This window comes from Triticum aestivum, chromosome 5D (assembly GCF_018294505.1).
Source record: "Triticum aestivum cultivar Chinese Spring chromosome 5D, IWGSC CS RefSeq v2.1, whole genome shotgun sequence".
Classification (NCBI taxonomy): domain Eukaryota; kingdom Viridiplantae; phylum Streptophyta; class Magnoliopsida; order Poales; family Poaceae; genus Triticum; species Triticum aestivum.
In genome coordinates, this window is record NC_057808.1 from 542082756 (window position 1) to 542222385 (window position 139630).

The 139630-nt window shown below is 44.6% G+C and overlaps 11 protein-coding genes and 1 pseudogene across 22 annotated transcripts; 6 read left to right on the forward strand and 6 right to left on the reverse strand.

The window, feature by feature from the left end:
* Positions 1-7750: 7750 nt before the first annotated feature.
* On the forward strand, positions 7751-10264 carry LOC123123651 (B3 domain-containing protein Os06g0194400). Its single transcript, XM_044544204.1, has 5 exons — positions 7751-8005; positions 8103-8369; positions 8464-8682; positions 9306-9417; positions 10032-10264. Exons 1-4 carry the CDS (start codon positions 7859-7861, stop codon positions 9375-9377), a joined length of 705 nt encoding a protein of 234 aa, XP_044400139.1. The 5' UTR covers positions 7751-7858; the 3' UTR covers positions 9378-9417; positions 10032-10264.
* Positions 10265-34539: 24275 nt separating this feature from the next.
* LOC123121158 (protein FAR1-RELATED SEQUENCE 5) lies at positions 34540-37617 on the forward strand. Its single transcript, XM_044541083.1, has 5 exons — positions 34540-35036; positions 35173-35329; positions 35414-35538; positions 35817-36688; positions 37614-37617. Exons 2-5 carry the CDS (start codon positions 35248-35250, stop codon positions 37615-37617), a joined length of 1083 nt encoding a protein of 360 aa, XP_044397018.1. The 5' UTR covers positions 34540-35036; positions 35173-35247.
* On the forward strand, positions 37587-39112 carry LOC123123652 (protein FAR1-RELATED SEQUENCE 5). The gene is made up of 2 exons (XM_044544205.1): positions 37587-38433; positions 38509-39112. Exons 1-2 carry the CDS (start codon positions 37628-37630, stop codon positions 38963-38965), a joined length of 1263 nt encoding a protein of 420 aa, XP_044400140.1. The 5' UTR covers positions 37587-37627; the 3' UTR covers positions 38966-39112.
* A 434-nt stretch (positions 39113-39546) lies between these two features.
* On the reverse strand, positions 39547-40551 carry LOC123123653 (uncharacterized). 3 transcript variants are annotated; one of them, XR_006460718.1, is made up of 2 exons: positions 40236-40551; positions 39547-40143 (listed from the first exon to the last, which is right to left on the reverse strand). XR_006460718.1 is itself a non-coding variant. In XM_044544206.1 (2 exons), exons 1-2 carry the CDS (start codon positions 40484-40486, stop codon positions 39979-39981), a joined length of 411 nt encoding a protein of 136 aa, XP_044400141.1. In that variant the 5' UTR covers positions 40487-40551; the 3' UTR covers positions 39547-39978. The 3 variants fall into 3 exon arrangements, 1 of the variants encoding a protein (XP_044400141.1); XR_006460717.1 differs by having other exon boundaries at positions 40232-40551; XM_044544206.1 differs by having other exon boundaries at positions 40241-40551.
* Positions 40552-41420: 869 nt separating this feature from the next.
* Positions 41421-43723, forward strand: LOC123123654 (B3 domain-containing protein Os06g0194400). 2 transcript variants are annotated; one of them, XM_044544208.1, is made up of 6 exons: positions 41421-41694; positions 41795-42061; positions 42165-42380; positions 42439-42479; positions 42813-42924; positions 43444-43723. In XM_044544208.1, exons 1-6 carry the CDS (start codon positions 41548-41550, stop codon positions 43531-43533), a joined length of 873 nt encoding a protein of 290 aa, XP_044400143.1. In that variant the 5' UTR covers positions 41421-41547; the 3' UTR covers positions 43534-43723. The 2 variants fall into 2 exon arrangements, with proteins under 2 accessions (XP_044400143.1, XP_044400142.1); XM_044544207.1 differs by lacking the exon at positions 42439-42479 and having other exon boundaries at positions 41422-41694.
* A 1783-nt stretch (positions 43724-45506) lies between these two features.
* Positions 45507-46310, reverse strand: LOC123123655 (uncharacterized). The gene has a single exon (XM_044544209.1). The coding sequence runs from the start codon at positions 46201-46203 to the stop codon at positions 45931-45933; it is 273 nt and encodes a 90-aa protein (XP_044400144.1). The 5' UTR covers positions 46204-46310; the 3' UTR covers positions 45507-45930.
* A 2929-nt stretch (positions 46311-49239) lies between these two features.
* LOC123123656 (serine/arginine repetitive matrix protein 1) lies at positions 49240-56440 on the forward strand. Of its 8 annotated transcripts, none has more exons than XR_006460721.1 (14): positions 49240-49345; positions 49432-49547; positions 49964-50077; positions 51027-51104; positions 51190-51576; positions 51940-52068; positions 52905-52982; positions 53297-53447; positions 53522-53592; positions 54419-54508; positions 54678-54780; positions 54883-54991; positions 55386-55580; positions 55669-55744. XR_006460721.1 is itself a non-coding variant. In XM_044544210.1 (13 exons), the coding sequence occupies exons 1-13, from the start codon at positions 49255-49257 to the stop codon at positions 56031-56033; spliced, it is 1602 nt and encodes a 533-aa protein (XP_044400145.1). In that variant the 5' UTR covers positions 49240-49254; the 3' UTR covers positions 56034-56440. The 8 variants fall into 8 exon arrangements, 4 of the variants coding, with proteins under 4 accessions (XP_044400145.1, XP_044400148.1, XP_044400149.1 ...); XR_006460722.1 differs by having other exon boundaries at positions 55401-55580; positions 55669-55688; XR_006460719.1 differs by having other exon boundaries at positions 54678-54991.
* A 798-nt stretch (positions 56441-57238) lies between these two features.
* LOC123126092 (uncharacterized) lies at positions 57239-59330 on the reverse strand. The gene has a single exon (XM_044546495.1). The coding sequence runs from the start codon at positions 59321-59323 to the stop codon at positions 57416-57418; it is 1908 nt and encodes a 635-aa protein (XP_044402430.1). The 5' UTR covers positions 59324-59330; the 3' UTR covers positions 57239-57415.
* Positions 59331-61901: 2571 nt separating this feature from the next.
* Positions 61902-63890, reverse strand: LOC123121159 (uncharacterized). The gene has a single exon (XM_044541084.1). It carries the CDS (start codon positions 63888-63890, stop codon positions 61902-61904), a length of 1989 nt encoding a protein of 662 aa, XP_044397019.1.
* A 2179-nt stretch (positions 63891-66069) lies between these two features.
* On the reverse strand, positions 66070-68426 carry LOC123121160 (uncharacterized; annotated as a pseudogene).
* A 10926-nt stretch (positions 68427-79352) lies between these two features.
* LOC123123658 (electron transfer flavoprotein subunit alpha, mitochondrial) lies at positions 79353-82593 on the forward strand. Its single transcript, XM_044544216.1, has 8 exons — positions 79353-79562; positions 80245-80427; positions 80620-80831; positions 80997-81157; positions 81512-81670; positions 81789-81841; positions 82001-82141; positions 82242-82593. Exons 1-8 carry the CDS (start codon positions 79479-79481, stop codon positions 82317-82319), a joined length of 1071 nt encoding a protein of 356 aa, XP_044400151.1. The 5' UTR covers positions 79353-79478; the 3' UTR covers positions 82320-82593.
* A 266-nt stretch (positions 82594-82859) lies between these two features.
* On the reverse strand, positions 82860-97907 carry LOC123123657 (DNA-directed RNA polymerase I subunit 1). Of its 2 annotated transcripts, XR_006460723.1 has the most exons (22): positions 97756-97773; positions 97483-97664; positions 97224-97383; positions 96832-97125; positions 95882-96058; positions 95601-95777; positions 95367-95526; positions 94226-94413; positions 93258-93521; positions 92401-92489; positions 92183-92330; positions 91835-92041; positions 91442-91744; positions 89275-89416; positions 87296-87501; positions 86921-87123; positions 85974-86172; positions 85541-85857; positions 85242-85382; positions 84324-85131; positions 84114-84235; positions 83638-83757 (listed from the first exon to the last, which is right to left on the reverse strand). XR_006460723.1 is itself a non-coding variant. In XM_044544215.1 (21 exons), exons 1-21 carry the CDS (start codon positions 97756-97758, stop codon positions 83152-83154), a joined length of 4974 nt encoding a protein of 1657 aa, XP_044400150.1. In that variant the 5' UTR covers positions 97759-97907; the 3' UTR covers positions 82860-83151. The 2 variants fall into 2 exon arrangements, 1 of the variants encoding a protein (XP_044400150.1); XM_044544215.1 differs by lacking the exon at positions 84114-84235 and having other exon boundaries at positions 82860-83757; positions 97756-97907.
* Positions 97908-139630: the final 41723 nt, after the last annotated feature.

The window sequence follows — 139630 nt, forward strand, 5'->3', positions numbered from 1 at the left end:
GCAGCAAAGTAGCGTAAGTATTTACCTCAGTTTTTGAGAACCAAGGTATCAATCCAGTAGGAGGCCACGCTCAAGTCCCTCGCACCTACACAAACAAATAAGAACCTTGCAACCAACGCGATAAAGGGGTTGTCAATCCCTTCACGGCCACTTTCAAAAGTGAGATCTGATAGAGATGATAAGATAATATTTTTGGTATTTTTATGATAAAGATTAAAAGTAAAGATTCCAAAATAAACAAAGATAAAAATAGCTTGTTGACGGAAGATTAATATGATGGAAAATAGACCCGGGGGCCATAGGTTTCACTAGTGGCTTCTCTCAAGATAGCATAAGTATTACGGTGGGTAAACGAATTACCGTCGAGCAATTGATAGAATTGAGCATAGTTATGAGAATATCTAGGTATGATCATGTATATAGGCATCACGTCCGTGACAAGTAGACCGACTCCAGCCTGCATCTACTACTATTACTCCACACATCGACCGCTATCCAGCATGCATCTAGAGTATTAAGTTCATAAGAACGGAGTAACGCTTTAAGCAAGATGACATGATGTAGAGGGACAAACTCATGCAATATGATATAAACCCCATCTTTTTATCCTCGATGGCAACAATACAATACGTGTCGTTTCCCCTACTGTCACTGGGATCGAGCACCGCAAGATTGAACCCAAAGCTAAGCACTTCTCCCATTGCAAGAAAGATCAATCTAGTAGGCCAAACCAAACTGATAATTCGAAGAGACTTGCAAAGATAACCAATCATACATAAAAGAATTCAGAGAAGATTCAAATATTGTTCATAGATAATCTTGATCATAAACCCACAATTCATCGGATCTCGACAAACACACCGCAAAAGAAGATTACATCGAATATATCTCCAAGAGAATCGAGGAGAACTTTGTATTGAGATCCAAAGAGAGAGAAGAAGCCATCTGGATAATAACTATGGACCCGAAGGTCTGAGGTAAACTACTCACACATCATCGGAGAGGCTATGGTGTTGATGTAGAAGCCCTCCGTGATCAATGCCCCCTTCGGCAGGACGCCGGAAAAGGCCCCAAGATGGGATCTCACGGGTGCAGAAGGTTGCGGCGGTGGAATTAGGTTTTCGTGGTGCTCTTCGATGGTTTGGGGGTACGTAGGTATATATAGGAGGAAGAAGTAGGTCGGTGGAGCCCCGAGGGGCCCACGAGGATGGAGGGCGCGCCCCCTGCCTCGTGGCCTCCTTAGTGATTTCTTGACGTCCACTCCAAGTCCTCTGGATCACGTTTGTTCCAAAAATAACTCTCCCGAAGGTTTCATTTCGTTTGGACTCCGTTTGATATTCCTTTTGTGCGAAACACTGAAATAGGAAAAAAAACAGCAATTGGGTTGGGCCTCCGGTTAATAGGTTAGTCCCAAAAATAATATAAAAGTGTATAAATAAGCCCATTAAACATCCAAAACAAAATATATAATAGCATGGAACAATCAAAAATTATAGATACGTTGGAGACGTATCAACACCACACCCCGACCCCGACCCCGACCACCGACACCCCGACACCTGACACCCCGACCACCGACACCCCGACACCATGACACCCCGACACCCTGAGACCCCGTCAATCGACACCCCGACCCCGACCCCTGACACCACACCCCGACACCCTGACAGCACACCCCGACCCCGACACCCTGACACCCCGATCGACCCCGACACCCTGACACCACAACCACACCCCGACCCCGACCCCGACCCCGACCCCGACGGGGTCATATATTTGTGAATTATGAGTTAGGTTGTATATTTTTTGATTTTGTTATGCAAAACATCATATATATTTGTGTTGATCGGGGGTATTTTTATTATGTTCATGATGATACACTTAAATTATATACATATTATTATGTCCATGTCAGGTATCCAAATTTTTTATGTTGTACTAATGTTGTTTACTTTTTGTCGTTGCAGGTGTTTACAGGAATGGTGGGCAAGGGTCCAGAGCGCCCCGAGCCTCCTGCGAGCGCTACTGGGAGGGGTGGTTCCATTATTCCAGCCCAGCCCCTCCGGAGAGCGCTGCTAGATAGTATGCAGACAACTGCGGCGGGCGCTTCTTCATCGGCTAGGAGAGGTCGGGGGAGGATGAAGAAGGCTGGTAGAGGTGGACGTGGCAGCGGGAGAGGTAGGAAGGCTGCTACGCCTTCCTCGCCACCACCCTCAGCTGATTCACCCGACCACAGGACTGCTCCGTCTGACGTGGACCCGTCTCGGACTCCGGTCCATGAGCCTCCGGTCGCTGATCCTTCGCCCCACTAGACTCGGGTCGCCGATCCTTCGCCCCACGTGAGTCCGGTACCATAGTCTTTGTCCCAGAAGACTCCGGTCACGGGGTCTTCGTCCCAGAAGACTCCGGTCACGGGGTCTTCGTCCCATGAGACTCCGGAGAAAATCAAGGAAGAGGAAGAAAGAAGGAATAGGAAGAAAAGAAGAAGAAGAAGAAGACTCCTCCTCTTACTTGTTTTTATTTGTAAATGGCATCATAACCTTGCTAACCTCATAAATGTCATATACTTAGCTTGTTGTCCTCTAAAATGCCACAATAAGCTTAGTTAGGTCAAAAATGGCATAATTTGCTACGTTAGCTCAAAAATGGCATTTTTCTTCTTATTTAGCCTATTTAGTCCATTTATGACATAATTTAGCCTATTTAGTCCACAAATGACATAATAAGATGAAGAAAATCAAGGAAGAGGAAGAAAAGAAGGAATAGGAAGAAAAGAAGAAGAAGAAGAAGAAGAAGAAGAAGAAGAAGAAGAAGAAGAAGAAGAAGAAGAAGGAGGAGAAGAAGGAGAAGAAGAAGACTATAAGAAGAAGAAGTTCTTCTTCTTCTTATAGTATTCTTCTCCTTCTTCTTCTTCTAGTTTTCTTCTTCTTCTTCTAACTTTCTTGTTCCCATTTTGTAGATTTAATTCACTATATGGAAGCTTGCATGGATGGAGTGCTTGTTTCCCTGTTCTTCTTTTCATTTGTATCGAAGAATAATGTGGAACTTGTTATATGGATGCATGGAACAATGTGTTGGATGAACATTGTGATATTAGTGTAAGATGTATGGATGAAACTGTGTTTCTTATGTATGTATGTTGTCATGGATGGAGCTATGTGTTGGATACATCATATGTTTGTTGTGCCTATGAATATATATATATATATATATATATATATATATATATATATATATATATATATATATATATATGTATATCTGTGTGTGAATTCCAGTGAAATTAAATGGATATAAATAAAAACAGGGGATATATAACCTCTTTGCCGTCAGCTAGCGGACGGCAAAGAGCTTTGCCTAGCAGACGGCAAAGAGGACACGTGCTAGCTACCTGTAGAAACTAGGAACACTAGCTGCCTATTTGGTCAGTTTGTCGTATGCTGGCGGACGGCAAAGACCTTTGAATCTTTGTCGTCTGCTGGCAGACGGCATAGCTAGCCAAGTGGCAGCTTCCCAGTGCTGGCCTAACTGAGCTCTTTGCCGTCTTTCAGCGGACGGCAAAGAGCTTTGACTCTGTGTCGTCCGCTGGCGGACGGCAAAGAGCGCCGTTAACCCCCTAACGGCTCTGACCCCACCCCACTGTCGTCCGTTGTCTTTGCCGTCTGCTGGCCTCAGATGGCGGACGTCACAATCCTTTCCCGTCCGTTTCTAAGAAGCGGACGGCAAAGAAGGCCTTTGCTAGCACCTATTCAGACGGACAGTTTGCCGTCTGCTGGTAGACGACAAAGAAGTTTGCCGTCTAGGATCTATGCCTTTGCCGTCTGCCATGGCGGACGGCAAAGAAGTTGATTCTAGTAGTGTGTTATGCTGCTTTAATTTGCTGGTGGTGCTGCTGTTACAAATGCTCTGTTAGAATGCTCTATTACAATGCCATTGTTTTATTTCCTTCAACTACAATGCAATTGTTGCTGTAATCTGGTACTATGTTTCCATAGAGTGCCACTTATGATGTGGCTTGTAGCTACAACTTTGCAAAAAAAAGAATGCAACAGTTCTGTAGGCCATGCTGCTACTGCTTTGGCATGCATTTCATTTGGTTGCAATGCTGTTGCTGCTGTGTTTGCCATGCTGATGTACAAATTTGCTGTGCACTACTCTAGATAGCAGTTGTAGTTCTGTCTGCAAAGTAGATATTCAATTGGCAGATAACATTTAAATTCATAAAACCTCAGTGCACTGTAAATGCTTACAAAGCTCATTTAAATTCAGTTAACTAAATCTTCAGATAACTGAATTTGTAGTTAACTGAACTTCAGTTAACTACAAATTCAGTTAACTGGATCTTAGGTTAACTGCATGTCCAGTTCACTCACACTGTAAAAAATGCACTTACCTGGAGACATTCAGATAACTAGTAACACTAAAACCAGTCATACAAATTTAGTTAACTAAAAGCAGTCATACAAATTCAGTGCATTACATAATACTGGCATTACACCAACAAATTCAGTACAACTAATTAATAGCTCCAACTTAAGGCAGCATTACAACAACAATGAATTACTCAGATTCATCTAAGATCTCCTTCACCCTCCTTATCTTGCTCTTGGTCTCCTCCTTGTGCCTGAATAAATCACCTATCATGTACTCTAGTTTCTTCTTCTCCTTCTTCAACTCATCCCTCTGTGACACCACTTTGTCCATCTCTTCCTTCATGTTGTCCATCTCTTCCTTCATGTTGTCCATCTGTTGCTTCATCTCATCCCTCTCTTTCTCTGCCTTAGCCCTCACAACCTGATGAATGCTAGTGGTAGATTTATCAGACATCTTCTTCTTCTCAAACTCTTGCTTTAGGTTAGAAAGAGCAAGTCTTGCATTGCCCATTTCAGTAATTGCCTGCTCCTTGTCAGCCACCATCTTAGCAAAATCTAGTTTAAAAAACCTCATATCTTTTTCCATCTTTTCCTTCTCTCTCGCAACCCTGACATTTTCTTCAGCAAGAACTAAATTCTCCCTGATCCTTAACTTGTTCTCATCATCATACATGCCCCAAACCCTAGCTAAACTCATCTTCAGAGTGGCAGGCCATTCAGGGTCAATCCACTCCACAAAGTTGCATTTAGGTATTTCCTACCAAATAAGAAAGAAAACAACTTTAGATAAATGAAAAAGCTTGGAGCACTATTGATTCAGTTAAATTCAGTTAAGTTCACTTAACTTCATTTAAATTTAGTTAAGTTTAGTTAGTTCATTTAAATTCAGTTAAGTTCACAAACAAGATGTTGTTAACTGAAAATTTCAGTTAAGTTCACAAATAAGATGTTGTTAACTGAAAAATTCAGTTAAGTTCACAAACAAGATGTTGTTAACTGAAAATGCACTCCTCCACAGTTACATGCCACACTCTTATACAGATCACAGTAAGATGACACATTGCAAGTTTGGATTTAAAACTGTAGATCTACTAACCTTTTGTGCACAAGCAAGATACCTCCTTTCACTATCAACTGATTCAAAGGACACAAACTTCTCACAGACACAATGGTGTTCACATCTAGTTGCAAGATCTGGAGCAAGGCCTCTCCACTCAGAGCAGAAAATGGTGGCAGGAGCAGGAGCCTACAACATATTCTAGTCAGCAAAATTCCCCATTTTTGCTCAATCCCTAACTGAAAGGATCGAGAAGAGGTGTCTAGAGGGGGGGTGAATAGACTTTTAGTAAGAAAAGTTGCAGTTTTTAATTTCTTTAAGTTGAAGTGGAGTTTTAGCACAAGTTTAAAAATTCACAATACATATCAAGCAAGCATGACAAGAGTATATGAGCAGCGGAAAGTAAATCATGCAAGTTGCAAGAATGTAAAGGGATGGGATTTGAGTGTGCAAACGCAATTGGAGACACGGAGATTTTTGGCATGGTTCCGATAGGTGGTGCTATCGTACATCCACGTTGATGGAGACTTCAACCCACGAAAGGTAACGGTTGCGCGAGTCCACGGAGGCCTCCACCCACGAAGGGTCCACGAAGAAGCAACCTTGTCTATCCCACCATGGCCATCGCCCACGAAGGACTTGCCTCACTAGGGTTGATCTTCACGAAGTAGGCGATCTCCTTGCCCGTACAAACTCCTTGGTTCAACTCCACAATCTTGACGGAGGCTCCCAAGTGACACCTAGCCAATCTAGGAGACACCACTCTCCAAAAGGTAATAGATGGTGTGTTGATGATGAACTCCTTGCTCTTGTGCTTCAAATGATAGTCTCCCCAACACTCAGCTCTCTCTCATAGGATTAGATTTGGTGGAAAGAGGGTTTGAGTGGAAAGCAACTTGGGGAAGGCTAGAGATCAAGATTTATGTGGTTGAAATGGAATATCTTGACCTCAACACAACTGTAGGTGTTTCTCTCTCAGAAAATGTATGCTGGAAGTGTCATGTTCTGATGGCTCTCCTCACGAATGAAGAGTGGGTGGAGGGGTATATATAGCCTCCACACAAAATCTAACCGTTACACACAAATCACCAAACTCGGTGGGACCGAATCAGAAAACTCGGTCAGACCGATTTAGTTCAAAATGTGAACGTTAGGATTTTCGATGGGACCGATATTATCAACTCGGTAGGACCGATGTGCTAGGGTTAGGGTAAAGCCTCATCTCGGTTGGACCGATTACACAAACTCGGTGGGACCGATTTGGGTAATAAGCAAAACAGAGAGTTGGCCAAGCAAACTCGGTGAGATCGATTGCATATTTCGATGAGACCGAAATTACTGCAATAGGCAACAGAGAGTTGGCAAGCCCATCTCGGTGAGACCGAGATCCCATCGGTGAGACCGAATTGACTAGGGTTTCTGGCAGTGGCTATGTCCATTGAACTCGGTGGCGTCGGATAGGAAATTTCGGTGGGGCCGAGTTTAACTTTTGGTTTGGGACATATGGGAATATGAGAAAGTGGTTGAGGGCTTTGGAGTATATCACTAAGCACTTTGAGCAAGCAAGCCATTAAGCAACACCTCATCCCCTTTTAATAGTATTGGCTTTCCTATGGACTCAATGTGATCTTGGATCACTAAAATAGAAAACGTAGAGTCCTGAGCTTTGAGTTTGAGCCAATCCTTTGTCCTTATCATCTTGAAGGGGTTTCACATCCTCTAGTCCACGCCACTCCATTGTTGAACTTAACTGAAACATACTAGATAAAAACATTAGTCCAACAAAAGATATATTGACATTAATTACCAAAATCACCCAGGAAGCACTTGTGCTTTCACTAACTGACAGAGGCATAGTGAAGAACTAACCTCACTTGTCACAGAGTAGCCGTCGGACGCCGAGCTGGATCCTTCACTCCAAGATACCATGGGGGCGAGCTGGACGGCGGCGGCGAGCTTGCTGGCGGCGTGGAGAAAGCTGGAGCTGGAGCTGAGGGAGGTAGATGGGGAACAAGTGGAGCTGGAGTTGGACCGGACGCGAACTCGATTCCGACAGATTTAATTCAGGTGTGTTATACTGCGGGTTGATTAAAGAAAACAGCAGGGTTTTTTTTTTGCAAAACTGCATGCGACGCCCGGGCCAGCCGCCTGGCTGCCACTTGTCGAGCTGCCATTGGCCTGGGACTAAAATGTCACATTGGATTCAGTTTTACAAGTTTGAGACCAAAATGTCATATTCTGTGCAAGTTAGGGTACTTAGGATTTACGTCAAAGCTCCGTCTCGCACCGCACGGTCAACAACAAGAACAAGAACGAGAGACGAGTCCGGACGTGGCCACGTCACTTTTCCCCATTCCCTCTCTTCTCAGTCCACTTCTTCCTCCCAAGCCCCAAAACAGAGGAGGAGGGAAGGGGGATCGAGAAGGCAATGGCGGAATCGAACTCGTACGAGGAGCAGCGTCGGAGGCAGATTGAGGAGAACCGCCGGAAGCTGGAGGAGTTGCGCCTGCACCACCTCTCCGCCGCCGTCCGCGAGGCCGCCGCCAGGCCCAAGCCCAACCCCAAGCCCAGGCCGGTCCGTCAGATCCTCTCCCTTCTTCTTCCTTGCCTCCGGTCAGTCTTCCATTTCCTTTTTGCCCGTACCCGTATATATAGCTGGTCCGGTGTCGCAGAAGCGCAAGGCCCCGGAGCCCGGCCAGCTCCGGCGGTCCGGCCGCGTCGCCGGCCTCCCGGAGCAGCCCAGCTACCTCGAGGGCGCAGGGCAGCGCGACTACCGTGGAGTCTACGAGGCATACGCTGTCTGGAAAGGACCGACCGACGAGGAGAGGGCCGGCGCCCTCGCCAAGGCCGAGGAGCTCCAGCGCCGGATCCACCGCATCCGCTGCCCCGCCTTCGTCAAGCCCATGACCCACAGCCTCGCCATGAATGCAGTCCAGATGGTATTGTAGCAGCAAAACTTGCACTGGATGTGAGGCAATGTGGTTCTTGGATCGGATTGGATGTTGATTTGGTGGGTTATATGCATTGTGACAGCTAATCCCCAAGGACTTCCTCAAGTATCTCCCGGCGCATGATGAGGCGGTCGTGGTGGTGGATGAGGCGGATGACGAGTTCCACATGATGTACAATGCCCACAGACAGGGCGGCAAACACTACTACCTCGACAAGGGGTGGAAAGGGTTCGCCTTCGACCATGACCTTGCCGATGGCGATTGCTTGGTTTTCCACATGACAGAGAGGGCAAAGTTCAAGGTGAGATTCAGCATCTCCTCCATTCCATGGATAAAAACGCCCTACTTTTACTTTTAGGAACTCCACATTCAGTTCAAGGTGAGATTCGCAATAACTTGTTTTCATGCGAAAATTTTGCGGAATCGCTGTGTTCCAAACGTGGCCTTACGATTCTAAAACATTCCTGAAAGTTGCTTGGTGGTGTCGTACTCATTAATGCATTTGTCTGTCAAAACATTGGTTTTCAAGTTTATATACATGAGAAAAAAAAATGTATGTCTACATAATAACTAGACTAAGTAATTGAAAGTTTCAAACTAGCGAGCTGTGATGTTATTGCTCAGCATCCCTACAGTATATACCTTCATATATGAGAAATTAGGCTTGTTTGGACTGCCAACTAATTCTACACAGAGTTTGCAAGAAATGATGTTATTGCTCAGCATCCCTACAGTATATACCTTCATTCCAACCAGATCTGAAAGGGCCTCTAGGAATTATTTCATTCATAGGCCTTTAATTGTCCACAGTCATATCTTTTTAGATAATGGAAGGGATTCTTTTAAGCCTAATTGTGAGGAGGCCGTTTTATCTCACTGCTAAGTGCATATCGTGCAACCTCATTAGTTATGTAAATGATGCAGGTCTACATTTTCAGAGCAAACCCAGACTATGAAAGCGACCAAACTTCAGATGACTCTGAGGATGAAGAGTAATGAAGATGTGTGCTTCCAATGCAATGTTCGATCGGAGCAGGTACATTGTTTTCCTATGTTGAATTTCTTTCCATCACTCGCTTAGGTTCAAGTGTATTAAATATTTCTTTATCTTTTGCTGAGGCATCGATTTCATGATTGGCCAAGCTCAGTTTGCGGACAAAAACAAAAAATGCAAACCCGCTTGCTTATGAGTTATGGCCAAACATAACTGTGTTTCCTGCACTGGAGTTGGATGTTTTCGCGAAACGCACTGGTCGTTTCTCCCATTTCCCTATTGGTCTGAGATTTTGAGCCTGACAAGTGAAACTGCAACCTTATTTTGTTGCTTACTTATGTTAGCCATGAAAATACACGGGGAACTGCAGTTTATGTACAAACGTTGGAGTTCTCACTGGCCAAACGCCCAAACTAACCGATCGACATATTAGATGCGTGTGTATAGAAATTAAAAACTGCCGGACTAGTGTTTCTCGATCAGTAGGAGCAGGTTGTCGTAGACCAGATGCTCTTCACAAAGGTTCTGCCTGTCTTGCCTCAGTCGCCCCCCTTAGACTCAATCAGTAGCTCTGTAGTACTAAATAGAATGCTCTCTTATACGGTTCTGATTTATCCGTATAGATGCTAACATGTCAAATGTGTCTTTTGTTGCAGTTTGTAGGAGAAGCATGTCACGCTCTTGGCTGATGTTGGAGTTGGCTACCGCGATTTTGTGCTGGTTGCGTGTAGAGCCGCATACTCGGACCCTGCCAGTGTAGCAGACCTGCATTATAACATAGGTTAGATGGGAGTAGTAGGTAGTGCAGACCTTGTGTTGGTTGAACTAAATGGTTGTAGTCTGACGATGGTCTCGAGTGCATTCTTTCGTGGCTGTTCCTGTTTGTTTTCGGCTTGGGTTCGATGGTTGCAAGATGGTGATGCGAACACAACGTTGTTTCGTTTGGTGGCTAATGGGCGCAGGGCTAAAGATTTTATCCCTGCCCGGCTATTAGCCAGACATAGCTTGCCGAAGTTTTGCTTTGAAGTTGGCTCGCCTCGTGGCATTGCCATGGAGGTTCTCACTGCTCTTGCCATCAAAGTGGAGGATCTGAGTGTTGTAAGCTCCCCTCTACAAAAGGCTCTTGATATATGTGGATGATGTTGTGTTGTTTATTAGACATTGGAGAATGGATCTGGTATTTGGCGGGAGGCTCTTGGGATTTTCGAACAGGCTTCAGGGTTGAATATTAATTCTTGAAGACAAGATCAGTCAGGGATTAGTTGTTGCTGCCCTGCCGTGGAAGATGGACGATTTCCCATGCAAATATTTGGGTCTCTATTAGTTTTTGTGGGCTGGTTCTGATGACATTCATAGCGGGAACTTCTGTCCCGGTGGCTTGGCGCAAAGTCTGCAGGCCAAGGTGTCTTGGTGGCTTGGGAGGAGTAATTGACTTGAACTTGCAGAGTCCGGTATTCCGACTGCGATGGGCTTGGTTGATTGAAGTGCGCAATTCTGGCTAGATCTTGGCAAGGGTTGCCCATGGCCTTATTCTGCAGTTTGGTTCATTGGAAGTTAGGTTCTGGTGACAATGTCCTCTTCTGGAAGTATCGCTGAATCAATGGTGAGATGCGCCAATGATAATGCTCTGATCGTCACGGCACAGGTCAATGCGGGTGTGCAGCAAGAGGACGGTTAGGGAGGCGGCACATTCGCTTTTCTGGACGTGCCAAATGAGCTCCCTACCGATGCCTTGGTGCACTTCATTCAGTTATGGGATTCAGGCGATTCATCTTCTTCCTCTGGTGCAGGCCGAGGCGCTCTGGGAGTGGAGCAGCAGCGCTACTTATCCATTCGCCTCTGCTTGCTTACCAGATGCGCAACGAGGGGCCCAACAAATTTGCTTCTGCCAAGGCTATTTGGAAATCTTGGGCGCCGCTTAACTGTAAAAACTTTACTTGACCTGCGCTTCACTACCGTCTCCAGGAACATCCATCCTCCATGACAACAAACTCCATGTACTACATATGGTGTCCTAATCATCCTCCATGACAACCAAGTCCAGTTTCTGGGGGATGTCGCCTCAAACAAGACAACAAACTCCATGTACATATGGTGTCCAAATCAAAGCCTATCATGCACCTTGGTTCTATCTGTTTCTCTTTTTTGTTGTTGCTAATATCAGTGCCAATTTCTCGGTCGATATCTGAAAATAAGATAGGGTGTTGTGGAAAGCGAGCAAGGCGATTGGCCCACGGCTCATTGCGCTCATCTCTTTCCTCCTCTACAAGAAAAGCTCTTCTCCTCCCGTCGGTCCACCCCATTTCCGATGGCCTCTAGGCCATATGGAGGTGCGGAGGATCTCGGACCCCTGCCGGCGGGAGGGACCCCGTTCTCGTTCTTGTTAGTTCCAGCATCTTGGTTGGGGTTGTGTGATGGCGGTGGCGATGTACCTTAGTATAAATTAATAATGTCTCCCACGTTCTATCCCTGTCCCGATGGTGTGTCTAGCGTCGTCGGAGGACGTGTGGAGGTTTGTCTCCACTGGATCTCGCGGGATTCGGTCGGTGCTGGTCTTCGGTGGATCTGTTTGGATCCGGTCTTCGTTCTTCTTCGTTTGGTTGTGTTACAGGTTGCTACTCTGGTCTACGACTTTCTTCATCGGTGATGGTTGCTACTCTGGTGCGTTGGTCCTATGAGGCCTTAGCACGACGACTTCCCGAATGTCTAGTACAACAAGGTTTGCCCGGCTCCGATGAGGGAGGGGCGGTGACGGCGGTGCGCCTTCGGCCCGCTCCAGCGCTTGTAGTCGTCGCTAGGTGGTCCACGGACATGGTTGTAATTTTTATTACCTCTGTTGTTCTTTGTATTGCCATGATTGAAGATGAATAGATGGAAGTTTCTCGCAATAAAAAAGAATAGGATTCTCAGTTCACTAGTTTACAGAAACGAAGAAAAAAACACCCCTGCGTCGCTGCGTTCTGGCGACACGGGGGGCGATAGTTAGCGCCGCTGCCAGGAGCCCTCCTTCCCCAATCTGCTAATGAAGCCTGGGTGAGGCCGGGGACGGCGGCGGCGGGGCGCTCCCCTGAGGCGCCTCTCTCCTCCCTTGGGCGTGCTCCCGTGTGTGGCCATGGCCCGCGGGGGGCGCGGCGATGGGACTGTGGTGTTCTCTGGCATGCGGCGGCGTGGGTCGGCGGCGTCGGGAGGCCAGGTCTGGATCGAGAGAAGGGCGGCGTGGGGGTTGCTGGCTTCAGCCTAATATTGGTGGTTTGGCCCTAGCACTCTTCTTCCGCCAAGTCGTCTTTCTGCCGCATGTCAACCTCTTGGATCTGGCTGCTGATGAGTTCCGGTCTTCCCCATCGGAGATCTATACGGATTGGCTTATTTGCCCCTGGATATCTAGATCGGAAAGGCTCCGGTCGCGTGCGCACATATTATCAACCAGCACGACTTCAAGTGGGCGCGCCACAAAGCTTCACTTTCTTATCGGTGCCATGAGACAAATCTAAGTCGAGATTCTCAAGGCATTAGTAGAGGTGAAGAAAGTCATGGTGGTTGTGGTTGGAGGTCTTGTAGCTTTGGCGGAAGGATGTATTGGATGTGATGAAGACTGTGTGCCAGGTGTATGGCGACTTGCAACTGTGGCCTCGCCAAGCGCATGAAAGGTTTCAATGAGTCATGGAGGAATCAGGTGGATTCCTTTGTCCAGAAAGGTAGTGTTGGGATAAAGGTGAATGATGATATTGGTCATTATTTTCAAACGCATAAAGGCTTGAGACAAGGAGACCCATGTCTCCGATACTGTTCAATATTGTGGCAGACATGTTAACAGTTTTCATAGGTCGGGCCAAGGAAAAGGGCTTGGTAGGTGGACTGGTTCCCCATTTGGTGGATGGGGGAGTCTCCATCCTACAATATGCGGATGACACAATTTTATTCATGGAGCACGGCCTCACAAAAGCCAGAAATATGAAACTCGTATTATGTCTATTTGAACAATTGTCGGGGTTGAAGATCAATTTTAACAAGAGTGAATTGTTCTGCTTTGGCCGTGCCAAAGAAGACCAAGATAATTACAAGAACATGTTCGGTTGTGAACTGGGATCTTTGTCGTTCAGTTATCTTGGTATTCCAATTCACCATAGGAAATTGACTAATAAAGAATGGAAATGTATCGAGGATCGATTCGAGAAGAAACTCAGCTGCTGGAAGGGTAAGCTTATGTCTTATGGAGGAAGGCTCGTATTGATAAATTCGGTACTAACGAGTATGCCGATGTTCCTCCTGTCTTTTTTCAAGGTGCCCAAAGGGGTGTGCAAGAGATTAGACTTTTATCGATCTTGATTTTTTTGGCAGTCCGACGAGGTGAAGACAAAATATCGCCTGGCAAAATGGGATATTATTTGTCGACCAAAAGACCAGGGGGGGTCTTGGGATTGAGAACCTCGAGGTGAAAAATAAGTGCTTGTTGAGTAAATGGCTTTATAGGTTATCGCTGCATTCCGAAGGAATGTGGGCACAAATCCTTCGCAATAAGTATTCGCACTCCAAAACTCTAGCCCAGGTTACCGTAAGACCTAATGACTCACCATTTTGGAAGGGACTCATGAGAGTGAAAGAAACCTTCTTCCATAGGGTGAAGTTTATTGTTGGGGATGGAACAACAACGAGGTTTTGGGAGGATACGTGGTTAGGTGATACATCGCTAGCTCTCCAGTATCCTTCCCTGTATCATATTAATCAACGTAAGGAAGATTACATAGCAACGGTGATGCAGACGGTACCTTTGAATATCCAGTTCAGGAGGTCTCCAGTAGGGGAACGTTGGACCTCTTGGCTACACTTAGTCAGGAGGTTAATGAAGGTTCACCTTACCGATCAGGGAGACTCTTTCAGCTGGAAGCTAACGAGTAACGGAATGTTCACGGTTAAGTCGATGTACTTAGATCTCATAAATTCTGGCCCAATCCCACGATCGCTTCATATTTGGCGAGTTAAGGTTCCCTTACGAATTAAGATATTTATGTGGTTTGTTCACAAACAAGTGATCCTTACCAAAGATAACTTATTAAGGCGGAGATGGGTAGGTAGCTCGCGTTGTTGTTTTTGTGTTCATGATGAAACAATACAACATTTATTTATTGGTTGCCCTCTCGCGAAGTTACTTTGGCGGTCTGTTTATATAGCCTTCAATATTATTCCTCCCAATAGCATTGACACGTTGTTTGGAACGTGGCTCAATGGGGTGAATACTCACATCGCGTCTAATATTCGGATTGGAATATGCGCACTTCTTTGGGCTATATGGAACTGCAGGAATGATATGATTTTTAACAGAAGACCTATGATTAATTTCTTGCAGGTTGTATTCAGGGCTACGGCATGGATCCATACGTGGTCATTACTCACTCCTACGGCCTGGCTACTGGGTGCAACCGATGGGAGATGGCAGCATGGGTTTTTTTCAACCGGTTTGGATGGCGGTCGCTACATAGGATAGGTCCTTAGTGTATCTCCGTCCAGCCGGATGCGGCTTTGAGTTTTGTACTCTTTATTTATTTGCTCCTTTTGTGAGCTGTACTCTGCAGACCAGACTTTGTTTGTTTCGTCATTTTAATAAAGTGGCCGCATGCATCTCTCCGATGCAGAGGCCGGGGGATGACCTCCTTTTCAAAAAAAAAACACCAGCAAGTTAATTAGCACCACCACATACTAGAAGCACCATGGCTGGTTCTTCCTCTGCATATTGCTGGAATTAACACCATGGTTTTGGATGCACAGAAGGAAAAACTGGACAGATAAACATGCCATGGAAAGGAGGAAGAGTTTTTTTATTTTGTTGACAAAAATCACCTCCTTTATTCACTCGCTAGCTATGTTGCATCGCTTAGAAGCATAGAAACCACCGCATCAGGTGCTGAATCCATCCAGACAGAAGTAGGAGACAATCTAGCGATTCTAGCCGGTTCATGAGCTAGCTACTTCATTACTTTCCCTATTACAATGATCATAGGTCACATGATTAAAATCAAGAGACATAAAATAAGTCATCAAAAATTGCACTGCCCACTGATGAAGAATTACCATCATTCAAAGTTTCAACAACTTCCCTGTTGTCTGAGTTGATCTCAATCTTGCTACAACCCATAGTACGTGCGAGGTTCAAACCGAATCTCACTACCAAAGCTTCTGTTGTAAAGGAATTATAGCAAATCTCTAACTTTTCATTTGCTGCAGCAATGAACATCCCATTGTGACCTCGGATAACAGCCCCCACGGTCCCTTCAAGCGAATCATAGTCAAATCCTGCATATACATTCAGTTTCATATAACCGGACTGAAGGAAATATGCCCTATAATAAAGTATTATATATTTCCTTATATCATGATAAATGTTTATTATTCATGCTAGAATTGTATTAACCGGAAACATAATACATGTGTGAATACATAGACAAACAGAGTGTCACTAGTATGCCTCTACTTGACTAGCTCGTTAATCAAAGATGGTTATGTTTCCTAGCCATAGACATGAGTTGTCATTTGATTAACGAGATCACCTCATTAGGAGAATGACGTGATTGACTTGACCCATTCCGTTAGCTTAGCACTCGATCGTTTAGTATGTTGCTATTGCTTACTTCATGACTTATACATGTTCCTATGACTATGAGATTATGCAACTCCCGTTTACCGGAGGAACACTTTGTGTGCTACCAAACGTCACAACGTAAATGGGTGATTATAAAGGTGCTCTACAGGTGTCTCCAAAGGTACTTGTTGGGTTGGCGTATTTCGAGATTAGGATTTGTCACTCCAATTGTCGAGAGGTATCTCTGGGCCCACTCGGTAATGCACATCACTATAAGCCTTGCAAGCATTGTGACTAATGAGTTAGTTGCGGGATGATGTGTTACGGAACGAGTAAAGAGACTTGCCGGTAACGAGATTGAACTAGGTATCGAGATACCGACGATCAAATCTCGGGCAAGTAACATACCGGTGACAATGGGAACAACGTATGTTGTTATGCGGTCTGACCGATAAAGATCTTCGTAGAATATGTGGTAGCCAATATGGGCATCCAGGTCCCGCTATTGATTATTGACCGGAGACGTGTCTCGGTCATGTCTACATAGTTCTCGAACCCGTAGGGTCCGCACGCTTAACGTTACGATGACAGTTTTATTGAGTTTTGATGTACCGAAGGAGTTCGGAGTCCCGGATGAGATCGGGGATATGACGAGGAGTCTCGAAATGGTCGAGACGTAAAGATCGATATATTAGACGACTATATTCGGACTTCGGAAAGGTTCCGAATGATTCGGGTATTTTTCGGAGTACCGGAGAGTTACGGGAATACGTATTGGGCCTTATTGGGCCATACGGGAAAGAAGGAAAAGGGCCTCAAGGGTGGCCGCACCCCTCCCCTTGGTCTGGTCCGAATTGGACTAGGGAAAGGGCGCGCCCCCTTCCTTCCTTCTCTTTTTCCCTTCCTCTTTTCCTATTCCATATGGGAGGTGGAATCCTACTAGGACTAGGGAGTCCTAGTAGGACTCCACACTTGGTGCGCCCCCTCCTAGGGCCGGCCTCCTCCTCCCTTGCTCCTTTATATACGGGGGCAGGGGGCACCCCAGAGACACAACAATTGATCCTTGAGATCTCTTAGCCGTGTGCGGTGCCCCCCTCCACCATATTACACCTCGATAATACCGTTGCGGAGCTTAGGCGAAGCCCTGCGTCGGTGGAACATCATCATCGTCACCACGCCGTCGTGCTGACGAAACTCTCCCTCAACACTCGGCTGGATCGGAGTTCGAGGGACGTCATCGAGCTGAACGTGTGTAGAACTCGGAGATGCCGTACGTTCGGTACTTGATCGGTCGGATCGTGAAGACGTACGACTACATCAACCGCGTTGTGATAACGCTTCCGCTGTCGGTCTACGAGGGTACGTGGACAACACTCTCCCTTCTCGTTGCTATGCATCACCATGATCTTGCGTGTGCGTAGGAAAATTTTGAAATTACTACGTTCCCCAACACGGACTTAGGTTTTTTTCCAAGCATGGATACAAACTCTAGCTTTCGGCATACAAGCTAGGCTATAATTTTCCGAAAGTCCATGTATTGCAATGCTCATTTGTGTGGGGTTTTGGTTCTCTTCTCCATGGTAAAAATTTCGATGCTCAAACCAAAGGAGGAAGAGTTTTTTACTAGCTCATACACACATAGCTTTCCACAGGTTCTTGGTACAAACTTTGCGGAGACAAACATAAAAATAGGTTCATGCCTTCATGGCTACAACAAAGTTGTAGCTCTTGCGCAGCTTCAACCCAGGCCGGGAGAGGGAGCACCATGCGTGAATCACTTTAAACTATAAACTATTGATACATCACTAGTAGAAAAAGGGCCTATTGTCCCGGTTGGTAAGGGCCTTTTGTCCCGGTTTTTGAACCGGGACTAAAGGGTCGTTACTAATGCCCTAACCCTTTAGTCCCGGTTCTTACACGAACCGGGACAGATGGGCCTCCACGTGGCCGGTGCGGCGAGCCCAGGCAGGAGAGCCTTTGGTCCCGGTTGGTGGCACTAACCGGGACCAATAGGCATCCACGCGTCAGCATTTCAGGGGCTGGGGTTTTTGTTTTTTTAAGGGGGGGGGGGGTTTGGGGGTTTTGGGGGGTTAATTTAGGTGTTTCATATATTGTGTTAGCTAGCTAATTAATAGAGAGAAGTTTCCTCTCTTATCTCCGTGCTTGGTCGACGCTACGTACTATATACGTATGGAGAGGACTAGACACGCTAGCTAGTAAGCAAATGAAGGAAACAGAAGATCGTCATGAACATATGCATACAGAGAGAAGTGATATCGACCACCTCTCCTTCTCCGAGAGATTGGTCGAACAACAAGTTCTTGTATATCTATCCGACACTACCGGCTACATATATACAATAATTATCTCTTACAATATAATCTCCTAATTAAATTGTAAGAACACAGGGTCCACATAGTATTCTCCGTTTTCAGCGATCACGTGGTCAAGGAAGAATGCCGCCAATTCCTCTTGAATTGCTCGCATACGATCTGGTGCTAGGAGTTCATCCCGCATCCGAAAGATCTAATTTGAAGAAGGGGGTCAATACATATATATATGAATAAATGAAACTCGACACAAATGATGGTAATAAAATAAAATTGTGAATATTATTGATTACGCACTTCATATTGTTCGTCAGAGTAGCCCCGCTCACAGGTCGTGTAGCGGATGGACTCGCAAACGTAGTATCCACAGTAATTATTCCCGGGTTCCTGCCACAACCACTTTACAAGAAATAGAGGTCAATCAAACTGATAAGCAAGCATGCTAAATGGTATTGATGAAACTAGCGCTTGAATCACTAGGAGATGCGCGGAACATGCTACTATAGTACTTACTTTTGGGTGTCTAAATTGCAGCTTCTTCGGCAGTCCCGGAGCTTTTGTGGTGAATTTTCTCCAAACCCTGCCAGACAAAGAAAACAATTACTTGATATCAGGAAATGAACAAAGTTGCTGATATGGTGGATAATGATCGATTTAACTTACTTCTCGAGCATTTGAGTCATGTCTGCATAGTCCTAGGGATCTTTTCGTCTCGAGTCTAAGACGGTTACTACTCCCTGCTCAAGCTTAATCTCTAGGAGAATATAGTGGAAGCTGCGCACGCATGCATAAGTCATCAATTACATTACTATAACCTGGACTAATAAGAGAAACCGAATATGCACAAGACAGTAACACTCACTTGAAGTTGTAAGGAAAGAGTATTATATCTTTGTTTTCATTTATTACCAACGATCGTAGCAAGTTGGCCTCGGTATTTTCGGCATGATATTTAACCTCAGTTGCATCTATGAGATTTGTGTTAATGAACCCAATATCACCGATTTGTCTTTTCTTCAATTCGGCGATCTTCAATCTGCATAATATAGTGAGGATAATTATAAATACATGCAATGAAAGAGCTGACCTATATAGAGAGACTTAATGACAGAAGTAGTACTACTTACAGACAGTAGCAAGTGATCATTGATTTATCGAGGGCCTTTTGATTGAAAAACTGGAAGAACTCCTCAAATGGAACATTCAACAGTTCAATTCCAACGAGGTCATGCTCCGGTTTAACTCTCAGCGTCAAAGTATTCCTCCCCCCAGACTCTCTGCAGGTTTTCATGTACCAATCATGTAATCTTTGCATCATCGTTGTTAGAGATCTTTGACGAGAGGTTTCCCGTAATGGTATTTGTGTTCGTCCACCTCCAAGAAATCATAATGTACATCGTCGGGAAGGTAATCTCCAAGATTGCTATAACCGGGCACCATCCTCGGATCTGCAGCGACGATGTCGCTAGACACCTTGAGTGGGGGGGCACGATTGGTTCGCTTGTTCGCCGAGCTGGGCAATTTTTTTCCCAGCTCGTCGTTCTTTTAACCTTTGATCACTGACAGTACTTCCCGACCGCTCCGCTTCGGCAAATGTCTTTGCAAGAATGCGCTCATAGTTGCCTCTCGGCGGAGACTTTGGTGGTTTTGTCAGGGCAGCCAGAGTGCGCTTCGCTTTCACCGGATCTACCTTCTCCTCCGGAGGTGGTGCTTTCACCCCTTCAAAGAAGTTCGTCACTTCAGCTCGCATGATCTTCGTGGTTTCCTCCTCGGTCCTCTCGTATGGTAACTTCTCTGGAGTCTTAAGAGAAGGACCGAATCTGTATTGCCTCCCGCCTCTGGTTGTACTGCTAGACGCCGGCAGAGAAGACGGAGCGGCTGCGGCTGTCTTCTTTCCTTGCTTACGAGGCGGAGGAGAAGGACTACAACGCGCCGGAGCAGCCGGAGCGGCGGCGGGTCTCTTCCGCCCTTGCTGACGAGGCGGAGAAGGAGGAGGCTGGCTGCTCTGGCGCGCCGGCTGAAAGATCGTGGATGTCGCCTAGAGGGGGGTGAATAGGCGCTTTAAAATAATTACCGTTTAGGCTTGAACAAATGCGGAATAAACCTAGCGGTTAATTTGACAAGCACAAAACCTACAACAACTGGGCTCACCTATGTGCACCAACAACTAATGCTAAGCAAGATAAACAACTAAGTGATAGCAAGATATATGACAAGAAACAATATGGCTATCACAAAGTAAAGTGCATAAGTAAAGGGTTCGGGTAAGAGATAACCGAGACACGCGGAGACGACGATGTATCCCGAAGTTCACACCCTTGCGGATGCTAATCTCCGTTTGGAGCGGTGTGGAGGCACAATGCTCCCCAAGAAGCCACTAGGGCCACCGTAATCTCCTCACGCCCTCGCACAATGCAAGATGTCGTGATTCCACTAAGGGACCCTTGAGGGCGGTCACCGAACCCGTACAAATGGAAACCCTTGGGGGCGGTCACCGAACCCGTACACTTTGGCAACCCTTGGGGGCGGTCACCGAAACCCGTCAAATTGCTCGGGGCGATCTCCACAACCTAATTGGAGACCCCGACGCTTGCCCGGAGCTTTACACCACAATGATTGAGCTCCGAACACCACCAACCGTCTAGGGCGCCCAAGCACCCAAGAGGAACAAGCTCAAGGGCACCAAGCACCCAAGAGTAATAAGCTTCTCAACTTGTAACTTCCACGTATCACCGTGGAGAACTCAAACCGATGCACCAAATGCAATGGCAAGGGCACACGGAGTGCCCAAGTCCTTCTCTCTCAAATCCCACCGAAGCAGCTAATGCTAGGGAGGAAAATGAGAGGAAGAACAAGAAGGAGAACACCAAGAACTCCAAGATCTAGATCCAATGGGTTCCCCTCACATAGAGGAGAAAGTGATTGGTGGAAATGTGGATCTAGATCTCCTCTCTCTTTTCCCTCAAAAACTAGCAAGAATCCATGGAGGGATTGAGAGTTAGCAAGCTTGAAGAAGGTCAACAATGGGGGAAGAACACGAGCTCAAAGGATAAGATTCATTGGGGAAGAAGACCTCCTTATATAGTGGGGGGAACAATCCAACCGTTACCCCCACTTCAGCCCCGCAGAGAGCGGTACTACCGCTTGGCCAGCGGTACTACCGCTTGCCACTATAAGCGGTACTACCGCTCCCCCTCGTGGTACTGCCGCTGGGCCCAGAGCGGTACTACCGCGGTGGCAGGGCGGTACTACCGCAAACGAGCGGTACTACGGCCCCCACTGCCGCGGCTAAATCCGACACAAAAAAGACCCCTCGAATCGAGGCGGTACTAGTACGAGACCGCAGCGGTACTATGGCTGGGGGCTACCAGTGGTACTACCGCTCTGGAGCGGTACTACCGCTCTAGAGCGGTACTACCGCTTGTAGCACCCAAGCGGTACTACCGCTCCGGCCCGTGGTACTACCGCTGGGACCAAAACTGCCATAACTTCTGCATATGAGCTCCGAATTGAGCAAACTCAAGCTTGTTGGAAAGAGGAAGACGAGTAGCATCAAAACAGCAACTCCAACAAATAGAGGAGTGAAACCTCCAACCGAGAAGAACCGGCATAACCTCCAACCGAGAAGAACCGGCATAACCTCCAACATCAAAAACATCATAGAAGATGCGAGTGAACTCCGTTTTCGATGAACTCGAGCTTGTCATCAAGATGACCATAAGCTCCAAAACTCACAAAGAGAAGAACCAAACAAGAACCAATAAAGATGATGCAAGGATGCAATGGTTTGAGGTCTCTATGAACGATACGATCAAGCTACTCATCGAGAGCCCCTCTTGATAGTACGGCAATCGATCCTATAACCCGGTCTCCCAACTACCATCATGAGACCGGTAAAATAGAAAACCTATCAAGAGCAAACCTTTGCCTTGCACATGGTCCACTTGAGCTAGATGATGACGATCTTGACTCCCTCAAGTTGGACCACCTTTCTTGGTTGCGTTGGCTCGATGAAGACTAGTTGATTGCTCCCCCATGCTCCACTATGGGTGAGCCACTCTTCCGCACATCTTCACAAGTCCATTGTCACCACAATGGACGGCAAGCTTCAAGCATTTGATCTCTTCATGATGCTTCACTTGAACTTGCACACCGCAACATCTTCACAAGTCCATTGTCACCACAATGGACGGCAAGCTTCAAGCATTTGATCTCTTCATGATGCTTCACTTGAACTTGCACACCGCAACCTAACCCCACAAAGAACTCTCACGAAGATCATGGGTTAGAACACAAAGCGTAATTGACAATGCTTACCACACCATGGGATCGCTTGATCCCTCTCGGTACATCTTCTACGCTTTGTGAGTTGATCAAGTTGATTCACTCTTGACTTAGTCTAGATCAACCATGAATCTTTTCAACTCTCTTCATTTGGATGATGTCTTGAAGATATACATGAATGATCACATAATCTTCTTCTCCAAGACATGCTTGCAATAAGCTCAATTCTCACATGACCAATCTTTGGATAATTCCTTAATAACACCTTGGTCACCACATAAACTCCTTGAAACCAACACATGAACTTCAAGAAATGCCTATGGACAAATTCTTCAAATATAACTCAAGGCAACCATTAGTCCATAGAGATTGTCATCAATTACCAAAACCAAACATGGGGGCACCGCATGTTCTTTCACCGGCGCAGGCGGAGAAGGAGGCGGAGTGCCGCCACGCGCCGGAGAAGGAGGCTGAGTGCCCTGATCACTCGCCGGAGGAGGAGGCGGAGTGCCGCCACGCGCCGGAGAAGGAGGCTGAGTGCCCTGATCACTCGCCGGAGGAGGAGGCGGAGGAGGAGGCGGAGTGCCCTTACTCGCCGGAGGCGTCTAGTTTGGAAGGTTGATGAGCTCCTTCCGCCATAGGCATGGAGTCTTCAGAGCAGAACCCAGCCAAGTCTCCCCTTCACCGGTAGGGTGGTCAAGCTCGAGTTCCTCAAATCCGTCCGTTATTTCATCCACCATCACCCTAGCATATCCTTCTGGAATCGGCCGGCAGTGGTAGGTTGCGCCAGGTTCAGTAGGTAAAATAGAGCCAACAGCCACCTTGACTTTGAATTTCATCCATTGCGTCATAAGGTGGCAATGTTGAGACTCCGTGATAGCATCCACGGGGTAGCTAGCAGGAGCCGTCAAGACATGGTCCGGCTGAAGCAGCTCGGTGGAAGCCACGCTGCTTCTCCACTGAGATGGTGCGGTAGCTTCGGGGGTAGTTTCGGCATGTCGATTGCTGTCTCGTTCCTCTAGCGCTTGAACCCTTTTGTGCAGCTTCTGAATTTGGGTCTGCTCCACTTTTTTCTTCCTCTCCTGGCTTTTGTAACCGCCTGCGTCCGGAAAACCAACCTTCCACGGAACGGAGCCTGGCGTGCCTCGTGTCCGTCCAGGGTGCTCAGGATTCCCGAGGGCCATTGTGAGCTCGTCGTTCTCTCTGTCTGGAATGAACGTTCATTGCTGCGCTGCATCGATATAGTGCTGAAGCCTCTTGACTGGTATTCTCAAAAGCTCGTCCGTCCAAACGCACCTCCTTGATACAGGGTCCAATTTTCCGCCAGCCCCGAAGAACCAAGTCCGGCAACGGTCTGGCCAGTTCATTGTCTGTGGTTCGATCCCTTTATCAAGCAGATCATTCTCAGCCTTGGCCCACTTAGGCCGGGCTTTGAGGTAGCCACCTGACCCCGTGCGATGGTGAAGCTTCTTCTTCGCAGCATTCTTCTTGTTTGTCGCTGACATCTTCTTACTCTTTTCCGATGTCTTGTGGGCCACAAATGCGGGCCAGTGATCTCTGATCTTCTCATACCGGCCGATGAATTCTGGTGTCTCATATTTGTCGACAAACGTTTTCAGCTCATTCTTCCACCTCCTAAATAGGTATGCCATCTTCTTAAGAGCATGAGACTTGATTAATTGCTCTTTAACTGGCTTCTCCGGATCCTCCTCTGGCGATAGGGTGAAATTTGCCTTCAGCTCAGTCCAAAGATCATCTTTCTGCATATCATTGACATAAGACACCTCAGGGTCTTCCTTCTTAGGCTTATACCATTGGTGGATGCTGATCGGGATCTTGTCCCTAACAAGAACCCCGCACTGAGCAGCAAATGCTTCCTTTGTCCAGATGGGTTCAATCGGTTGGCCGTCGCGCGCGATTGCTGTGATCTCAAACCTTTCATCCGAGCGCAACTTTCTCTTCGGGCCTCGTCTCTTTACCGAAGTTGTGCTCGATCCGGAGGGCTAGAAAAAAGAAGAAAGACGAGAGTTAATTAATATGTGTACATACCAAAACAATGAATGTATCAATTAGCTAGTCACCACAGGCTTAACTAATATATTTACCTACCGGACTCTGTTCGGTCACCGGAGCCGTCACCACGGGCTCCTTCTTGCACCAGCATTGGGTCACCGGAGCCATCATAATCATGTCTTTCCTCCTCCACTCTTCGATCACCGTAGCCTGCTTCTTCACCCTGTTCTTCCAGACCATCATTGTCGTTAAGATACGACAAGACATCACCTTCGGCTAAGATTATGTCCCCCAACACCTCTTCTGCTTCCTCGTCTCGTCCGTGCTCCATTGTTTCTGCAAATATTACAACATGGCAATTATTATACAAACATGACAGCAGGTGTATATATTAGTGGCAAACGTAGACCTAGCTTCTCCCGGGTTTGCGGTGGCCTCGGCAACGCTTCAAGGGTTCGGGGTGGCCTCGACGACAACGCTCTTTTAACTTGGTAAATTTGGGTGGCTTCAAGGGTTCGGAGAGCTTCATCATCATACCCTAGTTCCCGATCCTCGACCCACTCATGTCACGTTTGTCTAGTGTCAAAGGATTCAACAAAACCCCTCGGCGTTCCTCGACCCTCGAACCCTCGACGACCCTCTCCCCTCGAACCCTCGACAACCCTCGCCCCTCGAACCCTCGGTGACCCTTGACCCTCTACCCTAGTTCACGACCCTCGACCACTTGGCGACCCTCGACCCTCTACCCTAGTTCACGACCCTCGACCCCTCGGTGACCCTCGACCCTCTACCCTAGTTCACGACCCTCGACCCCTCGGCGATCCTCGACACCCTCGTTCCCGATAAAAAGAAGAAGAAGAAGAAGAAAATAGTAGAAGAAGAAAAAAAGAGAAGAAGAAGAATAAAAATAGAAGAAAAACAAGAGGAGAAGAAGACCCTATTCCTTCTTCCTCGACGACCCTAACCCTAAACCGTACAACTTCCTCGACGTCCCCGGCCGCCTCTCTCATGAACAAAAAAAATCTATGAATAAAAAAAACATCATATTCTATGAACAAAAAAAATCATATTCCATCCACATCCATGCATACATCATATATATGATCATCTATGAACAAAAAAAAATTCATATGCAGAAAAACAAATTACATCAACATATATGCAAAAAAACATCATACATATATCCATACATCAACATATATACATGAACATATATAAAAAAAGCATCACATCTATGAACAAAAAAATATCATACGGCGGCGGCGGCGGCAGGGGGCAGGGCAGGTGCGCGGGGGCTCACTATGGGCGGCGTCGGCAACGGCGAGGTCGGGGCCGGCCTGAGGCAGAGGCGGCGCGCGCGGGGCAGGGCAGGGCAGGGGCCCGCGCGAGGAGGCGACGGCGAGGTCGGGGAGGTGGAGGCGACGACGACGGTGAGGGGGCGGCGACGGGGTCGGCGACGGCGACGACGAGGCAGGGCGACGGCGTCGGGGCAGATGCGGCGCGGCGACGACGGCGGGGGCAGACGGCGGCGACGACGGGCGCGGGGCGACGGCGATGGCGACGATGGGCGTGGGCAACGGCGGCGGGCGGCGTCGGGGCAGCCTGGCGGCGTCTTGGAGGTCGGGGGCGTCGGGGGAGAATGCAATGAAAACTGAATTTTTTCACAAGTCTTGCTTATATACCCAGAGCATTGGTCCCGGTTCGTGGCACCAACCGGGACCAATGCCCCCTTTAGTCCCGGTTGGTGCCACCAACCGGAACCAAAGGTCTCTTTTCAGCAGCCCAAAGGGCGGGAAGCGGAGGCCTTTGGTCCCGGTTGGTGCCACCAACCGGGACTAAAGGGATGGCATTGGTCCCTATTACTGCCACGAACCGGTACCAATGCACCCCTTTAGTCCTGGTTGGTGGCACCAACCGGGACCAAAGGCTCTGTGCTGCCCGCGTCGCGGCCAAAACTTTAGTCCCACCTCGCTAGTTGAGAGGGGCGCGCAGTGGTTTATAAGCCCCACTGTCGCACCCCTCTCGAGCTCCTCTCTATTGCAGGCTTACGGGCCTAACTGTCACTGCTATGCCTGTGGGCCTACTGGGCCTTTTGCGGGCCTGAATCCTGGCCCATGGATGGGTTTCTAGTCATATTCAGGCCGTGGTGGGCCCAGTAGGTGGCATAATTTTTATTTTTTCCCTGTTTTTTGTTTTCTCTTTTGCTTTATTTATTTTGTTTTGTTTCTACTTACAACAAAAAACTTATTTATTTTATTCCATTTTGTTTCTAATTACTTTTGTATTTTACTTTATTTATTTTATTTTTATTTATTTTACTGCTGCTATTTTTATTTATTTTATTAAATTTTATTTACTATAGTTTATTTTATTTCTACTTATTTATTTTATAAAAGTTTATTTTATTTTGTTGCTACTTATTTATTTTATTTTATTTTGTTTTGTTTCTACTTATTTATAAAAGTTTATTTTGTTTATACTTATTTATTTTATTTTATTTTTTGCTTTTTGTATTTATTTTATGAAAATTCTTTTTGCTTTTAATGTTTTGAACAGAAAATACTTTGATAGTTTTAGTTGCATAAATTCTATATAATTTTAGTTTCAATAATACTAGAGGTTTATAAAAGCTTTTTAGTTGATTCCTTTAGTACCGGTTCTAAGGCTGTTACAAAGGCATTTTATTTTTTTAGTACCACCTCGCCAAGCGAGAGGCACTCGCAGCGGTTTATAAGCCCTTAGTGCAGAGACGATGAAAGAGAGGCGCAATGCTCACCTGCACGTTGCGGTGATTTTTTTGAGCTATAAGACCTTGAAATTGAAAAGCATTTCAAATGAACTACGAAAAGGTTGAAAGTTGGCATGGTATCATCATTTCACCCACATAGCATGTGCTGAAAAGTTGAGAGGGTTACGGCAAAAACTGGATGCACTTCGTGTACAAAACGGACAATCTGTTTTGAGATATCAGGGTTTCATACGGAAACTCGTCTGTTACAACCGGCATTTCAAATGAACTACGAAAAGGTTGGAAGTTGGCATGGTATCATCATAATAGTTGTGGAGAGAAAGTCTTCACTTTTTCTTCGCTTGTGTCCTTTGCTTATTGCGCCGTAACCATGGATAATCTTCATCGTTTATCAGGATGCTTGGGTCAGCCTTGACTTTGAAGGGAGGAATTTCATGAAACTTTTCATAATCTTCAGACATGTCTGTCTTGCCCTCCACTCCCACGATGTCCCTTTTTCCTGAAAGAACTATGTGGCGCTTTGGCTCATCGTATGATGTATTCGCTTCCTTATCTTTTCTTTTTCTCGATCTGGTAGACATGTCCTTCACATAGATAACCTGTGCCACATCATTGGCTAGGACGAACGGTTCGTCAGTGTACCCAAGATTGTTCAGATCCACTGTTGTCATTCCATACTGTAGGTCTACCTGTACCCCGCCTCCTGACAGATTGACCCATTTGCACTTAAACAAAGGGACCTTAAAATCTACTCCGTAGTCAAGTTCCCATATGTCCACTATGTAACCATAATATGTGTCCTTTTCCCTCTCGGTTGCTGCATCAAAGCGGACACCGCTGTTTTGGTTGGTGCTCTTTTGATCTTGGTCGATCGTGTAAAATGTATTCCCATTTATCTCGTATCCTTTGTAAGTCATTACAGTCGAAGATGGTCCCCTGGACAACGAGTACAGCTCATCACAAACAGTGTTGTCACCTCTAAGACGTGTTTCCAACCAACTGCTGAAAGTCCTAATGTGTTCACATGTAATCCAGTCGTCGCACTGCTCCGGGTGTTTGGAGCGCAGACTGTTCTTGTGTTCATCGACATACGGGGTCACCAAGGTAGAGTTCTGTAGAACTGTGTAGTGTGCTTGAGACCAAGAATATCCGTCCCTGCATATTATTGGGTACCCTCCAAGCGTGCCTTTTCCAGTCAGTCTCCCCTCATACCGCGATTTAGGGAGACCTGTCTTCTTAAGGCCAGGAATGAAGTCAACACAAAACCCAATGACATCCTCTGTTTGATGGCCCATGGAGATGCTTCCTTCTGGCCTAGCGCGGTTACGGACATATTTCTTTAGGACTCCCATGAACCTCTCAAAGGGGAACATATTGTGTAGAAATACGGGGCCCAGAATGACAATCTCGTCGACTAGATGAACTAGGACGTGCGTCATGATATTGAAGAAGGATGGTGGGAACACCAGCTCAAAACTGACAAGACATTGCGCCACATCACTCCTTAGCCTTGGTATGATTTCTGGATCGATCACCTTCTGAGAGATTGCATTGAGGAATGCACATAACTTCACAATGGCTAATCGGACGTTTTCCGGTAGAAGCCCCCTCAATGCAACCGGAAGCAGTTGCGTCATAATCACGTGGCAGTCATGAGACTTTAGGTTCTGGAACTTTTTCTCTAGCATATTTATTATTCCCTTTATATTCGACGAGAAGCCAGTCGGGACCTTCATACTGAGCAGGCATTCAAAGAAGATTTCTTTCTCTTCTTTCATAAGAGCGTAGCTGGCAGGACCTTCATACTGCTTCGGAGGCATGCCGTCTTTTTCGTGCAAACGTTGCAGGTCCTCCCGTGCCTCAGGTGTATCTTTTGTCTTCCCATACATGCCCAAGAAGCCTAGCAGGTTCACGCAAAGGTTCTTCGTCACGTGCATCACGTCGATTGAAGAGCGGACCTCTAGGTCTTTCCAGTAGGGTAGGTCCCAAAATATAGATTTCTTCTTCCACATGGGTGTGTGTCCCTCAGCGTCATTCGGAACAGCTAGTCCGCCGGGACCCTTTCCAAAGATTAAGTGTAAATCATTGACCATAGAAAGTACGTGATCACAGATACGCATGGCGGGCTTCTTCCAGTGATCTGCCTCGCCTTTGAAATGCTTGCCTTTCTTTCGACATTGATGGTTGGTCGGAAGAAATCGACGATGGCCCAGGTACACATTCTTCCTGCATTTGTCCAGGTATATACTTTCAGTGTCATCTAAACAGTGCGTGCATGCTTGGTATCCCTTGTTTGTCTGTCCTGAAAGGTTACTGAGAGCGGGCCAATCGTTGATGGTTACAAACAACAACGCGTGCAGGTTAAATTCCTCCTGTTTGTGCTCATCCCACGTACGTACACCGTTTCCATTCCACAGCTGTAAAAGTTCTTCAACTAATGGCCTTAGGTACACATCAATGTCGTTGCCGGGTTGCTTAGGGCCTTGGATGAGAACTGGCATCATAATGAACTTCTGCTTCATGCACATCCAAGGAGGAAGGTTATACATACATAGAGTCACGGGCCAGGTGTTGTGATTGCTGCTCTGCTCCCCGAAAGGATTAATGCCATCCGCGCTAAAACCAAACCATACGTTCCTTGGGTCAGCTGCAAACTCAGCCCCGTACTTTCTCTCGATTTTTCTCCACTGCGACCCGTCAGCGGGTGCTCTCAACTTCCCGTCTTTCTTACGGTCCTCACTGTGCCATCGCATCAACTTGGCATGCTCTTCGTTTCTGAACAGACGTTTCAACCGTGGTATTATAGGAGCATACCACATCACCTTCGCAGGAACCCTCTTCCTTGGGGGCTCGCCGTCAACATCACCAGGGTCATCTCGTCTGATCTTATACCGCAATGCACCGCATACCGGGCATGCGTTCAGATCCTTGTACGCACCGCGGTAGAGGATGCAGTCATTAGGGCATGCATGTATCTTCTGCACCTCTAATCCTAGAGGGCATACGGCCTTCTTTGCTGCGTATGTACTGTCGGGCAATTCGTTATCCTTTGGAAGCTTCTTCTTCAATATTTTCAATAGCTTCTCAAATCCTTTGTCAGGCACAGCATTCTCTGCCTTCCACTGCAGCAATTCCAGTACGGTACCGAGCTTTGTGTTGCCATCTTCCAATTGGGGTACAACCCTTTTTTGTGATCCTCTAACATGCGATCGAACTTCAGCTTCTCCTTTTGACTTTCGCATTGTGTCCTTGCATCGACAATGGGCACTGGCTCCTCTTGATCTTCAGCAGCTTCCCCCGTTGCAGCATCATTGGGCACATCGTCTGGTTCCTCTTGATCTTCAGCAGCTTCCCCCGTTGTAGCATCACCGTATTCAGGGGGCACATAGTTGTCATCGTCCTCTTCTTCTTCGCCGTCTTCCATCATAACCCCTATTTCTCCGTGCCTCGTCCAAACATTATAGTGTGGCATGAAACCCTTGTAAAGCAGGTGGGTGTGAAGGATTTTCCGGTCATAGTAAGACTTCGTATTCCCACATGTAGGGCATGGACAACACATAAAACCATTCTGCTTGTTTGCCTCAGCCACTTCGAGAAAATCATGCACGCCCTTAATGTACTCGGAGGTGTGTCTGTCACCGTACATCCATTGCCGGTTCATCTGCGTGCATTCCGCTAAACCTAGACAAATCTCGAGGAAAATGGAGCTTTGAGGTCGAGCTTCGAGAGGAGAAAGCTTAACTACTGTGGCTCGGGCATTTCATCGAACACCTCATGTGCATAGGAGGTGAGCTAGAGCACCACAAAGCCCTCCCCTCGCCGGCCAGAGAAAAACAGAGCACTGGAGTGCTCTCCTCGCGGGCGAGGGGTATATATAGGCACCTCATTGGTCCCGGTTCGTGGCATGAACTAGGACTAAAGGGCAGCCTATGGTCCCGGTTCAAGCCACCAACCGGGACCAATGGTGGTGGGCCAGGACGAGGCCCATTGGTCCCGGTTCGTCCCACCAACCGGGACCAAAGGGGCCAGACGAACCGAGACCAATGCTCCCACGAGGCCCGGCAGGCCCCTGGCCTCACGAACCGGGACCAGTGCCCCCATTGGTCCCGGTTCTGGATACAACCGGGACTAATGTGTATATTATGCTGTGACCAAAGCCCTGTTTTCTACTAGTGCATGGACATAGCATGGTGGAGAAAGATCCATGAACATATAAACTATTGATGTGCATAATTATGTTTATTCATTAATGTTGACATTATCCTTACGATAAATAAGTTGAGAAGCTATAAGCACTTGCTAAACTTCAAACCTTCTTGTGTGTCTAGTTAAAACATATTTGTCTACAAATTTGCTCATGAGTGCTAGCTAATTATGCAAAGACTAAAATATAGTTGAGCATGTGATATTTGTTGATCAAACAACTTTGACATAGACCCTTATGGAAGAATAAGAGGAATGCAATTGTTTAATAACCGAGGACATTGTTTGTTATAATCAAGAAGCTTTCATTTGTTAACTTTTGCATGTAAAGGGTATCATGACCTCCTCATAAGAAGTTTTGTGAGAAAGGATTGCTATTTAGAATGTGTGATCATGAAAGCAAATAATCATGTTGTCATTTCCATATTCTTTATTATCGACTCCTCACTTCATAAACCCGTGGGCATATTTACCAAGCTTAGATTTCGCCTAGGGACAAGTGGGACCTAAGTTTGTGGGAGCTGATATGTCAATTTTGCATCACTATTTATTATCAATATTTTCCACTCAGATCTAATGACTTTTTCCTTTAATTTGCATGAAACACATAGAGTGCAAAATTACAAGGAAATTACCGAAAATAGGAAAACAAGGGTAAAATGTATCACAGAAGAAACCAATTTTCTGGAGCTAAAAAATACCAGAAAAAATCATGAAATTATTTTCAGAAGAAAGAATCTAGGATCCCGAAGATGGGTGCACGGAGGGGGTGTGCGGGCACCTTGTACACCATCTCTCGACGCCCTTTGGTCTATATTTTTCTCCCAACCTAAAAACACTAGGGGTTTTATGGGATTTTTCTGCCGCCATATCGAGGTGGAACCGAGGCGGAGCATTTTTGCCCTCTAGCGGATCGATTCCATCGGAGATCCATCCCTCTGGGAGCGGAATTCTAAGACATTGTCATCACCAACACACCAATCATCATCTCCATCAACGTCTTCATGAGCACTGTCATCTCCATCAACTCCCTCAACCCTAGCTTTCCGATCAATGTCTAGTGTTGATTACTCTTTGTAGTTGATGCTTAGAAGTTTTATTTGTGAAAGATTCATATGTTCAGATTGTTCTCCGCTGATCATGATCTATATGATGTGTTGTGAGTAGGTCGTTACGTTCTTAAGGACATGGGATAAACCTCGTCGCTATTAATCTTGTGAAAATGAATCTAGTTCAATGTTTTGATATTACGTCGTAATGTATTTCTCCAGTGGTGAGATGTGTGAACGTCGACTACATATCACTTACCTTCATGAGCCTAGAGGAGAGAATTGTATGATTATTTTGTTCATGGTGGATTGTTGGAGTGACAGAGATTACCAAACCCTAAGTTTATGAACTGTTGCACGAGGGGCTATTGGAATCCCAAAGTTTATTGTTATGGTTAAATGTTATCTTAATTATTCTCCTATTTTTTTTGAATTTTTGTATAGAGACTATAATCATAAATATGTTGTTTGTTCAAGTAAGAACATCATATTATATTAGGTTCCATCGTAAACTATCAAAGCAATGAACGGTAAGTGAATGAAACTTGTTGAAAGTAATTTGGTAAAACTCCCATCTGTTCACAAGAGCGATTTGATCCCTATAAGTACAATCACGGGCTTGTCCTTAGCATAATTAATGATTTAACAATTGTTGCACCATTGTATTTTTGTTACTATTTATGTTTTTGCAATTTGTCTTGTGAACAAACAAACCATCAATAATCTTTTGCAATTTTAAAGTGATTTTTTACTAGTTATCATCAACCAATTCTTTCTACTTCTTATCGAGTTTGACACTCTTACTTTAGGCCCAATTTTTTTGGCCCGTTCTCTCAGAATCTTGAGAAATTGGACCTCCCCGGATTCTCCAAGAATCTTGAACCCACATTTTTTCGACAATCCTAGCTAGTTCAAGATTCTGGAAAAATTTAGGAAAAAACTAACGCCCACACGTGTGGCATCTTGCACATCGCCCACACGCCTCCATTACCACTTATTTTGCCACATGTGAACAGATGACGTCAGCAGGAATCTTTCTGGTTTTCGGCTTAAAAATGTTTTATCTCCTAATTAAAAATCAAATTAAAAATCCGTTTTCACCATTAAATCCGTCTCGACGAAATCTTCAAAACTAGACCCTATGTTGATATGTTTAGACGAATTTTTTTTGCCCAAAAGTTGCCATGATGTTTGCACTGTAGCTGCCATAGTGCTTAAACTAAAGTTGCCATGTGGCAATTTTAGTTTATAGAGCATGGCAATTTTAGTATTTTGATGATGGCAATTCCAGTACTTTGATCATGAAAATTATTTTTTGTATGAACTATGGCAATTTTAAGTGCATGTATCATGTCAATTTTAGTTTATGGTTCATGGCAAGTCTCGTTTCTTAATTTTCTGTTTTGTAATATGTCAAAATTTAATTTTAAATATAGAAAAAAATAGCTGAAACATATCATGGCAACTTCAGTGTAAACACCATGGCAATTCATGTGAAATAGAGGAGGCAACTTTTAAGCCAAAAAAATTTCGTCGACATATATTGATATGAGATCTAGTTCCGAAGATCTCGCCGCGAGAGATTCAATGGTGGAAATGGAACTTCAATCAGATTTTTCATGTAAGAGATAAAATATTTTAAAAACTAAAAATACAAAAAGATTCTCACATGCATGCATGCGGTGACATGGCGCAGTCTGTGTGTTATAGGGCATGTGGGTGAGTTTCGCTCCCAACACACGTGTGGGCGTTAGCATTGTCCAAAATCTATGGGAAGGTCTGATTCTCAAGATTCTGTGAGAATCGGCCAAAAGAGTTGTCTTTCATTGAAAAGATTATGATAGTTCATGTAAAGTTGTGGCTTATGAACGCCCTATTAGCTCCTCATGCCCGGATGGGCAGAAAGTCCTAACGGGTGCCTTTCGAACGCGCGAGGCCAACACATCAAGCTGCCGGACACACATATGCATGGTCGGGCAAAACATTGGGGTGGACTAGTATGGGATCCGGACTACAGGTGCAATCTACGATCCGTCACTACGGGCCTTTGGATTTGCAATGAGTGGCTCAGATACAGGCAGGTACTTTTTCAGCCACGGTGGTGGTCCATTTCTCATTTACACCCTGCACATAGTCCACTTTGATGAAATCCCCCCTTCAGCCAACTCTTCGTCATCCTCCATCCCGTCGGCGACGACTTGCTCTGTTCCCCATCCAACTCTTCCCCATCCTCACTAGGGTCCATGAAATCCCCTCCCGTCTCTAATTCTGGGCGCCGAAACCCCCTTGTGTCGATTGCGGCAGCCCTTCTCTAGCCAGCTCTTCCCTGTCCGCTAACCCTAACCATGAAATCCCCTCCCAACATCATTTACTGGTCTGACCCCTACTAGTGTCGAAGAGTACCTTGCGAGGGCGGTGGCGGCGCAACATCTCCTGTTCAATATTCCAAGGAAGTCACGGTTAGTACAGTCCTGCTTTGATATGTTAATCACTCATTTTAGTTTAGTAGACTTATCTGATATGAGCTGCACTTCTCTAATATGGATCCAGTTCCTGACTGGATTTGTGCCACATTTTGCATTTTTTATTTGATAGGGATAGCAGAGAAGTGAAGGCAACATTTTGTTGTTGCTGCTAGTAGTAAAACTGAGTACAACATTGTTCTAATAAATGGAAGAAACAAGTGCGACCTCGCCCCCACCAGTCCTGGCATGCCCGACCAATCCATGTAGTGTACTAGCAGCCATCTCAGGTGAATTGTTGGCATGAAAAAGTGCTAATCTATCTAGTACTTCCTACAATACTTGTGCCTCAGCTTGTTCTTTTGATTTTGCAGAATCAGTCAATAGTGTCCCAATGACAGAATTAAGTGATGCTCACTCTGTTTCAGAGATTAATTCCAGTATGCTTTATTTTGATGAATTCTCTACACCCAAGAAGAGACAATGCTTTTCTCTAGATGTAAGTATAATGCAGATTTTATAATGATGGTGACCTGAATTTCTGGGTGTTTGCCTCTGATATGAGTACATAATATCTCATAAATATCTTCTATCAAACTGAATAAAATGTTATGTAATACCAGACAACCATGAAATGCAAATTTATAGAATTGTTAGGCATGTTTAATACACAAAACTTATGCCTATACTCCAGACCCGATCTTTCCAAACTGTGAAGGTTGCGTTTAATAAAAAAGGTTATTTTTCTAATAAAAATAGTTGCTTTTCATTTTGCAGGGTTCATTGTATAAACCAGTGTGTGATGAGGCACTTAAACCAACCATAGGCATGAAATTTGATGATATTGCTGCTGTGGAGGCATTTTACAAGAAGTATGCACATCATGTGGGATTTGGTGTCCGCCTTAGGGCGCAAAGGTTGGTGAACAATGTAATTCAGTGGAAGCGTTTCTTATGCTCAAGGGAGGGATACCGATCCTCAAAAGGTACTTGTACTGTTAATTGCTTGGATAAAAATTCTTCAAATAAAAGACGCAGGGTCAGAGTCACTAGGTGTGGATGTGAAGCTCACATTTATGTCAATCGGGACAATTGCGGAAAATACAAGATAGCTTCAATGACTGAACATCACAATCACGAACTAGTGTCTCCTAGCAAGCAACACTTGATAAGATCAAATAGGAAAGTAAGTGACAAGGTGAAGTCAGTACTCTTTGATTGCCACAAAGCTAGCATCGGCCCAGCCCAAGCATATAGGCTACTTCATGTTCGTGCAGGGAGGTTTCAAGATGTTGGGTGCACCAAGAAAGACTTACAGAATCACTATTCTATGTTCAAAAATAAAATCAAGAATTGTGATGCTCAAATGCTAGTGGACCAATTTGGGAGACTGAAGGAACTCAACCCTGGATTTTTCTTTGACTACGAAGTCGATGAAACTGGTACACTATTGCGTTTGTTTTGGGCAGATCCAACCAGCAGGAAAAATTACAGTCATTTCCATGATGTGTTGTCCTTTGATTCCACATACAGCACGAACCAATACGACTATATTTTCGCGCCTTTCACTGGTATCAACCATCATATGCAGAGTGTGTTTCTAGGTGCTGGTTTCTTACTCAATGAGACGGCCAAGGACTACGTCTGGTTGTTTGACGTTTTTCTCAAGGGACAATTGCATTTTTACCCCTAGTTGGTTCCTACCCACGGGTTTTGCCCTTACTTTTCGAGCTTGCTCAGTTTTGCCCTTACTTTTTCCGTCGAGGTCCCTCGAATGCCCTTTGACCGTTTGACCAAAACTTTCAAAATTGATAACTAATTCATATGAACTCAGAAAAATGCAAATAAGATATCAAAATGTTCAGATAAATATTACCTTTATGTGCATATCATTTGCATTCAGGACAAAAGCACCCTTTAAACTACCCGATGTAATTAATGTTATTAACATTATTAAAAATAAAAATGTATAAACAATATTTTTTTTCATGAATAAAAATTACATGCAAATGTAGGTGATGTTTTCTGAACATCCAGATAACTTATTTGCATTTTTCTGAGTTCGTATCAACTTGTTATGAAGTTTCCAAATAATGGTCAAAGTCGTTAGAACATTCTTAACAAGATGATACGAACTCAGAAAAATGCAAATAAGATATCTGGATGTTTACGAAACATCACCTACATTTGCATGTAACTTTTATTCATGAAAAAAAATATTGTTTATACCTTTTTATTTTTAATAATGTTAATAACATTAATTACCTCAGGTAGTTTAAAGGGTGCCTTTGTCCTGAATGCAAATGATATGCACATAAAGGTAATGTTTATCTGAACATTTTGATATCTTATTTTCATTTTTCTGGGTTCATATGAATTAGTTATGAATTTTCAAAGTTTTGGTCAAACGGTCAAAGGGCATTCGAGGGACCACGATGGAAAAAGTAAGGGCAAAACTGAGCAAGCTCGAAAAGTAAGGTCAAAACCCGTGGGTAGGAACCAACTAGGGGTAAAAATGCAATTGTCCCTTTTCTCAAATGCATGGGTGGGGTTGCGCCTGGCGTTATAATAACAGATGAGTGTGGTAGCATGAGGAAAGCTATCGAGGCACTTCTACCTAATACCATGCACCGGTTGTGTATGTGGCATATTATGCGGAAGGTTCCTGAGAAGGTTGCTCCTGAATTGAGAAGCGATGAATTATTCTACAAGAGAATGGATTCTTGTGTATGGAATTCTGAGACACCTGCAGAATTTGAAGAAAGTTGGAAGTCTTTAATATCAGATTTTGGCTTACAAGACAATACATGGTTTGGAAAATGTTACTCGATCCGTGGGTCATGGGTGCCGGCGTATTTCATGGACACCCCCCTTGCTGGTATTCTTAGAACCACCTCTAGGTCAGAGAGTGAAAACTCATTTTTCAAGAATTTTATCCGGCGCAAGCTCGCTTTTATTGAGTTTTGGCTTAGGTTCGACACAGCCTTGAAATGTCAGAGACAAGAGGAGCTGATTGCTGACCACACAAGCATTCATACGACACCTAGCTTGCTGACATGTTGGGAAGTGGAAAGACAAGGCAGCATGATATTCACTCATGAGGTCTTTGCCTTGTTTCAGTCAGAAGTACTTGCTGCTAGAGAGCATTGTGATGTCCAGGAAACCACAACTGTGGGGGAACTCAAGATCATGTTGATTAGTGATCAAAGTCATAGGAAAAACAAGGTAAGAGAGGTACGTTTGGAAACAACAACCATGATTGCTAAATGTTCTTGCAAGCTATTCGAGTCTAAGGGCATTGTGTGCCGGCATATCATACGTGTCTTGAGGGGTGCGAAGATAAATGAGCTTCCAACCTTCTATGTACTCAAAAGATGGGAAAAAATGTGCAAAAGGTAATTTCTTCTTCCAAAGTTATAGATTTTTTCTGGAAGATTTAATGCTTCTTACATTGTTATATTTTTCTGTAGGGATGTTGTGTACGATGATGAAGGAAATCCACTTGAAGATAATCATGTTGACTGTGTTGACATGGATACAAGAAGAAAGATCTCTGCAGCACGGGACAAATTAGAACATATCATCAGGTGTGCTAAAAAGTCGAGCGGAGGACTTGACTTACTCAATACGGGTTTGTGCAATCTCAAATCAGCTATCTTGCAATCCGCCCCTGATGTACCTCAGACTGCACAAGAAGAGCAAGAATCATTCGTTGGTAGCATGATCCCCGCCCAAGTTGATATCCTAACGCCGACTAACATCAACGCGAGGGGTACATGCTCCAGAATTAAGGGCCATAGAGACAATGAAAAGAAGTCAGGGGCAAAGAAGATCAAGTTAGGGGTTAATGTACGAGTGCCACGCAATTGCAACACATGCAAGGAAGTCGTGTTACATGACAGTCGTATTTGTTCGAAGAAAAAATGAGTTGTAATGTACTAAGTAACTTGTAATGTACTAAGTAATGAGTTGAGATACTGGATCTTAATGTTAGCTAACATGTACTGTACTAAGTAACTTGTAATGTACTAAGTAATGAGTTTAGATACTGGATCATTGGACTAAGTATGTTTGCCATTGTATCCCTAGTGGATATGCTCTCAATGTAATTATCCTATTTCCTGTTGAGTTAATGTCTTGACTGGCTGGTACAACTTTTAGTGCTAACAGTTGGCTGGAAGAAATAGTTCACTTTAGATTCATTACTTGATTTCTTTTAATGGACAACACTTAAATGGCTGGTACAACATGAACCAGTCAATGTAATTAGAGGCGTGATCTCATACAACTCGGGGATCCGGATGTTCAGTGCTTAAAGAAAAAAGATAGGTGTTGCTCTGTTGTTTGCTTTGCCTGGACAATTAGACAGCCAACCCGTAATCGCAACGACCCAATTGCAAGAGCGGAGCTCTACCAACTGAGCTATATCCCCCCCCAAATAGGTCAACCTTTTAAACTGCCTGCTACAAAACAACTGGATACTTCTTTAGACAAAAGTCAATGCCGCATTTTCATTGCTGGAGAACAATAGTGTATAGGTACAACATAAATTCAGGGAGAGAGAAACGATCAAGCGATCAACAACAAATTACTAGAAAACTAATTAACAGCAAGGAAGAGGCCAACAGTCGCCTGAAGCTTCAGTGGTAACATCGTCCTGCTCAGCTCCATGAATCAACAATTGATGCAGCCTTGGATGAGTCCACAGGCACCCCTCTTCAACTGACATGATTAAAGGTCTGTTCGTTCCATTCTAACCAAAGTACATCCATACAACAGCTTGCGAAAAATAGGTACAGCCATAACCATACAATTGGACAAATTATTCAGCAAAATATCATAGAACAGCAACCTGTGGATGCAACCGCAGCGCCGGAGATTGTTGTGCCGTCAGCTGAACAAAGGCTCTTCTCATTAGGCTGCTTTTTAATCACATCGGTTCAGCAGGTCAGACTAACTCTGATGAACAACAACAAGTGCAGTATATATCCATATAGCTCCAGGCATACTCCAGAAGCTATCAAGCTACACTGCCACTCTGCCACTGGGTTAGAGAAATAGAAGGCATTATATTTCGTTCCTGCTGGTACAGTCAAGGCCGCCAACTGAAAATAATTCAAGAACAGACTCATGAATTTCGTGATACATTTTTCATTGAACAAATTAGAAAAATCATACTCAAATTACAAGTACCTACAGAACCTGTTGCGCGACCACGCGCCTGTGCACGAAGACAAGCGTTGCTGGAGGATCTTGCCGCATGGGACTGTCGGCGATGTGGTCCTTCTGATGAACTAGGAGGAAGCAGCAACGGCCGGTGATTGACACATGGGAGCTGGAGTGGCCATTGATTTTCGTCGTCCATTGCAGTTGCTTTGAGGAGCGCGACGCCGGTGATCCTTCAAGGAACAGGTGGGCAGCAGTGCGTCGCCGCATCCTCCTGGCCATCGGCGGCGGCGGGGAGAGAATCTCCTGATCCTAGGGTTGGAGGACGGGACATATGGCTCTATCCGGAGGAGGTTTTCGCAAAAGTGTGTCTTGTTCAAGGATGTAAATGCAAAATGTACCACGAAAGTTCTGCAAATCCCACCTGAGCCTATCTGAGCCACTCATTACACATCCAAAGGCCCACAGTGGCAGATCGTATGATCGCACCTACAACCCAGATCCTGTACTAGTTGCCCCCGCAAAAGATTGCAGAAATGTGGCCCGTGCGTGCCCACAGTCCAGCCAACATGGACGTCTTCAAAAAACACATCCATTGCGCAGATTGGATGATGCACAACCCGTTAAAAGAAGGCTTCATTGAAAAGGCGGGTACTCCATCATTTTTTATGGAGTGCTGCTACACACACGTCACTATGCAGCAGATTGTTACATGATCCAGTCGATCCAACCGCGCATGTGTATGACGAAGTGGAGCACATCCACAGGATAAAGTATCGTCCAACGGTCGTGCAACAAGTATCGTCGTGGACTAAACATGCATAAATGGCATTATCGTATTTGGCTTTTAAAATAATTTTATTTCATATGTCTATATATTAATTTTATAGACATATAATACATGAAAATCATAGTCAAAATTGTGTGACGAAGACCAGAAAAGTCAATCGATGCCTTATATTTTGAGAACAGTTTGACTAATACATATTTAGATGTTTTTTAAGGATGTCACATCTAAACTCCCACAAATATATAATGCAGCAACAAGAAAAAAAGAAACTAGAACAAAAATAAACCACAAACTGAATGGACAACAGCTTAGATGTGACATAACTATGTGTCCTAGATGGACCTTTTTGAGAAGGAGGGAGTAGTAATTTGGAGGAGAAAAAAGCAAAGGTGTGGTCGCACGGTCAACAAGAAGAGACGAGTCTAGGCCCCGAGTCAGGGCCACGTCACTTTTCCCCATTCTCTCCCTCCTCAGTCCAGTTCTCCTCCCAAACAGAGCAAGAGCAGACAAATAGGGCGGCTGGAAAACACCCAAGAAGAAGAAGAAGAAGGCAATGGCGGAAGCGAACTCGTACGAGGAGCAGCGCCGGCGGCAGATTGAGGAGAACCGCCGGAAGCTGGACGAGCTGCGCCTGCACCACCTCTCCGCCGCCGTCCGCGAGGCCGCCGCCAGGCCCAAGCCCAACCCCAAGCCCAGGCCGGTCCGTCAGATCCTCTCCCTTCTTCTTCCTTGCCTCCGGTCTCCCATTTCCTTTTCTCCCCAACTTATATGATGACTGGTCCGCTGCCTCGGTGCCGCAGAAGCGCAAGGCCCCGGAGCCCGGCGAGCTCCGGCGGTCCGGCCGCGTCGCCGGCCTCCCGGAACAGCCCAAATACGTCGAGGGCGCAGAGCAGCGCGGCTACCGTGGAGTGTACGAGGCATACGCTGTTTGGAAAGGACCGACCGACGAGGAGAGGGCCGGCGCCATCGCCAAGGCCGAGGAGCTCCAGCGCCGGATCCACCGCATCCGCTGGCCCGCCTTCGTCAAGCCCATGACCCACAACTGCGCCAGCAAGGCAGCCGAGATGGTACAGTATTGTAGCAAGAAAACTCGCACTGGGTGTGAGGCAATGTGGTTCTTGGATCGGATTGGATTTTGATTTGGTGGGTTATATATATGCATCATGACAGAAAATCCCCAAGCACTTCAGTGAGTATCTCCCGGCGCACGATGAGGGAGTCGTCTTGGTGGACGAGGCGGATGACGAGTTCCACATGATGTACAATGCCCACAGACAGGGCAGACACTACTATTTCCACAAGGGGTGGAGAGGATTTGCCGCCCACCATGACCTTGCCGTTGGCGATTGCTTGGTTTTCCACATGACAGAGAGGGCAAAGTTCAAGGTCAGATTCAGCATCTCCTCCATTCCCATGGATAAAAACGCCCTACTTTTACTTTTAGGAACTCCACATTCAGTACCAGTGCATATATAACTTTGTAAGGTGATATCCATAATTGGAAGTTTGAAACTAGTGAGCTGTGTCTACTTGTTCATATATGGGAAATTGGGCCTGTTTGGAAAACTGCCAATTAATTCTACACAGAGTTTGCAGGAAATGATGTTATTGCTCAGCATCCCTACAGTATAAACCTTCATTCCAACCAGATCTAAAAGGGCCTCTAGGAATTATTTCATTCATAGGCCTTTAATTGTCCACAGTCATATCTTTTTAGATAATGGAAGGGATTCTTTTAAGGCCTAATCGTCAGGAGGCTGTTTTATCTCACTGCCAAGTGCATATCGTGCAACCTCATTAGTTATGTAAATGATGCAGGTCTACATTTTCAGAGCAAACCCAGACTATGAAAACGACCAAACTTCAGATGACTCTGAGGATGAAGAGTAATGAAGATGTGTGTTTCGAATACAATGTTCGATCGGAGCAGGTACTTTGTTCTTACCATTGTTTCCTAGGTTAAATTTCTTTCCATCGTTCGCCTAGGTTGAAGTGTACTTGAATTAAATATTTCTTTATCTTTTGCTGAGGCACTGATTTCATAATTGGCCAAGCTCAGTTTGCGGATTAAAAAAAAACACCTGCTTATGAGTTATGGCCAAACATAACTGTGTGTCCTGCGCTGGAGTTAGATGTTCTGACAAAACACACTGGTCATTTCTCCCATTTCCCCATTGGTTTGAGATTTCGAGCCTGACAAGTGAAACTGCAACCTTATTTTGTTGCTTACTTATGCTAGCCGTGAAAATACACGGGGAACTGCAGTTTATGTACGAACTTTGAGACTTAACCGATGGTCCTCGCAAAGGTTCTGCCTGTCTTGCCTCAGTCGGTCCCCTTAGACTCACTCGATCAGCAGTTCTGTAGTAGTATCAATTAAAATGCTCTTGTATACGGTTCTGATCTATCCTTATAGATGTTAATATGTCAAATATGTCTTTTGTTGCAGTTTGTAGGAGAACCACGCTCCCCGCTGATGTTGCAGTCGGCTACCGCGATTTCGTGCTGGTTGCGTGTAGAGTCGCATACTCGGGCCTAGTGTAGCATACCTGCATTATAACATAGGTTAGATGGGGGTAGCAGGTAACAGCGCGTGGTGCGGACCTTGTATTGGTTGAATTAAATGATTGTAGTCTGACGATGATCTCGAGTGCATTTTTGCATGGCTGTTCCTGTTTGTTTTCGGCTACTAAAATGATCATCCTCTTGATCTTGAGTTCTTGGACTGACCCCCTGGATAATGATCATCCTCTTGATCTTGAGTTCTTGGACACCGACTAAATATGTCCTTATGATACGCAATTGAAACAAATCCTTTTTTTGATGGAAAAAAGCTTTGGTGGCTGGGGCTGCAAAGTGGGCTCTTGAGCGTGTGGATAAGGGCTGCAGGGTCTGACGATATTCATGGTGGGAAATGTTCGGTGGCTTGGCGCAAAGTCTGCAGGCTAAGGTGTCTTGGTGGCTTGGGAGTAACTGACTTGAACTTGCAGAGTCTGGCATTCCGACTGCGATGGGTCTGACGATTTTTGCATTTTGATGCAATGTGTTTGCTCTAGGAAGGTGTGGCTTGACAGTTTGCAGGCTACACAGCTGGATAGTTCTCTGGTTCCTAGGATGAGTTATAATCTGGAGGAGTGGTGGCGCATCACCGCTGTTTTTAGAAGTTGCAACATTATTCAGAAGTTTTCTAGCATATCATTTCAGCTTAACTTGGGACTGAATAGGCGACAGTGCCATGAAAAAATGAAAAAAAAATAAGGAATAGGTGATAGAGAAGGCACCCGAAGTTTTGGTCTCTTGGAACTAGCTAGGGGGTAGAAGTTGAACTATCGTTTTCAGTCAAGAAATAAAGATAAGTGTAGCTGGGCCGCCATTTGATGTTTTGCGCTCTTTTTCAGTTCAGTGCGCAGTTGGTGGACAACTGTATGATCAAGAGACTGACATGTACTCAACTTTTATTCTGTAATAAAAAGTTTGACTAGCTAGTACCATCTCAAAACCCATAAAACCAAAGTTATTTATTTGTGTGTGAAAACCCATAGTATTGAAAGTGAACTACAGTCGATTTTCTTCCTCTGGTTACCCTCCTTCGACGAAGGGGTCGAAGGAGGGTAACAAATATGTGCTCAACCTAGGATCTCTGAGCTGGTTCAACCTTTTGAGGGAGGAGGAGACATCTGGAAAGCATGACTCCTACAAGTCCAGAAACAGTTCTGGGGGATGTCGCCTCAAGCTATCTATTTCTACTCTATCTATTTCTCTATTATTATTTTTGCTAATATTAGTGCCAATTTCTCCGTGGATATCATATCTGAAGATAAGATAAGGTGTTGTGGAAAGGGAGCAAGGTGATTGGCCCACCCAGGTTTGGCCTGTCCTTGCAAGTGGGAGCCTTTTTTTTTTCTGTTTCTTGTCTGGAATAGGATTCTCAGTCCACTAGTTTACAGGACAGAGGAATCGAATTCAAAGTCTCCTTCCTTTTTTTTCCTTCTCTTTTGTTTACTTGTGAATTATTGCCTCTAAAATAGCATGATGAGAGAGAGAGAGAGGCCATGAACTTCTCAGATCATTAGTCTTTGATGAGCATGTTTCACAGTTTAAGGCTGGTCTCCAACAACCTTCTCCAGATCAGGAGACATGGAAAAGATGCTCATGCTCTCACACAACAACCAAACAAACAAACAAACAAACATATGACAAAGAGTACCCTCTCTTTGTGATCTGGACCTTGCAGCAGGAAAGCATGATGAACTCCCTCATCCATGGATCATCAACATGTATCTTCCATGACTAGGATCCAGGCTGGTTCCCAACAACCTTTTCCAGATCAAAAGGACATAAAGGGAGACCAATCCATAGTCACACCAGCAACTTAAATTAGCACCACCACATACTAGAATTAAGCACCATGGCTGGTTCTTCCTCTGCGTATTGCAGGAATTAACACCACGGTTATTTTGGATGCACAGGAGAAACCAACAAGGCAAGGAACAACCGGATAAACATGGCATGGGAAGGAGGAAGAACTTTTTGCTAGCTCATAGTCTCTCATACACACATAGCTTTTCACAGGCTCTTGGTACAGATTTTCTGGAGAGAAACAAAAAAAACAGGTTCATGGCTACAACAAAGCTGCAGCTTCAACCGGCCAGGCAGCAACACCCATAGGCCATATATATGCACCAAACCCGTCAGGCGAGATCTCCCCATGCATGCATGCATCTCTCCAAGAGAAACATGAACAAATACCTCAAGCACCACATCTTCTTCTCCCGATCTAGTCCCAGTTTTTAATTGGTCCTTGATGAGTTCATGTTCATCAGTTGATGGTCCATACGGCCACATATATATACGTACTAGTCCATATTTTTGTTGAGGTGCAATTGCAGATCCGGCCAAGACAAGGCATGGCCGTGCGTGCACTTGCTTTTCTCGTTTATGTGTGGCCCCAGGGGGCCAAGAACATGACCCTCCTGATGGGGTCCTCGGCGGCGGCCAAGCCCCGGCAGTCGGCGCCGTGGGCCGGCTGCACCGCCGGCTCGGCGGTCACAGCCGAGGAGGCCGTCGGCGGCCTCGCGGCGCCGTGGCCGCCGGTGCCCGTGGTGCCCGCGGCGGGTGTCCACCGGAGCTTGTCACGGAGGGCCTGCTTGACCTCGTGAGCCCATGAGGCGCTGGCTGCCGCTTCCCCAGTGAAGTGAGGGGGCTTCATGGCAGAAAGAGAGAGGAGGAGGAAGGCAGAGAAGGCTTCGCCGCTGCTTGTGAGTGCAGGCCGGGAGAGGGAGAGCGGTGGTAGATTTCTCTCCACAAGGCTTCGCCCAGGGGTGGTATTTATAGGCGGAAAAGTGGGAGGCGCCACTCCGCTCGCTAAGCTAAAAAAGAAGAAGATGCAAATTCGAACCCTAATAGCTACACGCACCATATGTATATTCAGGGTGTATGGGAAGCTTTGATTTGGTTTTTGGTGGTGATTGTTAATTAGGGCTTAAGTAGCTGTCAGCGGGGGCGTTGTTAATTAATTAACCAAGGTGAAGGTGGTTGCCCGATTGCTCTTGGTGGCCTCTTGAGAAATGGATATTTTTTCTTGCTGGCAAGTGGATATTTTCTTTGTGATGCTTTATTAAAAGGAAAGTGTTGTTCGTTCCGGTCCCGCCATGTCTCCCACTATGTATAGTCTCCGTGATTTTGATATTGCCATGTCCTTTTAGTTCGGGTTTTTTCCCGGTAATCCAAAGTTGCACCCAAGAGAGCATGATAGTCCTAGTTTTATTTAACACGGTACAATCGAAGTTGCTCGCATACATGAGCATTCACTCACCTCTATGAATCCTTCTATCTCTATGAGCATCTTCAAGAGACTGAGCCAGCACGTCATCTTGAGATTACAAAGCCGCCACAAACGCCTTCGTAGACGATGAAAACGTCTCCTCCCACTTAATGCACATCGCCTGAAGGCCTGAAATAAATGCAAGAAAATGCGAGCATCAGTGTTAAATCTAAGACCTGAACTCTTGGTCCCCTAATGAAGACTTGTGTACTAAGAAGATCTCGGAGTAATTCTTTTTGAATTGATAAGAAGAAGAGATAAATCTGGCTCTCACAATTGCGGGAAGTTCCATTGACACAGACACAACGACATGAACATAAAACATGTTCCCAAAAACAATATTTGAATTAACTGATTTTCTTTTGTTATTTCTTAAAGTTTCTAATCTTAAAGTCCTATTCTTGTCCGTCACAAAGCTTCTTCTTTTCAATTTCTTGTTGTGAGTACCTCCGACTGAGTTGCCGAGAAGCAGACACAAATGAAAGAATAAGATGAAAACTCATTTTCTTTAAATAACAAATAAAAAAGGTGAAGATTTTTGTGGTCTCTTTCCCTCTCTGTGGTAATTTATTTTTTCTATAAATATCTCTTCATTATTAGCTCAAAATGCTCTAAATTTAGATGTTTTCACCTTGGAAATGATATTACTTATTCAGTATATATTCAAGAATAATATAGGCATGCAAGGTATGGAGCGAGGGGTGCAATTATTTGACGCCCATCGTGCTGTCCACCATGCACGCAGGTGCCGGCCAGCTGCCTGCCTACCTGCTACGTATTATTCCATTTTTTAGTTGCCTACCTGCTATTATTCCGAAAGATTAAAACTTGAAAATTCATACGTGCAACAGCTTGCCCTATGGACGATGGTGGCCATCGCTCTCGTGGGCCCTCCATCTGGCAAATATTCCAAAACTGGTGGGCCCTGCCGGTCACTCTCACTCAGCCATGGTGTATTGTTTATCTCATTGAATTATTAAAAATGCAAGATATAGTATGTGAATCTTCTGTGACATGTACACATTTTTTTACGAGAAAAGGGAATATATTGAGCACCTATCACATCACTGAGCTCTGCCAGCAAGCGGTTTGGCTTTGCCACAACGGATGTATGATATTGATTTGTATGTGTTTTGTCGACAAAGATAAATAATCATTTTTAGTTACATTGGTTCATAAAATGCATTTTTATACACAAATAAAATCTACAATACGAAAAATACTCAGGCATATGGTTATTGTCCGTTTGATTGTACATAAATAACAGTCTCTAAATTCACAGGCAAGTTACATTATACATGTATCATAATCGACATTATGCATTACTACCATATTTCTATAAATATTTTAATGTATAATTTTCCATTTTATTTTTAAGAAAAAAAAACGCTTGTGCTACGTACATATAGGTTGATATCAATGAAATGTCATATCAGCCAGTACATGTGAAAATGGTTTAATACAATATGTTACGCTATCGGGATATCGGTAACTCACTACTCTCTCCGTCCCATAATATAAGAGCATTTTTTACTCTAATATAGTGTCAAAAACGCTCTTATATTATGGGACGGAGGAAGTACTCCTTCCGTCCGGAAATACTTGTCCTAAAAATGGTTGTGTCTAGATTTATTTTAGTTATAGATACATTCATTTTATCCATTTTTAGGACAAGTATTTCGGGACGGAGGGAGTACTAGTTAAGAGCTAGTGTAAACACCAGGGTTTCTAAATACTTCATAGAGATACTTCAGCTTTTCTTACAGCTACAACCTTTCCTTTTTTTGTGGGGAAGGAACTACAACCTTTCCTCAGAGGAGCTAAAAACGGTTCAGTATTTTTCTTACTAAAAAATGGTTCAGTTTTTTTTGAGAATAAAAAAATTGTTCAGTTTTTTTAGGGCTACTAGCAAAAAGGCCCGTGCGTTGCAACGGGAGAAAAAAAATCCTCTCATACCTCTAGCTGGGTCAGTTGGACAAACTGTATGTGGCCGTTTCCCAGGTTATGAGATCGAACCTTGTCATCGGCAATTTTATTTTGTGCCAGCTCTCCGGACCTGGGCCTCAGTGTGTCGTTAGGTGGGCTCTCTCCGTTGGGCCAAAACGGGTGTCAAATAACGAAACCAAATAGCGTACGTGAAATTAATTGAAGCAGGACGAAACCAAGAATATCACCTCCCTTTAATAGTAGGTATAGAGTATAGATATAGATATAGATATAGAATAGATAAAAAAATGGTTCGGCTCGTTAGGAGAAGAAAAACAGCCATGTCGAGAGCCCATGGGTCGGGGAGACACATGGGCGATGCAGCCAGGCCCATGGACGGAGAGAAGAAGGCTGGCAGAGGAGCCCGGCCCGGTATCTCTGCTATCGCGGGCCTGACGAGGGCCTTGTTATGGGCTACCCATGTCGTCTTCCGTTTGTCTCAAAAAAAGAATGTCGTCTTCCGTGCCGTCGTCGTCCTCGCCTCGCCGTCGTTCTCCCGCGAATCGCCGCAGCCATGGCGCGCCTCCCGCCGCCCGCGAGCGTACGCTCTCCTCCTCCTGCTCCTCTCTGACGCCGCCTCTGCTTCTCCCCGCCGCCCGCTCACCCGTTTCTCTTCCCTTGCTCCAGCTCAAGCTGCGGGGCGCAGACGCCGCCGTTGGGATGAAGGGGAGAAGGATGTGTCAACGTTGTCGTCAGCCTACGGGTCTTCCGTGGAGAATCGGCCGAGCGAAAGCCACTGCAAGGTGCTGTCTTACTTCAAATTTTATAATTTTCAGAGCTCTTGGGAGATTTGCATTTAGGGATCTATTTTGTGATGTTTCACTGGCTCACCAACCTAAACGATATGCTCTTGCTAATATTTTTGCTAATTATTTGTTTTAGGCATATTGCTATCACCAATTTGATTTCATTTGCTAGCGCTAAGGGGATTGGGGATTTTCTATTCATAACGAGTTAGACCGGAATTGGCGCATGAACATCACTCGTCAACTTGATTTTAGACCGAGATGGCGTATTTGATTTTAGTGTGCTTTGTTGTAAGTGGTACCATTGCAATGTGTGGTGCACGCCCATAGTTGCTCTCACTTCTCAGTTCTCACGGCGGCTGGAAACTAATAATTTTACCTACTTCCTTTCATGGCTTCATTCCATTTTGCAGCAGCCAGAAACTTCGTCAGCTGCAGTGGAGCAGAGACCTGATCCTGCAATCCCGGGGGATGAGCAGAAGTTGTGTAGTGAGAAGATGGATGCAAAGACCCACACTGATCACAAGGTGATAAAGATCTCCTGCTGTGTGTGGGTGCATATTTTGAAATTGCCGTGATGTCAATCTGAAATGAAAATAAATTTACCAAATAGATGAACTCTGTGTGTTACTGAAAATACATCAGCGGCGCTGCTCTTACTTCATTGTTGGAGTGGTGGGAACTATCTATGCGACTATGCTTGGTGGTTAGAACCCCAATACCAATCATTTGTATACTGTTAAGAGTTGACATCAAAATCTCTTGCTGAGGCTATGTGGTTAAGATTAAAACACTTTCTTAAATAAATTCTCACTACAGAACTACAGATCAACTTATTTACTAGGAGCTTAGGAAGACCGACAATGATGCTTACTAAGAAACATATTACTCCCTCCGTTCCTAAATATAAGTCTTTTTAAGATTTCAATATGGACTACATACGGAGCAAAATGAGTGAATCTACACTCCAAAATATGCGTATATACATCTGTATGTAGTCTATATTGAAATCTCTAAAAAGACCTATATTTAGGAACGAAGGGACTATATGTTTGTAGAACAAATACCCAAGTGAAAGCATTTAACAGAATCGGTGTACACTATCATATAGGTTTATCAGAGTTAATGTGTCCTTTTATTTATTTTTTTGATTTTTGCGCTGTTGCCCTTTCACGTTTACTGCTACGTATTCTTGCAACATGGACAAATTAAAGGTATTGATTCACTGTTTAGGATTTTCCTTTTGAGGCCTGTTTAGGGGGCTTGATCCTTCTAATGCTACTTTTCTTCCATCCAGACATTGTATGTGAATAGTTCCACATCCATTTCATTCAGTACTTTACCAAACAAAACCACACTATCTCGGCATGTTCTATTAAAAAATGCAACCAAAATTCAAGTATTGAGATGAAATTCAGTGACACTTTGTACATTTGTCACAGTTTTTTTACCTGTCTATGTTGTGTTATTCATCAGGAGGGTCAATCCAGAAGTGCTCGTCGCAAAAAGATGAAAAGACAGATAATGGCAGAATCTAGAATGGAACTGAGGGAGGTATGCAATTCTTCCTCCTCCTCTCTGACGCCGCCTCTGCTTCCCCCCGTTGCCCTGCTCACCCCTTTCTCTTCCTTTGCTCCAGCTCAAGCTGTGGGGTGCAGATGCCGCCGTTGAATCCCGCGTGCACCGCCCCCTGGAGCCGCCGCGGCTGGCCGGGAACCTCCACCAGCATGTGTCTCTGTGTTCTGCCAGCAGGCGCCAGGAACCAAATCCGCCGCCGAGCAGTCGAAACCGGTTGCAGGCGCCGCCGCCACTGAAATCCAAAGTTAGGCCTCGAGCAAGGTCGCCGCCGATCACTCAGCTCCTAGCGGAGCAGCAGCACGCCAAGCGGCCACACCGAGGCGAGGCGGACTCGGCCGAGGTTGCTGTTGAAGGTAAGGAGGAAGGGGGGAGGGCGGTGTCAATGTTGTTGTCAGTCGATGGGTCATCCGTGGAGAATCGGCCAAGCCACAGCAACTGCAACTGCGAGGTGCTGCTTTACTTCAATTTTGGAAGTTTTAGAGCTCTTGAAAGATTTGCCTTAGGGGTCTATTTGTGATGTTTCAGTGGTTCACCAACCTAAACGACAGGCTCTTGCTATTTTTTTTTTGGTAACATATTATTAGGCATATTGGTATAACCAATTTGATTTAGTTTGCTAGCGCCCAGAGGTTGGAGATTATTTGTTCATAATGAGTTAGACCGAAATTGGTGCATGCACATCCTTTATCAACTTGATTTTAGTTTGCTAGTGCTAAGAGGTGCTTTGTTGTAAGTGGTGCCATAGCAATGTAGGTGTTCTCGCTTCTCACCGCTGCTGCAAACTAATAATTTTACCTACTTTCTTTCATAGCTTTATTGCATTTTGCAGCAGCCAGAAACTTCATCAGCTGCAGCGGAGAGACCTGATCCTGCAATCCCGGGGGATGATCAGAAGTTGGGTAGTGGGAAGAGGGATGCAAAGACCCAGACTGATAACAAGGTGATAAAGATCTCCTGCTGTATGTGGGTGCATATTTTGAAATTGCCGTGATGTCAAGCTGAAGTGAAAATAGGGGGCAATAATTAAATTTACCAAATAGACGAATTCTGTGTGTTACTGAAAATTCATCTGCGGCGCTGCTCTTCACTTCATTTTTTGGAGTGGTGAGAACTATCTATCCTACGTGGTTAGAACCCCATTACCAATCATTTTGATACTGTTGACAGTTGACATCAAAATCTCTTGCTGAGGCTACGTGGTTATAATCCCATTACCAATCATTTTGGGAACATCGACAGTTGAGATTAAAACACTTAAACAAATTTCCACTAGACCACTAGAGACCAACTTATTTACTAGGAGCTTAGGAAGACTGACAATGATGTTTACTGAGAAACATATTGCATGTTTGTAGAGCAAATACCCAAGTGAAAGCATTTAACAGAATTGATGTACACTCTCATAAGTTTATCAGAGTTAATGTGTCCCTTTATTTATTTATTTATTTCAATTTTTCCATTATGGCCCTTTCACGTTTACTGCTATATATTCTTGCAACATGGACAAATTTAAGGTATCGACTCACTGTTTCGGGTTTTCCTTTTTAAGCCTGTTTAGGGGGGTTGATCCTTCTTCATGCGACTTTTCTTCCATCCAGACGTTGTATATGAACAGCTCCACACCCATTGCATTCAGTACTTTATCAAACAAAACCACACTATCTCGGCATGTTCTATTAAAAATTGCAACCAAAATTCAAGTATTGAGATGAAGTTCAATGTTACTTTGTACAGTTGTCACAGTTGTTTACCTGTTTATGTCGTGTTTTTCTTCAGGAGGGTCCATCCAGAAGTGCTCGTCGCAAAAAGATGAAAAAACAGATACGGGCAGAATCTGAAAAGGAACTGAGGGAGGTATGGAATAGCTTGATTCTGATTTAACTAGTGCTTGGCTGGTAGTATTATGTAAATGATTTGTTTCACTTACTTATCTGGTTGAAAGACATTCAATCTATGCCCTTTGCTTGTGTTCATTAGTGAATCTGATTGAATTGCAATATAGTTGTAAACCAGTAATATTTGAATCTCTTAGTTACTACGCCCCACCTTTTAGCTTTATAGGACAAGCAGCCCTGTGGATGGCTGTTATTTAGAAGAGTGATATTTTGAATCTCATCCTTAAATTTGTCAATTCCGATGTATTGTAATTGTGGTTATTCACACTTTAGATGAAAAAGGATAAGCTGTTAGAAAACATTAAAAAGCTGCAAGCTTGTATCTGGCTTCTTGAGAAGGAAGGTGCAGACACGGCTGAAATCATGGAATTCAGGAGTTTGCTTGAATCGACGAAGATGCAGTATGTGCAGTATGTGGAGAATGGTAGCAAAGCAAAACCTTTCGATTTCATATTCAGTGTTTATTTCTCACACTAACGGAATTGGTATCTGATGTAGAGACACAGTTGGCAAAGGAAGGATCGAGTGCATCACCTCAGGCGCTAAACAAGGATAGACTCGAGAAAATGGTGGGCAACTTGAAATACATTTGCTACTTTTAGTATTCTGTTGCTAAAATACATGTAGTTAACTTCAATAAAGTGGAAATGCCCAGGATACTATCATATCAGTTCATGTCGAGAGAAAAAACATCGAAAGATCCTGCACAATCTTCACGGAAAGTGCCCTTGGAAAACCGTATAAATCAGGTGCTGATATAAGGAGGGAGGGGCACTCCAGTTCTGACATCTTGAGAAGCATGCGTGTAATCCCGACTTGTGCCACCAAGACAGTACTATTTCGACTTTACGAGAGAGAAGGGAGGGTAAAAGCCATTTTCCCACTCAAGCCCACATGTCAGTGCCCTCACACATGCCATACACACACTGCCAGTTGCAACATGTTCTTGGTTTAGTTCCAAGGGGAAACGGCTTTGAGCTCCCTTCTCTCCTGAAATATTGTCAGTATTATCTTTATGACCAGAGTGTTCGGCCGTTTGGGCAAATGGCCACAATTTTGTAGTATCCTTAACCAAATAAGGATTGTGCGGTGTGTTTTAGACTTTCAACAAATGCCATCCAAGTGGACTATCTAGGAGCAACTTTTTCGTCATTTTTTGGCATTTGATAGTGAAAGTGTAATCGTTCTATCTTCCTGTCATCTTACTTCACTTGAAGCTGCTACCTGTGCCAACCAGCATTCTGTTTGGCTGTGATATTTTTTTCTCCATTTTTCTACAGTTAGCTACAGCTTATTGCCACACATATCAACAGCTTGACTAGACGACCCGCACTATGTCAGGTATCAGTGTAACTAACTGACTGAGCTTCTTTTATGATGTTCTGTGTTTTGCAGCATGTGGAAGCTCGTATAGAGAAGGTTGAGAGAGATGAGCAGAACTTGGATTCTGGAAAGGCAGAGGGCAGTAGCCTGATAGGTTTCAAGGCAAGTTCGTTGCATGATAACTTCCCTTCTTTACCTATTGCCAACTACTGTAGTGTGTAAATGACATCTATAGATTGCTGAGCAGTAGCTAGTATAGAATAGATATGCAAAACATTATTAAAAGATGCATGCAAAATTATATATTTCCTCCACTTTGGATCCTCTGCAGAATATAGGAAACGTGCCAGTATTACCGGTCTTCACTTGCTCTTTTATAACTATAAAAGAGAAGACAGCACAAAAATGCCAAATGGAGGCTGAGCTCCATGGAGGTCGAATTTGCAAATTTCATAATTCAATTTTTTCAGTTTCAAAAATTCTGAAAAAATACACATATACGTAGAGACATAATATACATGTGTGTAAATTTTCAGGTCGAAATTTGTTAAAATGGGAGCTACACAAAAAAAAATCTGTGGCTTTTTAGCATATGTACTGTTCATCCTCAAAGTCCACGATTTTTTTTGCAGCTCGCAATTCAAGGTATTGCATCCTGAAATTTTACACACATACACATTACATCCTTGTATACATGTGTATTGTTTTTCAGAAATTTTTGAAACTGAAAAGTTTGAATTTTGGAATTTTCAAAATTAAGGCCTCTATGGAGCCAGGTCTGCAAAATGCTCTACTCAACCTTAACCATTATAGTTTCCATTTATATATTGTTTTCTCATATCACTTATCAGACCCAAAACAGAAATTAACGTGGCCATTCAAAACAGAAGTTAACGCGGCCAATCACAAAACAGAAGTTAACGCGGCCAATCACAACATACTATCTTTTACAAAAAAATATTAAGCCTTTGTAACATCTCAGAGTTATAATTTGGTGGTTTACTCTTGTCTTGACGTCAATCAAATCCTTGAATAATAGGCAGTCCTGAAACAGAACAAATTAGCGGAGGAGGTGAATTTTCTTAAGAGTGAACTTGAAGCAGTCAGGCAAGATCGTGAGTATCAATTAGCTCAGGTGCAATCTTTGACGGTTGACATAGCTAAGCAGAAAGAAGTTGCAAGAAAGTGTGGGGCTGAGCTAGAGAATGCCATGAGGAGAGTTGCTGCCCTCGAGGTATCTTTCTTGTCGTGTTTCCCTTTTGTAGATCTACAAGCCGTCGAGCAACTGACAAATGGGTATTATATTATATATAATCGTGTAGGAAGGAGGCCTGTTGCAAAGGGAGACAATCAGAACGTTGCAGATTCAGCTTGCTTCTGCAAATGAGAAACTAACGGTACGTGACGACTGAATCTTTTTTCTGAACAATGTATCGTATGCAGTCCTGTTGCTTGGAAGCAAAAGGGAAATCGTTATCGGGGAGACAAGAGTTGTAGCAGTTTTGTTTCCGTTAACTCGTGATGAAATGGCAGCGTTTTCAGTAACTAATCCATGGTTGTTGCATGAACAATGTAGCCGCACCCTTTGATCTCAAATGGAGAACTATTTTGTGCTGTCTCGAACTGGGAGACTGACTGACATTGCCTTGGCTGTAATCAGGGGCTGCCTTCTTCCACCAAAGATTGATGCGAAGCCAAAGGTTTGACCGAATTGGCATGTGCTCCAGCAATGGTGGGACCTCCTCATCAACGGTGTCGATTTGCTTGGCAATTAAAGGACCAAACACCGGTGCGTATAATACGAACACGAGGTATCCTGATGATGCACAGATTTGGTTGATTTTACTACAACAGAAGAGCAGCAGCAGAACAGAATAGTTTTGTACTGTTTTTTTTTTCGAGGATCGCATGTTCACAGGGTTTATACTTGTAGTAAACCTAAAAAAGCTTGCTCGGGAAGGGGTGCGCCATGTATCTAGATAGTTAGGATAGCAGTAATGCTGAAACTAATGGCGGCGCGGTTAGGGTCTATGAGATGTAGCCGATGCTGATCGAATGTGATGTAACCGAGATATCACAACAATTATTTGTTTCTGGAACCGAGTCTGACGCCGCATTATTTCTGAGAGCACCATCCAAAGTTCCAAAGGCATATAAAATGTTTCTTGCCAAATACCATATCAGAATTCATTTAAGTATCACCAAAAAACGAATCCATTAAGTAATTACCAATAAAATAATTTTATCTCAAAAAGTGGAACTGTATTCGTTCCTTCCTTCCATTCCATGTACTACTATCGTACTAGTAACCAGTGTCACATCTTGATGTGATTTCCATGAAAATGTACACAATAATCTAATATAATGAACATATCGATCTAAGATTATGTATAAGCAACGCAATTATTATGAATCTATATTATTTCTGTAGGTAGTACAACAAATATATTTATGAGTACCAAAAAATGGTTAACATAATTAATGATGTTTCTCGTGCAACTACGCAGGCACCTGGCTAGTTAGTTGTAATAGCATCATGTGAGTAGTTACGAAACCCGGAATTTTGTTTCCTGGACAACCTCAGCATACTAAAGAAAGAGTACACCCTCACATTTGTGACGGCCACTGCTAGTTTTGTACTCCCTCCGATCCAAAATAAGTGGCGCGGCTTTGAACTAAGGTTGAACTAACCTTATTCCAAAGCTGCGCCACTTATTTTCGATCGGAGGTCAACAGCACAAACAGCCTATCAACGGGAGCACTTTTAAGTTTTCCAGAAAACAAAAGAGAAAGAAATCCAATAAAAAACATCAACAAGGATGATAGAGGAGCTCTTATTGTTGTTCCATGCTCACAAAAACAGAGTTATTATTCCAATAGAAATGGGTATCACATTGCATTCGAGGCATAGAAATTAACAGCAGATATGATAGAGTAGCTCATTTTGTGTCCCATGCCCATAAAAACAGAGTTAGTTAAACCAATAAAAATGGGTAGCAAAGAAACTAAATTACATTCGAGGCATATAAATCAAGAGGGATACATGAGATGAACCTCTCCTATAGGGTGTCAGCGGTCGCTTGGAAGCCTCTCACTATACTTGTGACGAAATAGCTGGATGTGATGTATGACGAGGCGGATAACGGAGAGGAACTCACCGCCCCTGCCAAGCTGTGTACAGTGGGAAACACCGGTGCCATGGTAGGCTGCATAGCACAGGAACTCCACCCACACCCCGAAGATGACTTGCAGCATGGGCTTCCTTTTGTTTCCAAGCAGCTTAGCAGCTAGAGGCGAGTAGGGCTTCAACCTAGGATCCTCATTCTCATCGGCAAGTAATGTCCTAGCAAACTCACTGCTAGTAGAACATTTGCTGTCCTTCCACAGATTCTCCAAATTATTGATGGTAGAATCGCTTGGAACTCCGCCGGGCAGTAAGCTTGGGTGTATCATTAGAAAACCCATGTACTTAGATAATACCTTTATTGCATCTACAAGAACTTTATCGTCCTCTTCAGCGTTGAGGCACCTACTTTGATGCTGGTTGTCATCACGACAGCAAAGGTAAATGTCAGTTGCTACTTGCCAGATGAGAATGCAATGGGCGAAATCCCTGTCCTTGATAGAAAAGCCCATATCATCCAAGAGCCTGTATTCCGTTAGCACACATTTTCCCGGTGCATCCAGGATACTCCATGTCTTAGAATAACGAGTCATTGTTCTCCGTACCTGTCCCAACACTAGTTCCTTGAACTCCATGGTGATCTTTGTATTGGCTGAGAACTTGACCTTTCTCCGCCACTTTTTAAGTGCAGTTGCCTCTACAATCCTGTTCATCCAATTGGTTTGGTTACGGGTGCAGTAATCCAACACATTATGTTGCCCGATGGAGTGCAACCATTTTCTTTGGCTTCCCACTTGGATAAGTCGCCGAATGCACAAAACCATAGCATTAGTTTTGTTCCATCCCTGACAGTGCAAGTAGCCGCACGTCCATGTTGATCCTACAATTGCAAACACTGATGTGGTTTCCAGAACGATGGCCCCAACCAATAGCATGTAACTGATGGAGACATCTACTCTGCTGTGAGCACCTTTACCGTCGTCGAGACGGAACAACAAGAATGCGCTCACCGTGCCAAGCAGTGAGATGGCACGGATCAGGTAGCCTGGCCAACTGTGAACCACTTGCGCCTTAGTGTAAAACAGGTCGTACAGAAGGGAGAGCTCCGCCTCGACCAAGTCATACATGTCCATGTTGAATTTATAAGGCAGAGGCAGAACGGGGTCTAAATAACTGAGAACAGCGTCGGTGGACCACCTTTCCAGGCTGACGTTGATAAATGCACCCATACAAAAATGGAACATGTAATGAGCGTCGAATAGGATCTCCTCCTCTCTATCCATCTTAGCTCTGGTCTTCAAGATGTAAGCCCGTTCTTCAGAAGTTTTGCTGTAAACTTTCAACAAAGCAAAATTGCCATTGCTGCCTCTTTGGAGAGCCCACACCCTCTCCCCGTACTTGAGAAAACCCACTATGAACATCACTATGGTGGCCGAGACCAAGTTCCAGGTACCGGGTATGATGTACCGGTAGATGGCGTAGCCGGCTCCTGATGCCTGCACTAGGAGAGTCAGGAGGTGGCGCCTCCATAGCTGGTTGTCCTCTAGGGAGAAGGCAGTGATGGTGTCCTGGCCACCGAGGTGGAGCAGAAAGAAGGTTGCCCAGAACGCGACGAGCCCGTCATCCCCCGGCCTGCTTTCAAGGGACATGTGCCCAAGGGCATATACCGCCATGTTATCGGCCATCAGGTACGACAGCCAGAGGAAGGCCAGCAGCACGGCAGAGGAGCTGCGCCGCCGGAACCCGCCGAAGACGAGTAGGATGAGCTGAAGCAGGAAGCTGGCGACAACCAAGATCTGGATCCCCCATTCTTTCCACACACGCACCACAAGTCCTCCTCCTCCTCCTGCCATTGATGTGTGGTCCGCTGAAAAGTATACAGGAACATAAGAACACCTCACAACAACATATCCATGTCTACATGTACTCATATGGTCTGCCAAATAATGTAGCTGCATACCGTACGTGCTCATGGCAGCGAACAGGCTAGCCACTTCAGAAACTACCCATAGACCATAGCTATCATATTTATGCAAGCGATATAAGGTATATGGATCTAGAAGAAGAAAACATAGCGAGCTTGGTTTGACTTACACCGTTACACGAGGAGACCAACTGGTGGGAGGAGCAGCGATGAGCCGGATCACTTGGAGGATGATCAGAAAGCTGGGGTGTAGCAAGGGCGATGGGGAGTAGCAGATCGAGCTTTTCAGTTGCAGTTTGAGAGTGTATTCGGTCTACTGGCAATGTAGTGATCCAACTCCAGGTCTGTCGGAGGAAGAATGGGCAAGAACGACTTCCCAGGAAATAAACAAACGACTTGACGCCAGTTTAATCTTCTCCTTTTTGATTCCTGCCAGCTAGTTGTAACGTGGGCGGTTGGATTAGGTGTTTAAATTATAGCAAGACGATAAGCCTTGACCACGTTTAATTGGATGCATGGCATGGGCGGTATGATCTGATCTGTTGCCTAATTGCCAACCGATCTGATCCATTCAAATGTTTTAATTAACCGCATTTCTCCAGTAATTTGAGTGTTTTGGCCGAATTGGTTGGTGCACACAATTAAGGGCATCTCTAACCGAACTCTCAAATTTCTTGAGAAAGATTGTAGTTAACTTTCAAAAAAGTGGAAATGCCCAGGATGATACGATCATATCAGTTCCTGTCGAGAGAGAAAACATCAAAAGGCTCTGCACAGTCTTTGCGGAAAGTGACCATGAAAAACTGTACAGACCAGGTATTTTTTCAAGAACAGGCAATAATTTGTTGCCTGTCATTTTCATTAAGGGAGAGGGGAATTAGTTACAGAGAGCCGCCGAGGAAACAAGAACAGACTCTTGTATCCCCAAAGGTTCAGTTCAGAACGTGAAAAATATCAACCGCCAACTACACTGCTACGGCACAGCTATACCTACTCCTGCCGTCTGCTGTCGTGCTAAGATCCAAAGTTTGAGCTCGTCCGCCGCTGCTGTGACCACTCTCTGAACGTTGGAGATCTTCCCTTCGAACACATGGGTATTAGAGAAACAAGAGTTGTACTAGCAGTTTTTGTTTCCGTTAACTCGTGATGAAATGGCAGCGTTTTCAGTAGCTAATCCGTAATTGTTACATAAACAATGTAGCCACACTCTTTGATCTCGAATGGAGAACTATTCTGTGCTGTGTCAACTGGGAGACTGACTGACGTTGTCTTGGCTGTAATCAGGGGGCTGCCCTCATCCAGCAAAGATTGATGCGAAGCCGAAGGTCTGACCGGATTGGCATGTGCTCCAGCCATGTTGGGTCCTCTTCATCAACCAACTGTGTCGATTCGCTCAGGCAAAGGACCGAACGCAGATGCATATATCCTATAAACACGAGGTATCCTGATGATGCACAGATTTGGTTGATTTTACTACAACAGAGCATCAGCAGTAGAACAGAATACTAGTTTTGTACTGATTTTTATTTTATTTTCCGAGGATAGCATGTTCTTCTACTTAAAACTAGAAGCTCGCTCGGTAAGAGGTGTGCCATATATCTAGATAGTTAGGATAGCAGTCGTATCAAAACTAATCGTGGTGTGGTTAGGGTCTATGAGATGTAGCCGATTGAATGTGATGTAACTAACACATATATATCACAACAATTACTCCCTGCGATCCAAATTAATTGAGGCACACTTAAGAAATATAAGAGCGTTTAGATCACTACTTTAGTGATCTAAACGCTCTTATATTTCTTTATGGAGGGAGTACTAAGTATGCGTAAATTAATATAAATCGGAGGGAGTATTTGTTTCTGGAAATGAGTCTGATGCCGCACTATTTCTGAGAGCATCATCCACCACGTCGAAGCTACCTACTCGCGCCATTTTAATGACTTGAAGGCAATCCACCATTTATATCTTCGTGTGATTTTCATGAAAATCTACACAATGATCTAATATGGTGAACATACTGATCTAAGATTATGTATAAACAACGCAATTGTTGGCAATCTATATTGTTTTTGTAGATGGTACAATAAATATATTTGTGAGTACCAAAAAGGTTAACACTCATGCAACTGAGTGGGGACCTGACCAGTTAGTTATTTGTAATAGTATGATATGGGTATATTTTGTGAACCAAAAATTTCATTCCTCAAACAGTCTCAGCGCACTAAAGAAAGAGTACACGCTCACATTTGTGGTGGACACTGTGCTAGTTTTATATCAACGACACAAACAGAGGGTAGCGACTGTAACCAACATAAGCACCTCCAGGTTTTGCAGGAAACAGAAAGGAAATAAAGAAAAAATATCGACGAGGAACCAATAAAACTGGGTAGCACAGCCACATATATTACATTACATCTTCTAAAACAAAAAGATATCACATTACATTCCAGGCATATATATAAATCAACAGGAGTTATGCTAGAGTAGCTCATACTGTTGTTCCATGCTCACAAAAACAGAGCTGCATTCCCGGCTCGTAAATTATAAATTACATCTCCTATCGCTGTACGTAGTCGCCAATTTTTGTTGTCTTTATACCTTTGAAATAGCTCGATGTGATCTATGACAAGGCGGATAGCAGTGAGGAACTCACCGCCCCTGCCAAGTTGTGTGAGGTGGGAAGTATCGGTGCTGTGGTGGGCTGCATGGCACAGGAACTCCACCCACACCCCGAAGATGACTTGCAGCATCGGCACATCCCTCTTGTTTCCAAGAAGCTCACGAGCAAGAGAAGCGCAGCGACCGGACCTAGGGTCATCAATCTTATCCTCAACCAATAACCTAGCAATAGCCTTGCTAGTATGGCCTTTTTTTTGGACCCACATGGTGTCCAAATAATCATCAACACTATAATTGTGTGGAACTCCACCGGGAAGTAAGCTTACATGTATCATTAAAAACGCCATGTAGTTAGATAGTACCTTTATTGCCTCAACAAGGGGTTTATCATCCTCTTCAGTGTTGACACTCCTACTTTGTTGCTGCTGGTCATTGCAGAAGTAAAAGTGGTCATTGCAGAAGTAAAAGTAAATGTAAGTTGCAACATGCCAGTTGAGAATGTAACGGGCAAAATCACCGCCCTCGATATAAAGCCGGAAATCATCCAAGATTCCGTATTCAGTAAGCACCGCTCTGCCCTGTGCGTCCCAGATGCTCCAGGTCTCGGAATAATCAGTCATTGTTCTCAGTATCCGTGCCAACACTAGCTCCTTGAACTCGACCGTGATCTTCGTATTGCCTGAGAAATTCACCTTTCTCCACCACTTCTTAGGTACCGCTGCCTCGACGATCATGTTTTTACACTTCATGGTTTGGTGACGGGCACAGTAATCAAACACATTGTGTTGCCCAATGGAGTGCAACCATTTTCTTTGTCTTCCCACCCTGAAAAGCCGACGAAGGCACATAACCATAGCAACAGCTCGGTTCCATCCCAGATGACGCAAGTACTCACAGGTCCATCTCGATCTTGCAAGTGTAAACACTGACATGGTTTCCAGGATGATGGCCCCAACCAATAACAGGTAAGTGATGGAGACATCAACTGTGCTGTAAGCACCTTTACCGTCGTCAAGAAGGAACAACAAGAGTGTGCTCGCCGTGCCAATTAGTGAGATGGCACGGATCAAGCAGCCCTGCCAAGTGTGGACCACTTGCGCCTTGGTGTAAAACTGGTCATACAAAAGCGAGAGCTCCGCCTCGACCAGGTCATACATGCCAATGTCACACTTATAAGGCAGACTCACGTTTCTGAAATATTGGCTAAGTGTGGTGCTGAACCGAATTTCCCGGTTCACATTGAAAAATGCGCCCTTGCAAAAATAGAACATGTAATGAGAGTATAGTTGAATCACCTCCTCTGTATCCATCTTAGCTCTGGTCTTCAACATGTTAGCCCGTTCTTGAGTGTTGTCATGGTTCCGTTCCCAATCAAAAGCTTCATTGTTGCCTCTTTGGAGAGCCCACACCCTCTCACCATACTTGGCGAAACCCACTATGAACATCACTATGGTGGCTGAGACCAAGGTCCAGGTACCAGATAGGGTGTAGCGGTAGATGGCATAGCCGGCTCCCGATGCCTGCACTAGGAGAGTCAGCAGGTGGCGCCTCCATAGTTGGTTGTCCTCTAGGGAGAGGGCAGTGATGGTGTCCTGGCCACCCAGGTGGAGTAGAAAGAAGGTTGCCCAGAACGCCACAAGCTCGCCATCGCGCAGCCTGCTCTCAATGGACATGTGGCCAAGGGCGTATACCGCAATGTTATCAGCCATCAGGTACGACATCCAGAGGAAGGCCAGCAGCACGGCAGAGGAGCTGCGCCGCCGGAGCTCACCGCCCACCATGAGGACGAGCTGAAGCAGGAAGCTGGCGACAACCAAGATCTGGATCCCCCATTCTTTCCACACGCGCACAGCAAGTCCGGTTCCTCCTCCTGCCATTGATGTGCACCAGTCCACTGAAAAGAATATAACAACATAAGAACACCTCACAAAACACACATCTGTAGCCAAGTGCTTCACACATCAGCTACCATATATGTATACAAGGGATGTTAGGTATATGGATCTAGAAGAAGAACACATAACGAGCTTGGTGTGACTTACACGAGGAGACCAACCGGCGAGACGAGAGAAGCGATGAGCCCTAGACTGGATCAGTTCGACTCGAGGATGATCAGGAAACTGGGTGCAGCAAGCGCGATGGAGAAAGCAGATCAAGCCTTTTTAGTTGTAATCTGAGAGTGTATTCGCTTGACTGGCCGGCAATGCAAGTGATCCAACTGCAAGTCTGTCCGAGCAAGTAATTTTACAAGGCGGGAACGACCTCCCAGGAAATATATACGTAAACAATATAGACTTGACCCCCGTTTTGTTTACTTGCATTGGATCCCTGCCAGCTAGCGGTTGGATTAGCGAGGAGTTTAAACTATAGTAAGAGAGACGTTATAGCCTTGACCCCATTTAGATCAGAGATGCATGGCATGGGCGGTATGATTTTGCCGTGCAGGTGTGAAACGTAAGAAGATTTGTCTAATTACCTAATCGTCTGAGTTGAAACGTATTAACCTCATTTCTCCAATATAAATTGAGCCTTAGGGTGTGAATTTGCTGCATGGTGCATACAATTAACTTTTTTTTTTACCTTGTATACAATTAACTATTGCTATCATAGCCAAGATATCTCGAAACCTCGCTAGCACACTGCTCCAAATAATATATGTGACCTACATCCATTATTCCACATACCAGGTCTAGTATTTCGACATTTTATTGTCAATTGTATATTGTTTTCAATCCTATAGGTTTCACAAAGAGATTTGTAAGCCATTGATTTGGTACTCCTTTTTTTTATCACTGAATTGTTATTTTTAGTTTTTGTTATGTTTTATCTATTTTGTTGGATCATTAAGCATTATATTGAGTTTAAATTCCAGATCTATTGTGCAATTGAGTCATATTTTGTATGTTTTCGCATGCATGGAGCATTTTTGGATCATTATTGAACACATCCGAGGCAGGATGCTGGAAATAACTTTCTGGAATTGAGTCTGACGCTGCGTTATTTCTGAAAGCGCCCTGTTGTAGCTACCTAGTCCCACCATTAATGACAGTCCGATGAGACCTGGAATGCTAGCTGATTATAGGATCAGCGGCCAAGGACTAATTGTGTTTTCAAGCCAAGGTAGATGTAGTGACACGGATAAGTTGCGCTTTCTGTATAGCAAAAATAATGACAGTTCCAAAGCATCTAAAAGTGACATCTAGGAGTTCCATATCAGAATTCATTTAAGTAGATCACCATAATAATCGTTTTAGTATGAAACGTCATCTTAAAAGAGGGAATTGTATTCCTTCTATTTGATGATCTAACATAGTAACATGTGTCGTCTTGTGTGATTTTCATGAAAATCTACACAATGATCTAATATCATGAACATACTGATCTATGATTATGTATAAACAATGAATAAATGTATTTATGAACACCAATAGTTTTTTTTTTTTTGAAACGAGGCAAAAGACTTGCCATTTTCATTGATTAAGAAGGAGAGAATTGCCCGGTTAATTGATGGAAAACCGGGCTAAAACCGAGAACACCAATAGTTTAGATAATTAATGATGTTTCCCACGCAACTGCTAGGGAACCCTGGCTAGTTATTTGTATAGCATGGTACTGTTACTTATGAAACCCAAAATTTTATTTCTCGGACAAATCTCAGCACACTGAAGGGGACATCCTCGCATTTGTGACAAGACACTGTGCTAGTTTCATATCTACTGACTGTAATCAACTATGAGCACTTCCAAGTTTTGCATAAATAATGAGGGAAAAAAGAAAGAATATCGACAAGGATGATAGAGGAGCTCCTATTGTTGTTCCATGCTCACAGAAACAGAGTTATTATTCCAATAAAATGGGAAAGCATAGATATTACATTACATTCGAGGATGTAAATCAACAGAAGAGGTGATAGAGGAGCTCATACTGTTGTTCCATGCTCACAGAAACATGGTTAAACCAATAAAACTGGGTAGCATAGGTACTGCATGTCAGCATTACATTCGAGGCAAATAAATCAACAAGACAACAACAGATATGAGGTGAACCTCTCCTGTCCTACGGGTGGCTAGCCTCATTAGTTGAACGTCTCTCATCATAGTTTTGAAATAGCTTGATGTGATCTACGACGAGGCGGATAACGGTGAGGAAGTCACCGCCCCTGCCAAGTTGTGCGATGTGGGAAACTTCGGTGGTGTGGTGGGCTGCATAGCACAGGAACTCCACCCACACCCCGAAGATGACTTGCAGCATCGGCACATCCTTTTCGTTTTTAAGCAGCTTACCAGCGAATTCTGCAGAGAAACGGAAAATGAACATATCCTCCTCGTCGCCCTCACGGTGAAGTAATGACGTCGCAATCTCCTTGGTAGTAAAACACTTTTTATGGTTCCAGGGCCACGCCAATTGACCGTTAGTAATGTTGCTTGGAACACCGCCCGGAAGTAAGCTTGGGTGTAACATTAAAAAACCCATGTAATTAGACAATACCTTTATTGCCTCCACAAGGGGTTTGTCATCGTCTTCAGTATTGAGACGCCTACTTTGGTGCTGATGGTCATTGCAGAAGTAAAGGTAAATCTCGGTCGCAACATGAAAGTTGAGAACGATACTGGCGAAATCAGCGCTCTCAGTTTCCTCGGTGCCACTATTGAGATAACCGCTGAGATCATCAAAGATTCTGTATTCAGTAAGCACAGCTTTGCCCTGTGAGTCCCAGATCTTAGAAGAAACAGTCATTGTTCTCAGTATCCGTGCCAGCACTAGCTCCTTGAACTTTACTGTGATCGGAGTATTGCCTGAGAAATTCATCTTTCTCCACCATGCCTTAAGTACAGATGATTCAGCGATCATGTTCGTACACCTGGTTTGGTTGCGGCAATAGTAATCAAACACATTATGTTGCCCGATAGAATGCAACCATCTTCTTTGGCTTCCCACCTTGGAAAGCTGGCGAAGGCGCATAACCATAGCATTAGTTCGGTCCCATCCTTAACGATGCAAGTACTCGCACGTCCGTGTCGATCCTACAACTCTAAAGACTGATGTGGTTTCCAGGATGATGGCCCCAACCAATAGCAGGTAAGTAATGGAGACATCAACTCTGCTGTGAGCACCTTTACCGTCGTCAAGACGGAACAACAAGAATGCGCTCACCGTGCCAAGCAGTGAGATGGCACGGATCAAGTAGCTAGCCCTGCCAAGTGTGGGCCACTTGCGCCTTGGTGTAAACCAGGTCGTACAAAAGGGAGAGCTCCGCCTCGACCACGTCATACATGTAGATGTCACATTTATACGGCAGACTCCTGTAACTCAAATAATATGCAAGTGCCATACTGAACCGAGTTTCCCGACTGAGATTGGAAAATGCACCCTTGCAAAAATCGAAGATGTAATGAGCATCGAGTAGAATCACCTCCTGTCTATCCATTTTAGCTCTGGTCTCCAACCTGACATTCTCTGTTGAGTAATAGTAGTAGCAGCAGCGTCCGACCGCTGCCTCTTTGGAGAGCCCACACCCTCTCGCCGTACTTGAGGAAACCCACTATGAACATCACTATGGTGGCTGAGACCAAGTTCCAGGTACCGGGTATGGTGTAACGGTAGATGGCGTAACCGGCTCCTGATGCCTGCACCACGAGAGTCAGCAGGTGGCGCCTCCATAGCTGGTTGTCCTCTAGGGAGAAGGCAGTGATGGTGTCCTGTCCACCGAGGTGGAGCAGAAAGAAGGTTGCCCAGAACGCCACAAGCCCTTCATTGCGCGGCTTGCTCTCAAGGGTCATGTGGCCAAGGAGTATGATTTTGCTGTGCAAGTGTGAAACGCAAGAAAAAGTGCCTAATTGCCGACTGATCTTTTTTGTTTTTGAGTTGGAAGTGTTGCATTAATTTATTCAACGATCTGCTCGGGCAAACGCAAGTTTATAGCATCCAAAATACAGAGGGATATGGAACCATGTTTTGCATAGTACATTCCCGGATCTGATTCGTTGAATAGTGTTAACCTCACATTTTCTCCAATAAATTGAGTCTTACGGTGAATTTGCTGCATGCATGGTGCATATCATAGCCGAGCCCGAGATGTATCGGAAACTCACTAGCACAGTGCTCAAAATAATATATGTCACCTACTATAGGGTTGGACAGACCATAGGTGGTCCCTCGTGTCGCTCTCGCGGGCGGCGGCTGGGGAACCCTAGCCCCCACCCCGCGCCCGCCTCCTACACCATCCCCTCCCCTCGCCGCCGCCAGGCGAAGCCCGGTGCGCGTCGGCGACGACGGGGCCCTTCCCTCCCGGCGTGCAGCTGTAGCGCGAGATGCGGCGGCGCGGCGGCCAGACGGCGGCGCGAGCGGGCGGCCAGGCCGTGGCGGCTGCGCGCGGGGGTGGCTCCGGGGCGGCGGCGCGGGCACGGATCCATCGCGGATCTGGTCCTGCGGGCGCGGTCTCGGTCTCCCCTGCTTGGCCGACGGGTCACGGTGGGGGGACTTCTCCTTGCTGAGATCTGGCAGCGGCGGCCTGGATCATCCAGATCCCGGCAAGGATGGCGGCTACCCGTGCACATGAGATGAAGGTCTTCGATCAGATCTGGGTGAAAACCTGCTATTGGCTATTGCCAAGGCCGGCGATGGCGACGCTGTCTGCGTCGTTCCCTTCCTGAAGGCATCGCCATGGAGAAGTTCAAGGCCACTCTCTGCTACCTCCGGGGAAAACCCTAGATCAGTAGATCGGATGACGGCGGCTCTCTGGTGTCGTTTCCCCCTTGGGAGCGTTATTCTTGGAGGTGCACACGGGCTCGAGGGACCGGAGGACGGCGTCTTTGGTGGAGCGGTGCTTCATCTTACACATTGATGATGGTGGCGCTGTGGAGACTCGGCGTCTGATGTGCGCGGAGATGGACTCGCGCAGGAGGAGGAAGCTGTCTGGCGTCATGGTGGCGTTGATGGCAGAGAGGCCTGGCAAGGTAGGTGCTTCAGTTCTGCTCTGAGGATGGACCGAGGGATGATGAAGGTGATGGCCCTTGCAGCGTGCGGTGCTCACTGGGAGTGTGCCAGACCGGTGTAGGACCCAATCCAGGTAGTGGCTTGGATGGGACACCCGGCTTTAGATGTTAGGCTTTGGTGCGATGTCTGTTTGGTATTAGGCCCGGACATTCGGTACGCCTTCATCAAGGGGATAGGAGTAGCAACGGTGTTGCCAAGATGATGGCTTCAGGCTTATTGATGTATCACCTTGTATGGTCTTTGTGAATAATTAATAATATGGCTACATGCATCGTCCAGATGCAGAGGCCGGGGTACATCATCCTTTTCTAAAAAAAACTATAGGGTGACAAATACCTCCATTGAAACTCCCTCTGTAAACAAATATAAGACGTTCCAGATCAACAGTTTAGTGACCTAAAATGTCTTATATTTGTTTATGGAGGGTCTATTTGAGTCGCCGTCAAGGATGTGTTGTTAAATGTGATACACAAATATTGTCACCGAGAGGGAGTTGCAATTTTATTAGGTGACTAAGGGTTTTGTTGTGCGGAAGTTAGTTGTTGGCAAAGATGAAGAGGTCGGACATGAACCACAAAATTGTTAATAGCTAAAATCCAGGAATTCAAGCTGAAATTATCTGTCGGGCAACTCTTTAAACACCTTCAAGGCGTTGAGCTCGTCGTCGACCGACTTGGCAAGGGAAGGTTGGACCATTAGAGGAGGTTCGGAGGTGATGGGAGAAGGGAAGGGAGCAGGTATGTGCGGTGACCCACCATTGCTCCAGGTGGGTTGGTAGGGGTGAAACCTGGTGACTGGAGCTCGGACGGGTGGCTAGAAGGCTGGGAAGGTGGTGTTGGCGGCAATGGTGGGTTGGCGCATGGCGGAAGCATCCTCGACACCTCATGGAAGGGAGGGACGACCATTGAGAGGTGTCGAGGACGGGAAAGGGTTTGCGGTGGTGAGCGCTATGAGAAGGCGGCGGTCAGACGACAAGAAGTGGTAAAAAAACAGAGCAACACATCGAGCTGACCAAAAACGAAGAAATCAAAGGGATATGGAGGCCATTGTATATACCCCCCACCCCCTTCCCGCTTTCCTCTATATTTAGAAGACCAGAGGAGGGGTACTTTTAGAGGCACTCCAAAAATATAGGGATGGAGAGGGCTTAAGAGAATCTGTTGGAGTGCCATTTTCTGTATTTTAGCAGTTCATGAGAGGTAGAGGGAGCTTCGGGAGTCTACTAACAGGAGATATGCGATTAACCTTTCCCATGTAGTTATCCATCAATTAAATCTTATCATTATACTCCCTCCGTAAAGAAATATAAAAGTGTTTAGATCACTAAAATTACAATTCTTTACAGACGGAGTACTTTTGAAGTAGCTCGACGTGATCTAGGATAAAAGTTAGGAATTTAGGGTGTGTTTGGTTGGAGTCATGGACCGGAATGTCATGGGTTCGACCCATTCCCAGGCCCCGTTTTCGCGTTCGGTTGAGATTTGGATCGGCACCCGCTCGTTCCTCCGGACCGAATATTCGGCCCAGATGCGGAACGAGGCGAGACCTCGAAAAGGGCCGGACCACGCGGAACCGCTCGCCCTCGCGCTCTCACGCAGCCCTATCGTCTCTCCCCAGGTGCGCCGCCTCCCCCTCCTCTCTCTCCCCCTCCATCGATCTGAGTGGCGGCGCCGGCCAGTTCTCCCCTTCCCCGCGGCCGGTTCCTGCCTTCCCCGTCGGCTGGCTCCTCCCTTCCCCACCGCCCGCTAACCCCTCTCTTCCTTCTCGCGATTTGCAGCAGAGCAAGGGGGTCTCGATCCGGATCTGGTTGGGGCGGCTTGCAGAGGATTAGCAGCGGGGCGGCGGCGGCTTCCGGCGAGCTGACAGCGGCGGCGGCTTCCGGCGAGCTCACAACGGCGGCTTCCGGCGAGCTCACAGCGGCAGCAGAGACGCAGCACAGCTCCTCACTCTCAAGGTAAACCATCACTTTCTCTTGTATATGGTGCTGCTGCTCATGCATATTCCTAGCCGAGAATGATAGAGAGAGATGGAGACCGTATTGTGTATATGTTGCTGCTCCTCATGCATATTGATGGAGATCTTTATTCCTAATTTGTACCAAAATACATGTTGTCCAGTGTATCTTTGCAATATATATGTTGATGTAAGCATCATTGGTAGCCATATTTTTGATAGTATGCATCACTTGTAGATGGTCAAGAAGATGAACAAAAGAAAAAAGATGGTTAGGGGAGCTGCTGTTTTTGTTGCACTGGCTGCAATGGCAGTCATTGTTCGGGCTGTAATAAGGAAAAGAAGACCACGCATTACCTATGGGCCAATGCATGAAAGAGACCGAATCAGATTTGATTATCTAAACCAAAAAATATGGCAAAGTGATGTGTTGTGTAAAAACATGTTAAGGTTTGAAAGAGCTGCGTTTTTTAATTTGTGTCGCATAATGAGGGATCGCAAGTTGCTAGAAGACAGTCCACATCTTACTGTGGAGCAACAATTGGCGATGTTTTTGCATACAATTGGGCATAACCTTCGGAATAGGGTTGTGTCAGCCAATTTTTGTAGATCATACGGCACAACCAGCATCTATTTTAGAAAGGTTCTTCATGCCATAGGCGAGCTTCGTAATGATTATATACGGCCACCATCATTGGAGACCCCCACAAAAATTGCAGGAAATCATCGGTTTGACCCATACTTTAAGGTAATTTCTAAAACTATTCGTTAGGTATGTAGGCTATATGATATGGTATTTACTACTTGTCACTATATAGGATTGTATTGGAGCTATCGATGGTACACATGTGCGAGCAGGTGTTACCAAAGATGTGGAGCATTCTTTTCGTGGTAGGAAGGCCTTTACAACCCAAAATGTGATGGCAGCGGTAGATTTTGATCTCCGCTTCACGTATGTATTGGCTGGTTGGGAAGGGTCAGCACACGATGCAACCGTTTTAGCCGATGCGTTAACACGTGAGAGAGGCTTACAAGTACCACCAGGTAAGAAGTTGGCTTAGATAGAAATTGTCCATATGTTCTTTGCCTCAAGAAACCATTGTCACAATTATTTGTTGCACCTTTTTAGGGAAGTTCTACCTAGTTGATGCCGGTTATGGAGCCAAGCCCGGGTTCTTACCACCTTTTCGTGGTGTGAGGTACCATTTGAATGAGTGGGGCAACAATCCAGTCCAAAATGATAAGGAGCTATTCAACCTTAGGCACTCTTCACTACGGGTGACGGTAGAGAGGGCATTTGGATCTCTCAAGAGGCGTTTCAAAATTTTAGATGATGCCAAACCATTATTTACTTTCCCGACACAAGTTGACATTGTTATAGCTTGTTGTGTTCTTCACAATTATGCACTATCACAAGGGATTGATGAATTTATTATACCGGAAGTGACATGGACCACCCAACCAATTCGAACATCAAGGCAACAAGCAAGTGACACTAGGGCCGTGGTAGACCGTAGGCTACAAATGGCAGCCCAAATGTGGGAAGATAGACAACTCATGTATGCTAATCTATGAGTGTGGCACACTCCATGTATTTGTATCATTTACTATATTTGAACAATGTATTTGTGATGTTTGGACAACTACATTTGAATTTATTTGATGGCTGGACAGATTGTATCATTTACTATATTTGAACAATGTATTTGTGATGTTTGGACAACTACAATTGAATTTATTTGATGGCTGGACAGATTGTATCATTTACTCTATTTGAACCATGTTTTTGAAATGCTATAATCCATGTTTTCTCAATCTTTTGTTGGCTGGACAGAAGTGGAGAGTGTTGAAGTCACCGCTGCAAGTGGGAGCTCCGCGAGAGCTGGCATCATTGTATGGACCAATTCCATGACGAAAACCATGCTTGGTTTTTTGGCTGGTCTTGTTGCTGATGGGAAGAGAACTTCAAGTGGATTCAGGGATGTGCATCATAGACAATGTGCTGCTGTTTTGAACGAGCAATTCAAGCTTTCTGTCACTGGAGATCAAGTCAAAAACCATCTCAAGAAGTGGAGGAAGATATGGGGAAGGGTAGCCAACTTGAAGAATTTAAGTGGAGCTCTATGGGATGAAGACACTTGCACAATTAGGCTCAGCGAGGAGCACTATGCAGGGCATTGTATGGTATGCTTCTCACCCCACAAATCTGATGCCATTTATGTTTGCATTATGCTAATCAATTTGCACAATGTTTGTAGACCCACAAAGCTGATGCCCCCTTCTTGAATACACCAATTGAACACTATCATGCCATGGCTTCCATTTATGGGACAATGGGGGCCAAGGGGCAGAATGCTAGGTCTGGCAATGATCTTCTTTCTATTGATCTCGAAGACGAGGAGAATGGTGAGGTGAACATGTCACCAAATGTTGGTGAGTCTTCTGACCCCAAAGCACCACCCAAAAAGAAGGCTAAGATAAAGCACGTTGTTGAGGATCCACTAGTTATCACTCTCAAAGATGGGTTCAAACTTGTGGCTGAAGCGCTTGTGAAGTCTAGTGGAGATGATGATGACATACCCGATGACCTTTGGGATGTATTATCCACATTGCCAGATTTTGAAGAAGAGCACCTAGCCCACTACTATGCTCATCTTGTGGACAACCCCAAGACTGCAAGAGCCTTCATGAAACTTACCCAAATCAACAAGTCCATTTGGGTGAGTAGGTATGTCAAGAAGAACTTCTAAATTCGATATGGTTGTATGGTTGCCAAGTATGTGAACTTGACATGTATGGCTGTAGTGCACTTTGATTGCTTTTGGACATTTGGTATGTGAACTTGACATGTGTGGCTGTCAAGTATGTGAACTTGACATGCATGGCTCTATTGCATTCTGATTGCTTTTGGGAAACCTGTGTTTTATGTGTTGTTGAAACCTGTGCTATATGTGCTGTCATTTATATGTTAAGATTGTCAATATATATTGTCATGTTGTCTTTCTTGAAAATACAAATGAAATGCTGCCGAAATTTTGAATTTATATCATTCCATTTTTTATTCCGTTCTTCCAACCAAACAGCGGAATGGAACCAACCCGTTCCGCTCTTTTGCTCCTACCAAACACAGGAATGGAACGGACCCATTCCTCTGGAATGGAACCATTCCATTCCATGACAGTTGGTTCCCCAATCAAACACACCCTTACTTATCGCCCCTGCCATGTTATCTACAGTGGGAAATATCAGTGTTGTAGCGGGTCCCTACGTAGCACATGAACTACATCCACACCCCGAAGATGGCATGCAACATGGGCAAATCCCTTTTGTTTTCAACTACTCCGTAACCTCACTTTTTACAGATCAAAGGGAGTAGCTCGCGAGCAAGAGGTGCATATATAGCGCCTGAAGCCACCGTAACCTCACTCATCGTCAACTAACGACCTAACTAATCCCTTGTAGGTAAAACATTTTTTGTGGTTTTTTTTCAGAAAAAACTTCTAATCTATTCATCTTCAACCATGGTAGTACAACGAACACTAGAAATAATAAATATTACATTCAGATCCGTAGACCACCTAGCGACGACTACAAGCATTGAAGCGAGCCGAAGGCGTACCGCTGTCATCGCCCCTCCCTCGCCGGAGCCAGGCAAACGTTGTTGTAGTAGACAGTCAAAAAGTCGTCATGCTAAGGCCTCATAGAACCAACGCACCAGAACATCAACCGCCGCAGATGAAGAGTGTAGATCAAAAGAATCCAACTTGAAGACACACGAACGAAGACGAACGACAAACAGATCCGAGCAAATCCACCAAACACAGATCCGCCGGAGACACACCTCCACACGCCCACGGCCCACCGGTGATGCTAGACGCATCACCGGAACGCGGGCTATGTAAGATCATGTGGAAATCCGCCATGTAGTAAGCTTGGCTGTATCACTAAAACCCCTATTAGTTAGGGCATCTCCAACGCTGACTAAAACAAACAAGCTAGCTATCCATTCACGGACGCATACAGACGGGTCCGCGGACAGTGATATATGAGCCGGCCATCCAACCATATGTCCGCATACATTCCAAACCGGATTTAAACAAAGTAGACAAATTACATTGATTTTTATCTAAGTCAGAGCACATCCATCACATTTTTGACATATTTCATTAAACAAAAGCAACCGGACATAAATGTCGTCTAAATCTACGGCGGCAGCGCCTTCCAAGACCTTTTTTCCGACGTGACCATGTCAGGCGCCCGTGTCCATGTCCGGCAAAGACGAGACCCGCGAAGTGAAGGTGTGGTTCCCGTCGAGGAAGGGTAGAACACGGGACACGGACCGGCCCACTTGGGACTCGAAGCCCTGTCGCCTAGAATGCCCTACTCCTCCTCATTAGCGTTTGTGACCTGTCCGTCACAGTGGACGTGAGGTCGATGATTGAGGTAGACGGGTCGGCCTCGTCCTCATACCGGCGCCAACTAAGCACAGTTGGAGGCGTGAACAACGCACAACTGTCGGCGTTCTCGTCTGCGATTGCCTGTGCTGCCTCCAAGTCCGATTGTGTGCGAGCATGCGCGGCCTCGTACAGCGCCCGCTGCTCAGCGACAAAGTTGGGGTTCTCCGTGGTCATGGCTGCCACAGCCTCCTTGCTAGCGAGCTCGCCATAGATTTGGCCCTCCGCTAGCCAATGCTACTCGAGGAGGGTGAGGTTGTACCGCTGCTCCTCCTACGCCTACCAGAACATCAACACCGGTAGAGCCGGCTGCACCTCCGCCATGGTGGCATGGAAGTGTGCCTGCATCTGCTCCATGGTCAAGCGGGCATGGAACGGGGCGGCCAGGGGTGCTTTCTCATCATAGGAGGCCATCTCCATCACAGAGTCGTCATCTAAGACCTCTCGGGAGCTAGCCGGTAGGCCGGCCTCTATCCACCTCGCACGGCAGCCCTGCTCCATCAAGAGGCCCTTCCACAACGCGCTAGAGCTCGCGGTCATGGCTTAGGTGGTGCACAGAGGAGGATGTGAAGCAGGACGTAGTGTGGTGCGGTTTGTACTGAGTGTGACCTCATTTAAATAGCGGATGCCGGCCAGGCCAAGTGGCGGGGTGTCTCAATGTGGGCACCGGAGTTGGTTTCACGGCTGTCGTGCATGTTTAATGGCGGCGGGCGAACGGACGGGCAACCCATTTGAAAGCGGTAGATATCCTTATCATCCCGTCCAATCACGTCCTCTATCGCTGAACAACCGCGAATACCGGGATGCGATGCAGGCAGCGCTCTCGGCCGGCACGCTGCTTCAATGCCGACACTAGAGTCGCGTCCGCTCTGGGTCGACTTGAATGCGGTGGTGGTGCTCTGAAGCATCATGAATGCATGACAACCGTTTCACGCGGGAGAGGGTTTTGGGTGGGTTCGGGATGCCGGATGTGTGTGTGTGTGTGGCAGCGGTCCGGCGCCCACAAAGCCCCATTATCTCCGGTTTGTGGAAAAATGGATGTCCGGACCGGACCGCAGACCGATGGGATACCGCGTTGGATGGCAAAATGGGTCCAAACGGATGCGGGTAGTTTGTGGGTTCATGACGTCTGACATCGTGCCGGATTGGCTCCTCGTGGATCCCACGCTCGTGGAGGCCTGCTACTTGTGAGTTGCGTTGAGTTTTTCCCCGAAGAGGAAGGGAAAAGCAATATAGTAGCGGATAGTATTTCCCTCAGTAGAGAACCAAGGTTATCGAACCAATAGTAGTTTCATGCAAACAACCGTCGGTAGTACCTACACACACAAGCGCAAATACTTGCACCCAACGCGGCCAAGAAGGTTGTCAATCCGCTTGTACTCGTTAATTGCAAGATCAAACCTGATAGTTGTTGATAGATAAATTGCAAAGTAAATACATTGCAGCAAAGAAAATAGGGTTTTAGCGATATGATTAGAGTGGACCTAGGGGTATAGCTTTCACTAGAGGCATCTCTCTCATAAGCATAAAAATATGGTGGGTAGACAAATTACTGTTGGGCAATTGATAGAAAAGCACATAGTTATGACATTTCATGGCATGATCATGTATATAGGCATTACGTCTGTGACAACTAGACCGACTCCTGCATGCATCTACTGCTATTACTCCACTTCGATAGCGCTTCTATGCTTGCCTCTATAGGTATTAAGTTCATATCAAACAGAGTAACACATGAAGTATGATGACATAATGTAGACAGAATAAAATCAAGCAATATGATTAAACCCCATCGTTTTAGTCTTAGTAGCAACAATACAAATACCTACCTCGCTACTCCTCCTGTCACAGTGTGAGGACACAACAAGATTGAACCTACTACTATGCATCACTCCCACTGAGGATCTAATCATCAACTTGGTCAAAGAAAACTCATATATCAGATAGCATTACATAGTTATAACAATCACACAAACAAAAGTTCAGAATGTAACTCAGTTACTTTCAATGAATAATCTGATCATAAACCCACAATTCATCGGATTCCAACAAACACACTACACAAAAGAATTACATCGAATAAAACTCCAAAGAGAACATTGTATTGAAGATCAAAAAGAGAAAGAGAGAGCCATCTAGCTACTGCTATGGACCTGTAGGTCCCGTGGGAACTACTCACACATCATCAGAAGGGCAGCAAGGTTGATGTAGAAGCCCTTCATGATCGATTCCCCCTCTGACAGAGTACCGAAAAAGGCCTCCAAATGGGATCGCGGAAGAACAGAGGCTTGCAGCGGCGGAAGAATTGTTTCGGGTCTCGCTCTGGGGTTTTGGAATAATTAGGAATTTATAGCGCTGGAATTAGGTCAGAAGGGGCCACGAGGGGCCCACAAGACATCAGGGCATGCCTACCCTCCCCCCCCCCCAAGGGTGCACCTTGTTGCCTTGTCGTCTCCTTCTAGGTCTTCTTGTCCTCCCCGAAGCTTCTAGGGTCCCTCTGGTCCAGAAAAAAAATCGTCAAAAACTTCCGTAGCGTCTGGACTCCGTTTGGTAAGGATTTTCTATAAAACCAAAAACAGGAAAAAAAACAACAACTGGCACTGGGCACTAAGTTAATAGATTAATTCCCAAAAATGATATAAAATTGCATATAAATTACGTAATACTGATAATATAATAGCATAAAACAATCAAAAATTATAGATACGTGGGAGACGTATCAAGGCCTGGCCCCTCAATAGGTCCAGGACCACCGCGGAGTCCATCTTCTTTAGCTTCCCACCTTGAAAATCCCACAGAGGCGAATAGCCGTAGCATTAGAGCAACTCTAGCAGAGTTTTCATATGGTTCGGATCGCCATAATAAGCGGCAATATGGCGATTTTGGGCCAAAACACACTCTAGCCATGTGGCAAGTAGTTTAACTGATTACTGCAATTTAACTAATTATTATTGTGTGTTGTGAATGTAAGTCGCATTGCGACCAAGTTTTCACCCCCATTTAGGAACGAAGCCGATGATTCTATTCCAGTTCAATGTGCTCCATACGTGATATGGAGGTTGCCCGGATAGCAGAGTTGCTCTTAGTTTGATACCATTCCTACAACTCTAAACATTGATTTGGTTTCCGCGATGATGAACCCAACCAATAGCAGGTAAGTGATGGTCACATCAATTGTTTTGTGAGCACTTCTACCGTCAATGCGGAATAACAAGAATGTGCTTATTTGTGTCAAGCAGTCGCCCTATCAAGTGTGGATCACTCGTGCATTGGTGTAAAACGAGTCGTATAGAAGGGAGAGCTCCGCCTCTATCAAGTTTACACAAAGGTGTAACCAAAAGTTAGTGTCACATTTATACCGCAGAGGTGAACTCACTACTCTGAAATAATTGTAAGCATGACGTGGAACCAAAAGTTATAGATTAACATTGGACAATGCACCCTCTCAAAAATTGAACATGTAATGACAATCGAGTAGAATCACCTCCTCTCTATCTATCTTAGTCTGTTCTTCAATGTCATCCTGTTTTTAAGTATTGTGGGGGTGTTAGAACAAATGACAAGTGTCATTGTTGCCTTTTTGGGGAGCCCTCACCCTCTCATCGTACTTGGCGAAACCCACTATTGAACATAACTATCGTGGCTAAGACCAAGGTCCAGATACCGAGTATGGTGTAGCGGCAGATGGCATAGCCGGCTCCTGATGCCCGCACTAGGAGAGCCGTCGGAACATCACATGATTGACTCAAGGTGTTTGGTTGGGCTTATTTTCGGCTTTTGCACCGGAGCTTGTAAGCCAAAAGAAAACAATCATTCATGGGCATATATAGTTGTTTTTTCTAGAGTTTATTCTCTTGACTTTTTGGTTGAGGGAGTTTATCTTGTTGAATTCATGAGCTCACTCCCCTAGAGTTTATCTTAGTACTTGTAGGCTGACGTGGCGGTAAAATCTCGACCGCGGTGCACACGTGCGCGAATTGGTTAGTCCGTTGCTTGACGTCTCTCTGCTCTTCTTCACTGCATTGCGTTTCTCAGAGCGAGAGAGGGAGGCAGAGTAGGCTCATGGCGGCGGCGTTGGTGGCGGGAGCGCTCCGGCGGGGAAGAGCGGGCGCCGGCGGCGCGGCCGGGAGGACGCTGCGTAGGCTCGTGAGTCCCCTTACCCCTTCCCCCTCCCGCTTCTCCCCTCCCTACGCGCGCGTTCGATCCGATCCGGTTCCGAGGTGGAGCCTCGTCCCCGTCCGATGTAGAGCCGGCGACCGGGGCGATGACGGAAGCACCGGTGGTTGTGGTGGCCAGCCGGACCATCCCGGCGACCGCGGCGAGGGGAGGAGGGGCGAACCAACATTGCCTCTCTGTCTGTCTGTCTGTCTGTCTTGGTGTGCTCGCTCTCTTGAGCGGCTTCATCCCTGCCTGCTATCTGTCTACTCCGCTCCAGGGTAGCGTGTGAATGCTAAATAAAAGAAGAAGAATTTGCGTCTTGATCTTGTAAAGATTTTCATCATAAGCGAGTGGAATCAGCAGGGTTCAGTGGCGGTGTCACACGCCTTGGCCCTGAGATTGGATTCAGCCTATTGCCTCACTTGTCCTAGGTTCAGTATCCATCCTGTACATACCTGCTATGGCCTCTCCTAGTGCTGCGATCTATGTCTGTATCACATGGGTGGAAGCTGGTATTTTTTAACCCACCTTATGCCATTAGTTCTGCTGAATTATAATTGAATTTCCAAAAAAAAGTTAGTTTGCCCTGAGTCTCCTGGAATCCTGGATCCATCCGCCGCCACAGTCCTCGACCCTCGCAGCTTGACTCTGCTCTTCTCCTGCTTGCTAGGTGAGCACTCTGGTCGTGGCGGAGCACGAAGGCGGGCTTGTGAAGCCCTCATCTCTCAGCGCACTTGTGGCTGCCGAGGCCATCGCCAAAGAGAACAAGGTGTCTCTTCTCCTCGGCGGATCCGGACCGGCGCTGCACAAGGCTGCCGAGCATGCTGCGGCTAGCCATCCGTTGGTCAATGAGGTATTGTTACTTACTGGCTACCTCTTGTTCCCCAACATAATAATAGTCTTTGGGCACTAGTCAGCTAGTATATGTGTTTGCATAATTGCTTTTCTTTTTCTTTTGCCATGCTCTGCATTTCAGTTCAGAGAGGGTGAAGAGAAGTTAGCAAGGCAGGAAACAGATCTTCATTTGCTTTCCCTTGCATTGCAGGTTCTTGTTGCGGACTCAGACGTGTTTGCGCATCCTTTAGCCGAGCCTTGGGCCGAGCTGCTCCGCTCCGTGCAGCAGAAAGGCGGATACTCTCATGTTATAGCCTCTTCGACATCGTTCGGGAAGAATTTGCTTCCACGCGCTGCGGCTCTTCTAGATGTCTCCCCTGTCACGGACGTCACTGCAATCTCTGAGCCCCGGGTCTTTGTGAGGTGCGATAGTCCACTCTACTGTTTCGTATTGTTACATGAACAATACAAGATGGACAGCAACCTTTTCTTTTATTCGTAGGGTAGTCAACATATGGCTTGATGTTTTAGCATAGCCAACTCGATGATATATATCATATTTTGACTAATACATACTCTTTTCTTAAGGCCAATCTATGCTGGAAATGCACTCTGCACTGTACGATATACTGGGGAGTCTCCTTGTATGATGAGTATTAGATCAACATCATTTTCTCCAGCTACCGAGTCTATGTCAGAAACTAAAGTTGCGCCTATAACCCAGGTTGATCTCTCTTTCCTCAGTGAAGGTTTGTATAGTTTCCTCACCATATTCTTTTATTATCAACACCCCTTATAGAGTTGTTATTGTTAATTCTGCATTACCTTTCTTGGACCTTGGATCTATTAAGACAATATTCTGACTTCTGCAATGAAAAGTTCAAGGTCTGATTTGAGTATTACTAGATTTCCATTTCCAAACACTTATTATGGTTTACGGTCCATAGTTCAGTCTTGAGCAGGCGCTCATGCTTGGGTGTGTGGGTGGTAGTGTCACTGGTGTGTGCGTGCATCTGCGGGTTGTATTTAGTGGTACAAAACATGCTTTTACGGATCTATAAATCATGCCACGTATTTGTTGAACTCTTTCCTTCGGTGTGCAGCAAGCTCAAGGAAATCTTCATGGGTGAATCTTACATCCCAAGATACAGAACGGCCAGATCTTGCAAATGCACGCGTGGTAGTCACTGGAGGCAGAGGTTTGAAGAGCGCCGAGAATTTCAAATTGTTGGAGCAGCTGGCAGAGAAACTTGGCGCAGCAGGTTTGCGCTTTTACTTGATTGTCCATTGAACCTAGGTGGCACTGAACCTGTGAAGGCCAGGCCTCGTGTAAAATCCATTCCTGTGCACACGGTTTTACGCATTTTCCCCCTTGTGTAGTGGGTGCGACCAGAGCTGCCGTAGATGCAGGATATGTGCCAAATGAACTACAAGTAAGCTCCTCAAGTCTGTCTATCAGAGTGGCATAATCAAATACTAGCAACTAAATGATTCATGTTCTGATCTTGTCCCTAGCTTATGTACTCGGCATACAATCCCTTCGAGTTGGTTACCGTCTGATGTGTCATCACAATGCCCTGATTTCTCCTCAGGTGGGGCAGACCGGGAAGATTGTTGCGCCTGAGCTCTACATTGCTTTCGGAGTGTCAGGGGCGATACAACACTTGGCGGGGATGAGAGATTCCAAGTACATTGTGGCGGTCAACAAAGACGCGGACGCCCCAATATTTCAGGTTCAGCTCCGCTTCCCCCGCAGACTGAGCTTGAAGCATCGAACCCCAAATATCGACCGCTGTTATTGATCCTGCCCTGGTTTTTGTTTCTGCTGCCCAGGTCGCGGATTACGGGATCGTTGGCGATCTGTTCCAGGTCCTCGAGGAGCTCCTGGAGAAGATCCCAGACAAGAAATAAGTGTCGGGAGCGTGTGGCAATCATCCGTCATGTTCCTCGTCAATGCGTGGAAGGGGGTTTCGTCGAAATGTGTCATTGTTGTATGGTTGGCCGGTTAATAAGCACCTTGCTGGATAGCGGTGTGCAAGCAGCATAACTGGAGGAATGTGTTCACAGTTGACATTTTCGAAAACTCATCTCCCCAGTTTTGTACATATATGCACCAGAATATAGAGCGCATGGGAATAATAATGAAGTCGTGGTTAATCCAGCTATTGGTACAACATTTGACTCACTACAAGAGGCTTGTTACTTGTACAAATTTTATTCATGCAGGAGATTGTGGGTGCAAGGCTATTATGATATGATAGGCTGCTAAGAGCTGACGACAATGGCTGGTAGTACATACTTCCTCCGTCCCATAATATAGCTAATAACAAATAAGAGATCAGATCACGACCACTTACTGTCCAAGAACTACATAGGCATGTACTAAACCAAAGATAAGGTAAAACAGTTACTCCCTCTGTTTGTTTTTATAAGACATTTCAAACAGCTTGCTTTGTACGTACTATTGAACGACGAGAGGACCATGAATTCAGTTAAAGCGTCCAGGTGGATGACCAAATGTAGAAAGAAAATTAAGCTAACTGCAATGCAACGGATGCATCTATCGTACCAAATAGATAGAAAGTAGTAGATACAAACAGGTGAGAATGACATCGCTTTGCTCTTAGCAAGCACAAAAATGTTATTCACATGACTAGTTCCTTCAAAACACACAAGTGATGGCTGGACACGCAGCAACCGATTCTTGTCATCTATGCCAAAGCAAGGTCCGAGTAGGGCGCTCTTACATCACCGCCCGCTCCTCCAGGGTGATATTCTGCATCAGCCCGAAGGCACCGGTCCCGGTCTTGGCCGGTTTCCCCAGGGACACGGTCGCCGAAGGGCCCGTGAGGTTGTCCACCTCCCCATGGTAGGCCGCCTCCATGATGAACCTCGTGGCCTGCTCGAAGCTCATCTTGCCAAACGGCGACGTGCAGAACCGGGCCATCCCAAGGCTGTTCATCGGTCGGTAGGAGCCTCCCGAGGTCATGTAATCAGCCGCCAGGCTCAGGTGCCTCGGGTCTACCTTGATGCCGAAGGGCTCAAACACGGCCTTCACCTCGTTAATGATGGTGGCCCTCGCAGCCTCCACCCCGTATGTCCTCAACATAGCATGTATGTCGTTAGATGTAAGCTTGCGGACGTTCAGGAAGTCCTGCAGATCCCAGAATACCTCAAAGTCCAGTCCTGCCGTTTGCAGCCCTCGAAAGGCTTCTTTCCTCTCTTTCTCTTTTTGTTTGGTTTCAGTTTCACCTTTCTTTTTCTTCTCTGGCCAAATAACATTACATAGACCTATGTTTTTGTTATGGGATCCACTGACAAATAGGGACCTCAAAGTCTTCTGGGCAATCTGGAAAAGCAAAATTAAATGCATCTTCTATCAGATTTTCTTATGTCCAAAGTTTTAGATGACAGAAAATGCAAACCAACTTGTATGGGTCACAAGGGTCAGCTTTTAAAAACACCCTGTTGTCGGATTATAAATCCCAGAGACTCGCAGAGAGCCTGGTCTGACTTTTAACTCTCTCAAATACTGATTTAAATTGCCTACAAACTTTTAAATCCAAAACATAACCACAATCCTAATCAATACTAATGCCATGAAAATCATACAGTTACAAATGAAATGCATGTATCACTTCTAAGACGCATAGATGGACTACTGCTATGCCATTACTCATTAGAACAATGTAGGACTAAACTTACAACAGTGCTTGCCGTGACACAATTGAACAGCAGGAGAAAAGTTTAGACCATAAGCATACGGTGGGCATGATACAAGTTCCCCATGGATTCATAGTATAGTCAGATCAACACATGTTCAGAAACTAACAAAAAAAAACAAGTTATGTCATATTCAATTACTACCATCTGAAAGAAAAGCAAACATATAGTGTTTTGTTTATGATGAGGTACCTGGGATAGTAAAATATGTGGTTCCTTGTGCAAGATGTAGTGAACCTCAAAATTCAAATCTGCACTTTCAACATGAACAGTCAGTTTTAACTTTTTGCTGCGTTTCTGGGTTATTTGTGCCTGCTTCTGCTCCTGCAAGTTTTCCACCGTTTCATTTCTCTCTTTCTTGAGTTTAGTAGCTGCAAGCCTGCCTTCTAATTTTGCAGTCTTGTTACTGGAATCTGACAAATGTCCTTCGTCATTCTCTTCTGATTCAACACCAGACTCAGCTGGATCATCCTCATTATCAAGTTCATGTTTTGTCTCTTCATCAGGGTCACTGTTCATGCCATCTTCATTTTCAATATCATCCTCATACTCCATCTCATCATTCTCTTGTCGTTTCCTCTTTTCTGCATCAGCTCCCAAGTCATCCTCATTTTCATCGTCACCATCACTCGTATCAGACTCGTCCCCGTTGGTAGGTCTGCCCTCGGATTCTTCAGGACCTTCTGATGGTAAACTCTCAGTGTCCTTTACCCTTGTTTCCTGGATTCCACTAACTTTGTGTAGCAAATTTAGGTGTTTTTCGATTGCATATTCCATTGCATCAACAAACACAGTTCTCAAGGATGCTTGACACTCATCTACTGTAAGTTCCGACTCAGGAGGGTAACAGTCGGGTGAGAATAGTTTTAGATGCAACTTATAGAGACTCGAAATATGCCCATTACTGTTGTGAAAAGGAACTGTGCATACTTCAATTCCTTCCACAACATCAGCCAACGTAACACCCCTTAGTTTTTCAGCCAGACATGCAGCATCCTTCCTAAATATCCACATGTAGAGAATTAGTGCAAATATCTTGTTGGGATTCTTGTTTACTTTTTATAGAGGAAAGTTTGATATTGCATCTTAAAAAAAACAAATAAATCTCACCTCTTCTTGCCTTTATGCACCGGGCACTTCATATAAGGCGTGCCAATATTAGCCGATGCTTTCATTAGGATTTCCTGTATGCGAGGCATCCCAAGTGTGACATTCATGTCCCCTCTTCCAGCAAGATGGAAAGTGTTGAGCCTGCAGGGCATGACAAAAATGTGTACAAGAATTTTGAATGGGTCCCCAGATAAGAAATAGAATATGCCGCAAAACAAATAAAAAATGGAATCGATATCGAAGTAATGCACATAATATAGTTCTAGTTCATATAAACAGATGTACAGAAATGTTCTTACGTCATCTGCGTTGAAGGTTCTCCTAAGGACTGAGCAAGGATCACACCAACAGCTTCACCAGGATCTACAAGACTAGCCACGTACTTGACTTTCAGTAACTTCATTAGTTCCTCCTCATTGATGTTATAACGGCAGCGACACTTTTTTTTAAGCTTACGGCAGCAACACTTGTTTTCTTTATGAAAACCCGTTGCGCTTTCGGTGAGTCCTTGAGGCAGTTTAGTAATGTATTTGGACTTGAATGACAGGGGATCACCATTGTACATCTCAAGCTCACCCTTGTACCCCGCAAGCCTGTCAGACACAGCTTTTCTATTCTGTGATTTGGAACAAATTGCAGACAATTAGCAGTTCAATCAAACAAATGCATAGAGCAAGGCATACTACAAGTCTAACTTGGGTAGTTTTAGAATTGGGAATGTGAATGTCTTACATCAGCGAGTTCTTTAAACTTTTTGAGAAAGCTACTTTTATGGACATCAACTCCATCTTCTCCATAGCAGAATTGTATGATTGATCCATCAACATTACGCACAGAGTGATCATATGAAACAAACAATGATTCGAGACTTTTGATAAGACAACGCTGAAGATATCCACTACGAGATGTTTTGACTGCTGTGTCAATCAACCTGCAATGAACATACACAAGCTAAACATCATAACAACAAAAGCCACTGCAGATGTAATAATGGATGGCTCTAAGGAGATGATATATCTGATTATAATGGTGAGATGAGATTGGCAATTGAGGATATGAAAGTATCACTGTTATATGAGAATATTTTCTTTTCCACCAAGAGAATAATTATTCTCCTTTGTTAATACTAAACGGGGATGCTGCAAACACATGAGAGAAGGCGATAACTGGAGGTAGATCAAATTTCTTGTGTTCCAACGGGCTTCACATCAACATATTATCAAATTTATCAACCACTCCATATCCAAAGAGCATTGGTTCATCACGAATACTTATGTCACGGAGCAAGTTTAAAAGCTTGGCACGCCGATCCAGGCCAGAACTTAAGTATGATTTCAGATGTCAACATTATTGTTTGTGAAAAGATTGATGCAAGAAAGAGTGTGCAATGTTGTGCGGAAGTAACATTGTTTTGTGTGTTCCCCATACTACGTCAAATAAGGGCAAACAGGCGAATGATTTATAATAGGAAGTAATTAGACCATTTGTGCAACTCACTTGTCTCCACTTCTAACAAATACGAACAGCCAAGTATGCCTGATATAAATCGATATACATTTAAAAACTAAACATCTGCTTAGAAACAAAGCTATAAATGTCAAACAAGGCTGGGAAAGTGTATACATTGATGCATAAAAAGGTAGTTTCTTAAGTATTAGAAAGAGCAAAGAAACCTTTACCCATTTCTGCCAGCCATACAATGGAAATAGTACTCTTGAGGGCGGAGACCAGTTAAAAATCTGTCACTAACGTAACCACCAGCTCTTGAAGAACTATCCCATGGTGGAAAGCAAGGTAATGACTTCCCAGATATCATTCGTGGAACACGCGCTCCTTCTAAATCTTGTGAGCCTAGCAATGACGAGATTTGTGTCATGTTAACCTAGCAAGAGAAATGAAGTAGCAGGATATTAGGCCAAGTAGGTAAAGTAATTTGCGCTTCGAGTTTAGAATTGTATCTGCCGTGAAACAATTCACTTTCCCAGGTCATCCAATATATTTCGAGTTCAACACAGAATATTGCATTGTTCAGCAACCCTGGAAAAAAAACTTACATCGCCTCCTTTTGCTCCAGTTGCAGTCATAAGAGTGAGACAATTTTTAGGAAAGGGCTTTTGTAGACCATAGGGAAACATGTTCTTATTGACCTTAGTTGTTAACCCATTTAGTTCACTTAACATTGCTTTATCCAACGCAACGTTCGCAGATTCTCCTATTCTCCGAACAACCTTTTCGACGTTCATTTGCAATTCCACTCGATCTGCATAAAAATAGCAAATGTAATAAGGTTGCAGCTCCAATTTGAATACAAACAGAAAGGCTGCTGTTATGGGCTAGAGAGGTAGCCCAGCCAATTAATACCAAAGATGGAAAGCAGGCTATTAGGATTATCGAAGCATCATACGATTTTATGACTTCACCGGAGGCAAACAATACAAAAGTATCACAATATGACTTGTAAAATTGCTAATACCACAAGAAAAATATGATTGTGATCCCACATTTGTAGCCCAGCCCAGATTAGATGTAGTCGCTGCAGATCAAAGAAACTTATAAACTGGCCTATAACTTGTTGCTTGATGGATGCGGTACAAGGGATGCAGATAAGTCTCTAAAGTAGTCACTTGCTCAGCTGTTCACGAGATGAGCTCTCTTGATCATGGGTGTATCATGGGCTATGATTTGTAAATGGTAGCGCATCTAACATAATAACCTTTGGAAAAAAATCTATAGAATGTTATGTTTTCCGAAACAGCTACGTCGATAATCCATTAGAATTATATTTCTGAAATGTATGAATTTGTTATATTTTAAGAACTTATACTACGATCTGATCCTACGATCCAATAAAAAGTACTTTTGACTAGAATCCTGATACCGGCAACATTGGTTATTAGGTAGACATAATCGCATAGGTATGCAGGAAAGTGTTTTTGTATTAAACAAAGAGACCACTTTAATTGAAGAAAAGATAAAGTTTGTGTATTGTGGTAAATCGAGTCATCCTTAACTATTCCCTCCGTTCCTAAATATTTGTCTTTTTAGAGATTTCAAATGGACTAACACATATGGATGTATATAGACATATTTTAGAGTGTAGATTCACCCACTTTGCTCTGTATGTAGTCACTTGTTGAAATCTCTAGAAAGACAAATATTTAGGAACGGAGGGAGTAGCATGCAATCCTTTTTGTTCATGCAATAATAAATAAGAAGTTATTAAGCGTGAGGGTCTCTTCGCGACAAGTATGAGCCCTGCCGCCAGTGACATATTAACCGGTATCCAGACAATTGTCTAACCCTAATCAGCCTGTTGTTAATCAAGCACGCACACATCGGCTGCATTTAGCTAAGTTGCAATTTCAAAAAATGCAAATCATCACAGGTAAAACTTCCAATGTCGAATATTACCTGTAAATACTAGTCACATGCCGCAAAGGAACGAGAAATATTTTGATAACACACACCAAACATCCGGTCAGTATTCTAAAAGGCACTATGTTCTATTTTGCGGCACCACTATGCTTCGATGGGCCACTGCAACCTCAGCCCTGGCCACCCTTTAAAGTGTTACGCAGCCCAGCAACGGGCCTACAAATTAGGCAGGTACCACAGCAAAAGCTACCTACGTGCCCCCTCATGCCGACTTTAGAATACTGTTCACAGACTGACAAGGTTTCTGTTTTCAGGACTAGTAACATCTCAAGAAAAGGGCAGTTATTTTGGAGGAATTGCTATTTTGTTAGTTTATTTTGGAGGAATTGCCATTTTGTCAGTTAGCATCTTGTGAACGCAAGATGATTTGGGTCCTTGAGATCTGTGATTATTTTCTTCACTTCCTTCACTTAGACCCTTACTGTTACCAATAACCAAGCAAAAAGCTATTTTTGCTCATTAAACAATGGGATTGAGGATCTGATACTCCCATAGAGCATCTCAATGAGACTAGCTGTCCTCATAATCATTTACAAAATCGTTATGAATTTGTGGCTTGCGCACAAAGTATTTGCTGTCCAGATAATATTGAACAAACCTGTATCAACATCTTTCTTGCACAGAAATTTCTTATGCGCTTCTTCACTGTGTTCCTCACTTCTCGACAAAAAATCCGTCCTCTCGTTATTTGACTCTTGGGATAGTAACAGATCATCTATTCCACAAGTAAATCCATGAAACTGCAAGAATTTAATGTATCTTAGACCAACAGTAACATAATTGCAACTAAAAGTACTGCAAAGAAACAAGACAAAACCTAGAGACAGTGTGCCAAAACCAAAGGAAGTTAAATTCATAATAATAGAACAACTTGGAATAAAGGTGACAACAAATAGGCCACAGCTTAGACACAAAGGGAAGTACATATTACTCCTGATCTTTGGCACTAGCCACTAGGGCTACTTTAATCCCCTGATATTTGAAACCGAGTAATTCCACCCTCAACCTTTGTAAAAGCGGTTAAGTAACCCACCTGAGCATAAACGGCTACACCGATACCCCACCGGCAAACAACTCACACCATCAGTAAGCCGCTACCAGTACTATTATCGCATTATTTTTCCCTCTATTCCCCTTCTGCACAGATGGCGCAAAGAACAGAACCACGACCAAACCTCAACTTTTGAGCTCTGTTCCATTCCTTCTATGATGTAGACCATGATCTGGCAAAATTTCTTTTAAAGAAAATACTTTCATATCTACAGCATCATCAATGCTCTGAAAAATCCAGATCTTTATAGCTCAACTTTAGCTAAGCTACAACCTAGCACTAGTTGTCTTACACAGCTCATGTCCAGGCTCCAGCCATGCATTTTAAACTGTCTTGCACCTTCTCTCTTGCCCTAGATAGTCTGCCGACATCCAAACTGGCGCACATTCATCTATATGTGTGGCATCACTTTTTGCATGCAACTTCAAGTTACCATTATGACAAGAGTAATACTAACATTTAGATCACCAATATTCTACAGTTCAAGTATAGCATCTCACCACTGGAAACACAAATACAAAATATAATAGCCAGTTCCAAAAGGTTAGGGGTGATGTGTACATTGTTTTTCTAAAACATAGAGTGATTGATTAGCGCCAAACCATCCTAAATAAATCCAAACACTAGAATTATACTGTCAACCTGAATAGTGGAGTAAAAACAATTTTGATAATCCAATTACCCAAACCTATACTGGGTCGAGATTGCTTCAAGAGAGATCGACTGATATTTCACGATGATAAAATAAATTTCACTAACTTGGTAGTAAATGCTAATTCAATGATTTTAAAGGTGAGAACAGGGAAACATAATGTTCCAGTAGAAACAACGGCTATTAACGCCTATCTTATGTTATCTTCTGGTTCACTAGTCCAAGCACTAGTTATAAAAAACAGATGAATGATTGAGCATCAAGTGAACCAACAGTATTTTTATAAGGAAAAACAGCAGGGCTTAATAAAGCATATTATAATATGGCAGTGCTCTAATAGTATGGTGTTACAAGCGTCAATATGCCAAAAGAAAGAATTAAGTACAAATAGGCAACTATATTTCAATCAAAATAACTACTGTCTATTTGCTTAGGCAACACAAAAGTAAGTTGTATCACGCTGTTGTGGCAGCTGGATAAGTTTTTCACATGATCTACCGCAGAATGACAATATGATTCAGCACAGGACTAAACGTTTTCAGTTTGCCTCTTGCGGTGCTATATGACTCAAATAGACAACTCAACAGTGGATTGGCCCATTCAAAGTAGTCCGGTATGCAGATCCAGATTAGATTTCCTTTTCATTTCTTTATTTGCTAGATAGCACGTCTAGATGAATTTCCAAGGCAGATTATCTGGTTGCATTGCCCAATATGTGCTGCATGCTGGTGAAGAGTATCAATGGAGTTCTTTATTTGCTCCAGATAGCCATCATGCTGGTCATGACTCATGAGTATTAAAGGAATACAGTCTTCAACTAAAAAAGAGTAACTAAAGATGACTAGAAAATGCTTCATTTTTGCCAAAACATTTAGGAGCACGTCTATGGTCTACGAATATTATTTGTTGCTACTTGCTACTAGAGTGTTTAATTGGTACAACTGTTTTAGTAGCACCAAATTCAAGGAAGAGTAGACCGTGCTACTGTCTATCACTACTAGCCTACCAGTCAGACACTCCACCTATACTGAAAAGATACAAAAAATATGTTTTCAAAGTTACCTGCAAGAACAATGTAAACAAGCGGCTGAAAATCGAGAGCAATCTTCCAGCTGTATCTGCACCATAGAGTTCATGAACTGTATGTACTATCCCGTGATTCCCGAACTGGTTCTTGTCTATCATGCCCTTTAAGAGCTCATTATGGCGAATATATAAAACTAGTTCTTCAGGATCTCTAAGTTTTTCTCCTTCAGCAACATGGCGTACTTTAGCTGTTAGATATTGTACTGAAATTTTCCCTTTCATCTCCACAGTAAATGGTGGGTGGCCTTTCGTTAAATGGTTCAAGATGGTTGTTATGACCTGCACACAAAACAAAAATGCAGCTGACTTCAAAGCAATGTCAAGATCAAGACCAACAGTCACACATGTTTCTTTGTATAAACATCTAACCTGTTTTCCCGTCCACCGCTCTGGCTTCACAAAAGCTGGAGGAAGAAGTTCCAATGTGTCATCATCCTTCACAATAGATACCCTTTTACCAGATTGACAAGGACCACGAGATGAGGACACACAAGACCCATAGACAAGCTGACTGTATTCCTCACGGCTCAAGAATGTGTCCACTTTTGTCAGGAGAACAGCACCAACAATGTGGTCCTACAAAAATACAGAACCATCTGTTATTGCTTGTCAATATCACAGGCATGGCGAGTTTGCTAGTTAGAATAGATGCATGTGGCAACTGACTATACAACAGTTGACATGGTGAAAGACACATCTGCATATACATAGTATTACCTGAATGAGACCTCTTACAGCCTCCCCACTCCTTGGACCAATGTATTGCTTATTTGCATCAACAATGTTGATGGCCTCAGCCCGAGATATTTCATCTTGAGGGAAGTGCACATTCATTTCATCCCCATCAAAATCAGCATTGTATGTACTAAAAAGAAACAAAATTATTTTAACATTTGATATAAACAAAAGAAAATAACAGGGACATCTCCAAATACCTGCAATTGGCATAGTGCATTCGAATTGTCTTCTCTCCAGGCAACACACGAACAACATGGGCCATCATGCTGGGCTTGTGAAGAGTAGGCTTCAAATCACAAGCAGAGAGGGATTAGGGATGTAGACTAACAGTTCGCTGTATCTACAAAAGCTAAGTGTTAATGCTGTCACAAAAATCCTAAAGCAGTATGATTGGCAGCAGAGTGGTGAGTGGTTGCAACTCCAGCCAAAGTTCACTATTAGATTGTGATGTTCATGTTTTGACTTTATAGTGAAACACCTCCTGAAACTGGCAATGCCAAAATTATGAAGTTGGCCTGACAAGTAGGGCTACAAGTCATGGGCCTCATGTCGTATGCATAACTGCAGTTGATCAGGGCATTTACCATCGTCTTAACATTCAAATGAAACCATGAGATGAAAAAAATGTTTTGCATGTACCTCAATAGGCCCACTATAGATTTGTATGTTGAGCTCTATGTACATAAATAATGAAGAAATTTACACATAAAAAAACGTGCCTGTGGTGCCCGCCCACACCTAGTAATTACATAATGCTCCTCTGTTCCAGGTCTAACACCTTTTAAGTTTGATCAAGTATATATAGAAAAATATGACAAACCTAGAACTTCGTATTTTGGATCGGAGGGAGTACATCTTTACAACAATGTTGCAAATAAATTATAAATATGTGTATTTGTGTGGAAAAGGTTGCATGGAAGAAGTAATAACAACATTCAAAAACCCACATTGCTAAAACAACACCGAAATAAGATTGAAGAATGTTTATCCTTTGTTTTCAGTTATTGCTGCTGAAGAAAACGGAATGTTAAGCATACTAGCAAAATATTTATACCTGTCTGTTGACCAGTACAATGTCACCATCTTGAATATGTCGATATACAACTTTGCTTTCAAATTCACATTTAGGGTCCTTCCCTGGTTGAGAAATTGATCCTCTAGAAGCAGCCAACATCTTTGCAATGCCACGACGTTTGGTACGCTCATCCTGTAATTTATACTTCTGATTGTTAACCTTTAAGTGTGTCGCACCAGGATGAATTTCCGAGCCATTACTTATAGCTCCTTGTAGCTTTTTGGCATTCCAGGGCGTCACTTTCTGCGCATGAAAAAAAATCATGATGAATCCTGTAAATTACATACAAAACAAAAGAACAGCTTGGATACAGGCTAACATATCTACAAAAAGGGAAAAATCTTCTGTATAATGGTGTGTTTTCTCTCTTCCCCGCATCGCCCAAAAAGGTGGACGCAACTGCTAACTCAACAATAACAAGAAGTACCTATTTAATACTCCCTCCGTTCCTTTATATAAGGTGTATTTGTTTTTCCAAAAGTCAAACGAGTGCATGTTTGACCAAGTTTTTAGAAAAATATATCAATAATCCACAATACGAAATTTATATCATTTGATTCATCATGAAAAGAAGTTTCATATTTTATCTCTATTAGGTATTGTAAATGTTGTTATGCTATTTTATAATCTTGGTCAAACATTCAAATGGTTGACTTGCACGGAAACCAATACACCTTAAATTCTGGAACAGAGGGAGTAACTAGCAACCAATCCAACTTCAATGTTGTTCAAATTTCAAGAATAAGGATACATCATTGTCAAAAGTCATGCGCTTTATTGGATAGGGTAACACTAGTAAGATAGCATGCAAGAATCTACAGCCGTGAAAAAAAGGCTGGTGGATATTTCAAATATGTTCAGAGCACAATCATAAACATAACCATAGAAATTTTAATTATATGCCAATACAGAAGAAGAAAATGCAGGTCAATCCATGAAGAAAGTACCTCAGGGTAAGTCAGCTTTAAAGCAGCAGCAGGAGGAATCCCAATTTCGTTAACAGCTAAAAACGGATCCGGAGATATAACCGTACGGCAGGAATGATTAACTCTCTTGCCCATTATTTTCTGTCGAACTATCCCAGTTTTCTTATCCACCAATTGCCGTACACCATGACCGTCTTTCCCGCTTTTTCCTGTCATCAGCATAAACATTTCAGAAGAGCTGGGACTTCTTAGTGGAGGAAAAGAAAATGGGCATGATGTATAAATGCATGTAAGACCAAGCCCATTAGTAAAGTAATGCTCTAGTAAACATAGGACTTCTATTAAAAACAATCATAGACATCATCAACGACAACAAATATATCCGCCTGGGCATCATAATTCTTGAACGCAAGCACAAACAAATTTCTAAGCATTTCCCAAGTTGATACGCCCTCTGTTTTAAAATACGAGGTGTGTTAGTTTTTGAAAAGTCAGCTTCTCTTATGTTTGACCAAGCTTATTGAGAAAAATATCTACATCTACAATACCAAATCAGTAATCATTGGATTCATCGTGGAATCTATTAAATTTCTTTGGTATTGTAGGTGTTAATATATTTTTACTATAACTTTGTTGAACATAAAAAGGTAACTTTTAGAAGAAATTAGTACACAGTACATTTTGGAAGGGAGGGCGTAGTTCATAACAATGCAGCCAAATAAGCATGGGCTATGCATTCACATTAATCACCGCCCATAAAAAGGGCGCATAATAATTCAATTGTATTTGGTGCTACAAAATTCCTGTTCTGAACTAATATATATAACCCTGAAACTGAGTTGATCTAATTGAGAATAGAGGCAAGAAACTCCAAGGCAGAAAGAACTCAAACAAATTATTGGAACATAATCTGATTAGGTCAAAATTGTTGAAGCAAGAAGCAACCCAATCCATATTATCATGAATTGCCATATATGACCGCATCGAAACAACTGAGAACAAACTGGTAACAGCTTAGCCATGTATAGCATTCCAAAACTTGATTCAACCAGTTATCTAAGTAGAGGAATCCAGATATACATGTTTGCATCTTTTTTAGTTTTTGCTGTGTCAGAACAAAAAGGGATGATCTAACTAACTAAAGGAAAGAATGCATACTAACCAAGGCCTTTACTACTATCGTAAAATAAATTTACACTTGTTTGCAGATCCCTCCATCTTGTAAGAACATCCATGTGATTCGGATGGGCACTGTCATGCTGTAGTGCAAGATTGGCCTCTTGCACTTTACTTAGCATAACATTTTGTGGATGTTCCATAATCTATGCCCAAAAAAAAATCGCATGATTAGTTTAGAAGAAGACTCAATCAATTAGACTAACTGTGGTCTACTTACTCCAAGGCTAGAGCTGGTTGAAGGACGGAATCTATTTGGTGGCACAAGCATACTCTTCAAGAAAAACATCTCATAGCCCCTCCTCTTTTCTGATACACATAAATTCTGCTGAAAGTCGCATAGTAACATGCAGAACCTGGCTTCCTTTTCCCACAGGTCTTTGAGAATAGATTCAACCTGAAGCAGTTCAAAAAGAAATAACTCAGTCATGTGCTGCCTGCAGAACATGCACAAGACATCTCAATGTGACTTCAAAACCAAAAAGGAAACGAAAATGCAACCTCCGTAGTCAAGAGAGGTCTATCATCAGAAAGGTCTTTTGTTTGATTGCTTGATGCTTTAACTCTATCATCCGTAAGACCAGAAACACCAGTTCCATTTGGGTTGGAAATATGGCGATCTCCTTCAAGATTATAATCAGTGATTGCTTTTCTCCTTACAGCAGAACCATCTGTACCCTGCAAATCACGTACAATGAGGACCTATGATGCAAGAAAATGCTATACACATAAAGACTGTGAGATGATGACATCAAGGATAAAATCACACATGCAAAACATGAAGTAGAGGTGGGCAGTAATAGTGTTGATCAAGGCACTATGAAACCTAGAGATCACAATGTAAGGCATCCAAGATGATAAAACAAGTGCAAGGATATATAGAACCCCAACAAGGATATGCAGAGTAGCTAGTAACAAGCAAACTTGTACTCCCTCCGTTCCGAAATATTTGTCTTTCTAGCCATCTCAAATGGACTACAACATACGGATGTACGTAGACATGTTTTAGAGTGTAGATTCACTCATTTTGCTTCGTATGTAGTCACTTGTTGAAATCTCTAAAAAGACAATTATTTGGGAACGGAGGGAGTAGAATGGTAGAGTAAGAGAAAAAGGCACAGCTACAAAATTATGTCTAGCTTTCATTGGTTAAATCGGAATTTTTCTCGCCTTCCCTATTTACTTTTGTATTCCTTTTGGTTGGAGTAGTTCTTGCTGGGTTTCATCTAGCGAACAGGAGGAATAATAGCAACATACAGAGCCGCAGTTCATACGAAAATTTGGCCTATCCTCTGTCCTATAATGTGCGTAACGTTACTATAGTTGTATAAAAGGTAGTTAAGTACACCTAGTTTACTCAGGAACATTGAAATTCAACATATTTTAAGCAGAAGCAGGATGAAGTAGGTCCGGGTTTTCAGACAATGACAGTGATACAGCTCTAGACATACCTGAATCGTGAGCCAACCATATATCTGGCATTTGATAGGTGGGTTCTTCATGCCGCAGTTTGCACACTTGTTCACCCGCTTTTTCATCAGCTTGGAGAAGATGGAATGGGCCTCTTTCAACTGGATGGATGTCCAGGTTTTGTTCCCTCGGTCAGAAGGGGACGCCGGTTTATCAACTGACCCGTCCTCGTCCATTTCAACGCTTTCCTCCGAAACAGCGGAATCTTGCAAGTTCTTGGCCTGGACAACATCGCCCCTCGCCAGCAGCTCAAGCTCGCGGGCGTACCTGTCGACCTGACAACGAACGGCCCGAAATCATACAATGAATCCATGGAAGGGGAATTATGAAATCTGCACTGCGGAGGATGGATGGATAACGAGAGGCGTGTTACCAGCTGGGCGCTGAGGCGGAACTTGCGGCAGGTGAAGCAGGTGGAGCGGAGGAGGTCCCGGAGGGTGTCGAAGAGCAGCGGGTTGAAGAGCGGCTTGGAGAGCTCGATGTGGCCGAAGTGGCCGGGGCAGTCGCCGGGCTGCTGCGCGCAGGTCTTGCAGCTGCTCCGAGTCGGGACAGCACAGAATCATCCATCAATCTAGTCTAGCAACACCGGAAGGAGAAGAGAGAAGGGGGAGAAGGGGGGGGGAATGGCTTACGTGTCGTTGGCGTTGACGGGGCCCATGGCGGGGTCGAGCAGGCCGCCGGGCACGGGGCAGTTCTTGGCGTCGAGGCGCTCGGACCTGGTGAGCCGCTTGACGCTGAGCCGCCGGACCTCGTCGTCGGTGTAGAAGCCGAAGAGGATGGAGTCCACCTCCACCGACGTCGCCTGCTCCTGCTCCTGGTGAGGGAAGACAGACACACACGGGCGGGGTTATTACGGCCTGAGAAATCGCCGGCGTGCGGCGGGGACGGAGGGAGCAGGAACTCGCCATGGCGCGCCGCCGCCCGCCGGCGGTGGAGAGGAGGGGGTGGGGAGGGGGGCGTCGGAGCGATTCGCGGCGGCTAGGGTTTTTGCGAGAGGGGGGGAGGGAGAGGGAGAGGGTTTAACGCTCACCACCGCGGCAGGCCCATCGTAATAAGCCCATGGCTCCCAGCGTGCGCGCGCATGGGAGGCGGTGGCCTTAAGTGGGCTAGCTGTTCTGAAAAGATTAACCTGGCTTGGCCCGACCGACCGAATTGATCGGCCCGTTTGGTTGCATGATTTTCATTGTTACTCCCTCCGTTCCTAGATATTTATCTTTCTAGAGATTTGAAATTTTCACGACATACGGATGTATATAGACATATTTTAGAATGTAGATTCACTCATTTTGTTCTGTATGTAGTCACCATTTGAAACCTCTAGAAAGACAAATATTTAGGAACGGAGGGAGTAGATAGTAGTAGATCTTATCAGGAGTTTTTTTCCTCAGGAAAAAAGAGAAACTCGCTCTTTTAACTGTGTGTGTGATGAACTTTTTTTTCAGAAAAACTTTCGATCTATTCATTATCAATCATAATAGTACAATGACTATAAGTACTAAAACAAGCCGAAGGCGCACACCGGCATTGCCCCTCCCTCACTGAAATTGGGCAAAACTTATTCAAATAGACAGCCGGAAAATCGTCATACTAAGCCCTATAAACCAGCACATAAAACTTTGTGTGTGATGAATTTTGCTCGCTCGTTTAAGAACTTGGTGCCATGTCTTGTCAGAAAAAAAAAGAACTTGGTGGCCGGCCGCATGCATGCAGGATGCTTGGCAGTTAGCTAGCCGCATGTATTTCCTTCCCTTCTTTATTTGTGCAACTAGCTACTATCTGGTTATTTTTAGTCTGCATGTAAATTTTGTTCGAAATCAAAATATTTCTATTTCCATCAGATTTATAGAAAAAAGTATCAACATTCACAATGCTAAATTAATATTTGATGTTGTAGATGTTAATAATTTTTAATACAAATTTGATCATTTTTTATAAATTTTGATTTGACATAAATCTAATACGCGGAGTAAAAAGGACCGGAGAGAGTGCTAAGTTATAACTGATTGCATCATCACAGGGCATTCAAGGAAGCACCCACTCACTTTAATCGATCTCTCAGCATCTAGTATAACACTCAGCTCCCTAGGGGTTAAAAGGCCTCTCATCAGTTGAGGACATTGGTCTGGATTGTTTCCCAATAGTTGGCCCGCAATTTTTCAAGGAGTTCTCTCATTCAAATGAGGCGTTTAATTTTAAATTTGGTCACGACTCAAACCAATCGGCAACAGCCAGCTTTTAAAATTATAGCAGTCTTACGCATGCTCTTATTACCTCACAAAAAAGCCAGCATGCAACATTGTAGCACCAATATGATTTTGGGTTGAGTTCCAATTTTTGATTTGGTCAACAATTTCTCAAGGAGCTCTCCCATTCAAGTGAAGTTTTAACTTTTGAATTTGGTTCATGATTTTGACTGGTAATGATTTATCATATCAATCGACAACAATCCGCTTATAAAAATACATTAGTCTCGCGCTCTCTCATCACGTGATAAAAATATGCTAACACACAGCACTATAGCACCAATACCCTACATAGTGTGGGTTAATTTGCAGATAACACATAACTATACTCCCAGAAAGAGACCACCAAAATACCGGATTGTTAAAAGAGAAAACACATTTCATCATCTCCCATACACACCAAACCATTTTTGTATGAATTCACAACAACACCAACCGCAAGGCGAAGTGCGCCCATTCCTTCTAGTATATAAGAAGTAAAGAGATCAACAACTCTGAATGGTAGGGCCATACCTTGGAAAACCAAGGTTGGGTGTGAAATAAAAATTTAGGCCCCGTGTCTAAAAGTGTCATTCAAAATATTTTAAATTTAAATCATTTCGGCAGTACTGTGGCTTTTTCAAAGGACCTGGATTTTTTAAAAGAATCGAGACCTTAAAGAAACAACTCAATGAGATAATCATTCGATGACACCAATACATAGGTGATTGCAGCAGCCTTGTAGTTCATTGCTCTCTTGTACGAATTTGTGAAGCCACCAGCGGAGAATCAAGGAGGAGACAAAAAGAGTAAGGGCGTCTCGAATGTTGACCTCCAAACCGCACACCAAATCCGTCAACGGACCGCCGGGGGGGGGGGGGGGGTAGTCTACCAGCACTGATGCGGGAGCCAGCCATCCAACTGTAGCCGCACTCATTTCAAAACAAAGTTCGACAAATACTACACCATACTATAATGATCACAAAAGGAAGCAAGAGAATATTGCATATATTAATCCTTGCGCTCTTACACGAATGAAATGCCAATTAGCATCTAGTATAAGCGAGAATGACAAGAATATTTAGGGAAAAGCCCATTTTGAACCTTAAACTTGTAGGGCTTAGCTAAATCAAACCCCCAACTCCGAATCCCAGTTGTTGGCACACTGAACTTATCGATCCCGGTCTAAAAATCGAACCCTAGAGTTGTTTGGTACACCGGGAAAGCGACGATCTTGGGATTACCACATCTCTCACGTCGCTCCTTTCGTGGCTCGGCCAACCTGAAAAATAGTCACGACTTATCTTTTCAAATTTGAAAAATGTGCGTGATTTTGAAAAATCTTTGCAAATCTGAAAAAAAATGTTCAGAAATTAAAATATGTTCTTAAATACGAAAACTCTTCAGGAGTTTGGACAAGTGTTCGTGAACTCAAAAAAGTTTGAAAATCAAAACAATTGGAAGTAAAAAATATTCTCAAAATTGAAAAATCTTCAAGAGATGGCAGGTGGTGGGAAGTTTAGTCCCACCTTGCTAGTTAACCTTGAGGCCCATGTAAGACACTAATCCCTGGTTAACCTTGAGGCCCGTGTATGAGATGGCAGGTGGTGGGAAGTTTAGTCCCACCTTGCTAGTTGAGGAGAGCTGAGACCCCTTATATAAGGGCTGCTCTACCACTTGCCATTGGGAGCTTGGGAAGAGGAGTGATACACGCGCGCTCCTCCTCCGCCGCCCGCCTCGCCTCGTCACTCACTCACTCCCTCTCGCGTGACCTAGCCGTCATCTACTGTTCCTCACTCTGTGCTGTCTTCGGCGACCCCATCCCGATGACCGCGTGCACGTCTGGTCAGGAGAGCAGGTGCCTCCGGAATCCTGTCGTTCGAGATACTGCCCGGGAGAACGGCAATAAGATTTTTGGGGAGCGTCTCGACGCGACTGCTCCCGATCCGTCCCCAACTCCGTCCGCCTCTGCTTCCACTACATCCCCTGCATCGACACCATGGCCGACGACGCTGCCGCTAAGAAGAAGGCCACAGACGACGCCGAGGCTGCTGCTGCCGCCGCCGCGTTGGCCTGCCCAACCGGAGGGTATGATCTGTTCATCCCTCGTTTATTCGTACTTGTACTAGCCGTATATGTGCTGCTCATAGATGGTTCGCTTCTATGTTCTGTACGTGTAGTATGCTTAGGTATAGCTATGAGATGCATATCTTTTATGCCGTGCTTACTGTTTACTCGTGGATTAGTCTAATCGAAAAAGTGCTAATATTTTCAACATGTGCCGAATAAATGTACTAGGTCCAGGTTTGTACATGTATCCAAATATCTTTATGTTGACTAAATGTACATGTCCAACTATGATTGTGTTGGCTAGATGCGGGAATGACGTTGTATTATTAAAGATCTCACAATTTTTTTGGTTTTACAGGGATTATTGAAGTTTTATTTTCTCAACTTGTTGTAAACAGTAATTATTTGATATTTACGGAAGCTATTGCTCTAACGCCTCGCTCCTCCTCACTGTTTTCCTTTCTCTCTGTTCCCAACATTCACGTCGCTCTCTCTCTCTCATGGTAAACAAATCTTTCTCTCTCTTCTCTTTCACACAACATGTCTCTCCTTCCTGACACTCTTCCTTTCTCCCACGACCGCAAAAGAGGCTCTCTCCTCACATTTATTCTCTCCCTCTCTCTCCACTCAGGATGTTGCGTCGTTTTCAACTCGAAAATACCACTGTGGGTTAAACAGTGACCGATTTGTCAGACTAGCCACAATGGGTAGTAACATAGACTAATAACATGGGCATGTTACTAGTCTATGTTACTACCTCTATAGTGGGGAGTAACATATGTGTGGTAACATGGAGCACTTCATTTATTAGGCTATAGACACATCTTGCCTTGATATGTGTGATGTTACTCATACTAGTAGTAACTAGCTATGTTACCACTATCATCTCTTTCTTCATTTATTACATGCTACATCATCTATTTAACCTAGATATGTGTGATGTTACTACCTATGTTACTCCTACTGTGGGTAGTCTCAGGCCTGTACAGTGGCTGGCCTAGCCCCTGCTGCCTACACCAGGACCTGCAACCTACCCCTAGGACCTATCCACCGCTGTTAGTTCGGTCAAACACACTGGATAAGCACGCTACTGCTGGAAATCGTCTGCACGAATCTTCGCGTGAAGTCGACGGGGACGATAATGGGGCAGACTACTCCCGGGACCAACCACACCTTTCCGAATTGAGAAAAGATGTCCCCGTAAGGTGTTCCCGGGGGTGGGAAGGTCCAGGCTTGATTCACACTAGTAGAAAACAGGGCTTTCGTTCGGGCCTGGCCAGCCCATTAGTCCCGGTTCCGCACGAACCGGGACCCATGGGGTGCATTAGTCCCGGTTCGTGAGCCCAGGGGGCCGGCCGGGCCACGTGGGCCACTGGTCCCGGTTCGTCTGGACCTTTTGGTCCCGGTTCAAGGCACGAACCGGGACCAATGCGCCTCGCCCCTGGCCCATGACCATTAGTCCCGGTTTGTGCCACAAACCGGGACTAAAGGGTTGGTCAGGGTCATATAGCTAACAAAAAATCATTTGTAGAGCTTTTCATTTTCAGGGTTATATAGCTAACAAAAAATCAGTAAATGCATGAAAAATAACAAATGAAGTCAGAAAGGATTGAAAAATGATGATGTGGCTTTGAATGGTGCATTTTAAACACACAAAAAGTCAGGAGTTCAAAAAAGTTTTAAAAAATGAAATCCCTTTATAACAGACGAGTTTCCGTATGAAATCCTGATACTTTGAAAGAGATTGTCCGTTTTGTACACGAAGTGCATCCAGTATTTGCCGTAACCCTCTCAACTTTCTTGCACATGCTATGTGGATGAAATGATGATACCATGCCAACTTTCAACCTTTTCAGAGTTCATTTGAAATGCTTTTCAATTTTAGCGTCTTATAGCTCAAAATAATTAGTACATGCATGAAAAATAACAAATGAAGTCAGAAAGGATTGAAAAATGATGATGTGGCTTTGAATGGTGCATTTTGAACACACAAAAAGTCAGGAGTTCAAATAAGTTTTAAAAAATGAAATCCTTTTGTAACAGACGAGTTTCCGGATGAAATCCTGATACTTTGAAAGAGATTGTCCGTTTTGTACACGAAGTGCATCCAGTATTTGCCGTAACCCTGTCAACTTTCTTGCACATGCTATGTGGATGAAATGATGATACCATGCCAACTTTCAACCTTTTCAGAGTTCATTTGAAATGCTTTTCAATTTTAGCGTCTTATAGCTCAAAATAATTAGTAAATGCATGAAAAATAACAAATGAAGTCAGAAAGGATTGAAAAATGATGATGTGGCTTTGAATGGTGCATTTTGAACACACAAAAAGTCAGGAGTTCAAATAAGTTTAAAAAAATGAAATCCCTTTGTAACAGACGAGTTTCCGGATGAAATCCTGATACTTTGAAAGAGATTGTCCGTTTTGTACACGAAGTGCATCCAGTATTTGCCGTAACCCTCTCAACTTTCTTGCACATGCTATGTGGATGAAATGATGATACCATGCCAACTTTCAACCTTTTCAGAGTTCATTTGAAATGCTTTTCAATTTTAGGGTCTTATAGCTCAAAATAATTAGTACATGCATGAAAAATAACAAATGAAGTCAGAAAGAATTAAAATTTAAACTATTGAAATTTGGAAACTAATGGAGTAACAGAAAGTTTATAATTATTCTGAGCTAAAAGCAAAAAGAATAAAAAAATAAAGCAAAAATCAAAAGAAAATAAATAATTCAAAAAACAAAAAAATATTGGAAAAAATAAAAAAATGCCGCCTAATGGGCCACACGGCCTGCATACGACTAGAAACCCATCTGCACATGGGCCAGGATGCAGGCCCGCAGGCCCAATAGGCCCAACATGGCAGTGACAAGGGTAGGCATGTAATGCCTGCATATTAGAGAGGAGCTCAGCACCTGAGCTGCAACGCAGCTTATAAACAGGTGCTGAGCTCTCTCAGCTAGCGAGGTGGGACTAAACTTCCCACCGCACCGCGCCAGCACATTAGTCCCGGTTGATGGCTCCAACCGGAACCAATGCTCCCCTTTGGTCCCGGTTGGTGGCACCAACCGGAACCAATGCCCACCCTTTAGTCCCGGTTGGTGGCACCAACCGGGACCAAAGCCCTCTGCTTCCCGCCCTTTGGGCTGGTGAAAAGAGGCCTTTGGTCCCGGTTGGTGCCACCAACCGGGACTAAAGGTGGCATTCGTCCCGGTTTGTGCGTTGAACCGTGACCAAAGCCTTTGCTATATAAGCCAGCACTTAGGAAATTTTCAGATTTCCATCGCCAGTTTCCCCCCGCCCGACGACGCCGCGAGCTCGATCTACGCCGCCAGGCTGCCCCGCCGCCGTCGCCGTCGCCCGTGCCCCCGAGCCCACGCCATCGCCCGTCACCGTCGTCCTCCGCCCCCGCCGCCGTCGCCGTCGGCCTCCGCCGCGCGCCCCCGAGCCGTCGCCCGTACGTCACCGTCGCCCTCCGCCCCCGGCCCGCCGTGGTCGCCGTCGCCCTCCGCCACCCACGCCGTCGCCCTCCGCCGCCCACGCCGTCGCCCTCCGTCGCCCGATGTGAGCCGCCGCCATGCCACGGCTCTGTTTATTTTTTTTTCATATAATTTGTATTATTTTTTTGTTCATTGCATTTTTTCATATATATATAATGTATATATATATGTATGTGGTAGCTATATGATGAATGGATGTGGCTATGTATGTATGAATATAATGTTCATACAATTTTTTGTTTATATACTTTTTTCATATATGTATTAATTTTTTATTGAGGTTAATTATTAGTACATATCGATTTTAGGTTAGTGCTTAGTAGTTGAACTAGTTGATTTAATAAAACTATTTTATTAAATTTTACTATATATAGAAGTAGTTTATTTTTAGTAAGAACTACTTTATTTTATATATTTATAGTAAGTGCTTAGAAGTTGAACTAGTTGATTAATTAATAGAACTATTTTATTAAATTTTACTATATATAGAAGTAGTTTATTTTTAGTAAGAACTACTTTATTTTATTTATTTATAGTAAGTGCTTAGTAGTTGAACTAGTTGATTAAATAATAAAACTACTTTATTTTATTTATAGTAAGTGCTTAATTAGTAGTTGAACTAGTTGATTTAACAAAACTAGTTTATTTTACTATAGAAGTAGTTTATTTTTAGCAAGGATATTAATAGAACTAGTTTGTTTTTTTAGTTAAAGCAATTATTCCCGCATCGACGTCGACGATGCCTATCCCGCATCCTCGTCGTCGACTCGGCGGAGGAGGCCGGCTTGATCAGAGGGGCCATGTCCGGGACTGGGCTCCGCCGGGCTGGTTTTGGGAGGTGCTACCTTCCGGTGGGCGTAGGTTGGTGAGGAACCAGCCCGTCGTTGACCCGATCCTTGTTTGGTGGCGCTCGCGTGGGCCAGTGACGGTGCCGAGGCTTCCGGACACCGCGGAGGTGGTGAAGGAAATATGCCCTAGAGGCAATAATAAAGTATTATATATTTCCTTATATCATGATAAATGTTTATTATTCATGCTAGAATTGTATTAACCGGAAACATAATACATGTGTGAATATATAGACAAACAGAGTGTCACTAGTATGCCTCTACTTGACTAGCTCGTTAATCAAAGATGGTTATGTTTTGTAGCCATAAACATAAGTTGTCATTTGATTAACGAGATCACCTCATTAGGAGAATGACGTGATTGACTTGACCCATTCCGTTAGCTTAGCACTCGATCGTTTAGTATGTTGCTATTGCTTTCTTCATGACTTATACATGTTCCTATGACTATGAGATTATGCAACTCCCGTTTACCGGAGGAACACTTTGTGTGCTACCAAACGTCACAACGTAAATGGGTGATTATAAAGGTGCTCTACAGGTGTCTCCAAAGGTACTTGTTGGGTTGGCGTATTTCGAGATTAGGATTTGTCACTCCAATTGTCGGAGAGGTATCTCTGGGCCCACTCGGTAATGCACATCACTATAAGCCTTGCAAGCATTGTGACTAATGAGTTAGTTGCGGGATGATGTGTTACGGAACGAGTAAAGAGACTTGCCGGTAACGAGATTGAACTAGGTATCGAGATACCGACGATCAAATCTCGGGCAAGTAACATACCGGTGACAAAGGGAACAACGTATGTTGTTATGCGGTCTGACCGATAAAGATCTTCGTAGAATATGTGGGAGCCAATATGGGCATCCAGGTCCCGCTATTGGTTATTGACCGGAGACGTGTCTCGGTCATGTCTACATAGTTCTCGAACCCGTAGGGTCCGCACGCTTAACGTTACGATGACAGTTTTATTGAGTTTTGATGTACCGAAGGAGTTCGGAGTCCCGGATGAGATCGGGGATATGACGAGGAGTCTCGAAATGGTCGAGACGTAAAAATCGATATATTGGACGACTATATTCGGACTTCGGAAAGGTTCCGAGTGATTCGGGTATTTTTCGGAGTACCGGAGAGTTACGGGAATTCGTATTGGGCCTTAATGGGCCATACGGGAAAGGAGAGAAAGGCCTCAAAAGGTGGCCGCACCCCTCCCCATGGTCTGGTCCGAATTGGACTAGGGAAGGGGGGCGCACCCTTCCTTCTTTCTCCTTCCCCCTTCCCTTCTCCTACTCCCACAAGGAAAGGAGGAGTCCTACTCCCGGTGGGAGTAGGACTCCCCCCTATGGCGCGCCTCTCCCCTTGGCCGGCTGCCTCCCCCTTGCTCCTTTATATACGGGGGCAGGGGGGCACCCCAGAGACACAACAATTGATCCTTGAGATCTCTTAGCCGTGTGCGGTGCCCCCCTCCACCATATTACACCTCGATAATACCGTTGCGGAGCTTAGGCGAAGCCCTGCGTCGGTGGAACATCATCATCGTCACCACGCCGTCGTGCTGACGAAACTCTCCCTCAACACTCGGCTGGATCGGAGTTCGAGGGACGTCATCGAGCTGAACGTGTGTAGAACTCGGAGGTGCCGTACGTTCGGTACTTGATCGGTCGGATCGTGAAGACGTACGACTACATCAACCGCGTTGTGATAACGCTTCCGCTGTCGGTCTACGAGGGTACGTGGACAACACTCTCCCCTCTCGTTGCTATGCATCACCATGATCTTGCGTGTGCGTAGGAATTTTTTTGAAATTACTACGTTCCCCAACAGTGGCATCCGAGCCTGGTTTTATGCGTTGATGCTATGCACGAGTAGAACACAAGTGAGTTGTGGGCGATATAAGTCATACTGCTTACCAGCATGTCATACTTTGGTTCAGCGGTATTGTGAGATGAAGCGGCCCGGACCGACATTACGCGTACGCTTACGCGAGACTGGTTTCACCGTTGCGAGCACTCGTTGCTTAAAGGTGACCGGCGGGTGTCTGTCTCTCTCACTTTAGTTGAACCGAGTGTGGCTACGCCCGGTCCTTGCGAAGGTTAAAACAGCACCAACTTGACAAACTATCGTTGTGGTTTTGATGCGTAGGTAAGAACGGTTCTTGCTAAGCCCGTAGCAGCCACGTAAAATATGCAACAACAAAGTAGAGGACGTCTAACTTGTTTTTGCAGGGCATGTTGTGATGTGATATGGTCAAGACATGATGTGATATAATGTGTTGTATGAGATGATCATGTTTTGTAACCGAGTTATCGGCAACTGGCAGGAGCCATATGGTTGTCGCTTTATTGTATGAGATGCAATCGCCATGTAATAGTTTTACTTTATCACTAAGCGGTAGCGATAGTCGTAAAAGCAATAAGTTGGCGAGACGACAACGATGCTACGATGGAGATCAAGGTGTCGCGCCGGTGACGATGGTGATCATGACGGTGCTTCGGAGATGGAGATCACAAGCACGGTGCTTCGGAGATGGAGATCACAAGCACAAGATGATGATGGCCATATCATATCACTTATATTGATTGCATGTGATGTTAATCCTTTATGCATCTTATCTTGCTTTGTTTGACGGTAGCATTATAAGATGATCCTTCACTAAATTATCAAAGTATAAGTGTTCTCCCTGAGTATGCACCGTTGCGAAAGTTCTTCGTGCTGAGACACCACGTGATGATCGGGTGTGATAGGCTCTACGTTCAAATACAACGGGTGCAAAACAGTTGCACACGCGGAATACTCAGGTTAAACTTGACGAGCCTAGCATATAACAGATATGGCCTCGGAACACGGAGACCGAAAGGTCGAGCGTGAATCATATAGTAGATATGATCAACATAGTGATGTTCACCATTGAAACTACTCCATCTCACGTGATGATCGGACATGGTTTAGTTGATATGGATCACGTGATCACTTAGAGGATTAGAGGGATGTCTATCTAAGTGGGAGTTCTTAAGTAATATGATTAATTGAACTTAAATTTATCATGAACTTAGTCCTGATAGTATTTTGCAAATTATGTTGTAGATCAATAGCTCGCGTTGTTGCTTCCCTGTGTTTATTTTTGATATGTTCCTAGAGAAAAATTATGTTGAAAGATGTTAGTAGCAAAGATGCGGATTGGATCCGTGATCTGAGGATTATCCTCATTGCTGCACAGAAAAATTATGTCCTTGATGCACCGCTAGGTGACAGACCTATTGCAGGAGCAGATGCAGACGTTATGAACGTTTGGCTAGCTCAATATGATGACTACTTGATAGTTTAGTGCACCATGCTTAACGGCTTAGAATCGGGACTTCAAAGACGTTTTGAACGTCATGGACCATATGAGATGTTCCAGGAGTTGAAGTTAATATTTCAAGCAAATACCCGAGTTGAGAGATATGAAGTCTCCAACAAGTTCTATAGCTAAAAGATGGAGGAGAATCGCTCAACTAGTGAGCATGTGCTCAGATTGTCTGGGTACTACAATCGCTTGAATCAAGTGGGAGTTAATCTTCCAGATAAAATAGTGATTGACAGAATTCTCTAGTCACCATCACCAAGTTAGTAGAACTTCGTGATGAACTATAGTATGCAAGGGATGACGAAAGTAATTCCCGAGCTCTTCGTGATGCTGAAATCGACGAAGGTAGAAATCAAGAAAAACATCAAGTGTTGATGGTTGACGAGACCACTAGTTTCAAGAAAAGGGCAAAGGGAAGAAGGGGAACTTCAAAAGAACGGCAAGCAAGTTGCTACTCAAGTGAAGAAGCCCAAGTTTGGACCTAAGCCTGAGACTAAGTGCTTCTACTGCAAAGGGACTGGTCACTGGAAGCGGAACTGCCCCAACTATTTGGTGGATAAGAAGGATGGCAAAGTGAACAAAGGTATATTGGATATACATGTTATTGATGTGTACTTTACTAGTGTTTATAGCAACCCCTCGGTATTTGATACTGGTTCAGTTGCTAAGAGTAGTAACTCGAAACGGGAGTTGCAGAATAAACAGAGACTAGTAAAAAGCAAGGTGACGATGTGTGTTGGAAGTAGTTCCAAGAATGATATGATCATCATCGCACACTCCCTATACTTTCGGGATTAGTGTTGAAACTAAATAAGTGTTATTTGGTGTTTGCGTTGAGCATGAATATGATTTGATCATGTTTATTGCAATACGGTTATTCATTTAAGTTAGAGAACAATTGTTGTTCTGTTTACATGAATAAAAACCTTCTATGGTCATACACACCAACGAAAATGGTTTGTTGGATCTCGATCGTAGTGATACACATATTCATAATATTGAAGCCAAAAGATGCAAAGTTAATAATGATAGTGCAACTTATTTGTGGCACTGCCGTTTAGGTCATATTGGTGTAAAGCGCATGAAGAAACTCCATACTGATGGGATTTTGGAATCACTTGATTATGAATCACTTGATGCTTGCGAACCGTGCCTCATGGGCAAGATGACTAAAACGCCGTTCTCCGGAACTATGGAGAGAGCAACAGATTTGTTGGAAATCATACATACAGATGTATGTGGTCCGATGAATATTGAGGCTCGTAGCAGGTATCATTATTTTCTGACCTTCACAGATGATTTGAGCAGATATGGGTATATCTACTTAATGAAACAGAAGTCTGAAACATTTGAAAAGTTCATATAATTTCAGAGTGAAGCGGAAAATCATCGTAACAAGAAAATAAAGTTTCTACGATCTGATCGTGGAGAAGAGTATTTGAGTTACGAGTTTGGCCTTCAGTTAAAACAATGTGAAATAGTTTCACTACTCACGCCACCTGGAACACCACGTGTAATGGTGTGTCCGAACGTCGTAATCGTACTTTATTAGATATGGTGCGATATATGATGTCTCTTACCGATCTACCACTATCGTTTTGGGGTTATGCATTAGAGACAGCTGCATTCACGTTAAATAGGGCACCATCAAAATCCGTTGAGACGACGCCTTATGAACTGTGGTTTGGCAAGAAACCAAAGTTGTCGTTTCTTAAAATTTGGGGTTGCGATGCTTATGTGAAAAAGTTTCATCCTGATAAGCTCAAACCCAAATCGGAGAAATGTGTCTTCATAGGATACCCAAAGGAGACAGTTGGGTACACCTTCTATCACAGATCCGAAGGCAAGACATTCGTTGCTAAGTATGGATCCTTTCTAGAGAAGGAGTTTCTCTCGAAAGAAGTGAGTGGGAGGAAAGTAGAACTTGATGAGGTAACTGTACCTGCTCCCTTATTGGAAAGTAGTTCATCACAAGAAACGGTTCCTGTGACGTCTATACTAATGAGTGAGGAAGTTAATGATGATGATCATGAAACTTCAGATCAAGTTGTTACTAAACCTTGTAGGTCAACCAGAGTAAGATCCGCACCAGAGTGGTACGGTAATCCTGTTCTGGAGGTTATGTTACTAGACCATGACAAACCTACGAACTATGAAGAAGCGATGGTGAGCCCAGATTCCGCAAAATGGCTTGAGGCCATGAAATCTGAGATGAGATCCATGTATGAGAACAAAGTATGGACTTTGGTTGACTTGCCCGATGATCGGCGAGCCATTGAGATTAAATGGATCTTCAAGAGGAAGACGGACGCTGATAGTAGTGTTACTATCTACAAAGCTAGAATTGTCGCAAAAGGTTTTCGACAAGTTCAAGATGTTGACTACGATGAGAGTTTATCACTCGTATCTATGCTTAAGTCTGTCTGAATCATGTTAGCAATTGCCGCATTTTATGAAATATGGCAAATGGATAAACAAAACTGCATTCCTTAATGGATTTATTAAAGAAGAGTTGTATATGATGCAACCAGGAGGTTTTGTCAATCCTAAAGGTGCTAACAAAATATGCAAGCTCCAGCGATCCATCTATGGACTGGTGCAAGCATCTCGGAGTTGGAATATACACTTTGATAAGTTGATCAAAGGATATAGTTTTATACAGACTTGCGGTGAAGCCTGTATTTACAAGAAAGTGAGTGGGAGCACTACAGCATTTCTGATAAGTATATGTGAATGACATATTGTTGATCGGAAATAATGTAGAATTATTCTGCAAAGCATAAAGGAGTGTTTGAAAGGAGTTTTTCAAAGAAAGACCTCGGTGAAGCTGCTTACATATTGAGCATCAAGATCTATAGAGATAGATGAAGACGCTTGATAAGTTTTTCAATGAGTACATACCTTAACAAGATTTTGAAGTAGTTCAAAATAGAACAGTCAAAGAAAGAGTTCTTGCCTGTGTTACAAGGTGTGAAATTGAGTAAGACTCAAAGCCCGACCACGGCAGAAGATAGAAAGAGAATGAAAGTCATTCCCTATGCCTTGGCCATAGGTTCTATAAAGTATGCCATGCTGTGTACCAGATCTATTGTATACCCTACACTGATTTTGGCAAGGGAGTACAATAGTGATCTAGGAGTAGATCACTGGACAGCGGTCAAAATTATCCTTAGTGGAATAAGGATATGTTTCTCGATTATGGAAGTGACAAAAGGTTCGTCGTAAAGGGTTACGTCGATGCAAGTTTTGACACTAATCTAGATGACTCTAAGTCTCGGTCTAGATACATATTGAAAGTGGGAGCAATTAGCTAGAGTAGCTCCGTGCAGAGCATTGTAGACATAGAAATTTGCAAAATACTTACGGATCTGAATGTGACAGACCCGTTGACTAAAATTATCTCACAATCAAAACATGATCACACCTTAGTACTCTTTGGGTGTTAATCACATAGCGATGTGAACTAGATTATTGACTCTAGTAAACCCTTTGAGTGTTGGTCACATAGAGATGTGAACTATGGGTGTTAATCACATGGTGATGTGAATTATTGATGTTAAATCACATGGCGATGTGAACTAGATTATTGACTCTAGTGCAAGTGGGAGACTGAAGGAAATATGCCCTAGAGGCAATAATAAAGTATTATATATTTCCTTATATCATGATAAATGTTTATTATTCATGCTAGAATTGTATTAACCGGAAACATAATACATGTGTGAATATATAGACAAACAGAGTGTCACTAGTATGCCTCTACTTGACTAGCTCGTTAATCAAAGATGGTTATGTTTCCTAGCCATAGACATAAGTTGTCATTTGATTAACGAGATCACCTCATTAGGAGAATGACGTGATTGACTTGACCCATTCCGTTAGCTTAGCACTCGATCGTTTAGTATGTTGCTATTGCTTTCTTCATGACTTATACATGTTCCTATGACTATGAGATTATGCAACTCCCGTTTACCGGAGGAACACTTTGTGTGCTACCAAACGTCACAACGTAAATGGGTGATTATAAAGGTGCTCTACAGGTGTCTCCAAAGGTACTTGTTGGGTTGGCGTATTTCGAGATTAGGATTTGTCACTCCAATTGTCGGAGAGGTATCTCTGGGCCCACTCGGTAATGCACATCACTATAAGCCTTGCAAGCATTGTGACTAATGAGTTAGTTGCGGGATGATGTGTTACGGAACGAGTAAAGAGACTTGCCGGTAACGAGATTGAACTAGGTATCGAGATACCGACGATCAAATCTCGGGCAAGTAACATACCGGTGACAAAGGGAACAACGTATGTTGTTATGCGGTCTGACCGATAAAGATCTTCGTAGAATATGTGGGAGCCAATATGGGCATCCAGGTCCCGCTATTGGTTATTGACCGGAGACGTGTCTCGGTCATGTCTACATAGTTCTCGAACCCGTAGGGTCCGCACGCTTAACGTTACGATGACAGTTTTATTGAGTTTTGATGTACCGAAGGAGTTCGGAGTCCCGGATGAGATCGGGGATATGACGAGGAGTCTCGAAATGGTCGAGACGTAAAAATCGATATATTGGACGACTATATTCGGACTTCGGAAAGGTTCCGAGTGATTCGGGTATTTTTCGGAGTACCGGAGAGTTACGGGAATTCGTATTGGGCCTTAATGGGCCATACGGGAAAGGAGAGAAAGGCCTCAAAAGGTGGCCGCACCCCTCCCCATGATCTGGTCCGAATTGGACTAGGGAAGAGGGGTGCACCCTTCCTTCTTTCTCCTTCCCCCTTCCCTTCTCCTACTCCCACAAGGAAAGGAGGAGTCCTACTCCGGGGAGGACTCCCCCTATGGCGCGCCTCTCCCCTTGGCCGGCTGCCTCCCCCTTGCTCCTTTATATACGGGGGCAGGGGGCACCCCAGAGACACAACAATTGATCCTTGAGATCTCTTAGCCGTGTGCGGTGCCCCCCTCCACCATATTACACCTCGATAATACCGTTGCAGAGCTTAGGCGAAGCCCTGCGTCGGTGGAACATCATCATCGTCACCACGCCGTCGTGCTGACGAAACTCTCCCTCAACACTCGGCTGGATTGGAGTTCGAGGGACGTCATCGAGCTGAACATGTGTAGAACTCGGAGGTGCCGTACGTTCGGTACTTGATCGGTCGGATCGTGAAGACGTACGACTACATCAACCGCGTTGTGATAACGCTTCCGCTGTCGGTCTACGAGGGTACGTGGACAACACTCTCCCCTCTCGTTGCTATGCATCACCATGATCTTGCGTGTGTGTAGGAATTTTTTTGAAATTACTACGTTCCCCAACAGGTGGTACGTCACCGTGTCAGCGAGAAGGACCAGCACGTCCGTCGCTACATGGTTGCGTTGGTGGGCAGGTTCAACAATACCTGGCAGGTTCTTCAGGGATCTCACTGGAGCTATGATCCTGTGATGGTTTCGTCCCTTTGGGTGTCCACCGCCCGCGCCGATACCCGTCGGGCGCTACTGTTCTAGCTATACTAGCGATGCTATATGTATGATAGTATTCAAGGTGTATTAGTGATAATATTCGACGATGTACGGACGCATGGAGATGATATAGTTTTGCTTATAATTGAATGCATCCTAATTTGAATACTACTTTATTTTGTGATTTGATTTTGCTTATTGAATGCTCAAAGTGGAAAACTACTCCTACTTTGAATGCTAAAATTGGAGAGCACTATGATTAGTTGATAGCTTATAGGGTTTTTGTTTTCGCAGAAATCTAGGAGCCCCCGGCCCCTCCATCATCCCCGCCATCGTCCCCGTCACCGCCCCCTCCGACATCGAGGTGAGACCAGCCAAATCCTCTTTTAGAAAGATAATTAAACGATATTTCGGGTTGACTGTAAGTCTGTCGAGTCTCCACCATATATGAGAGGACGAAGAATCCCGACTGTTGTCGTGGGGGTAGCTTCTCCTTCGTTCCCGTGTGCTAGAAAATTTGGTGTAATGCACTCGAGAACGAAAGGAGGAGCTACCATCACCGACGGTCGCAAATGTCAGAGAGGAATCAGTGAGGGAGAGTTCCACCATATATATATGAGAGGACGAAGAATCCCGACTGTTGTCGTGGGGTTCGCTTCTCCTTTGTTCCCATGTGCTAGACATTTTGGTGTAATGCACACGGGGACAAATGGAGGAGCGACCATCACCAACGGTCGAATGTATACACCACGTGAGCTGAGAGTTTTCAAGAAAAGACTCGACAAACCGATAGTCAACCCGTGATGAATAATAATGATCTAACTTAGGTTTTTTAGTACATATATTTAATTGTAGATGTTTAATATTTGAATTATGAACATAGGAAATGTCGTACTCGGACGACGAAAGTCTCCCGGGGGAGTGCGACTGGTGCCACGACGACCGAGGTCAGTGCGACAGGCCTCACCTGGACGAAGATCGGCGCTTCAGTATTAAGCTGGAGGAGACCTTCGATGTTGAAACGGTACACAATGACGACAAGTGTTATTTTTTCGTAATTAAGCACGACTTCAACTATTTCAACGTGTACTTTTCATCTTTTACAATTCGGCTAGCTTATCCCATGCCATGCAAGACGCTACGTCTTGGAGAGGATGGGTTTTGAAGACCATGAAAGTATGGAAACAAAGAAAATTCACCTAAGGACCCATCATGATATAGATTTTGAAGTAAATCTGTATAATTCTGAGAGCGTAACCCATTTTGGTTGCAAAAATTGGGAAGCATTTTGCAAGATGTATGGTTTTGATGAGGGTATGCTTGTCACCATGGATCTTGGTGATCCTGACATCGAGCAAGACAATATGGACATTTGGGTCCTTGTTGATACGCCTCCAATTCTACCGCTATGTGAGTTTCTCAAACATAGTTATTAGCTAATTTATATTGTTCATTTCAAAATAGTTGACAGCTTATTTTCATTGACAACTTATTTTGATTGTTCAAACAATGTGCGGAACATGGTAGATAGAACCTACTACACCGATGGCTCTGAGTTAACTTATAAGGAGAAAACTCATCTGGTCAGATTTTGTACTGATCTTGAGAATTACAATATCTATTGTAAAACTCCTCCGCATTATGGTCAATACGTGCCACTAGTGCACGTGTTGAACTACGGTAACTACTATGGAGATACCCTGGTAAGATTTCTTACTATTACGACATCCGTGCATATTTTGCATAGTTCTAAAACTAGTACATTATTGCTAACTATGAAGTTATTACTATGTTTTTCAACAGATAATCCCAGAGGATTGTGTGCCTCATTTGATGTATCAGAATGGTAGGCTTGATGTTTTGAATATACAACCAGGTCATCCTACGAATCTCAACTGTCCATACCGGATTTCTAAAAGAAGTGGAGACATGCAAATCAAAGAATGGAAAAAATGTATGGACAGCCGCAAGGAGGTTCTTGGAAGCAAAAGGAAGCGAAGCGCAAGAATTGGAGACAGGATGATCTCCATTCTCCATAATGGAGAGTCAGGGTCTATATTGTTTTATGCTATTTTACCTTAAAGAGGGTATTTCGGTCCTACCTAATACTGATGATCATGTGCTAAGAACAATTAAGTAGGGTTGGTTCGATGACTGTGAGGATGATGATCGTATGACTTGTTATTAATAACGAGTAGAAGTTGTATGATGATGATTAGTAGGACTTGTTATTATATATGATGATGCATGATGCGCGCATGAAGAGTTATTATATATCAGCGGGTGAAATGAACATGGATTGGATTGAAGTGAAGGCAACATGCATGTGGTGCGTGTCGAAAGTAGTACAATCCAAACTTGATCAAGTTAGGATTAGTATTACTTTCGACATGCACCACATGTTGCCTTCACTTCAATCTAAGCCATGTTTAGGCATAGCAGTACGTAGCGTTGGTAAAGTAAGCACGAAGATATAAGAGAGGACACTTCTCTCTAATAGCTACCTAATAACAACCTAAATTAACCCCCAAAACCACTAAATCAGCCCCTTAAAAAAATACAAAAACCTCAGCTCCAGCCAGATGCTGACGCGTGGATGCCTATGTTGGGGATCGTAGCAGAATTTTAAAATTTTCCTACGCTCACCAAGATCCATCTATGGAGTATACTAGCAACGAGGGGAAAGGAGTGCATCTACATACCCTTGTAGATCGCGAGCGGAAGCGTTCCAATGAACGAGGTTGATGGAGTCGTACTCGCCGTGATCCAAATCACCGATGACCGAGTGCCGAACGGACGGCACCTCCGCGTTCAACACACGTATGGAGCAACGACGTTCTCCTCCTTCTTGATCCATCAAGGGGGAAGGAGAGGTTGATGGAGATCCAGCAGCACGACGACGTGGTGGTGGATGTAGCGGGATCTCGGCAGGGCTACGCCGAGCTTCTGCGAGAGGGAGAGGTGTTGCAGGGGAGGAGGGAGGCGCCCAAGGCTGTTGTGTTGCTGCCCTCCCTCCCCCCCTTTATATAGGCCCCCTGGGAGGGGGGGGCGCCGGCCAAGCCCCATCTACAGGGGGGCGGCGGCCAGGGGGGACTTGCCCCCCAAGGCAAGTGGGGCGCCCCCCACCCTAGGGTTTCCAACCCTAGGCGCAGGGGGAGGCCCATGGGGGGCGCCCCAGCCCACTAAGGGCTGGTTCCCTTCCCACTTCAGCCCATGGGGCCCTCCGGGATAGGTGGCCCCACCCGGTGGACCCCCGGGACCCTTCCGGTGGTCCCGGTACAATACCGGTGACCCCCGAAACTTTCCCGGTGGCCGAAACTTGACTTCCAATATATAATTCTTCACCTCCGGACCATTCCGGAAATCCTCGTGACGTCCGGGATCTCATCCGGGACTCCGAACAACTTTCGGGTTTCCGCATACTCATATCTCTACAACCCTAGCGTCACCGAACCTTAAGTGTGTAGACCCTACGGGTTCGGGAGACATGCAGACATGACCGAGACGCCTCTCCGGTCAATAACCAACAGCGGGATCTGGATACCCATGTTGGCTCCCACATGTTCCACGATGATCTCATCGGATGAACCACGATGTCGAGGATTCAATCAATCCCGTATACAATTCCCTTTGTCAATCGGTATGTTACTTGCCCGAGATTCGATCGTCGGTATCCCAATACCTTGTTCAATCTCGTTACCGGCAAGTCTCTTTACTCGTACCGCAATGCATGATCCCGTGACTAACGCCTTAGTCACATTGAGCTCATTATGATGATGCATTACCGAGTGGGCCCAGAGATACCTCTCCGTCATACGGAGTGACAAATCCCAGTCTCGATCCGTGCCAACCCAACAGACACTTTCGGAGATACCCGTAGTGTACCTTTATAGTCACCCAGTTACGTTGTGACGTTTGGCACACCCAAAGCACTCCTACGGTATCCGGGAGTTGCACGATCTCATGGTCTAAGGAAAAGATACTTGACATTGGAAAAGCTCTAGCAAACGAACTACACGATCTTTGAGCTATGCTTAGGATTGGGTCTTGTCCATCACATCATTCTCCTAATGATGTGATCCCGTTATCAATGACATCCAATGTCCATAGTCAGGAAACCATGACTATCTGTTGATCAACGAGCTAGTCAACTAGAGGCTTACTAGGGACACGTTGTGGTCTATGTATTCACACATGTATTACGATTTCCGGATAACACAATTATAGCATGAACAATAGACAATTATCATGAACAAAGAAATATAATAATAACCATTTATTATTGCCTCTAGGGCATATTTCCAACAGTCTCCCACTTGCACTAGAGTCAATAATCTAGTTACATTGTGATGAATCGAACACCCATTGCGTCCTGGTGTTGATCATGTTTTGCTCTAGGGAGAGGTTTAGTCAACGGATCTGCTACATTCAGGTCCGTATGTACTTTACAAATATCTATGTCTCCATTTTGAACACTTTCACGAATGGAGTTGAAGCGACGCTTGATATGCCTGGTCTTCCTGTGAAACCTGGGCTCCTTCGCAAGGGCAATAGCTCCAGTGTTGTCACAGAAGAGAGTCATCGGGCCCGACGCATTGGGAATCACCCCTAGGTCGGTAATGAACTCCTTCATCCAGACTGCTTCCTGTGCTGCCTCCGAGGCTGCCATGTACTCCGCTTCACATGTAGATCCCGCCACGACGCTTTGCTTGCAACTGCACCAGCTTACTGCTCCTCCATTCAAAATATACACGTATCCGGTTTGTGACTTCGAGTCATCCAGATCTGTGTCGAAGCTAGCGTCGACGTAACCCTTTACGACGAGCTCTTCGTCACCTCCATAAACGAGAAACATATCCTTAGTCCTCTTCAGGTACTTCAGGATATTCTTGACCGCTGTCCAGTGTTCCATGCCGGGATTACTTTGGTACCTTCCTACCAAACTTACGGCAAGGTTTACATCAGGTCTGGTACACAGCATGGCATACATAATAGACCCTATGGCCGAGGCATAGGGGATGACACTCATCTTTTCTCTATCTTCTGCCGTGGTCGGGCATTGAGCCGTGCTCAATTGCACACCTTGCAATACAGGCAAGAACCCCTTCTTGGACTGATCCATATTGAACTTCTTCAATATCTTGTCAAGGTACGTACTCTGTGAAAGACCAATGAGGCGTCTTGATCTATCTCTATAGATCTTGATGCCTAATATATAAGCAGCTTCTCCAAGGTCCTTCATTGAAAAACACTTATTCAAATAGGCCTTTATACTTTCCAAGAATTCTATATCATTTCCCATCAATAGTATGTCATCCACATATAATAAGAGAAATGCTACAGAGCTCCCACTCACTTTCTTGTAAACACAGGCTTCTCCATAAGTCTGTGTAAACCCAAACGCTTTGATCATCTCATCAAAGCGAATGTTCCAACTCCGAGATGCTTGCACCAGCCCATAGATTGAGCGCTGGAGCTTGCATACTTTGTTAGCATTCTTAGGATCGACAAAACCTTCCGGCTGCATCATATACAATTCTTCCTTAAGGAAGCCGTTAAGGAATGCCGTTTTGACGTCCATCTGCCATATCTCATAATCATAGTATGCGGCAATTGCTAACATGATTCGGACGGACTTCAGCTTCGCTACGGGTGAGAAAGTCTCATCGTAGTCAACCCCTTGAACTTGTCGATAACCCTTAGCGACAAGTCGAGCCTTATAGATGGTCACATTACCATCCGCGTCTGTCTTCTTCTTAAAGATCCATTTATTTTCTATGGCTCGCCGATCATCGGGCAAGTCAGTCAAAGTCCATACTTCGTTTTCATACATGGATCCTATCTCGGATTTCATGGCTTCTAGCCATTTGTCGGAATCCGGGCCCGCCATCGCTTCTTCATAGTTCGAAGGTTCACCGTTGTCTAACAACATGATTTCCAGGACAGGGTTGCCGTACCACTCTGGTGCGGAACGTGTCCTTGTGGACCTACGAAGTTCAGCAGTAACTTGATCCGAAGCTTCATGATCATCATCATTAACTTCCTCCCCAGTCGGTGTAGGCACCACAGGAACATCTTCCCGCGCTGCGCTACTTTCCGGTTCGGAAGGGGTGACTATCACCTCATCAAGTTCCACTTTCCTCCCACTCAATTCTTTCGAGAGAAACTCTTTCTCCAGAAAGGACCCATTCTTGGCAACAAAGATCTTGCCTTCGGATCTGAGGTAGAAGGTATACCCAATAGTTTCCTTAGGGTATCCTATGAAGACGCATTTTCTCTGACTTGGGTTCGAGCTTTTCAGGTTGAAGTTTCTTGACATAAGCATCGCATCCCCAAACTTTTAGAAACGACAGCTTAGGTTTCTTCCCAAACCATAATTCATACGGTGTCGTCTCAACGGATTTTGACGGAGCCCTATTTAAAGTGAATGCGGCAGTCTCTAAAGCATAGCCCCAAAATGAGAGCGGTAAATCGGTAAGAGACATCATAGATCGCACCATATCCAATAGAGTGCGATTACGACGTTCGGACACACCGTTTCTCTGAGGTGTTCCAGGCGGCGTGAGTTGTGAAACGATTCCACATTTCCTTAAGTGTGCACCAAATTCGTGACTTAAATATTCTCCACCACGATCTGATCGTAAGAATTTTATTTTCTGTCACGTTGATTCTCAACCTCACACTGAAATTCCTTGAACTTTTCAAAGGTTTCAGACTTGTGTTTCATTAGGTAGACATACCCATATCTACTTAAATCATCAGTGAGAGTGAGAACATAACGATATCCTCCGCGAGCCTCAACACTCATTGGACCGCACACATCGGTATGTATGATTTCCAATAAGTTGGTTGCTCGCTCCATTGTTCCGGAGAACGGAGTCATGGTCATCTTACCCATGAGGCATGGTTCGCACGTGTCAAATGATTCGTAATCAAGAGACTCCAAAAGTCCATCTGCATGGAGCTTCTTCATGCGCTTGACACCAATGTGACCAAGGCGGCAGTGCCACAAGTATGTGGGACTATCGTTATCAACTTTACATCTTTTGGTATTCACATTATGAATATGTGTAACTGTTGGGGAACGTAGCAGAAATTCAAAATTTTCTACGCATCACCAAGATCAATCTATGGAGTAATCTTGCAACGAGGGGAAGGGGAGTGCATCTACATACCCTTGTAGATCGCGAGCGGAAGCGTTCAAGAGAACGGGGTTGATGGAGTCGTACTCGTCGTGATCCAAATCACCGATGATCCTAGCGCCGAACGGACGGCACCTCTGCGTTCAACACACGTACGGAGCAGCGACGTCTCCTCCTTCTTGATCCAGCAAGGGGGGAGGAGAGGTTGATGGAGATCCAGCAGCACAACGGCGTGGTGGTGGAAGTAGCGGGATCCCGGCAGGGCTTCGCCAAGCGCAAGCGGGGAGGAAGAGGTGTCACGGGAGGGAGAGGGAGGCGCCAGGGCTTAGATATTGCTGCCCTCCCTCCCCCCCACTATATATAGGGCCAAGGGAGAGGGGGGGGGGCGCAGCCTTGGCCCTTCCTCCAAGGAAGGGTGCGGCCAGGGAGGAGTCCTTCCCCCCCAAGGCACCTCGGAGGTGCCTTCCCCCTTTAGGACTCTCCCTTTTTTTCTTTTCTCTTGGCGCATGGGCCCCTTGGGGCTGGTGCCCTTGGCCCATATAGGCCAAGGCGCACCCCCTACAGCCCATGTGGCCCCCCGGGCTGGTGGACCCCTTGGTGGACCCCCGGACCCCTTTCGGCACTCCCGGTACAATACCGATAAAGTGCGAAACTTTTCCGGCGACCAAAATAAGACTTCCCATATATAAATCTTTACCTCCGGACCATTCCGGAACTCCTCGTGACGTCCGGGATCTCATCCGGGACTCCGAACAACTTTCGGGTTACCGCATACTAATATCTCTATAACCCTAGCGTCACCGAACCTTAAGTGTGTAGACCCTACGGGTTCGGGAGACATGCAGACATGACCGAGACGTTCTCCGGTCAATAACCAACAGCGGGATCTGGATACCCATGTTGGCTCCCACATGTTCCACGATGATCTCATCGGATGAACCACGATGTCGAGGATTCAATCAATCCCGTATACAATTCCCTTTGTCTATCGGTATGTTACTTGCCCGAGATTCGATCGTCGGTATCCCGATACCTTGTTCAATCTCGTTACCGGCAAGTCTCTTTACTCGTTCCGTAACACATCATCCCATGATCAACTCCTTGGTCACATTGTGCACATTATGATGATGTCCTACCGAGTGGGCCCAGAGATACCTCTCCGTTTACACGGAGTGACAAATCCCAGTCTCGATTCGTGCCAACCCAACAGACACTTTCGGAGATACCTGTAGTGCACCTTTATAGCCACCCAGTTACGTTGTGACGTTTGGTACACCCAAAGCATTCCTACGGTATCCGGGAGTTGCACAATCTCATGGTCTAAGGAAATGATACTTGACATTAGAAAAGCTCTTAGCAAACGAACTACACGATCTTGTGCTAGGCTTAGGATTGGGTCTTGTCCATCACATCATTCTCCTAATGATGTGATCCCGTTATCAACGACATCCAATGTCCATGGTCAGGAAACCGTAACCATCTATTGATCAACGAGCTAGTCAACTAGAGGCTTACTAGGGACATGGTGTTGTCTATGTATCCACACATGTATCTGAGTTTCCTATCAATACAATTCTAGCATGGATAATAAACGATTATCATGAACAAGGAAATATAATAATAACCAATTTATTATTGCCTCTAGGGCATATTTCCAACAGTCTCCCACTTGCACTAGAGTCAATAATCTAGTTCACATCACCATGTGATTAACACTCACAGGTCACATCACCATGTGACCAACATCCAAAGAGTTTACTAGAGTCAACAATCTAGTTCACATCACTATGTGATTAACACTCAATGAGTTCTGGTTTGATCATGTTATGCTTGTGAGAGAGGTTATTAGTCAACGGGTCTGAACCTTTCAGATCCGTGTGTGCTTTACGAATATCTATGTCATCTTGTGGATGCTACCACGCGCTATTTGGAGCCATTTCAAATAATTGCTCTACTATACGAATCCGGTTTACTACTCAGAGTCATCCGGATTAGTGTCAAAGTTCGCATCGACGTAACCCTTTACGACGAACTCCTTTTCACCTCCATAATCGAGAAAATTCCTTAGTCCACTAGATACTAAGGATAAGTTCGACCGCTGTCATGTGATCCATTCCCGGATCACTATTGTACCCCTTGACCAACTCATGGCAAGGCACACTTCATGTGCGGTACACAGCATAGCATACTGTAGAGCCTACGTCTAAAGCATAGGGGACGACCTTCGTCCTTTCTCTCTCTTCTGCTGTGGTCAGGTCTTGAGTCTTACTCAATACTCACACCTTGTAACACAGCCAAGAACTCCTTCTTTGCTGATCTATTTTGAACTCTTTCAAAATCATGTCAAGGTGTGCGTTCTTTGAAAGTATCATCGGGCGTCTTGATCTATCTCTATAGATCTTGATGCCCAATATGTAAGCAGCTTTATCCAGGTCTTCCTTTGAAAAACTCCTTTCAAACAACCCTTTATGCTTTCCAGAAATTTTACATCATTTCGGATCAACAATATGTCATTCACATATACTTATCAGAAATGTTGTAGCGCTCCCACTCACTTTATTGTAAATACAAGTTTCTAACGAACTTTGTATAAACCCAAAAACTTTGATCACTCCATCAAAGCGTATATTCTGACTCCGAGATGCTTGCTCTAGTCCATGGAAGGATCGCTGGAGCTAGCATACCTTTTAGCATCCTTAGGATCGACAAAACCTTTCTGATTGTATCACATACAACCTTTTCTTACGAAAACTGGTAAGGAAACTTGTTTTGACATCCATCTGCCAGATTTCATAAATGCAGCTAATGCTAACGTGATTACGACAGACTCAAGCATCGCTACGGATGAGAAAATCTCATCGTAGTCAACTCCTTGAACTTGTGAAAATACTCTTTGCCACAAGTCGAGCTTCACAGACGGTAACCTTACCGTCCACGTCCGTCTTCTTCTTGAAGATCCATTTATCTCGGATTTCATGGCTTCTAACCATTTGTCGGAATATGGGCCCACCATTGCTTCTCCATAGCTCGTACGTTCAGTATTGTACAACAACATGATATCTCAGACAGGATCACGTACCACTCTGAAGTAGCACGCATCCTCGTCGTCCTACGAGGTTTGGTGGTGACTTGATCCGAAGTTTCATGATCACTATCATAAGCTTCCACTTCAATTGGTGTAGGTGCCACAGGAACAACTTCCTGTGCCCTGCTACACACTAGTTGAAGTGACGGTTCAATAACCTTATCAAGTCTCCACCATCCTCCCACTCAATTCTTTCGAGAGAAACTTTTCCTCGAGAAAGGACTCGTTCCTAGAAGCAATTACTTTTGCTTCCAGATCTGAAATAGGAGGTACACCCAACTGTTTTGGGTTTTCTATGAAGATGTATTTATCCGCTTTGGGTTCGAGCTTATCAGCCTGAAACTTTTTCACATAAGCATTGCAGCCCCAAACTTTTAAGAAACGACAACTTAGGTTTCTCTAAACGGTGTCGTCTCAACGGAATTGCGTGGTGCCCTATTTAAAGTGAATGCGGTTGTCTCTAATGCCTAACCCATAAACGATAGTGGTAATTCGATAAGAACATCATGGTATGCACCATATCCAATAGGGTGCAGTTATGATGTTCGGACACACCATCACACTATGGTGTTCCAGGCGGTATTAATTGTGAAACACTTTCCACAATGTCTTAATTGTGTGCCAAACTCGTAACTCAGATATCTCTATGATCATATCATAGACATTTTATCCTCTTGTCACGACGATCTTCAACTTCACTCTGAAATTACTTGAACCTTTCAATAATTCAGACTTGTGTTTCATCAAGTAAATATCTCAGCATCTACTCAAATCATCTGTGAAGTAAGAACATAACGATATCCACTGCATGCCTCAGCACTCATTGGACTGCATACATCAAAATGTATTACTTCCAATAAGTTGCTCTCTTGTTCCATCTTACTGAAAACGAGGCCTTTCAGTCATCTTGCCCATGTGGTATGATTTGCATGTCTCAAGTGATTCAAAATCAAGTGAGTCCAAACGATCCATCTGCATGGAGTTTCTTCATGCATATATACCAATAGACATGGTTTGCATGTCTCAATCTTTTCAAAAACGAGTGAGTCCAAAGATCCATCTACATGGAGCTTCTTCATGCGTTTTATACCAATATGACTCAAATAGCAGTGCCACAAGTATGTGGTACTATCATTACTTTATCTTTGGCATGAACATGTGTATCACTACGATCGAGATTCATTTTAGGTGCAAGACCATTGAAGGTATTATTCAAATAAACAGAGTAACCATTATTCTCCTTAAATGAATAACCGTATTGCGATAAACATAATCCAATCATGCTCAACGCAAACACCAAATCTCGATGGTAGAGGGAGCATGCGATGCTTGATCACATCAACCTTGGAAACACTTCCAACACACATCGTCATCTCACCTTTAGCTAGTCTCCATTTATTCCGCAGCTTTTATTTCGAGTTACTAACACTTAGCAACCGAACCGGTATCTAATACCCTGGTGCTGCTAGGAGTACTAGTAAAGTACACATTCATATAATGTATATCCAATATACTTCTGTCGACCTTGCCTGCCTTCTCATCTACCAAGTATCTAGGGTAGTACTGCTTCAGTGACCGTTCCCCTCATTACAGAAGCACTTAGTCTCGGGTTTGGGTTCAACCTTGGGATTCTTCACTAGAGCAGCAAATGACTTGCTGTTTCATGAAGTATCCCTTTTGCCCTTGCCCTTCTTAAACTAGTGGTTTTACTAACCATCAACAATTGATGCTCCTTCTTGATTTCTACTTTCGCGGTGTCAAACATCGCGAGTTGCTCAAGGATCATCATGTCTATCCCTGATATGTTATAGTTCATCACGAAGCTCTACTAGCTTGGTGGCAGTGACTATGGAGAACCATCACTATCTCATCTGGAAGATCAACTCCCACTCGATTCAAGCGATTGTGGTACTCAGACAATCTGAGCACATGCTCAACGATTGAGCTTTTCTCCCTTTAGTTTGCAGGCTTAAGAAACTTGTCAGAGGTCTCATACCTCTTGACGTGGGCACTAGTCTGAAATCCCAATTTCAGTCTTCGGAACATCTCATATGTTCTGCGACGTTTCAACAATGTCTTTGGTGCCACAATTCTAAACCGTTAGCATTACGCACTGAACTATCACGTAGTCATCAAAACGTGTATGTCAGATGTTCCGCAACATCTACAGACGACGCTGAGGTTCAGCACACCGAGCGGTGCATTAAGGACATAAGCCTTCTGTGCAGCAATGAGGACAATCCTCAGTTTACGGACCCAGTCCGCATAATTGCTACTACCAACTTTCAACTAAATTTTCTCTAGGAACGTATTTTAAACAGTAGAACTAAAGCGTATGACATAATTCGCAAAGACCTTTTGACTATGTTCATGATAATGAAGTTCATCTGATTATTGAACTCCCACTCAGATAGACATCCCTCTAGTCATCTAAGTGATACATGATCCGAGTCAAACTAGGCCGTGTCCGATCATCACGTGAGACGGACTAGTCATCATCGGTGAACATCTCCATGTTGATCGTATCTTCTATACGACTCATGCTCGACCTTTCGGTCTCTTGTGTTCCGAGGCCATGTCTGTACATGCTAGGCTCGTCAAGTCAACCTAAGTGTTTCGCATGTGTTCCGAGGCCATGTCTGTACATGCTAGGCTCGTCAACACCCGTTGTATTCGAACGTTAGAATCTATCACACCCGATCATCACGTGGTGCTTCGAAACAACGAACCTTCGCAACGGTGCACAGTTAGGGGGAACACGTCTCTTGAAATTTTAGTGAGGGATCATCTTACTTACTACCGTCGTTCTAAGCAAATAAGATGCATAACATGATAAACATCACATGCAATCAAATAGTGACATGATATGGCCAATATCATTTTGCTCCTTTGATCTCCATCTTCGGGGCACCATGATCATCTTTGTCACCGGCATGACACCATGATCTCCATCATCATGATCTCCATCATTGTGTCTTCATGAAGTTGTCACGCCAACGATTACTTCTACTTCTATGGCTAACGCACTTAGCAATAAAGTAAAGTAATTTACATGGCGTTATTCAATGACACGCAGGTCATACAAAAAATAAAGACAACTCCTATGGCTCCTGCCGGTTGTCATACTCATCGACATGCAAGTCGTGATTCCTATTACAAGAATATGATCAATCTCATACATCACATATATCATTCATCAAATCTTCTGGCCATATCACATCACATAGCACATGCTGCAAAAACAAGTTAGACGTCCTCTAATTGTTGTTGCAAGTTTTTACGTGGCTTGTATAGGTTTCTAGCAAGAACGTTTCTTACCTACGTAAAACCACAACGTGATATGCCAATTTCTATTTACCCTTCATAAGGACCCTTTTCATCGAATCCATTCCGACTAAAGTGGGAGAGACAGACACCCGCTAGCCACCTTATGCAACTAGTGCATGTCAGTCGGTGGAACCTGTCTCACGTAAGCGTACGTGTAAGGTCGGTCCGGGCCGCTTCATCCCACAATGCCGCCGAAACAAGATAAGACTAGTAGCGGCAAGAAGAATTGACAACATCGACGCCCACAACTACTTTGTGTTCTACTCGTGCATAGAAACTACGCATAGACCTAGCTCATGATGCCACTGTTGGGGAACGTAGCAGAAATTCAAAATTTTCTACGCATCACCAAGATCAATCTATGGAGTAATCTAGCAACGAGGGGAAGGGGAGTGCATCTACATACCCTTGTAGATCGCGAGCGGAAGCGTTCAAGAGAACGGGGTTGATGGAGTCGTACTCGTCGTGATCCAAATCACCGATGATCCTAGCGCCGAACGGACGGCACCTCCGTGTTCAACACACGTACGGAGCAGCGACGTCTCCTCCTTCTTGATCCAGCAAGGGGGGAGGAGAGGTTGATGGAGATCCAGCAGCACGACGGCGTGGTGGTGGAAGTAGCGGGATCCCGGCAGGGCTTCGCCAAGCGCAAGCGGGGAGGAAGAGGTGTCACGGGAGGGAGAGGGAGGCGCCAGGGCTTAGATATTGCTGCCCTCCCTCCCCCCCCACTATATATAGGGCCAAGGGAGAGGGGGGCGCAGCCTTGGCCCTTCCTCCAAGGAAGGGTGCGGCCAGGGAGGAGTCCTTCCCCCCCAAGGCACCTCGGAGGTGCCTTCCCCCTTTAGGACTCTCCCTTTTTTCTTATCTCTTGGCGCATGGGCCTCTTGGGGCTGGTGCCCTTGGCCCATATAGGCCAAGGCGCACCCCCTACAGCCCATGTGGCCCCCCGGGGCTGGTGGACCCCCTTGGTGGACCCCCGGACCCCTTTCGGCACTCCCGGTACAATACCGATAAAGTGCGAAACTTTTCCGGCGACCAAAATAAGACTTCCCATATATAAATATTTACCTCCGGACCATTCCAGAACTCCTCGTGACGTCCGGGATCTCATCCGGGACTCCGAACAACTTTCGGGTTACCGCATACTAATATCTCTATAACCCTAGCGTCACCGAACCTTAAGTGTGTAGACCCTACGGGTTCGGGAACCATGCAGACATGACCGAGACGTTCTCCGGTCAATAACCAACAGCGGGATCTGGATACCCATGTTGGCTCCCACATGTTCCACGATGATCTCATCGGATGAACCACGATGTCGGGGATTCAATCAATCCCGTATGCAATTCCCTTTATCTATCGGTATGGTACTTGCCCGAGATTCGATCGTCGGTATCCCGATACCTTGTTCAATCTCGTTACCGGCAAGTCTCTTTACTCGTTCCGTAACACATCATCCCGTGATCAACTCCTTGGTCACATTGTGCACATTATGATGATGTCCTACCGAGTGGGCCCAGAGATACCTCTCCGTTTACACGGAGTGATAAATCCCAGTCTCGATTCGTGCCAACCCAACAGACACTTTCGGAGATACCTGTAGTGCACCTTTATAGCCACCCAGTTACGTTGTGACATTTGGTACACCCAAAGCATTCCTACGGTATCCGGGAGTTGCACAATCTCATGGTCTAAGGAAATGATACTTGACATTAGAAAAGCTCTTAGCAAACGAACTACACGATCTTGTGCTAGGCTTAGGATTGGGTCTTGTCCATCACATCATTCTCCTAATGATGTGATCCCGTTATCAACGACATCCAATGTCCATGGTCAGGAAACCGTAACCATCTATTGATCAACGAGCTAGTCAACTAGAGGCTTACTAGGGACATGGTGTTGTCTATGTATCCACACATGTATCTGAGTTTCCTTTCAATACAATTCTAGCATGGATAATAAACGATTATCATGAACAACGAAATATAATAATAACCAATTTATTATTGCCTCTAGGGACATGGTGTTGTCTATGTATCCACACATGTATCTGAGTTTCCTTTCAATACAATTCTAGCATGGATAATAAACGATTATCATGAACAAGGAAATATAATAATAACCAATTTATTACGTGGAACCTGTCTCACGTAAGCGTACGTGTAAGGTCGGTCCGGGCCGCTTCATCCCACAATGCCGCCGAAACAAGATAAGACTAGTAGCGGCAATAATTGGCAACATTTACGCCCACAACTGCTTTGTGTTCTACTCGTGCATACTAACTACGCATAGACCTGGCTCATGATGCCACTGTTGGGGATCGTACCAGAATTTTAAAATTTTCCTACGCTCACCAAGATCCATCTATGGAGTATACTAGCAACGAGGGGAAATGAGTGCATCTACATACCCTTGTAGATCGCGAGCGGAAGCGTTCCAATGAACGAGGTTGATGGAGTCGTACTCGCCGTGATCCAAATCACCGATGACCGAGTGCCGAACGAACGGCACCTCCGCGTTCAACACACGTACGGAGTAGCGACGTTCTCCTCCTTCTTGATCCAGCTGAAGGAAATATGCCCTAGAGGCAATAATAAAGTATTATTTATTTCCTTATATCATGATAAATGTTTATTATTCATGCTAGAATTGTATTAACCGGAAACATAATACATGTGTGAATACGTAGACAAACAGAGTGTCACTAGTATGCCTCTACTTGACTAGCTCGTTAATCAAAGATGGTTATGTTTCCTAGCCATAGACATGAGTTGTCATTTGATTAACGGAATCACCTCATTAGGAGAATGACGTGATTGACTTGACCCATTCCGTTAGCTTAGCACCCGATCGTTTAGTATGTTGCTATTGCTTTCTTCATGACTTATACATGTTCCTATGACTATGAGATTATGCAACTCCCGTTTACCGGAGGAACACTTTGTGTGCTACCAAACGTCACAACGTAAATGGGTGATTATAAAGGTGCTCTACAGGTGTCTCCAAAGGTACTTGTTGGGTTGGCGTATTTCGAGATTAGGATTTGTCACTCCGATTGTCGGAGAGGTATCTCTGGGCCCACTCGGTAATGCACATCACTATAAGCCTTGCAAGCATTGTGACTAATGAGTTAGTTGCGGGATGATGTATTACGGAACGAGTAAAGAGACTTGCCGGTAACGAGATTGAACTAGGTATCGAGATACCGACGATCAAATCTCGGGCAAGTAACATACCGGTGACAAAGGGAACAACGTATGTTGTTATGCGGTCTGACCGATAAAGATCTTCGTAGAATATGTGGGAGCCAATATGGGCATCCAGGTCCCGCTATTGGTTATTGACCGGAGACGTGTCTCGGTCATGTCTACATAGTTCTCGAACCCGTAGGGTCCGCACGCTTAACGTTACGATGACAGTTTTATTGAGTTTTGATGTACCGAAGGAGTTCGAAGTCCCGGATGAGATCGGGGATATGACGAGGAGTCTCGAAATGGTCGAGACGTAAAAATCGATATATTGGACGACTATATTCGGACTTCGGAAAGGTTCCGAGTGATTCGGGTATTTTTCGGAGTACCGGAGAGTTACGGGAATTCGTATTGGGCCTTAATGGGCCATACGGGAAAGGAGAGAAAGGCCTCAAAAGGTGGCCGCACCCCTCCCCATGGTCTGGTCCGAATTGGACTAGGGAAGGGGGGCGCACCCTTCCTTCTTTCTCCTTCCCCCTTCCCTTCTCCTACTCCCACAAGGAAAGGAGGAGTCCTACTCCCGGTGGGAGTAGGACTCCCCCCTATGGCGCGCCTCTCCCCTTGGCCGGCTGCCTTCCCCTTGCTCCTTTATATACGGGGGCAGGGGGCACCCCAGAGACACAACAATTGATCCTTGAGATCTCTTAGCCGTGTGCGGTGCCCCCCCTCCACCATATTACACCTCGATAATACCGTTGCGGAGCTTAGGCGAAGCCCTGCGTCGGTGGAACATCATCATCGTCACCACGCCGTCGTGCTGACGAAACTCTCCCTCAACACTCGGCTGGATCGGAGTTCGAGGGACGTCATCGAGCTGAACGTGTGTAGAACTCGGAGGTGCCGTGCGTTCGGTACTTGATCGGTCGGATCGTGAAGACGTACGACTACATCAACCGCGTTGTGATAACGCTTCCGCTGTCGGTCTACGAGGGTACGTGGACAACACTCTCCCCTCTCGTTGCTATGCATCACCATGATCTTGCGTGTGCGTAGGAAATTTTTGAAATTACTACGTTCCCCAACAGTGGCATCCGAGCCTGGTTTTATGCGTTGATGCTATGCACGAGTAGAACACAAGTGAGTTGTGGGCGATATAAGTCATACTGCTTACCAGCATGTCATACTTTGGTTCAGCGGTATTGTGAGATGAAGCGGCCCGGACCGACATTACGCGTACGCTTACGCGAGACTGGTTTCACCGTTGCGAGCACTCGTTGCTTAAAGGTGACCGGCGGGTGTCTGTCTCTCTCACTTTAGTTGAACCGAGTGTGGCTACGCCCGGTCCTTGCGAAGGTTAAAACAGCACCAACTTGACAAACTATCGTTGTGGTTTTGATGCGTAGGTAAGAACGGTTCTTGCTAAGCCCGTAGCAGCCACGTAAAATATGCAACAACAAAGTAGAGGACGTCTAACTTGTTTTTGCAGGGCATGTTGTGATGTGATATGGTCAAGACATGATGTGATATAATGTGTTGTATGAGATGATCATGTTTTGTAACCGAGTTATCGGCAACTGGCAGGAGCCATATGGTTGTCGCTTTATTGTATGAGATGCAATCGCCATGTAATAGTTTTACTTTATCACTAAGCGGTAGCGATAGTCGTAAAAGCAATAAGTTGGCGAGACGACAACGATGCTACGATGGAGATCAAGGTGTCGCGCCGGTGACGATGGTGATCATGACGGTGCTTCGGAGATGGAGATCACAAGCACGGTGCTTCGGAGATGGAGATCACAAGCACAAGATGATGATGGCCATATCATATCACTTATATTGATTGCATGTGATGTTAATCCTTTATGCATCTTATCTTGCTTTGTTTGACGGTAGCATTATAAGATGATCCTTCACTAAATTATCAAAGTATAAGTGTTCTCCCTGAGTATGCACCGTTGCGAAAGTTCTTCGTGCTGAGACACCACGTGATGATCGGGTGTGATAGGCTCTACGTTCAAATACAACGGGTGCAAAACAGTTGCACACGCGGAATACTCAGGTTAAACTTGACGAGCCTAGCATATACAGATATGGCCTCGGAACACAGAGACCGAAAGGTCGAGCGTGAATCATATAGTAGATATGATCAACATAGTGATGTTCACCATTGAAACTACTCCATCTCACGTGATGATCGGACATGGTTTAGTTGATATGGATCACGTGATCACTTAGAGGATTAGAGGGATGTCTATCTAAGTGGGAGTTCTTAAGTAATATGATTAATTGAACTTAAATTTATCATGAACTTAGTCCTGATAGTATTTTGCAAATTATGTTGTAGATCAATAGCTCGCGTTGTTGCTTCCCTGTGTTTATTTTTGATATGTTCCTAGAGAAAATTATGTTGAAAGATGTTAGTAGCAAAGATGCGGATTGGATCCGTGATCTGAGGATTATCCTCATTGCTGCACAGAAGAATTATGTCCTTGATGCACCGCTAGGTGACAGACCTATTGCAGGAGCAGATGCAGACGTTATGAACGTTTGGCTAGCTCAATATGATGACTACTTGATAGTTTAGTGCACCATGCTTAACGGCTTAGAATCGGGACTTCAAAGACGTTTTGAACGTCATGGACCATATGAGATGTTCCAGGAGTTGAAGTTAATATTTCAAGCAAATACCCGAGTTGAGAGATATGAAGTCTCCAACAAGTTCTATAGCTAAAAGATGGAGGAGAATCGCTCAACTAGTGAGCATGTGCTCAGATTGTCTGGGTACTACAATCGCTTGAATCAAGTGGGAGTTAATCTTCCAGATAAAATAGTGATTGACAGAATTCTCTAGTCACCATCACCAAGTTAGTAGAACTTCGTGATGAACTATAGTATGCAAGGGATGACGAAAGTAATTCCCGAGCTCTTCGTGATGCTGAAATCGACGAAGGTAGAAATCAAGAAAAACATCAAGTGTTGATGGTTGACGAGACCACTAGTTTCAAGAAAAGGGCAAAGGGAAGAAGGGGAACTTCAAAAAGAACGGCAAGCAAGTTGCTACTCAAGTGAAGAAGCCCAAGTCTGTACCTAAGCCTGAGACTAAGTGCTTCTACTGTAAAGGGACTGGTCACTGGAAGCGGAACTACCCCAACTATTTGGTGGATAAGAAGGATGGCAAAGTGAACAAAGGTATATTGGATATACATGTTATTGATGTGTACTTTACTAGTGTTTATAGCAACCCCTCGGTATTTGATACTGGTTCAGTTGCTAAGAGTAGTAACTCGAAACGGGAGTTGCAGAATAAACAGAGACTAGTAAAAGGCGAGGTGACGATGTGTGTTGGAAGTAGTTCCAAGATTGATATGATCATCATCGCACACTCCCTATACTTTCGGGATTAGTGTTGAAACTAAATAAGTGTTATTTGGTGTTTGCGTTGAGCATGAATATGATTTGATCATGTTTTTGCAATACGGTTATTCATTTAAGTTAGAGAACAATTGTTGTTCTGTTTACATGAATAAAAACCTTCTATGGTCATACACACCAACGAAAATGGTTTGTTGGATCTCGATCGTAGTGATACACATAATCATAATATTGAAGCCAAAAGATGCAAAGTTAATAATGATAGTGCAACTTATTTGTGGCACTGCCGTTTAGGTCATATTGGTGTAAAGCGCATGAAGAAACTCCATACTGATGGGATGTTGGAATCACTTGATTATGAATCACTTGATGCTTGCGAACCGTGCCTCATGGGCAAGATGACTAAAACGCCGTTCTCCGGAACTATGGAGAGAGCAACAGATTTGTTGGAAGTCATACATACAGATGTATGTGGTCCAATGAATATTGAGGCTCGTGGCAGATATCGTTATTTTCTCACCTTCACAGATGATTTGAGCAGATATGGGTATATCTACTTAATGAAACATAAGTCTGAAACATTTGAAAAGTTCATATAATTTCAGAGTGAAGTGGAAAATCATCGTAACAAGAAAATAAAGTTTCTACGATCTGATCGTAGAGAAGAGTATTTGAGTTACGAGTTTGGCCTTCAGTTAAAACAATGTGAAATAGTTTCACTACTCACGCCACCTGGAACACCACGGTGTAATGGTGTGTCCGAACGTCGTAATCGTACTTTATTAGATACGGTGCGATATATGATGTATCTTACCGATCTACCACTATCGTTTTGGGGTTATGCATTAGAGACAGCTGCATTCACGTTAAATAGGGCACCATTAAAATCCGTTGAGACGACGCCTTATGAACTGAGGTTTAGCAAGAAACCAAAGTTGTCGTTTCTTAAAATTTTGGGGTTGCGATGCTTATGTGAAAAGTTTTATCCTGATAAGCTCAAACCCAAATCGGAGAAATGTGTCTTCATAGGATACCCAAAGGAGACAATTGGGTACACCTTCTATCACAGATCCGAAGGCAAGACATTCGTTGCTAAGAATGGATCCTTTCTAGAGAAGGAGTTTCTCTTGAAAGAAGTGAGTGGGAGGAAAGTAGAACTTGATGAGGTAACTGTACCTGCTCCCTTATTGGAAAGTAGTTCATCACAGAAATCTGTTCCTGTGACTCCTACACCAATTAGTGAGGAAGTTAATGATGATGATCATGTAACTTCAGATCAAGTTACTACCAAACCTCGTAGGTAAACCAGAGTAAGATCCGCACCAGAGTGGTACGGTAATCCTGTTCTGGAGGTTATGTTACTAGACCATGACGAACCTACGAACTATGAAGAAGCGATGGTGAGCCCAGATTCCGCAAAATGGCTTGAGGCCATGAAATCTGAGATGAGATCCATGTATGAGAACAAAGTGTGGACTTTGGTTGACTTGCCCGATGATCGGCGAGCAATTGAGAATAAATGGATCGCCAAGAGGAAGACGGACGCTGATAGTAGTGTTACTATCTACAAAGCTAGAATTGTCGCAAAAAGGTTTTTCGACAAGTTCAAGGTGTTGACTACGATGAGAGTTTCTCACTCGTATCTATGCTTAAGTCTGTCTGAATCATGTTAGCAATTGCCGCATTTTATGAAATATGGCAAATGGATAAACAAAACTGCATTCCTTAATGGATTTATTAAAGAAGAGTTGTATATGATGCAACCAGAAGGTTTTGTCAATCCTAAAGGTGCTAACAAAATATGCAAGCTCCAGCGATCCATCTATGGACTGGTGCAAGCATCTCGGAGTTGGAATATACGCTTTGATAAGTTGATCAAAGGATATAGTTTTATACAGACTTGCGGTGAAGCCTGTATTTACAAGAAAGTGAGTGGGAGCACTACAGCATTTCTGATAAGTATATGTGAATGACATATTGTTGATCAGAAATAATGTAGAATTATTCTGCAAAGCATAAAGGAGTGTTTGAAAGGAGTTTTTCAAAGATAGACCTCGGTGAAGCTGCTTACATATTGAGCATCAAGATCTATAGAGATAGATGAAGACGCTTGATAAGTTTTTCAATGAGTACATACCTTAACAAGATTTTGAAGTAGTTCAAAATAGAACAGTCAAAGAAAGAGTTCTTGCCTGTGTTACAAGGTGTGAAATTGAGTAAGACTCAAAGCCCGACCACGGCAGAAGATAGAAAGAGAATGAAAGTCATTCCCTATGCCTTGGCCATAGGTTCTATAAAGTATGCCATGCTGTGTACCAGATCTATTGTATACCCTACACTGATTTTGGCAAGGGAGTACAATAGTGATCTAGGAGTAGATCACTGGACAGCGGTCAAAATTATCCTTAGTGGAATAAGGATATGTTTCTCGATTATGGAAGTGACAAAAGGTTCGTCGTAAAGGGTTACGTCGATGCAAGTTTTGACACTAAATCTAGATGACTCTAAGTCTCAGTCTAGATACATATTGAAAGTGGGAGCAATTAGCTAGAGTAGCTCCGTGCAGAGCATTGTAGACATAGAAATTTGCAAAATACTTACGGATCTGAATGTGACAGACCCGTTGACTAAAATTATCTCACAATCAAAACATGATCACACCTTAGTACTCTTTGGGTGTTAATCACATAGCGATGTGAACTAGATTATTGACTCTAGTAAACCCTTTGAGTGTTGGTCACATAGAGATGTGAACTATGGGTGTTAATCACATGGTGATGTGAATTATTGATGTTAAATCACATGGCGATGTGAACTAGATTATTGACTCTAGTGCAAGTGGGAGACTGAAGGAAATATGCCCTAGAGGCAATAATAAAGTATTATATATTTCCTTATATCATGATAAATGTTTATTATTCATGCTAGAATTGTATTAACCGGAAACATAATACATGTGTGAATACATAGACAAACAGAGTGTCACTAGTATGCCTCTACTTGACTAGCTCGTTAATCAAAGATGGTTATGTTTCCTAGCCATAGACATGAGTTGTCATTTGATTAACGGGATCACCTCATTAGGAGAATGACGTGATTGACTTGACCCATTCCGTTAGCTTAGCACCCGATCGTTTAGTATGTTGCTATTGCTTTCTTCATGACTTATACATGTTCCTATGACTATGAGATTATGCAACTCCCGTTTACCGGAGGAACACTTTGTGTGCTACCAAACGTCACAACGTAAATGGGTGATTATAAAGGTGCTCTACAGGTGTCTCCAAAGGTACTTGTTGGGTTGGCGTATTTCGAGATTAGGATTTGTCACTCCGATTGTCGGAGAGGTATCTCTGGGCCCACTCGGTAATGCACATCACTATAAGCCTTGCAAGCATTGTGACTAATGAGTTAGTTGCGGGATGATGTATTACGGAACGAGTAAAGAGACTTGCCGGTAACGAGATTGAACTAGGTATCGAGATACCGACGATCAAATCTCGGGCAAGTAACATACCGGTGACAAAGGGAACAACGTATGTTGTTATGCGGTCTGACCGATAAAGATCTTCGTAGAATATGTGGGAGCCAATATGGGCATCCAGGTCCCGCTATTGGTTATTGACCGGAGACGTGTCTCGGTCATGTCTACATAGTTCTCGAACCCGTAGGGTCCGCACGCTTAACGTTACGATGACAGTTTTATTGAGTTTTGATGTACCGAAGGAGTTCGGAGTCCCGGATGAGATCGGGGATATGACGAGGAGTCTCGAAATGGTCGAGACGTAAAAATCGATATATTGGACGACTATATTCGGACTTCGGAAAGGTTCCGAGTGATTCGGGTATTTTTCGGAGTACCGGAGAGTTACGGGAATTCGTATTGGGCCTTAATGGGCCATACGGGAAAGGAGAGAAAGGCCTCAAAAGGTGGCCGCACCCCTCCCCATGGTCTGGTCCGAATTGGACTAGGGAAGGGGGGCGCACCCTTCCTTCTTTCTCCTTCCCCCTTCCCTTCTCCTACTCCCACAAGGAAAGGAGGAGTCCTACTCCCGGTGGGAGTAGGACTCCCCCCTATGGCGCGCCTCTCCCCTTGGCCGGCTGCCTCCCCTTGCTCCTTTATATACGGGGGCAGGGGGCACCCCAGAGACACAACAATTGATCCTTGAGATCTCTTAGCCGTGTGCGGTGCCCCCCTCCACCATATTACACCTCGATAATACCGTTGCGGAGCTTAGGCGAAGACCTGCGTCGGTGGAACATCATCATCGTCACCACGCCGTCGTGCTGACGAAACTCTCCCTCAACACTCGGCTGGATCGGAGTTCGAGGGACGTCATCGAGCTGAACGTGTGTAGAACTCGGAGGTGCCGTGCGTTCGGTACTTGATCGGTCGGATCGTGAAGACGTACGACTACATCAACCGCGTTGTTATAACGCTTCCGCTATCGGTCTACGAGGGTACGTGGACAACACTCTCCCCTCTCGTTGCTATGCATCACCATGATCTTGCGTGTGCGTAGGAAATTTTTTGAAATTACTACGTTTTCCAACACCAGCAAGGGGGAAGGAGAGGTTGATGGAGATCCAGCAGCACGACGGCGTGGTGGTGGATGTAGCGGGATCTCGGCAGGGCTACGCCGAGCTTCTGCGAGAGGGAGAGGTGTTGCAGGGGAGAAGGGAGGCGCCCAAGGCTGTTGTGTTGCTGCCCTCCCTCCCCCCCCCTTTATATAGGCCCCCTGGGAGGGGGGGCGCCGGCCAAGCCCCATCTACAGGGGGGCGGCGGCCAGGGGGGACTTGCCCCCCAAGGCAAGTGGGGCGCCCCCCCACCCTAGGGTTTCCAACCCTAGGCGCAGGGGGAGGCCCATGGGGGGCGCCCCAGCCCACTAAGGGCTGGTTCCCTTCCCACTTCAGCCCATGGGGCCCTCCGGGATAGGTGGCCCCACCCGGTGGACCCCCGGGACCCTTCCGGTGGTCCCGGTACAATACCGGTGACCCCCGAAACTTTCCCGGTGGCCGAAACTTGACTTCCTATATATAATTCTTCACCTCCGGACCATTCCGGAACTCCTCGTGATGTCCGGAATCTCATCCGGGACTCCGAACAACTTTCGGGTTTCCGCATACTCATATCTCTACAACCCTAGCGTCACCGAACCGTAAGTGTGTAGACCCTACGGGTTCGGGAGACATGCAGACATGGCCGAGACGCCTCTCC

Bases quoted from the DNA above. Each gene is read 5' to 3' on its own strand.
- LOC123123655 (XM_044544209.1), bottom strand. From the start codon at position 46,203: ATGAAGCCCCCTCACTTCACTGGGGAAGCGGCAGCCAGCGCCTCATGG.
- LOC123121158 (XM_044541083.1), top strand. From the start codon at position 35,248: ATGGAAGAAACAAGTGCGACCTCGCCCCCACCAGTCCTGGCATGCCCG. The intron at 35,330-35,413 runs GTGAATTGTTGG...TTGATTTTGCAG, and splicing joins TGTACTAGCAGCCATCTCAG to AATCAGTCAATAGTGTCCCA. The intron at 35,539-35,816 runs GTAAGTATAATG...TTCATTTTGCAG, and splicing joins GACAATGCTTTTCTCTAGAT to GGTTCATTGTATAAACCAGT.
- LOC123123651 (XM_044544204.1), top strand. From the start codon at position 7,859: ATGGCGGAATCGAACTCGTACGAGGAGCAGCGTCGGAGGCAGATTGAG. The intron at 8,006-8,102 runs GTCCGTCAGATC...CCGGTGTCGCAG, and splicing joins CCAACCCCAAGCCCAGGCCG to AAGCGCAAGGCCCCGGAGCC. The intron at 8,683-9,305 runs GTGAGATTCAGC...TAAATGATGCAG, and splicing joins CAGAGAGGGCAAAGTTCAAG to GTCTACATTTTCAGAGCAAA.
- LOC123126092 (XM_044546495.1), bottom strand. From the start codon at position 59,323: ATGGCAGGAGGAGGAGGAGGACTTGTGGTGCGTGTGTGGAAAGAATGG.
- LOC123123654 (XM_044544208.1), top strand. From the start codon at position 41,548: ATGGCGGAAGCGAACTCGTACGAGGAGCAGCGCCGGCGGCAGATTGAG. The intron at 41,695-41,794 runs GTCCGTCAGATC...TCGGTGCCGCAG, and splicing joins CCAACCCCAAGCCCAGGCCG to AAGCGCAAGGCCCCGGAGCC. The intron at 42,925-43,443 runs GTACTTTGTTCT...CTTTTGTTGCAG, and splicing joins ACAATGTTCGATCGGAGCAG to TTTGTAGGAGAACCACGCTC.
- LOC123123652 (XM_044544205.1), top strand. From the start codon at position 37,628: ATGAGGAAAGCTATCGAGGCACTTCTACCTAATACCATGCACCGGTTG. The intron at 38,434-38,508 runs GTAATTTCTTCT...ATTTTTCTGTAG, and splicing joins TGGGAAAAAATGTGCAAAAG to GGATGTTGTGTACGATGATG.
- LOC123121159 (XM_044541084.1), bottom strand. From the start codon at position 63,890: ATGGCAGGAGGAGGAACCGGACTTGCTGTGCGCGTGTGGAAAGAATGG.
- LOC123123658 (XM_044544216.1), top strand. From the start codon at position 79,479: ATGGCGGCGGCGTTGGTGGCGGGAGCGCTCCGGCGGGGAAGAGCGGGC. The intron at 81,158-81,511 runs GTTTGTATAGTT...TTCGGTGTGCAG, and splicing joins TCTCTCTTTCCTCAGTGAAG to CAAGCTCAAGGAAATCTTCA. The intron at 81,671-81,788 runs GTTTGCGCTTTT...CCCCTTGTGTAG, and splicing joins AGAGAAACTTGGCGCAGCAG to TGGGTGCGACCAGAGCTGCC.
- LOC123123656 (XM_044544210.1), top strand. From the start codon at position 49,255: ATGTCGTCTTCCGTGCCGTCGTCGTCCTCGCCTCGCCGTCGTTCTCCC. The intron at 51,105-51,189 runs GTATGCAATTCT...CCTTTGCTCCAG, and splicing joins CTAGAATGGAACTGAGGGAG to CTCAAGCTGTGGGGTGCAGA. The intron at 55,744-56,006 runs GTACGTGACGAC...GGCTGTAATCAG, and splicing joins CTGCAAATGAGAAACTAACG to GGGCTGCCTTCTTCCACCAA.
- LOC123123653 (XM_044544206.1), bottom strand. From the start codon at position 40,486: ATGGCCAGGAGGATGCGGCGACGCACTGCTGCCCACCTGTTCCTTGAA. The intron at 40,144-40,240 runs GTTCTGTAGGTA...AATTATTTTCAG, and splicing joins GGCGCGTGGTCGCGCAACAG to TTGGCGGCCTTGACTGTACC.
- LOC123123657 (XM_044544215.1), bottom strand. The intron at 95,778-95,881 runs GTTGCATTTTCG...GAACTGCTTCAG, and splicing joins GACCTCTCTTGACTACGGAG to GTTGAATCTATTCTCAAAGA. The intron at 85,383-85,540 runs GTAAGAACATTT...CATGCCCTGCAG, and splicing joins GAACCTTCAACGCAGATGAC to GCTCAACACTTTCCATCTTG.